The 131,749-nt window shown below is 43.0% G+C and overlaps 4 protein-coding genes across 39 annotated transcripts in view; 2 read left to right on the forward strand and 2 right to left on the reverse strand.

Moving 5' to 3' along the window:
- The window catches only part of LOC110490385 (protein ADM2), a 17,714-nt gene extending 12,271 nt beyond the window's left edge, over nucleotides 1-5,443 (reverse strand). Inside the window, exons 1-2 of the mRNA XM_021563753.3 lie at nucleotides 5,327-5,443; nucleotides 4,747-5,000 (exon numbers count right to left, since the gene is read on the reverse strand). Coding sequence (XP_021419428.3) covers nucleotides 4,747-4,844 — 98 coding nt within the window. The 5' untranslated portion in view covers nucleotides 4,845-5,000; nucleotides 5,327-5,443. The remainder of the gene's footprint in view (nucleotides 1-4,746; nucleotides 5,001-5,326) is intronic.
- A 12,623-nt stretch (nucleotides 5,444-18,066) lies between these two features.
- On the forward strand, nucleotides 18,067-99,158 carry LOC110490386 (myotubularin-related protein 5). 31 transcript variants are annotated; one of them, XM_036944739.2, is made up of 44 exons: nucleotides 18,123-18,359; nucleotides 53,003-53,088; nucleotides 55,020-55,157; nucleotides 55,475-55,600; nucleotides 55,827-55,937; nucleotides 56,638-56,724; nucleotides 59,240-59,269; nucleotides 60,692-60,797; nucleotides 66,008-66,140; nucleotides 66,330-66,453; nucleotides 67,493-67,606; nucleotides 70,230-70,307; nucleotides 70,565-70,678; nucleotides 70,929-71,057; nucleotides 71,159-71,257; nucleotides 73,553-73,763; nucleotides 74,274-74,386; nucleotides 74,572-74,721; nucleotides 75,008-75,076; nucleotides 75,202-75,360; nucleotides 75,541-75,833; nucleotides 76,111-76,283; nucleotides 76,544-76,617; nucleotides 78,855-79,047; nucleotides 79,143-79,270; nucleotides 79,471-79,646; nucleotides 80,987-81,123; nucleotides 81,337-81,544; nucleotides 81,969-82,165; nucleotides 83,925-84,062; nucleotides 85,455-85,550; nucleotides 85,895-85,969; nucleotides 88,221-88,393; nucleotides 88,525-88,701; nucleotides 88,876-88,977; nucleotides 89,146-89,331; nucleotides 94,435-94,561; nucleotides 94,785-94,915; nucleotides 95,159-95,401; nucleotides 95,509-95,616; nucleotides 95,845-96,050; nucleotides 96,148-96,235; nucleotides 96,320-96,451; nucleotides 96,614-99,158. In XM_036944739.2, the coding sequence occupies exons 1-44, from the start codon at nucleotides 18,305-18,307 to the stop codon at nucleotides 96,710-96,712; spliced, it is 5,892 nt and encodes a 1,963-aa protein (XP_036800634.1). In that variant the 5' UTR covers nucleotides 18,123-18,304; the 3' UTR covers nucleotides 96,713-99,158. The 31 variants fall into 31 exon arrangements, with proteins under 31 accessions (XP_090056666.1, XP_036800641.1, XP_090056676.1 ...); XM_036944740.2 differs by having other exon boundaries at nucleotides 75,541-75,821; XM_036944741.2 differs by having other exon boundaries at nucleotides 66,330-66,438.
- A 1,066-nt stretch (nucleotides 99,159-100,224) lies between these two features.
- LOC110490387 (serine/threonine-protein phosphatase 6 regulatory subunit 2) lies at nucleotides 100,225-117,070 on the reverse strand. Of its 6 annotated transcripts, none has more exons than XM_021563759.3 (23): nucleotides 116,677-117,070; nucleotides 113,032-113,187; nucleotides 111,881-112,135; nucleotides 107,255-107,441; nucleotides 107,030-107,167; nucleotides 106,829-106,894; nucleotides 106,491-106,717; nucleotides 106,026-106,152; nucleotides 105,574-105,726; nucleotides 105,143-105,385; nucleotides 104,501-104,565; nucleotides 104,249-104,364; nucleotides 104,036-104,121; nucleotides 103,810-103,890; nucleotides 103,631-103,728; nucleotides 103,419-103,476; nucleotides 103,191-103,318; nucleotides 102,911-103,068; nucleotides 102,632-102,776; nucleotides 102,343-102,425; nucleotides 102,021-102,195; nucleotides 101,521-101,640; nucleotides 100,225-101,193 (listed from the first exon to the last, which is right to left on the reverse strand). In XM_021563759.3, exons 3-23 carry the CDS (start codon nucleotides 112,105-112,107, stop codon nucleotides 101,142-101,144), a joined length of 2,733 nt encoding a protein of 910 aa, XP_021419434.3. In that variant the 5' UTR covers nucleotides 112,108-112,135; nucleotides 113,032-113,187; nucleotides 116,677-117,070; the 3' UTR covers nucleotides 100,225-101,141. The 6 variants fall into 6 exon arrangements, with proteins under 6 accessions (XP_021419434.3, XP_090056685.1, XP_021419433.3 ...); XM_090200559.1 differs by having other exon boundaries at nucleotides 102,021-102,210; XM_021563758.3 differs by having other exon boundaries at nucleotides 102,021-102,216.
- Nucleotides 117,071-122,686: 5,616 nt separating this feature from the next.
- Nucleotides 122,687-127,392, forward strand: cbll1 (Cbl proto-oncogene-like 1, E3 ubiquitin protein ligase). The gene is made up of 6 exons (XM_021563760.3): nucleotides 122,687-122,784; nucleotides 123,389-123,556; nucleotides 123,696-123,802; nucleotides 123,912-123,995; nucleotides 124,110-124,183; nucleotides 126,070-127,392. The coding sequence occupies exons 1-6, from the start codon at nucleotides 122,772-122,774 to the stop codon at nucleotides 127,085-127,087; spliced, it is 1,464 nt and encodes a 487-aa protein (XP_021419435.1). The 5' UTR covers nucleotides 122,687-122,771; the 3' UTR covers nucleotides 127,088-127,392.
- The last annotated feature ends 4,357 nt before the right edge of the window (nucleotides 127,393-131,749 follow it).

Below are 131,749 nucleotides of genomic sequence, written 5' to 3' on the forward strand. Positions count from 1 at the left end.
AAATAAACAGAGAGGCGTTTGAGTCATGCTTCCCCTTACTTCGATTTGATTTCAGTGGCAGGTGTTTGTCTATGAGCAGACACACAGGCACACGCGCACACACACACACACACACACACCTGTAGACAGAGGTTGTTGAGCTAAGTCCGAACCTCCAGCGTAGGGGCCCTCCTGTCAGAATAGGGTCACCTTATATGGAGACTGTTGTCTGGCACATCCATCTCAGCCCTGCCAATCTAGGCCATGCAGGGTAAAAACAACCCTCTTTTTCCACATACTCATAAGTCAATAACCTTAAATATAGGTCATAAAGACTTGCCAGTCCATTCATGGATGCATGTCAGCAAAAACTTTTTGGCCTGAATGCCAAGCATCACGCCTGGAGGAAACTTGGCACCATCCCTACGGTGAAGCATGGTGGTGGCAGCATCATGCTGTGGGGATGTTTTTCAGTGGCAGGGAGACAAGTCAGGATCGAGGAAAAGATTAACGGAGCAAAGTACAGATCCTTGATGAAAACCTGCTCCAGAGCGCTAAGGATCTCAGACTGGGGCGAAGGTTCACCTTCCAACAGGACAACAACCCAAAGGAGACAGCCAAGACAATGCAGGAGTTGCTTCAGGACAAGTCTCTGAATGTTATTGAGTGGCCTAGCCAGAGCCCGGACTTGAACCTATTCTAACATCTCTGGAGAGACGTTAAAATACAGTTTAAGTCAGAAGTTTACATACACCTTAGCCAAATACATTTAAACTCAGTTTTTCACAATTGCTGACATTTAATCAGAGTAAAAATTCCCTGACTTAGGTCAGTTAGGATCACCACTTTATTTTAAGAATGTGAAATGTCAGAATAATAGTAGAGATAATTATTTATTTCAGCTTTCATCACATTCCCAGTGGGTCAGAAATGTACATACACTCAATTAGTATTTGGTAGCATTGCCTTTAAATTGTTTAACTTGGGTCAAACGTTTTGGGTAGCCTTCCACAAGCTTCCCACAATAAGTTGGGTGAATTTTGGCCCATTCCTCCTGACAGAGCTGGTGTAACTGAGTCAGGTTTGTAGGCCTCCTTGCTCGCACAAGCTTTTTCAGTTCTGCCCACACAATTTCGATTAGATTTAGGTCAGGGCTTTGTGATGGCCACTCCAATACTTTGACAATGTTGTCCTTAAGCCATTTCGCTACAACTTTGGAAGTGTGCTTGAGGTCATTGTCCATTTGGAAGACACATTTGCAATCAAGCTTTAACTGATGTCTTGAAAGGTTGCTTCAATATATCCACATCGTTTTCCTACCTCATGATGCTATCTATTTTGTGAAGTGCACCAGTCCCTCCTGCAGCAAAGCACCCCCATAACATGATGCTGCCACCCCCGTGCTTCACGGTTGGGATGGTGTTCTTCGGCTTGCAAGCCTCCCCCTTTTTCCTCCAAACATAACGATGATCATTATGGCCAAACAGTTCTATTTTTGTTTCATCAGACCAGAAGACATTTCTCCAAAAAGTACGATCTTTGTCCCCATGTGCAGTTGCAAACCGTAGTCTGGCTTTTTATGGAGGTTTTGGAGCAGTGGCTTCTTCCTTGCTGAGCCACCTTTCAGGTTATGTCGATATAGGACTCGTTTTACTGTGGATATAGATACTTTTGTACCTGTTTCCTCCAGCATCTTCTCAAGGTCCATTGCTGTTGTTCTGATTTGCACTTTTCGCACTAAAGTACGTTCATCTCTAGGAGACAGAATGCATCTCCTTCCTGAGCGGTATGATGGCTGCGTGGTCCCATGGTGTTTATACTTGCGTACTATTGTTTGCTCAGATGAACAGGGTACCTTCAGGCATTTGGAAATTGCTCCCAATGATGAACCAGACTTGTGGAGGTCTACAATTGTTTTTTCTGAGGTCTTGGCTGATTTCTTTTGATTTTCCATGATATCAAGCACAGGCACACCTCCAAATGACTCAAATTCTGTCAATTAGCCTATCAGAAACCTCTAAAGCCATGACATAATTTTCTGAAGTTTTCCAAGCTGTTTAAAGGCACAGTCATCTTAATGTATATAAACTTCTGACCCACTGGAATTGTGATACAGTGAATTATAAGTTAAATAATCTGTCTGTAAACAATTGTTGGAAATATTACTTGTGTCATGCACAACGTAGATGTCCTAACCGACTTGCCAAAACTATAGTTTGTTAACAAGACAGTGGTGGAGTGGTTGAAAAATGAGTTTTAATGACTCCAACCTAAGTGGATGTAAACTTCCGACTTCAACTGTAGCTGTGCAGCAATGCTTCTCATCCAACCTGACAGAGCTTGAGAGGGTCTGCATAGAAGAATGGGAGAAAGTCCCCAAATACAGGCATGCCAAGCTTGTAGTTTCATACCCAAGAAGACTCGAGGCTGTGACCGCTGCCGAAGGTGCTTCAACAAAGTACTCAGTAAAGGGTAGGAATACTTATGTAAATGTAATATTTCCGTTTTTTATAAATTTGCAAAAATGTCTAAAAACCTGTTTTTGCTTTGTCATTATGGGGTATTGTGTGTAGATTGATGAGGGGAAAAAAACATTTAATACATTTTAGAATAAGGCTGTAACCTAACAAAATGTGGAAAAAGTCAAGGGGTCTGAATACTTTCCAAAGGCCCTGTATAAAGCAAGATAATAGTGGTGTCACTGACCTAGTAATAATATGAATAAGTTTCAACAAATGATAATCTCCAGATCCCTTGGTTGATCATGTCTGAGTTACCAGACCAACAACACAACTCATAGACATTTTTTGGGACCTGTCAGTGTGTCCTACAGCGCTAACCCACATTAGAGGAACAACTAGATACAACCAAGTGCCTTACTTCATTTGCCCCCAAAAAATGACTAACAGCTTTGAACATCCCAGATTTCCATGTAAAGGCATGGCTCTTGGTGAAGGTAATCATCTGTTTTAATTGGTTTCTCTCATTGACAGGGTCCTGGTTCCTGTCAGTCTCCCACCAGAAGAGGGCATGCAGACACTGACTCTACCCTCTGCTCTAGTTCTCACTGCACTAAAACACACCAGAGACTGGAGTCTTCACTAGTGCACTTCTCCTTCACTTTGAACAGGCACGTCTGCCCTCCCAATGAAATAGGAGGGCAGTGTGTATGTGTGTGTGTGTGTGTGTGTGTGTGTGTGCGCGTGTACGCATGCATGTGTGTGCGTACGTGTGTGTGGGTGTGTGGGTATTGTTGACCAATTCCCTGTAATCTTGGGATTTTACTACCATGTCATACATAGAAGAATAGCAGAGTGGGAAAATACCACTCATTACAGTATTACAGTGCCTGAAATTTTGGGTGAATTCAGCAAATGCCAACATGAGGACTGTTTTTTCCACCTCTGCTATCATATGTCCCACATGAGGTCAGATATACTGCTGTGTTAGGAATATGACCTAATGTGGGACATATGATAGCAGAGGTGGAAAAAACAGTTAACTTAAGGACCATACATTTGTCTGAACAAATTACTAAAATCAAACTTAATTTGTAAGACAAACACACAACCATATATCTGTTGCATTCCAAAATGTGGTCACATGTGAATAAGATAAAGTAGATGGTTTGGCGCAATAAACCTTGACTTTGAACACTGACGCAAGTAGCTAGCACTTTCGTTTAGGGACCTATAACGAACTGTACGGAAGTCTTTCATGAATACTGACAGATTGGATGTAACATTTATCTACATCGGTAATATATAAATCAAATACTGAACAGTCTTTAATAACGCGCCTAGCCTGAGCATATGTGTTTATTGCGCAGTGTGAAAAAATATGATGCAATGACGGTCGTATTGTCCTCTGTCCCATTAGCTACATTTTGAGTTTTTGGACTAAATTCAGTTGCATCATATAAGAACACAAATTCTGATGAGTACGCTTTATTATGCAGATGGAATAAATGTGTAATATCATCATGGTTCCCATTTTTCAACATAGTGATGATGGATAAGATAGCGCTCGTTAGCCTACACTATCATGAATTTTAAGCCAACACAAGTGTTTAAATCCCATAACAGACCTAGCCCAATGGAGAGAGCAGTGCAAACGAGAGACTGCGCAAGGCGCGCATGGATGAACTCTCAATCCATTCTAAAAACAAGGATTCCCCTCAAACTTTTCCACATGGTCATATTATAACTACAGAGACCCCAGGTTATCCGAGCAGGAACGCACGTTCACTGTATCACGTCTGCCTCGCTCTGACCTTGAGGGCCAGCACTACTCTCTATCCGTTATCTCCCCGACACAACACCCTGCCTGACTGAACAAAAACTTCAGCGTACTTTATGCCATAAACCTCGACATGATTCAATAAGTGGTTCAACCGGTTTGGGGTTTGACAGTGTGATTTAATTTTTAAAAAACAGTAGGCTAATAAAAGGCGCGCGTCAATTCACCAAACACCGGCAAAGTCATTGGACATTCGAGAATAACCAATTTCATAATAATGCATCTCATCCATCACTTTATTTTCCGAATCCTGGAATAAAATACGACTACATGTAGCCTATATTTGAATTAGACCTTCAGATTTCCTATTGAAATAGCATGCACTTTTATATATCCAATGTGGCCTCCAGAAGAAAATTTCTGTTCAATAATCATCACTTCCAGAAAGGATCACTCGTAGAAAGTGAAAGAGAAGGAACTGGAACGCACGTTCAATATAGGAAGGTAATGTAATGTCTTTCTTCCTACCTGCTTCTCTCCAGACGGTCTGCGGCCGGGAGAGCCAGGAGCTGCTGGAGGGAGAGTAGGCTGATGCAATACACAGTAACCGGCAGAAGCGAACGCATCTCGGGACGAGTTCTCACACACACCCCTTGGGAAGGAGGGTGTTCCCAAACCACCTGGACGATGTTCAACTCCCGGGGAAGAAAAATTCCCAAAAGTTTTGGTATTTAGGCTAGTACTGATATCCAGGCAACAATGCGCGAGACAGTCAAATAATCCTGTGATAAACAGAAAATTAAAAAAGTAAAGAAAAGTAAATAAATTGTATAATTTGATCAATAGTACCTGTGGGACACCTGCAAGTGAATTATTCACTCACTATTCAGTAGCCTAATCATGCATACAAAGTGTACGAACCACTCTATGTGTTGCCAATTGAAAGCTATGCAAAAAGAAACCTCAAGCACTAAAGAAAATATATACAAAATATATCCAGCTACACGCATTTTTTCATATTTTACACAAAGATGATATTGCATTTCAAATTATAACTATAATAACTCATATAAAATAGTACATTTTATGAACGTTCGTAATATCTTACGTATATGAGGATTTTCGGAAAATAAATATTCAGAAGTGTTTTCCCACGGATCTAACAAGTGTTGGTCAAGATGAAGTTCTCAAATTCAACTTCTGAAGTTGAGCGCGAGATGACATTGTGCGTATAAATATTGAGTGGGCGGGACTCATTCTACACCGGTCCACCCGATAGGCTCCGTGAATTGGTCGGATAATTTATTCTTCATTTACTATATGACGTGTATGTGTGCATGTTGAGGTGTGCCGTTTAGGTTGTGGGTTTTGGTGGTAAATGCCAACTGATATGCCAAAATGATGATGGTGCTTGACTGGTCAAAGACCTTCCAAGAACTTCCAATAAAACAAGTTCAATGTTCGTTCTGTTAGTTATAGATATTAATATTTAAGATATATTTTAAGACAGATCCATGCAAATCCTTAACCAACCATTGATCAAAATGTTGTTTTATTAACAATTTCCCATACTTTAAATGCCATACAAACAAATGGTGGCACATTCTCAAAATGGTTTTCTTAGACCACCCCCCCCCCCTTTCCCTTCTCTCTTATCTTTGCCTTCAACACCAAGTAAGCCTGAGTGATAAGTATAGATACTTTTGGCCACACACCGGTGGCTACACGTTCTAAGTACTGCCCAATGTGCTATTGATACATAGCTATTTGACAGATTGCTTCATGATTATGCCACAAACATTTATTTATCCTACATTTTCCAGAAATATAAGGAAATATGACCTCACAAAGAGTACCATGTGACCTATGATAATGAGTAGTTACAGTGGCTATCATATAGCTGGATGCCACCAGGGCTACAAAGATCACGTGCAGCTAATTTGTTTAGGACATATTCCTTCTGTATACAGTGAGTATGTTGTCATTTGTGTTTAGTAACCTTACTACAGCGTTGTAGATGTGTCAGTCACATGTTTAGACTCGTATATCCTAAAACGGACTCACATGAGTCATAATTTCAATCCGTGTCCGTTGGGAAAGTGGGTGAGTCTGTATTGTCTCCCGAGCTTAGCAAGCATGAACACCTGTGCTCTATCCTGATTGTGACATTTTTTATTAATTAGGCTGCATAGTCATAATGTACATACCTGATCCACACAAAACACAGAGGAGAGTTACAGTTGAAGTCAAAAGTTAACATACACCTTAGCCAAATACATTAAAGTCAGTGTTTCACAATTCCTGGCATTTAATCCTAGTAAAAATTCCCTGTCTTAGGTCAGGTAGGATCGCCACTTTATTTTAAGAATGTGAAATGTCAGAATAATAGTAGAGAGAATGATTTATTTCAGCTTTTATTTCTTTCATCACATTCCCAGTGGGTCAGAAGTTTACATACACTCAATTAGTATTTGGTAGCATTGCCTTTAAATTGTTTAACTTGGCTCAAACGTTTTGGGTAGCCTTCCACAAGCTTCCCACAATAAGTTGGTGAATTTTGGCCCATTCCTCCTGACAGAGCTGGTGTAACTGAGTCAGGTTTGTAGGCCTCCTTGCTCGCACATGCTTTTTCAGTTCTGTCCACAAATGTTCTATTGGATTTAGGTCAGGGTTTTGTGATGGCCACTCCAATACCTTGACAATGTTGTCCTTAAGCCATTTCACCACAACTTTGGAAGTGTGCTTGGGGTCATTGTCCATTTGGAAGACCCATTTGCAACCAAGCTTTAACTTCCTGACTGATGTCTGGAGATGTTGCTTCAAAATATTCACGTAATTTTCCTACCTCGTGATGCTATCTATTTTGTGAAGTGCATCAGTCCCTCTTGCAGCAAAGCACCCCCACGTCATGATGCTGCCACCCCCGTGCTTCACGGTTTGGATGGTGTTCTTCGGCTTGCAAGCCTCCCCCTTTTTCCTCCAAACATAACAATGGTCATGATGGCCCAACAGTTCAATTTTTTTTTGATCAGACCGGAGGATATTTCTCCAAAAGTACGATCTTTGTCGCCATGTGCAGTTGCAAACCGCAGTCTGGATTTTTCATGGTGATTTTTGAGCAGTGGCTTCTTCCTTGCTGAGCGGCCTTTCAAGTTATGTCGATATAGGACTGGTTTTACTGTGGATATAGATATTTTTGCACCTGTTTCCTCCAGCATCTTCACAAGGTCCTTTGCTGTTGTTCTGGGATTGATTTGCACTTTTCGCACTAAAGTATGTTCATCTCTAGGTGACAGAACACGTCTCCTTCCTGAACGGTATGAGGGCTGTATGGTCCGATGGTGTTAATACTTGCGTACTATTATTTTTACAGATGAACGTGGTACTTTCAGGTGTTTGGAAATTGCTCCCAAGGATGAACCAGACTTGTGGATCTCCAATCTTTGTCTCTGAGGTCTTGGCTGATTTCTTTTGATTTTCCCATGATGTCAAGCAAAGAGGCATGCGTTTTAAGGTAGGCCTTGAAATACATCAACAGGTACACCTCCAATTGACTCAAATTATGTCAATTAGCCTATCAGAAGCTTCTCAAGCCGTGGCATAATTTTCTGGAATTTTCCAAGCTGTTTAAAGGCACAGTCAATTTAGTGTATGTAAACTTCTGACCCACTGGAATTGTGATACAGTGAATTTTAAGTGAAATAATCTGTCTGTAAAGAATTGTTGAAAAAATTACTTGTGTCATGCATAAAGTAGATGTCCTAACCAACTTGCCAAAACTATAGTTTGTTAACAATACATTTGTGGAGTGGTTGAAAAATGAGTTTTAATGACTCCAACCTAAGTGTATGTAAACTTCCAACTTCAACTGTACATAGTTATGCAACCATTATTTCAGAGAAAACAGACCAAATGTGTTGCCAAAGGTTGAGTGTCTCTCACAGTTTAGGAGAGCCCCCTTGAGCTTCAGCTTGGGTTAATAAACTATAGATCTAGGGAAAGTAAATATAGAGAATATAGGTCTGAAACAGAGCACCCCTGAAGAATCACATACATTTTGTTTGTTAAGTCAGTCAGACAGTTTTCCACATTTTGAAATTCTCTCTCCCTCCACTCTGTTATGAATTGTGTTAATAAGCAATGTCCATTACTCGCCAAATAGTCTGACTTCTGTCAATTTCCCAATTTCTCTCCCTCCACTGTTGTCACTGTGTGTCTTCCAGCAGTGTTGAAGGCTTTGAAGTCCTCCATTAGTCTCTCATAATCATTATAATAACATTAGTATTAGTGCCCACACAGGTAATAGCCACTAGCAGCCTAATCCAGCCTGTGCTGAAATTAAAGGATCCACTCCCTATAATCTATAATAATCTCTGGTGTGGTGTTATTTTCCCAGGGGGGGGGGGGGGGGGGGGGGGGGGTGGATCATAACAATGACACAGTAAACCAATCAGGAAGTCAACTCACCTTCTTCTTGGCCTCAATAGGCATCAGTCAGGTCTAGCCTGTTACAGTGTTTGGTAAAAATGTACATTATATCGTAAAGCATACATTACCAATCTATAAGCATGTTATAAACCTGACATTATAGCTACATAGAGCATTGTTATGTTCTGACCCTAATAAATGAGACATCTCCTACTCTGGAGATGGCAATTCAAATTTGACCAAAGGTGAGTTCCCAATCAAGATTTCTTTTAAGAGACAAAAAGTCCAAAAGTATATAATTTCACCCATGCAAAACCAAGAGATGAATATCAACCGCAAGGATTCCGCAATGCATTACATTACACACACACACACACACACACACACACACACACACACACACACACACACACACACACACACACACACACACACACACACACACACACACACACACACACACACACACACACACACTATCCTAGCTTTAGTGTTATGATTGTGTGAATCTCTAACATGGGAAAAGAAGTCAGACAAATACTTTGGGGCTGCCCTATGGATGATCCTATGTAAGCCTAGTCTGTGTGACCTTTGACTCAACGGGCAGCCAGTTGAGCTCCTGAAACTGGCTCCTACCAATATGAGTACGTGGGCTCAGATTCAACACCAGCTTAATCAACTTGTTCTGGGCTATCTGAAGGTTGCTTTTTAGTAGATTAGTTAAGCCTTCGAACCATGAACTGCTATTGTAACGTGGGGGAAATACACCAAAATATTTAATTCCTGTAGTCGTACTACGCCCCCTTTTAATATGCGAGGTAGGTCCTTGGGACTAAACTAAACATAACAGGTTCTTTGCATCAAAAAGTGGAGCATGGGAATCAGACAACAACAATTTATTTTCATCGTCACAAGAAAGGCACAATCTCCTGGCCTACGTAATGTCCATATACCATCTTCAGCTCCAGGAGCGCCGTACAACTGTCCTACAAGACAGACTTCAATATCACACAAATAATACTATACATTCCATTCACATACTCAAACAGACAATAATAATGTGTTGCCACAGTCACGGAGGGCGTGCCCAGGGAGGAGAGAAAAGCCTAGGTGGAATATGGACGCCAGTGCCTAAACACACTACATGTACAATAAGTCCTATTTCTCATACTTTGTTAAAAACCACCATCACCACTCCCGCCCTCCCAAGGCAAGCCGACCAGCACATAGTAAGGGGATCCACTGAATGACACAAACAGGAAGAGTTTTATACAAAAGGCGACACCCTTAAATAACAATCACACACACCTGGCACAGGCAGACCAACAAGAGTGCATTCAAAATAGGTAGATGGTTCTAACCCGTTACACTAGCATAGTCAAAATGAGTGCATTAGCTAGCCCTTTCTTACCTTGTACCTTAGTAGCCATACCTCCCCTCCCATGTTGCCATCTAGTGTACATTCTAAGTAATTGCCTGCTGTTTTGGCTGTGAGTACCTCTCCTGCTAGCTGTACCCTGATGCCTGAGGACTTGCTTAGTTTCAATTTAGACCCCAACAGAATTGCTTCTGTTTTGCCGAGGTTCAGAGATAGCTTGTTGTCTCTGAGCTATGCATTGATGTTAATGAGCTCTGCACTCAGTATACTCTCCAGTGTGGTTTAGTTTTTGTGAGACACAAGGAGTGCAAAGTCCTCTTCATACAGAAACAGGTGACATGAGCAAGCATCCTTTATATCATTAATGCACAGTAGGAATAACAGAGGCCCTAGCACGCTCCCCTGTGGCATGCCACGGCTTATGTGTAGCCTCGGAGGGCAAACCATTTTCCTCAAACACTTGTTCCCTCCCCAATAAGTAGGACTCAACCCATTCAAGAGTGGTACTGCCCAACCTTCTCTCTTCTTGTCTCAGCCGATGTAACATTTTTGTGGTCACAGACTGTCTGATTGGTTGTGTAAACGTTCTGAAATTGCTAAATGTTTTACTGTGATTTCACGGGAGCCCTTATAAACAGAGGCTCCCCAGGGCGAAACAGAACATATTACACACCATAATCTGTGTAGAAATCATTTGTGCTATTGTAACGTTTGTCGCCGGAAGGAGACCAAGGTGCAGCGTGGTAGGCGTACATTATTTTATTTAAATGTTCCACCAAGAAAAACAATAAACAATACAACGAACGAAAAGCTTTGTCGTGCAAACTACATGCACTCAAACAAAGACAAGATCCCACACTGAAGGAGGGAAAAAGGGCTGCCTAAGTATGATCCCCAATCAGAGACAATGAAAGACAGTTGATTGGGAACCACACTCAGCAAAACACAAAGAAATAGAGAACATAGAATGCCCACCCAAATCACACCCTGACATAACCAAACATAGAGAATAACAAGTATCTCTAAGGACGTGACAGCTATCTAATGTTGTGCACCCAGGGGGTTCAGGGGATATGTCCCCTTATGGTTTCTGAACAGGAAGCACCACATAAACAAATTACAGAGCTGAAGTGTTCTGATTTTTCTGAGATTAGGTGGCTTCATTGCAAAACAGCCTAATCATACAAACAAACAACACCCGTGGGCTGGAGGAAGATTTATGGAATCTCCCAGAGTCCAAAAGTTTTCCTCTGTTTCTGAGAAAACCTCTTAACAGATCCCTAAAAAAGTTTTCTACGGATATAGCACTTAATTTTCCATATATACTGTAAACAGTTACAGTATAACCCACTGGGCGCAGACATCAATTCAACGTCTATTCCACGTTGGGTCAACGTAATTTCATTGAAATGACGCGGAAACATCGTTGATTCAATCAGTGTTTTCCCAGTGGGTACCCAATACCTACTTTTCTTCCTTACACAGCAACTTGATCATAACTCAAGAATGATTTCTCAAATATTAATTTCTACTTTACTCCATCTTCCAACAATTCCATGTGCATCTATTCATTCACCCATCAATTCACTCATATGTTAATTTACTTCCTGCTTTTTCTGTCGTTTCACTTAGTTACAGTGCAGTTCACTGTTTGTAAGTGTCTGCACAGTACCAGAAACCTCACTGTATCTGGTTATCTTACAATTGCTGCCCCCTAGTGAACCTCCTATCAGTCGAATGTTCTACAGTGGAGGACAGTTACTGAGGCCAGCTGCAGAGGCACACATAGCTGAGCCCAGTGGAGCTTTGCCAAACACAAAGGCTTTGACCTCCAATGGGGCTGGGGACAGACCAGATTATGTCCCAGTTAGAAGATAAACATAATTTGTCAGCATTTTTTAAAACACAAGAAAACAAACATGATCAAATTAGGACTTTTTGTAATGTCAAGCAGACCCTTGAACCCTAAGTACGAGGCACCATTAAATCCTCCATGAGAAATCATTTTGGAGACATGGTCTTTCCCACTGGGATGAGCATTCCTGTCTCCCCTGTGTGCTCACAGGCACAGTGGCTCCCCACATCAAATGTGTTTACATGGCTAGTTTGTAGGGGATTGGGGCACAACCAAGAGTGTTTGCGTGGATAGTCATCTCTCTCTCTGTTTGCATGGCTCTTGTTACCTGCAAAGGGCCGAAGGTGACGGTGGTTGGAGGAGATGGCCTGAGTGAGTCAAGGTTTGGCCCAGTGTGCCCATTTCATGGGCAAATGAGGGATCACTCCTCTGTGTGGTGAAAGATGGTAGCACAGAAGGGGTGCTTGTTGCTCGGTGGGACCGTGGAGGCAGACAATAGTTGTGCTTCCAGAACTGACAGCGCCTGACTGGGCCCTTTTTAACTGGCGGCAGGAGAACAGGAGATCACAGTATCAAATAGCCAAACAAATAAAATATTGATGATAGTATCATGGCTATGTACAGCGAGTTTACAAAACATTAAGAACACCTGCTCTTTCAATGATATAGACTGACCAGGTGAATCCAGGTGAAACCTATAATCCGTTATTGGTGTCACTTGTTAAATCCACCAATCAGTGTAGATGAAGGAGAGGAGACAGGTTAAAGAAGGATATTTAAGCCTTGAGACAATTGAGACATGGATTGTTTTGCGTGTGCCATTCAGTGGGTCAATGGGCAAGACAAAACAATTAAGCGCTTTTGAATGGGTACGAGAGTAGGCGCTAGGCACACCGATTTGTGTCAAGAACTGCAACGCTGCTGGGTTTTTCACATTCAACAGTTTCCCGTGTGTATCAAGAATGGTCCACCACCCATAGGACATCCAGCCAATTTGACACAACTGTGAGAAGCGTTAGAGTCAACATGGGCCAGCATCCCTGTGGAACGCTTTCGACATCTTGTAGAATCCATGCCCGGATAAATTGAGGCTGTTCTGAGGATAAAAGGGCAACTCAATATCAGGTAAGTGTTCCTAATGTTTGGTATACTCAGTGCAGAATAAAACAAGGTTAAACCTACTGCAGTTAATCTACTGCATGCATTCTCTCAGAGGCATGCTTGGTTCATTAATACATTTACTTACAGACCTGGCAATGACCATAGGCAGGGGTTAAGTCTGTTTCAACTCCTTGAATGGACAGGGATTTTCAAAATACAACGTGCTTATAGTATTTTTTTAGATACAGTAAATTCATGTGACCTTTAATTCACTTTAAATAAATGAACGGAAGAGTTCTTGCACCAGAGAGCTCAGGAGAGACATTTCTGACATCTCTACCTGCCCTGAAGCTTCTTCTCTGTATGTTATGAGTGAAAACACTAATAGTTACAGAGCAGGAATATAAAGTTTACTGTACACAAAGCTCTTTGCTACATTTCCTATTGCCTGCGGGTGTGTGCGTGCTCCGGGCGCCTAGGTACCAGGGGATCTCTGTGGATCTCTGACCCCAGGGAAGTAGTGAGGAGGCTAGGCCTTGCAGCCTGGATCAGGGCCTCTTCTATCAATCACAGACTGGTCCAATGACCTCTTCATAAAGGCCTCAGTCTGTCCAATACTTTCATTTGGTTTGCTTTCTCAAAGAGTGTCACGCCCTGATCTGTTCCACCTGTCCTTGTGATTGTCTCCACCCCCTCCAGGTGTTGCCCATCTTCCCCATTAACCCCTGTGTATTTATACCTGTGCTTGTCTGTTGCCAGTTCATCTTGTTTGTCAAGTCAACCAGCGGGTTGGCTCAGCTCCTGCTTTTCCCCCAGTCGCTCTTTTCGCGCCCTCCTGGTTTTGACCCTTGCCTGTCCTGACTCTGAGCCCGCCTGCTTGACCACTGCCTGAGCCTGCCTTCAGTCCTGTACCTTTGCCTCACCACTCTGGATTATCGACCCCTGCCTGCCTGCCCACGGCAGATAAACATCATAGGCTCAATTACTATTGTGTTTATGTATACTTACATGGTATCTGCCTCCTTAAGAGGAAACATTCTGTATTATTGCAGCACTATAGATGTCAGTTGGATTGACATCCTGAACTACCCCTCTTCCTTCCACAGTGGGAGCACTGCAGTATATAGAGACCAGATTTTTACCTTTACCAGACTACCAGTACATCATAAAACAGTTCCCCTTTTCACTTCTATTGTCAGATACAATACAGTCTAAGACACTTGGGGAAGTGAAACCTTTTGATCGCTACTTTTGTCCTCATTAAGGACATTTTCACGCTTGCTTTATCTCAGAGGATGAGCAATTGAACGCTGGATTCCCCACGAGAGCTATGATTTGCAAGAGGCCTTCAACCCACTTCCTGTCTGTTGGTTTGTTGGCAGGAAGTCAGATGACTCATTGTATCCGGCCTGACAGGTCTTCTCTTTGTGTTCTGAGTGGGCTGTGTGTCATGAGTTACAGAGAATGAGTGACAGGAGGAGCTGACCCTCTCTGTCGCTGTCTCTGTCTGTGTGACAATAGTAATCGATGTAGGAACTGAGATCAGGAACAAATACTATAGCCAATTCTCTCTGCTTAAAAGTCAGTTTTCCCACGCTAATGGCACTTTCAAGTGTAACTCAATATTAACTTATTCATTTTGCTTTGTAATATTATCAACACACTACATAATAACAGTGTATGCACTCATGCCAGTCTGAGATCTTGCTATCTGTGCTATGGATGCGCCTAACAGGGGAGACACACGAGCGGTGAGAAGGACCAGGAATGTCAGCAGTGCTGGGCTGGGTCGTCTTCAGAGGGGAACTGGAGCTGGACATGGAGATGAAACAGCTGCAAGGGACGACTTCATTAGTTTGAACTACAGGAAAAGGAGGTCCGAGCACGCCCCCATTCTCATCGATGGTGCTGTAGTGGAGCAGGTTGAGAGCTTCAAGTTCCTTGATGTCCACATCAACAACAAACTATGATGGTCCAAACACACCAGAAAGACCTGAGAGAACGACCTAGAGCCTTCTGGCCTTAGTTACAATGATCAAGTTCCCCCACAATGCCTTGAGAAAGACACATCAAATCAAACCTTATAGTGAAATGCTTACATACAAGCCCTTAACCAACAATGCATTTTAAGAAAAATAAGTGTTAAGTTAAAAATAGATAAGTAAACATTTAAAATTAAAGTAACAAATAATTAAAGAGCAGCAGTAAAATAACAATAGAGAGACTATATACGGGGGTACCATGTCACACCCTGGTCAAAGTATTTTGTGTTTATCTTTATTTATTTGGTCAGGCCAGGGTGTGGCATGGGTTTTTGTATGTGGTGTGTATGTGTGGGGATTGTAGCTAGTGGGGTGTTCTAGCTAAGTCTATGGCTGTCTGAAGTGGTTCTCAATCAGAGGCAGGTGTTTATCGTTGTCTCTGATTGGGAACCATATTTAGGCAGCCATATTCTTTGAGTTTGTCGTGGGTGATTGTCCTTAGTGTCCTGATGTCATTGTTCTGTGTTAGGATACACAAGTATAGGCTGTTTCGGGTTTTGTTAAGTTTATTGTTTTGGTAGTGTTTGTGTTTAGTGTGGTAATTCATTAAACATGGATTGCAATAGACACGCCGCATTTTGGTCCGACTCTCCTTCTCATAAAGAAAACCGTTACATACCAGTACAGAGTCAATGTGCGGGGGCACCGGTTAATTGAGGTAATATGTACATGTAGGTAGAGTTAAAGTGACTATGCATAGATAATAAACAGAGAGTAGCAGCAGTGTAAAAGTGTATGGGGAGGGGCAATGTTAAGGAGTCTAATGGCTTGGGGGTAGAAGTTGTTAGGAAGTCTTTTGGACCTAGACTTGGCGCTCCGGTACCTCTTGCCATGTGGTAGCAGAGAGAACAGTCTATGACTAGAGTGGCTGTAGTCTTTGACAGTACATCACTGGGACCAAGCTTCCTGCCATCCAGGACCTCTATGCCAGGCGGTGTCAGAGGAAGGGCCTAAAATTTGTCAAAGACTCCAGTCACCCTAGTCATAGACTGTTCTCTCTGCTACCGCATGGCAAGCGGTACCGGAGCGCCAAGTCTAGGTCCAAAAGACTTCCTAACAACTTCTACCCCCAAGCCATTAGACTCCTTAACAGCTAATCAAATGGCTACCCAGACTATTTGCATTGCCCCTCCCCATACACTTTTACGCTGCTGCTACTCTCTGTTTATTATCTATGCATAGTCACTTTAACTCTACCTACATGTACATATTACCTCAACTAACCGGTGCCTCCGCACATTGACTCTGTACTTGTACCCCCATATATAGTCTCTCTATTGTTATTTTACTGCTGCTCTTTAATTATTTGTTGCTTTAATTTTAAACGTTTACTTATCTATTTTTAACTTAACACTGATTTTTCTTAAAATGCATTGTTGGTTAAGGGCTTGTATGCAAGCATTTCACTATAAGGTTTGATTTGATTTGTCTTTCTCAAGGCATTGCGGGGGAACTTGATCAGTGTATCCATTGTAACTAAGGCCAGAAGGCTCTAGGTTGTTCTCTCAGGTCTTTCTGTATCTAGAACACCTTTATTTACTGCAGTTAACAGGGCAGTGAATATTGCTACCTTATAGCCTAGTGTTCAACCAGGAGAGCCAAGGAGAGGGATCTTGTGTGTTTCCCTCCCTCCTGCCTACTGGCAGTTCGTCAAGTGAAGTTCAAGGCCATGTGTCCCGTCAGCTGTAAGAAGCATAGACCATCCCCCTTGACCTGACTCACTACAGGCATAGGGAAATAGCATCACTCTATTGTCAACAATGATTTATCTACAGTATATGCTATCGGGTTGACACTGTGCTCACTGAAGGGGGAAGGTATAGGGGGTGTTTCTTGACATACATTTTCTTGCCAACCACCCACAGCGACAGTCTATCATTCTAAGTCAAGGGGGGATACCAATCCTCTGGGAGAAGGAGAGAAGGTTATACAGAACAAAATACAAAAATGCTTAAGAGCCATGCCTGGTTTTTAATCCCGAGGTGATAGGTACTTTGGGTCAAAGGTCACAGTCCAGGAAGTGTTGGAATTTTCTCAGTGGCGTTACAATGTCAGCAGCCAAGGACAGCAGGCCGCACGGAACTGGGCCTCTGTTTCAGAGGATGGATAAATGTCATCTGCCCTCAACCTCCCTATCACCTAACGGTATTGCAAAATCCCTGCAACGTTGTGACAATGTTGCTCTTTGTTCATTATGAGGCAAGAGTTTTTCTGTGTTGGGACTGCTGTATTTTAAAGGTGATATTGTTGAATGTAATAATACTAAGTGCTCTGCAGTTTTACGCTGGAATTTGACAAGGGCATGAATGTATTATGTTACAGGTACTTTAGTTTTGTTTTGGCGATCATGAAGAGACAATGCGAGTGACACTTTTGGTTAGGATCACACTGGCTATTCAGCGGCACACAGAGGTGATGTTCTATTTCATCTCCATCTCTCTCTTTAAAAGCATACCCTGTAAAACTGAAAATGTATAAATCCTATTTAATTCGGATTATTTTCTGTATAGGTCTACGTTACATTTCAACTATATGGGCTACCATCTGTTTTGACCACACACACTGCGAAAGCAGGCATTCCTGTGGGCTGTCCTCTGATCAGTTCTGGCAGACGCTCTGATTCCAGAGTATTTCAGCAATGACATGCGGGCTGGGGAACACTTGTGACAGATATGAGGAAGATATGGTCTCTAGTTTAGATAACCAATATATTGATGTTGAGTGCACAGAAAGGTTATGATACAGTTTTGTCATTTTCACTGTAAAAAGTCCATTTGAGCTGTCAAAGACTTGTTTCAACGTGTTTATTTGATATGTTGATGTGCAGTGATAGACTACATAAGGTTTCCCAAGTGTACCATGCCCTGTAGCCAAGATGTCATTGATGCATGCTAAATACACTACTTGTTCATAATCATTCTATCGCATATAGTGCATGTTTTCAGTAAGATAATTGTCAGCATCTAGCTAACAACATGCTGCCTTTCTAGGCAACAGTGGTTTAGTTTTTTAGTTTTTAGTTTTTTACAAGGGATCAACACCCAACTACATTAATGGGACGTTGTGGGACATTCTTGCCATGCGCCGCTCCCTGTAACCCAGTGCGCAGAATCATCACACTCTGCTGTCAGCGCAAGACATACTGACGGTATGGCGGCAGGATACAGCAGGAAGGATGCTACTGTCGCCCGTGATGTGTCTTTCGCCAATAGAATGTGAATGGAATATCGACGGTAAAGGGAAAGGATACCGCAATAAAGGCCTGTCTCCGTGAACTCCGAGATGGCCAGGCTCGCCGACTACTTCGTGGTGGTCGGTTACGACCTCGATAAGAGAGGTGAGTTTTGGGCTAGCTATTTTCCTAAGTGCTAGCTAGCTAATACTGGCGTATTAGCCGCGGTTCAGCCCTGGTAAACATGGGGAGGCGGAGGAAAGGGAGGCGGGGACGGGCCGGGACAAAACGGCGTCCCACAGTTGTGGGGTGTTTTATCCGGCAGGGCACTGAACTACAAATCGCGGATGTCAAAGGCCTCTTGAGATTAGCCCGCCGCCTGGTCTTATTTCAAACCACGAGGAAAGAGTTCATTTTATTTTATGTCATGCATACTTTTCATAGCCATATCTAGCTAACTAATAACTTAAGTAAACTTGCAAGCTAATTAGCTTGGTAGAGGATACTTGTTAGCTTGCTAGCTAACGACATGTTTGGCGGCGTTGGTTAGAGTAGATTTCTAGCTAATATGGGTTTATTAAACCAATTTATTTAACTAAAGCGAAACCATTTTCTGTCACCTCTCGCCAAGCTAACAGGAATTACCTAGTAAAGCAAACGTCACACATTCATGTCGAGATTTTACATGACGAGGTCGAAATTATAAGGACTAACTGGTCATTCTGAGAAGCAAAGCAAATATATGCTTGATAAAAGCGTACTATTCTTGTGAACAACTAACGTATGTTTTCGAAATGGAAGTGTTGTTGTTTTCTTTGTCTGTTTTTGTTTGTGGACTAACCTAGATGGCTTTGCCCCTCCCCAAGCCACTTGAACCAGAGCGGCCCGAACCGAGCCCCGTAGATGCTCAGTTTTCTTCCTGTTGTGTTTCGGACGCTGAGCTTTTGGGACCGTTATCCGACGCTCCCCCCGGTTTGTGCGGTGTCCTAGATCTGTGCGGTATAATGGCCTGTTCACCATGAAATATTAAAGCCGCCTTATCCGATGAATATAATAAGCTAGTTGGAAACTTGTAACGTCTTTTATTTATAGAATGGATTCTGTTTATGACTTATTTAGATGGAGCATGCAGAAGCATCGTAGCATGACAAGTTCTCAGCGTCTAAAATCAAGCAAGAACTGGCTTGTCTACTTATTTCTTGGTTGGAAAGTTGAGGTTGGACAATGAACATTTTGATTTTCTTTGCATACATTTTAATGCATGTCTGTTTTGAAGGGGGACAATCCCTGCAAGGTTCAGCGGCAGGATGTTATAATGTGGACGTTGCACACTGCAGAATGTCTCTCCTTCCTGTATCTACCCTGCTGTTCTTGCTGCTGAATGCAGACTAGCCTGTAAAGCATCTGGGAAGCAGACATTAAAAACCCCAAGCGCTGAGGCGATCAAGGAGAAACGAGGCCTCCGTACCCAATAAAAAAACAAGACTCAGGGATGATGATTGGTCTGTAGTTGAAACCCTTTTACAGCAGCCAAATGCATAATAAATACATGCATAGTAAATAACTTGCTGCAACATATGCATCTGACATTTTATTCTTTAAAGTATGCATTTTACTTTTCAACAACACAAGCTTATTTTAGTCTTACTGAACACTGACTCCATACTCATTACCTAAAGTGGCTACCCACTCTTCTGCAATCAGATCGATACTACAATTTGATACTCTTTATTCTGTTAGGCTGATGCATGCTCCCAGGGGCAATAACATTGTCTTCTGACATCATTCTCACATGCCAGAGAGAGCTTGGTGCTCCCTGACATTTTGACAGCTGCAGCTTGCCTGTCCTGCGATGTCCTGAATGCACAGGTGTGGAGGTGTTGCTTCATCTGTGTTTTGACTGACACACACACACACCCACACACAGGCCTGGAATGTTTCACAACTGCTGACTGACAGTTTGGGGGTGTGAGCTGGTTGTAGGGCACGTCCCTGCCTTGATGACTGCTGCCTGCAGCTCCCATTCACACCCTCCATTAGTCACTAAGGTGTCACGTTGCCTGATAATTGTGCTCAACCCAAACTCTCATCGATCAGATAGACTTCACATAGGGAGCCAAGATGGCCGGTCTGTGGCCAGGGTGTGGTCAGCCTGACTGGGGTTTCTTGTGTAGCTCTGTTTTGACTGCTGTCCCCTTTTGTGCTGAGAACACTGTGGCGAATCAAATGCTCCGTTCGCGATGCTCCCGGCCCAAACAGGAAATAGGAGAGCGAACCCTTGGGAGACGTGTTTAGAGCGAGAATCCAGATTGTCCCTCTGTGTGTTTGTGTTCTATGAAAACTGGGAGAAGGGGGGTGGGGGGGTGTTTGTTCTCATGTGGGTGGGGAGTTGTCGTTAATTTTGTAGAAGCCAAGGGCCTCATTTCATGATCAGCCGCAACACACACTGCTCTCCGTTCTGACCCCTTCTTTTCTACCTCCCTCCCAGGCAGCTGGAGGAGTGTTACTGTTTGTGTATGCAGAAGTGGGGGACTAGACAGAATGCACAGTAGTTGTTTTTCACCCAGGAGTGACAGCTCTGGCACTGTGAGAGAGCCTGGACCAGAGCTCAGCACTGTGCCTCTGCTCCCTTTACAAGAGCTAAAGGTAAACAGATCTATATAGAGAAGCATGAAGAATGCCACCTACTGTAATGTTGTGTCCAATTCATTATAATACGAAATACCTATCAGCGATAGGTGAGCAGCATTCTTGTCATTGACAGCCAGGAGATTCACCCACTGGTTCTTTAGGTCAGGTGCATAGATATTAGAGGTCGACTGATTATTCGGAATGGCTGATTTAATTAGGGCCGATTTCAAGTTTTCATAATCGGAAATCGGTATTTTTGGGCGCCGATTTGCCATTTTAATAAAAAATAAAAAAGTAATACTTTTTTTTATACCTTTATTTAACTAGGCAAGTTAAGAACACATTCTTATTTTCAATGACGGCCTAGGGATGGTGGGTTAACTGCCTCGTTCAGAGGCAGAACAACAGATTTTCACTTTGTCAGCTCGGGGGATCCAATCTTGCAACCTTACAGTTAACTAGTCCAACGCAATAACTACCTGTCTCTCTCTTGTTGCACTCCACAAGGAGACTGCCTGTTATGCGAATGCAGTAAGCCAAGGTAAGTTGCTAGCTAGCATTAAACTTATCTTATAAAAAACAATCAATCATAATCACTAGTTAACTACACATGGTTGATGATATTACTAGATATTATCTAGCGTGTCCTGCGGTGCATATAATCTGACTGAGCATACAAGTATCTAAGTATCTGACTGAGCGGTGGTAGGCAGAAGCAGGCGCGTAAACATGAATTCAAACAGCACTTTTGTGCGTTTTGCCAGCAGCTCTTCGTTGTGCGTCAAGCATTGCGCTGTTTATGACTTCAAGCCTATCAACTCCTGAGATGAGGTTGGTGTAACCGAAGTTAACTACAACCTAAAAATTCTTACCTGGGAATATTGAAGACTCATGTTAAAAGGAACCACCAGCTTTCATATGTTCTCATGTTCTGAGCAAGGAACTGAAACATTTGCTTTGTTACATAGCACATATTGCACTTTTACTTTCTTCTCCAACACTTTGTTTTTGCATTATTTAAACCAAATTGAACGTTTCATTATTTACTTTAGGCTAAATTGATTTTATTGATGTATTTATTATATTAAGTTAAAATAAGTGTTCATTCAGTATTGTTGTAATTGTCATTATTACAAATAAATAAATAAAAATCAGCCGATTTTAATCGGTATCGGCCTTTTTGGTCCTCCAATAATCGGTATTGGTATCAGCGTTGAAAAATCATAATCGGTCGACCTCTAATAGATATGCCTACATTTTGCTGGACAATTTGAATCAGCTTTACATTTGGAGAGCGCCAGAGTGAGACTGAAACACCACAACAACCAATGCAGCGGAAAAGGACACGAGCGAGGGAGAAGGCGAGAGCGAGAGCTTGCCAGCACTCCTCTCTTCTCGATCTGTGGCTACCACTTCCTCCCTGGTTCCAGAGCAGGCCAGGCTGCAGCCACTCAGGACCTCCAGAAATAGACCTCACAATCTGTCTTTCATAGGGGGCGGGGGTGCTGCTGGAAGGGGGACAGAGCTGTGAGTGTGGTGTGTGTGTCGGAATGTTTCTACCATGGGACTCGTCATGCCATGGTAACGTTACCATCTCCCTGTCTGTTAGGCTGTAAACAGACACTGCTTGTCTCCGTGTGGAGCTACACTGAATACTGGCTGTTCTGGTCTCTCTCAGGGCTTGTGCCGGATACTTCTCTCCCTGCAGACATGATGTGACTCTGGTCCCTGCTCTGACCTGGATGTAAGCCTACTGCTCTTATAGTGAGGGACTTTTGTTTATGTCCCTGCCCCAGCCCAGGGCTGTGTGTGCGTGTGGCTGTTTCATTGCCGTCTGTCTGCTGTAATGAATGCTCCTTATTCAGGAGGCAGACGAGTGCCCCAGGGCCCTGCAGCCTGCCCTCAGTGACCCACTTCTAGAAGCTAGTGATGGGGATAAAAATTGATACAGTTACATATCGGGATATTATTTGACGATACATATCGGGATATTATTTGATTTGATTATTATCTTATTGTTTTGCAAATATCATTTTTGTGGTAGTAGGCTCCAATACTCAAGTATTTTTCCTTCATGGCTTTTACTCAATCTTCATTTTAATTAGGGAGCCAATCATGAGAATCGCAATACATATTGTATTGGCACCAAATATCGTGATAATATTCTATCGTGAGGTCCCTGGCAATGCCCAGCCCTGCTTTGCTTTGATGGTCTTCCATGGAATTTCGAGAATTTATCCCCCTCACCCTTTTCCTCCTGCTGTTACCCCTCAGGGCAGGACTGGGGCAATCCTGTTCCCAGTCAGGCTGGGATTAGAGGAGTAATTGTTCCAATCCCCCCCAGGGTATATCAGCGGTGGGACTAGATTATCTATGATCAAGACCACCTCCCCTTCATCATCGCCATCAAAGAAAGGAATTATAATCTGGTGTCCCACTGTGTTTCGCCTAATCCCACACACATCATCTCTCCCTCACACAGGGGAGGGAGAGCGCATGATGCTTGTGAATTTGCACATCCCCATGTAATATAAGTGGTAACGATGAGTCGAAACCCAATTAGCCAAATGATTGTTTTCTGGCACATTAATTATCGATCACATTTCACATAGCCAGCTATGCGGAGTCAGAATCTAATTTTATTTGTCACATGCGCCGAATACAATAGGTATCAGCTAATGTTTACTTAAGAGCCCTTTCCCAACAATGCAGAGTTAAAAAGAACAATTAGCTAAATAAAAAAAGGAAATTGTAACACAATGAAATCACAATAACGAGGCTATATACAAGGAGTACTGGTGCAAGGGTACCAGGTAGCTGATGTAAAATGTACATGTAGGTAGGGGTAAAAGGGACTAGGCAATCAGGCCACATAATAAACTGAGTAGCAGCGTGTGTGTGTGTGTAGTCCAGTGAGTGTGCTTAGAGCCAGTGCAAGAGGGTCAGTGCAGAAAAAAGGGCGTCAATGCAAACAGTCTAGGTAGCCATTTGATGAACTGTTCAGCAGTCTTATGGCTTGGGGGTAGAAGCAGTTCAGGAGCCTTTTGGTCCTAGACAGTCTGACTTGGTTGGCTGGAGTCTGACAATTTTTAGGGCCTTCCTCTGATACTGCCTGTTATAGAATTCCGGCGTTAAATCGGAATTTAACCATATGTATTGAACAATTATTTTGCCCAACTTTATGCCCAACTTTATCATAAGACATGAACAGAATTCATCAGTGATTTGTATTTCCTGCAACTTTTTGAAGGGGCAACGAGAATGCCACTGTCTGTGTATGGGTGTGTACCACTTTCTGTAGCCGTTGTCTTCTGGCAGATGGAAAGGCTTTCCCAAAAAACCTTCTCAATTAAATGTTAACTAAAAAGTAGGCTATGGCTTAACTGTCAAAATATCATGATTATTTTCATCAATCCAGTGGGTATTTGGTGTGCAAACTCTACCGTCCAATGTGTGTTACAAAAACGTAGCTGAACAGCCTCTTGCTAGGTGCACACTTGAATTAAAGTGTAATTACACCTAAAAATCTACATTTCTCAGATTTTTCAGATCTCAAGTGGTCTCCTGTTGGACTTGCATCACATTCTGTGGTTTTTCTATTAGTGTGATTTTGATAGGCATCCTACAGCGATTAAAAAATAAATAAAAAACTGTTGAAAAGCGATACCCCAATTCTGAATATAGTAATGCACACACAGCAAATGGTAAAATAATGTTTTGAGCAATTTTATGTATTTTCCTCTGACACCGCCTATTATATATGTCCTGGATGGCAGGAAGCTTGGCCCCAGTGATGTACTGGGCTGTTTGCACTACCCTCTGTAGTGCCTTACGGTCAGATGCAGAGCAGTTGCCATACCAGGCGGTGACGCAACCAGTCAGGATGTTCTCGATGGTGCAGCTGTAGAACCTTTAGAGGATCTTGGGCCCCATGCCAAATCTTTTCATCTAGATTGTGCCCTTTTAGATTTTGAGACAATTGACTACTAACAAATAGTCTTTCACTTCTCTCATTGACTTCCCAAGTCCCGGCCGGTCTGCTTGGTCTGTTTCACAAGCGTTCCCGGAAGTCTCGCGTTGTTGCGCCTCTGGGTTTAGAAACTCTATGGCTATATCATCCACTGCCTCTTTCCTGTGTAGGCCAGCTGAAGAGCAAATGTAACAGCGTGACGTTTTGACACCTTGGAGATGGACTCCTAAGTTCTGGGTGTGATGGATGTTGTGGGGTTAGGACGATACTTTTAGATGGGATAGCTACTAGGATGGACATGGGAGGTAGACACTAGTACCTGGGTAGCTGGTTAAGGGGAAGACGGGCATAGGGGAAGCGATAGTGATGGAGGAAAAAATAGATAGTTACATATCGCAATATTGTTATGGATGCCATATCGTGCCCTTGGTCACCACAAACGACTTCACATCGTAGATCTTAATACAATATAATTGTGAGAATTGCAATCCATATTGTATTGGAACCTATTTAGTGATAATATCGTATCGTGAGGTCCCTGGCAATTCCCAGCCCTAGTGAGTGAATCTACTATCCCTCAGTTGATTTGCTCTAAGTGAAGTGTAGGGAGAGGGTTTTGATAAGTTTGATTGCTGTAAATCTATTGTTTTAATTTCCTGAGCTACCCACCCCTGTCCCACTCAGAGGAGATCATTGGGAGACTACTGCATGGTCAGTAAGCCATAGGCCTTCTGTCTGTTGTGGTCCATCTCCATGGTCAATGCCCTGTGTAACAGCTCTCCTCATAGTCTCTCTGTTAAACAAGACCGCACCAACAAATATTCAAATGTATTAAACTTCAAAGAGAGATTGAACAACCCTTTCGTCACTTTTTCAAAATACCTCGGTATAGGGTGTCTATGTACGGTATACCGCCCTAGCCTAGTTGATGATCCCTGCTCTAGAAGTCATTGACCACTACAGACAGGCCTCAAAACTGTAGGCTATTATATTAGCATAGCATTGCGCTAACATGCTGAAGAGTGCCACTGATTGAAGTTGGAGATATTTGGATCCTTTCCCGCTAGTCTGTCTGCATACAGCTGTGATGTGAATGTGATAGGTGACAAACTACTAAACTAGAGTTGCCAACATAACAGACTGTGTGCTACCTGGCCAAGAGTGTGAGTAGTGCAATGTGTATGTGTGTGTGTGTGTGTGTGTCATGCTCCACAAGGAATGTGACGCTTATGAACTGTTGTAAGATCAGTTCTCCTTGACCCCTTAACCTGACCCCGTCAAAGATAGGTTAAAGCCAAAACACTCTTTCTAGACCAGGGCTCTAAGGGCTTTGAGACAGGGCAGGTAGATACTGTAGGCTGCTGTATATGCATACCGGTAATGTAGAAAAGACAGGGGCTCAAATGGAGAAGTCTGAAACAGAACAGGCACTTAGCTGTCAGACTTTTTTTCTAAGATCAAACTAATTTCACAGTGCTAAGATTCACTGGAAAGTTCACCCGTGTGTGTGGTCATGGCCAGAAAGTAGTAGAGTAGGAGGAGAAGACCTCAGAAAGGTAAAATAAAAAAAATAAAAAAAAGACGAGCGCAAAGGAAGTGAGTTATGTTTATCAGTCGACCATATTTGGAAGCAAATAGTGACCTTGACTCTTTTGCTGCAAAACAAAAAGGGAAATGTTAAAGTGAAGACTTGTTGATCACATCTCTCTTGTCTGAATGATACCATATTCTCTATGTAGTGCACTGCTTTTTGACCAGGACGTGCATTTCGGGTAGCCTACATAGGGTGCCATTTGGGACACAGCCTCTCTCTCAGAATTTAGTATTTCCTCTCCTTGAAAGCCTGCATTTTTGTTTGGGGGGGGGATAAGTTTAGCAGGAAGGATGTGAGTTAGTTGAGTTCTTTTTTGTTTTTTTTGCACAAAGAAAATGACCCTCACGGTCACCATGGCGACGGTCACCATGGCGATGGCGGTTTCCCCCTTCTGGTCTGTCTGCAAGCCAGTGTTGGTTGCTACTGGAGATCACTTGAAATGGATTGGGTTTATCTTTCTTTGAATAGTGAAGTTTTTCCCCTGGTGTCTTCTATTTCTAAATTCAGAAAATGACAAAATTTTGAGATATGAGATATTTGGATCCTATTGATTGATTTATTGCCATACTCTCCAGTGACCAGTCACATTGTGCATCCCACCCAATGTCTGAACCAAGAAGAGGGCTAGGTCTGGGCCTGCACTGCTGCTTTTAATCAGAGAGAGTGACTCACCCGCACCCTCATTCATATTACACCGCTGGCTGGCTGGCTCACACGTTAAAGAGAGAGGACTGTGTCAGAGTGGGTGTGGTGATGGGCTTGAAAATGATATAATTTTGTGTTATATGTGTTGAGTAGGTTTATGGCCTGTATACTGTGTGCGAGGGAGAAAGAGTGCGTTGTGCATCGGGCCTGTAATGGATCCACTTTTCCGGCCATGTGTGGTTTGGCCTCAGGAGCCTGAAAAATGCAGAGCTGCACAGTGCAGTAACCATAGCACGCTAACCTTGTTGGTGTCCTGACGTCTTTTTTTTTATCAGGTAGAAACATACTTGATCATGTTGGAACTATGAAGATTAGATCAAGATAATGATCTATGTGCTAAGGATAAGTGATGTAATGTGATGGCAGGTCCCAGAGCAGCTCCGCTCGTCACCATGCAGACACACACCGTCTGCTAATTTATCCTGTGAGTTGCAGTAACCATGGTAACCAGCTGTCACGTCATGGTGGTTTGGAGACGAAAGCGAGAAGCTGTGGTTGTGGTCTGTTCTGATGCCAAGAACACAACACACACACACACACAGGGCTGTTATCAGCCTGCCTTCAAATCTAATTGGTCACACACATTTTGTAGATGTTATTGTGGGTGTAGCGAAATGGTTATGTTCCTAGCTCCTATGGTGCAGTAATACCATTGACTGTCCATCCAAGACCATATGATAATTTTCAGTCTACAGCCAGTCACTATTCCAACTGCCTATCCTCCAAGATGGGCTCCCGAGTGGCGCAGCAGTCTAAGGCACTGCATCTCAGGTTTGACTCCAGGCTGTATCACAACCGGCCGTGATTGGGGGTACCATAGGGCGGCCCACAATTGGCTGGGTTTGGCCTAGAGGTCGACCGATTATGATTTTTCAACGCCAATACCGATTATTGGGGGACAAAAAGGCCGATACTGATTAATTGCCAGATTTAAAAAAAATAAAAAAATGTGTGTGTATATTATATACACACACACACACACACACACACACAGTGCCTTGCGAAAGTATTCGGCCCCCTTGAACTTTGCGACCTTTTGCCACATTTCAGGCTTCAAACATAAAGATATAAAACTGTATTTTGTTGTGAAGAATCAACAAGTGGGACACAATCATGAAGTGGAACGACATTTATTGGATATTTCAAACTTTTTTAACAAATCAAAAACTGAAAAATTGGGCGTGCAAAATTATTCAGCCCCTTTACTTTCAGTGCAGCAAACTCTCTCCAGAAGTTCAGTGAGGATCTCTGAATGATCCAATGTTGACCTAAATGACTAATGAGGATAAATACAATCCGCCTGTGTGTAATCAAGTCTCCGTATAAATGCACCTGCACTGTGATAGTCTCAGAGGTCCGTTAAAAGCACAGAGAGCATCATGAAGAACAAGGAACACACCAGGCAGGTCCGAGATACTGTTGTGAAGAAGTTTAAAGCTGGATTTGGATACAAAAAGATTTCCCAAGCTTTAAACATCCCAAGGAACACTGTGCAAGCGATTAATATTGAAATGGAAGGAGTATCAGACCACTGCAAATCTACCAAGACCTGGCCGTCCCTCTAAACTTTCAGCTCATACAAGGAGAAGACTGATCAGAGATGCAGCCAAGAGGCCCATGATCACTCTGGATGAACTGCAGAGATCTACAGCTGAGGTGGGAGACTCTGTCCATAGGACAACAATCAAATCAAATCAAATTTTATTTGTCACATACACATGGTTAGCAGATGTTAATGCGAGTGTAGCGAAATGCTTGTGCTTCTAGTTCCGACAATGCAGTAATAACAAGTAATCTAACTAACAATTCCAAAACTACTGTCTTGTACACAGTGTAAGGGGATAAAGAATATGTACATAAGGATATATGAATGAGTGATGGTACAGAGCAGCATAGGCAAGATACAGTAGATGGTATCGGGTACAGTATGTACAAATGAGATGAGTATGTAAACAAAGTGGCATAGTATAGTATAAAGTGGCTAGTGATACATGTATTACATAAGGATACCGTCGAAGATATAGAGTACAGTATATACGTATGCATATGAGATGAATAATGTAGGGTAAGTAACATTTATATAAGGTAGCATTGTTTAAAGTGGCTAGTGATATATTTACATCATTTCCCATCAATTCCCATTATTAAAGTGGCTGGAGTTGAGTCAGTGTCAGTCGTATATTGCACAAATCTGGCCTTAATGGAAGAGTGGCAAGAAGAAAGCCATTTCTTAAAGATATCCATAAAAAGTGTTGTTTAAAGTTTGCCACAAGCCACCTGGCAGACACACCAAACATGTGGAAGAAGGTGCTCTGGTCAGATGAAACCAAAATTGAACTTTTTGGCAACAATGCAAAACGTTATGTTTGGCGTAAAAGCAACACAGCTGAACACACCATCCCCACTGTCAAACATGGTGGTGGCAGCATCATGGTTTGGGCATGCTTTTCTTCAGCAGGGACAGGGAAGATGGTTAAAATTGATGGGAAAATGGATGGAGCCAAATACAGGACCATTCTGGAAGAAAACCTGATGGAGTCTGCAAAAGACCTGAGACTGGGATGGAGATTAGTCTTCCAACAAGACAATGATCCAAAACATAAAGCAAAATCTACATTGGAATGGTTCAAAAATAAACATATCCAGGTGTTAGAATGGCCAAGTCAAAGTCCAGACCTGAATCCAATCGAGAATCTGTGGAAAGAACTGAAAACTGCTGTTCACAAATGCTCTCCATCCAACCTCACTGAGCTCGAGCTGTTTTGCAAGGAGGAATGGGAAAAAAATGCAGTCTCTCGATGTGCTAAACTGATAGAGACATACCCCAAGTGACTTACAGCTGTAATCGCAGCAAAAGGTGTCGCTACAAAGTATTAACTTAAGGGGGCTGAATAATTTTGCACGCCCAATTTTTCAGTTTTTGATTTGTTAAAAAAGTTTGAAATATCCAATAAATGTCGTTCCACTTCATGATTGTGTCCCACTTGTTGTTGATTCTTCACAAAAAAATACAGTTTTATATCTTTGTTTGAAGCCTGAAATGTGGCAAAAGGTCGCAAAGTTCAAGGGGGGCGAATACTTTCGCAAGGCACTGTATATACACACATTTTTAAAATAATGACAATTGCAACAATACTGAATGAACAATGAACACTTTTATTTTAACTTAATATAATACATATGGGCTTTTGGATGGGTGTTATTAAGGTGATTCCACAGGTTGGTGGTATTTTTTGATTTAGCCGTTGCTGACCCCATGCTTACATCTTTATCACAAATAAGACACCTTGCTTTCCCTGGTGCCAATTCCATGTCATTGTCCTACACTGCTTTTCTCTGCCATCTGTAAAACACACAAATAGCTCTTAAGTGACAATGATACTGAAGAGTCTGCTTAGGAGACACATACTCTCAACTGTTTGAATAAAAATAGAGTTTAAGTTACCTGTGATGAATGTTGAAAACAAAAACTGTAATTTCTATATGCAGGAAATCCTATTTTAATAATGGACATGGTAAGAATTGACTACCAAAGTGTGAGTCATAATTCCCATGACACCTTCTAGCAAAATCTGAAAAGCGGTTCATTCATTTATTCCATAGGATATTTTTTAGATTAACTTAAAATAAGGTCTGTGTTTCGTGTAGGCTTACACCACCTTGCCTTTTTTATAACTGTGTAGATATCCATAGGACAAGGTAACTCTGATCAATATTGGCTAAATATAAGCGAAGATAAAAAAATAAAAAAATTGTAGAGTGGATTTATTAAAATATTTTGACAACCGTTACCTTATCCTAGTGAGTTACACGAGTATCAAAACGCTGAGGCGGTTTAAGCCTGCACGAAACACAGACCTTATTTGAAGTAGATCAAGACATTCTCTATGGAAGACATGAACGGCAAAATAACTAAGGAACCCCTCTCAAGTTCAGCCGCAGGTTATTACAGGAATTATAACGCGTCAACTGTTTCTCTCTAAACCATATACCTTTGACTATTACGAGCCTGCTGCTGCCTACCACCCCTCAGCCAGACTGCTCTATCATATATCAAATCATAGACTTAACTATAATAAACACACAGAAATACGAGCCTTAGGTCAAATCTGGAAACTAACACCTCGAAAACAAAACCTTTATTCCGTTCTGTATTTTATCTAACGTGTGGCATCCATGAGTCTAAATATTCCTGTTACATTGCACAACCTTCAATGTTATGTCATTATGTAAAATTCGGGCAAATTAGTTCGCAAAGAGCCAGGCGGCCCAAACTGTTGCATATACCCTGACTCTGCGTGCAATGAGCGCAAGAGAAGTGACACAATTTCACCTGGTTAATATTGCCTGCTAACCTGGATTTCTTTTAGCTAAATATGCAGGTTTAAAAATCTATAATTGTGTATTGATTTTAAGAAAGGCATTGATGATTGTTTTTTATGAGAAGTTTAATGCTAGCTAGCAACTTACCTTGGCTTACTGCATTCGCGTAACAGGCAGGCTCCTCGTGGAGTGCAATGTAATCAGGTGTTAGAGCATTGGGCTAGTTAACTAAGGTTGCAAGATTGGGTCCCCCGAGCTGACACGGTAAAAATCTGTCGTTCTGCCTCGTTCCTAGGCCGTCATTGAAAATAAGAATGTGTTCTTAATTGACTTGCCTAGTTAAACAAATATTAAATAAAGGTGTAAAAAAGAAAGAAATTTGGCAAAATCGGCATCCAAAAATACAGATTTCCGATTGTTATGAAAACTTGAAATCGGCCCTAATTAATCGGCCATTCCGGTTAATCGGTCGACCTCTAGTTTGGCCAGTGTAGGCCGTCATTGTAAATAAGAGATTGTTCTTAACTGACTTGCCTAGTTAAATAAAACATAAAAAGATCACTCTGTTTCAGTCACTGGCTCTATGGTCATTTTAAGGCAGGGTTTCCCAAACTCAGTCCTAGCCCCCCCCCCTCATCATAAAGCTTTGATTATTTGAATCAGCTGTGTGGTGCTAGGGCTAAAACCAAAACCTGCACTTGGGGGGGCGGGCAGGAAGCAGGACAGAGTTTGGGGAAACCCTGATCTAAGGCCCCCCATCTCAGCAAGTTGTCAGCATAGGACCCCTCCCCCACTTCAACTCTGACCCTGCGTCACCGGTTTCTTACCTTTCTCCACCTACAGTGGGGAGAACAAGTATTTGATACACTGCTGATTTTGCAGGTTTTCCTACTTACAAAGCATGTAGAGTTCGGTAATTTTTATCATAGGTACACTTCAACTGTGAGAGACGGAATCTACAACAAAAATCCAGAAAATCACATTGTATGATTTTTAAGGAATTAATTTGCATGACATAAGTCATGCAATAAAAGCAGAACTTAATATTTGGTACAATTACAGAGATCATACGTTTCCTGTAGTTCTTGACCAGGTTTGCACACACTGCAGCAGGGATTTTGGCCCACTCCTCCATACAGACTTTCTCCAGATCCTTCAGGTTTTGGGGCTGTCGCTGGGCAATACGGACTTTCGGCTCCCTCCAAAGATTTTCTATTGGGTTCAGGTCTGGAGACTGGCTAGGCCACTCCAGGACCTTGAGATGCTTCTTACGGAGCCACTCATTAGTTGCCCTGGCTGTGTGTTTCGGGTCGTTGTCATGCTGGAAGACCCAGCCACGACCCACCTTTAATGCTCTTACTGGGGGAAGAAGGTTGTTGGCCAAGATCTCGTGATACATGGCCCCATCCATCCTCCCCTCAATACGGTGCAGTCGTCCTGTCCCCTTTGCAGAAAAGCATCCCCAAAGAATGATGTTTCCACCTCCATGCTTCACAGTTGGGATGGTGTTCTTGGGGTTGTACTCATCCTTCTTCTTCCTCCAAACACGGCGAGTGGAGTTTAGACCAAAAATATATATTTTTGTCTCATCAGACCACGACCTTCTCCCATTCCTCCTCTGGATCATCCAGATGGTCATTGGCAAACTTCAGATGGGCCTGGATATGCGCTGGCTTGAGCAGGGGGACCTTGTGTGCGCTGCAGGATTTTAATCCATGACAGCGTAGTGCGTTACTAATGGTTTTCTTTGAGACTGTGGTCCCAGCTCTCTTCAGGTCATTGACCAGGTCCTGCCGTGTAGTTCTGGGCTGATCCCTCACCTTCCTCATGATCATTGATGCGCCACGAGGTGAGATCTTGCATGGAGCCCTAGACCGAGGGTGATTGACCGTCATCTTGAACTTCTTGAACTTGAACTTCTTCCATTTTCCATTTTATCCCTGATGTCGTGGCCATTGTGGAGAGGTTGGAGTCTGTTTAATTGAGTGTGTGGACAGGTGTCTTTTATACAGGTAACGAGTTCAAACAGGTGCAGTTAATACAGGTAATGAGTGGAGAACAGGAGGACATCTTAAAGAAAATCTAACAGGTCTGTGAGAGCTGGAATTCTTACTGGTTGGTAGGTGATCAAATACTTATGTCATGCAATAAAATGCAAACTAATTACTTAACCTTTCTGATCTCCCCATCCCGGATCCGGGTTCGTGAATACAGACTCAAGCTCATTACCATAACGCAACGTTAACTATTCATGAAAATCGCAAATGAAATGAAATAAATATGCTAGCTCTCAGGCTTAGCCTTTTGTTAACAACACTGTCATCTCAGATTTTCAAAATATGCTTCTCAACCATTGCAAAACAAGCATTTGTGTAACAGTATTGATGGCTAACGTAGCATTTAGCATTAGCATTCAGCTGGCAACATTTACACAAAAAAACAGAAAAGCATTCAAAAAAATCATTTACCTTTGAAGAACTTCAGATGTTTTCAATGAGGAGACTCTCAGATAGCAAATGTTCAGTTTTTCCTGAAAGATTATTTGTTTAGGACAAATCGCTCCGTTTTCTGCGTCACGTTTAGCTATGAAAAAACCCCTGTATCCAGGATTGTGTAAATCTATCAGCAAGCTCATTAGCATAACACAACGTTAACTATTTATGAAAATCGCAAATGAAATGAAATAAATATGCCATCTCTCAAGCTTAGCCTTTTGTAAACAACACTGTCATCTCAGATTTTCAAAATATGCTTCTCAACCATAGGAAAACAATAATTTGTGTAAAAGTAGCTAGCTAGAGTTAGCATTTCGTGTTAGCATTTAGCGTTAGCATTAGCGTTAGCATCCAGCACGCAACATTAACAAAAACATAAAAGCCTTCAAATAAAATCATTTACCTTTGAAGAACTTCTGATGTTTTCAATGAGGATACTCTCAGTTAGATAGCAGATGCTCAGTTTTTCCAAAAAGATTCCTTGTGTATTAGAAATAGCTCCGTTTTATACATCACATTTGGCTACCAAAAAAAATCCATAAATTCAGTTCTCAAAACGCAAACTTTTTTCCAAATTAACTCCATAATATCGACTGAAAACATGGCAAACGTTGTTTAGAATCAATCATCAAGGTGTTTTTCACATATCTCTTCATTGATACATCGTTCTTGGACACATGCTTTCTCCCCTGAATCAAATGGTAAAGTGGAAGCAGCTGGCAATTGCGCACCGAATTCGACGCAGGACACCAGGCGGACACTTGGAAAATGTAGTCTCTTATGGTCAATCTTCCAATGATATGCCTACAAATACGTCACAATGCTGCTAAGACCTTGGGCGAACGACAGAAAGTGTAGGCTCATTCGTTGCGCAATCACAGACATATAAGGAGAGAATGGAAAACAGAGCTTCAGAAATTCTGCTAATTCCTGGGTGATGCATCATCTTGGTTTCGCCTGTAGAATGAGTTCTGGGGCACTTACAGACAAAATCTTTGCAGATTCTGAAACTTCAGAGTGTTTTCTTTCCAAAACTGTCAAGAATATGCATAGTCGAGCATCTTTTCGTGACAAAATATCGCGCTTAAAACGGGAACGTTTTTTATCCAAAAATGAAATAGCGCCCCTAGAGCTCTAACAGGTTAAAAATCATACAATGTGATTTTCTGGATTTTCGTTTTAGATTCCGTCTCTCAGTTGAAGTGTACCTATGATAAAAAATTACAGACCTCTACATGCTTTGTAAGTAGGAAACACTGCCGATTTTGCAGGTTATCAAATACTTGTTCTCCCCACTGTATCTACCCCACTCCCTTCCTCGCTTTCTCCACCTCCAGTAGTTTTTACCCAACAGCAGGTCCTGCTGATAGTAGTGTGTCTGACATTCCCTCACGCTGCCCGGCTCAGTTCACATTCCAGTCACGCTCCAGTCTGAATGCTCTGCAAGGAAACCCTTCTCTTACATCAGACTCTGTTACTTCGTCACCCAGGAGACAACTATAGTCTAGTCTACCTAACTGTCCAGGTTGGCCCAGACTCACTCTGCTGAGGTTTCACAGTTGATAAGCTCACATAGTTGTGCCTCTGAGCCAAGACAATCAGGGTCTCTCACCGTATCTAATTTAGGCCCAAGAGCCCAGTTTTGAGAGTTCCCGCCTGTAACTGACCTGATTCAATGAATCAACTGGGCTTTTATGATTAGTGGAATCAGGTGTGTCAGTGCAATGCTGGAACAAAATCCTGCACAGTCCCTGTGGGTCCCCTGGAGTTAGGACCATGATTGAGAACTCTGGTTACTATGGTCTCTATAAGGGTGAGGTCTAAAGAACTTAGAACTATGGTCAGGGCTGCTACCAACACGTCAGTTGTCTAGTGGCTACTTCTACCTGATGCTAGAGGAAGCACTACTGTACTGTCTAGTGGCTACTTCTACCTGATGCTAGAGGAAGCACTACTGTACTGTCTAGTGGCTACTTCTACCTTGTGATGCTAGGGGAAGCGCTACAATACTGTCTAGTGGCTACTTCTACCTTGTGATGCTAGAGGAAGCGCTACAATACTGTCTAGTGGCTATTTCTACCTTGTGATGCTAGGGGAAGCGCTACAATACTGTCTAGTGGCTACTTCTACCTTGTGATGCTAGGGGAAGCGCTAGAATACTGTCTAGTGGCTACTTCTACCTTGTGATGCTAGAGGAAGCGCTAGAATACTGTCTAGTGGCTACTTCTACCTTGTGATGCTAGGGGAAGCGCTACAGTACTGTCTAGTGGCTACTTCTACCATGTGATGCTAGGGGAAGCACTACAATACTGTGTGAGACATTTCCTCTTCTCTGGAAGAGCAGAACCACCCGGTCAACACCTAACATCCTCTAACTTTCTCACCTTGTGACAATTGACCAAAATAAGCATCACCTGCTCATAGTTTCACTTCACCTCCACCGTGTCACACTTAGTGTGTCACTGGGCCTCTCGCAGGGGGGGGACCTACTGATCAATGGCCTGCAAACCTCACTCAGAGGCTAACTGCCTCTATGATTCATAATTCTTATCATTTTGTTTTTGTTTGCAGGTAACACCCTCTACTGTAAATGTTGATAGTACCTCCTAAGGCCTGTTCTTTTCCCATCAAACATACTCTAAATGGCTCAACTTTCACCTACAGGGAGAATTAACTAAGGATTATGCAAGGGCTCCAGTTTGTGCCACCGCTCACCAAAAATGTAGGTTTTGAGAATAACAGTTGCAAAATCATAGGTGAATGCCAAAACCAATAGCAACAGCCACCGTAAAGGGGGTAATCTGCAGTTGCTGCATCCATTTTTTGATGAATAAATGAATGATATATTATGTCCCATTGATTCTTGAAGAATTTAACTTATAAAAGCCTCATAAGCTAAGTTAAACTGTTGTACCCGATCAGAACCCCAAATATAAGCTTGTTTTACGCCAATGTTTGTAAACAAAGTAAAACACTATATAGCATCAACATGATTGTAACTATAATTTTGATATCACAGATGGTCAGTCCTTGCATCCATTTCTCTGTCTATGAATTTCAGAGCGGTTACATTCCTTCAGCCCCATGCCGCAACTTTTTACCAGAACATTTTGTTTCAACTGCTGATTGTCACTAAGGCAGACGGTAATGTTTAATCATTTATCTGACCATGTCATTGAGTCTGTTTGACCTGTATAGTGACTGGATGCCAACCCAGTGCCCACTCGGTCTTGCCCGTCCTGATGCCACCTGGTCATACGGTTGCTGGGTGCATTCCCCATGGCCATGGGGTGTGCCAGCCAGAGCTGACCGGTGGGTCATGAGTTGCTCTAGTACCCGGTGCCACCCTGTGCTGGACAAGCCTGGTACACCTCTGTAGCACAGACCTTTCTAGGGACCAGGTCCCTTTGAATGTTTTAAACTTGCAGACAGTTGCCTGAATTATGGTGTGCTGTTTGTCTGCCATTTGTTCGCTTGCTGACTACACTGTGTTTTAGGGACCACCCATCTGGGCATCTGACTGCCGCCATTTTTGTTAATGTCTACACTCTTTCTGTTCTGGTTGGAGCCAGTTTACGCTGTTCTGTGTTCTTCAGTTTCTTGGCAATTTCTCAGAACAAGAATAGACTGACGAGTTTCAGAAGAAACGTTCTTTGTTTCTGGCCATTTTGAGCCTGAAATCGAACCCACAAATGCTGATGCTCCAGATACACAATTAGTCTAAAGGAGGCCAGTTTTATAGCTTCTTTAATCAGAACAACAGTATTCAGCTATGCTAACATAATTGCCAAAGGGGTTTCTAATGATCAATTAGCCTTTTTAAAATGATAAACTTGGATTAGCTAACACAATGTGCCACTGGAACACAGGAGTGATGGTTGCTGATAATGGGTCTCTGTACGCCTATGTAGATATTCCATTAAAAATCAGCTACAATAGTTTCCAGATACAATGGTAATTTACAACATTAACAATGTCCACACTGTATTTCTGATCAATTTGATGTTATTGTATTATTTATTTTAATGGACAAAAAATGTGCTTTTCTTTCAACAACAAGGACATTTTTAAGTGACCTCAAACTTTTGAATGGTCATTTATATTGTCATGGTAATCTTCATTATATTGCAGGCTTCTAGGCTCTGTTGTCCAGTACACAGAGACTATTGTTATGACAACCATGTTTATTTGAGCAGTGGTTTGTTTTTGTTGTTCTAGTATTCTAGTGCTTCCCCTTGTTTTTCCAGTGGGTGTGTGCATACATGCTCTTCCATGATTCTCTATGCAATACTAAAGTGAAAAGGCCTGTTTTAAATTTTTTTTAAATTTATTTATATATATTTTGTTTTTGTAGAAGTGAAGGAGCCAGTGACTTGACTGTTGTAAAGTGTTTAAAAGCGGTGATATCCAACAGAGACAGAACCAGGAGCAGAGAGGAGATCCATTAGCAATACCTCTGAAACACTATAAGCATCCCTAAACGCCCTTGTGTGTGTTGTCCTCTATGCCATGTATTAAAGGAAATCCTAAGAGCCTGTTCTGTTTCGCTGACTCGGCAACCTAAATATCTTGGAAATCAAGAATCCTGGAATGGATCCTGGGAATGTTGGAACCGGAATGAGACTTAAGTATTCCCCCATCAGTACTCAGGGAGTCAAGGAAAGTCTGCTTGAGTATCCCTTCCAGATCACCAGATGACTGACTGAGCACACAGCTGCTGACAATTCATCACATGGATCTGAGCTCTCCTCTGTTTGTTAGGAGTCTCTGATAGGCTGAGGGAGAGTGGGGGAGGGAAAGAAGAAGATGGAGGGTATGATGGAAAGGAGGAGAAGAGAGACACTGGGAGGGATGGGTAGGATGACTCGGGTCACTGACGGTGTGAGTGTAGTCAGTAGCACACATTCCTAACAGTGCATTTTCCACCAGACACTGTCGGCAGGATAATTCTGGGGTAGCCCCAGTCATTTTAAATTGTAAACATATAGTCAGCTTAACAATATGCAAACAATGTGAGTTTAGCTATTCTCTGCTTCAGATGTACAATGACAAGGGCACATTGCACATGCCCATAATGCCACTAATGCCATCATACTGTGGGCCTATGGCTGACAGCCCTGACTATTAAGTTGCTATCACAGGAGGTTGGTGGCACCTTAATTGGAGAGGACGGTCTCGTGGTAATGCCTGGACCGGAATAGGTGGAATGTTATCAATTACATCAAACGCATAGTTTGCAGGTGTTTGCCATTCCATTTGCTCCATTCTCCCCTCAGCAGCATGTTGTAACTCCCCCTCTAGGGGAAATGACTGTCCTCCCCTAAAATGACCAGCCCTATCTAACTAGCTAGTAGACTACTCTCTCCCTTTCTGACAGCTGGAGAGGCAAATCTGTTCACCCTCCTCCATGCCTGTTATCTACACATGCATTTGGAGCATGTGTTTTTAATTTACTATGATAAATACATCAAGATAACAAGCTAAAATGAAGTTAGCTAGCTGATGATATTTATCTTAGCCATACAGCATGTCAGGTTGGCTAGCTAGCTAGCTAGCACCTCAGTAGCCTAAACACAGTGGCCTGCTGTAGCCAGCTAGCTACTAAGTGACATTCTGCTAGCAGCCTGAAAAGCGCTTAAAAAAACACATTGCACAGAATTATGGTGTGCTGTTTGTCTGCTATTTGTTCGCTTGCTGACTACACTGTGTTTTAGGGACCACCCATCTGGGCTTCTGACTGCCGCCGTTTGTGTCCGTTTTGCAAATTACAGCCTCAACTTTGTTCAGAGGTGCTAAGTACTCTCAGCCGACAAACACTAGCGTTGTGTCCGTGCCTTAATTAAGGCAGACTCCTTCCCTCAGCTCTGCTTGGTGAAATCACCTTTACCAGATGCAGGATGTCCTGCAGCCTGGCTTTGTACTCAGTGCCATAAACCAGCACTCTTATCTCCACTATATAGCCAAGTTAACGTTACTCATTGTGTATTTATTCAGTGTTTAATTTTTTTTATTTTTAAATTGGGGTGTAGATCAGCTTTAATATTGCAGATTGTGGCTTTATTCCTTCGGTTACTATTTTTCTACTATTTCTCTTGTTTCTCTGCATTGTTGGGAAGGGCCCCTAAGTAATCATTTCACTGTTAGTCTACACCTGTTGTTTACGAAGCATGTGACAAATACAGTTTTGATTTAACATTTTACTATATCCACACCAATCACTGCCCAAGGCTGATAACATAGCTCAACCGAGTGGCAGAGGAATCACTCTGCCAGGGTGTGTACCTGACTGGATCTGTTATGGTAACTGTCGTCTTTTGTGAAACATTATTAAAGGTAATTTTAGGTTCCTGGAAGTTTGTTGTGGTGTTATCATTGAATTTATTTAAAACAGTTAAGGGGGTTTGTATGGAGGGTAAATGTTACTACTGGGCCCAGTGACTCTAGTTCCACTGAAGATTTACCCTGGTGTTTTACTAAAAATCCTCAGACTTGTTTCCACCTCCAGATTACCGTGGTGTTTTACCAAAAACAGCCCTGCTCCTGGAACTCACTGGGCCAAAAACAGCCCTGCTCCTGGGACTCACTGGGCCAAAAACAGCTCTGCTCCTGGGACTCACTGGGCCAAAAACAGCCCTGCTACTGGGACTCACTGGGCCAAAAACAGCCCTGCTCCTGGGACTCACTGGGCCAAAAACAGCTCTGCTCCTGGGACTCACTGGGCCAAAAACAGCTCTGCTCCTGGGACTCACTGGGCCAAAAACAGCTCTGCTCCTGGGACTCACTGGGCCAAAAACAGCCCTGTTCCTGGGACTCACTGGGCCAAAAACAGCCCTGCTCCTGGGACTCACTGGGCCAAAAACAGCCCTGCTCCTGGGACTCACTGGGCCAAAAACAGCTCTGCTCCTGGGACTCACTGGGCCAAAAACAGCCCTGTTCCTGGGACTCACTGGGCCAAAAACAGCCCTGCTCCTGGGACTCACTGGGCCAAAAACAGCTCTGCTCCTGGGACTCACTGGGCCAAAAACAGCTCTGCTCCTGGGACTCACTGGGCCAAAAACAGCTCTGCTCCTGGGACTCACTGGGCCAAAAACAGCCCTGCTCCTGGGACTCACTGGGCCAAAAACAGCCCTGCTCCTGGGACTCACTGGGCCAAAAACAGCCCGGCTCCTGGGACTCACTGGGCCAAAAACAGCCCGGCTCCTGGGACTCACTGGGCCAAAAACAGCCCGGCTCCTGGGACTCACTGGGCCAAAAACAGCCCGGCTCCTGGGACTCACTGGGCCAAAAACAGCCCGGCTCCTGGGACTCACTGGGCCAAAAACAGCCCGGCTCCTGGGACTCACTGGGCCATGGCCTCAGTGGACGTGCTCTGACTTTGGGCCAGGAAGCCCTAGCTATGTAAACACAATTTCCCTAGTATAACATCAGGATGTCTGCATTAGTGTAACACTGGTGATGCAGTCAAAAAGCAGCACCATCAAAATTCTGCCTACGTACCACGTTACGATTGACTCATGTTGCGCTGGGCAATATATAAATGCATTAGTTTGTTTTAAGCGCGATATTGCAAATGTCTGTATCGCAAGATCGAGTATTTTTTTTCTCATTTTTATAAACGCTAATGTCCGCTTGTTCACGTTGTCTTTTTGGTCCTGTCTCCACTCCTTCTGCTGTGACTGTGCGCCTTCCCATTTACACACCAAGCCCCTCCCCATGCCACTCACAACAACAAAGGCTATTTGCATTTGTGATCCTCCACTTACTGTTTGCATTTGAGGTTTTGTCAAACAGAATCGGTCATATGGACACAAACACATTGAGACACTTTTTTAAATTATTTTTTTTATTTAAGGGGTGTATCCGCTTAATATTGCGGAAAGAATATTGGTTCCATCAATGTAATTGTCTGCATCATTTCATACTTTTAAAAATAATATACCTTTATTATTCCCCGCAAACCCTACCACCGATCCCCCAATTGGAGTAAACTAATAAACACTTCGGCTTTTACCTTCAATTTATACATCTTATACACATTTTAGACAGTCTATTTTACAATAGTTGTTTTTAGTCCTTCCTCTATTTCTGATGTCCGTCCAGTTTGATTTCTACTTGTAACTGTGCTATTTCACAAAAGTTCTGAACCTATATACATTTTACAGACTCCGTATGATTTACATGTTTTATCTTGCTATTAGTCCAACCCTTCAGCTCCATTCAACCTCTCCCATCTATCTCTCAACATCATCCATTTTGGATTTCTATTTGCCATATATTTTTCAACTGTGCTATGATGCTTCACAAACGAATTGAAGCTTTCTATTCTCATAGCTTCTACAGATTGTACATTAAAAATACAAATTTTTACTTAATCAATCAATAATATAATAATTATTTGACTATGGCTTTTCAAATCACCCAGTATTGCTATCTGCAGCGTTAGTTCTAGACAAATGTTGGAATTCTTCAGCCATTCCTGGACCTGTGACCAAAAACGAGCTACATATGGACAATACCAAAATCAATTATCTAATGACTCTGCCTTCTCACAGCAGAATCTGCAGAGCTGGGAAGATTGTATCCCCCATATATATAACATTCTATTAGTTGCAAGAATTTTGTATAGTAATTTAAATTGAAAAATGTGAAGTTTTGCATCCGCCGTTGTTTTAGGTATCAATTCATAAACCATGTGCCGTGGAATGGGTACATCGAAAATCTCTTCCCAACTATTTTGCAATTTATATGGCACAGCTGTCAGTTTTTTGATCCTTAAATTAAATTGGTATGTTTTTATTATCACACTTTTCTTTTAACCATTTATGCTCTTTAATACAGGGCCGACACACAAGTTCTTACTTTTTTCCCCTTCTACTTGCCTCTTCCATTTTTGCGGTAATGCTGCAATTAATTGGTTGTAATTTTGGGTAGAGCAGACATTTCCATATGTCTGTGTTAGCTGCATGTGTGACAACTCCACCAGTCCTATTTATGATATCATTCACAAAAATTATACCTTTCTTAAACATTTCCTCAATTTTTATTTTTGATCAATTAGTATATTTGAATTTAACCACAATATTTGTTGTATTATTTGTTGTCTTTTCAGGTGGATTAAACTGAAATTGCAACCAACTGTCTAAGGCTTGTTTAAAAATAAAGATATTTTGGAGATTATTTCCTTTTCAAACAACCGAAAGTGGGCCGGTGTAGTCTGAATAAAGGGGAAAAGGCCCTTCTTGAACACAGGATGAGACATTCGTACCAATTTACTAGAGAACCAGTTTGGATTTAAGTATATGTTTTGTATGACTTTAGTGAGAGGTCTAATGCTTTAATATTTAATCATTTCTGCCCTCCGAATTCATATTAGTTATATGAATATGCCCTTTTAATTTTATCTGGCTTGCCGTTCCAAATAAAATTTAATATTTTGTGTTCATATAATTTAAAAAGCAGGTCACTAGGTGTAGGCAAAACCTTAAGTAAATAGGTAAACTGTGATATGACTAAAGAGTTGATCAGGGGGATTTTTCCACAAATAGACAGGTATTGTCCTTTCCATGGTAGCAAGATCTAATCTATTTTTGTTAACTTTCTATAAAAATGTATTGGAGTGAGTTAATTTATTTTGGGATTTGTATACCGAGTATGTCCACATCTCCGTCAGACCATTTAATTGGTAAACTACATGGTCATGTAAAATGTGCGTTTTTTTGGGGGGTTTTAATCCAGAGAGAATAGCAAAAGTATCTAGATCCTCTGAGGCCGTGGAGAGAATTGTGGTTTTAAAAGAGAACGTGAATCATCAGCGTACAATGACACCTTAGTTTTTAAGCCACGGATTTAAAATCCCTAGATGGCAATAATACATGGATATGCCGATAGTGGACAACCTTGTTTTACTCCTCTAGAGAGTTTAAAACCTTCTGAGATGTAGCCATTATTTACTATTTTACACCTAGATTCCCCATATTTATATATAACCTCCAGTCGTACTTTATCAAAAGCCTTTTCAAAATCAACTATGAAAACCAGGCCTGATCTCCCCGATACTTCATAGTATTCTATTGTTTCCAGTACTTGTCTTATATTATCTCCAATGTATCATTCCATGTAAAAAACTTAGATTAGGATGAATAATATCTGACAATACTTTTTAAATTCTATGCGCCAAGCATTTTGATAGGATTTTTGCATCACAACACTGAAGTGTAAGAGGTCTCCAATTTTTTTTAAATGGGCTCCATCTTTATATATACCACTTGGTTCCTGTTTCAGTAATAATGATATCAGACCTTCTTGTTGCGTGTCTGATAATCTACCATTTATATAGGAGTGGTTAAAACATGCCAATAATGGTCCTTTGAGTATATCAAAGGTTTTGTATACTTCCACTGGTATGCCATCCAGCCCTGGAGTTTTCCCATCCTTAAATGCCCCAATTGCATCAAGCAGTTCCTCCTCTGTAATTTGGCCTTCACATGAGTCTTTCTGTACAGATGTTAATTTTACATTATTATTATTATTAGGGGAAAAATCCATACAATTTAGTTTCAGTTAGTGGAGATGGAGGAGCCTGAAATTAAAACATATTCTTAAAAACATATTCTTAAAGTACTTTACTTCCTCTTTTTTTGCGTGACTCCATTTGTAACAAGTTTATTTTTGGGGGTAGCATTTCTATATTGAAGATTGAAAAATAATTTGGTGCATTTTTCCCCATATTCCCCATCCAGTTCGCTTTATTTTTTGAATCTATTACACTGGATCTTTCTTGAATAAGTTCCTCCATTTCTTTTTGTTTTTCCTCGAACTTATTCTGTGCCTCTTTGGTACCGTTTTTATTGCTATCTAATAAAGGTTGACCGATTTTGAAAAATCTTTTATTTTTTAATTTTTTAAACGCCGATACCGATTATTGTAGGACCAAAAAAGGTTTTAGGTTGTAGTTAAAGTATTTATAGGACTACTTCTCTCTCTACCATTTGTATTTCATATACCTTTGACTATCGGATGTTCTTATAGGCACTTCAATATTGACAGTGTAACAGTATAGCTTCCGTCCCTCTCCTCGCCCCTACCTGGGCTCAAACCAGGAACACAATGACAACAGCCACCCTCGAAGCAGCTTTCCCCATCGCTCCACAAAAGCCGCGGCCCTTGCAGAGCAAGAGGAATAACTACTCCAAGTTTCAGAGCGAGTGACGTTTGAAACGCTATTAGTGCGCACCCCGCTAACTAGCTAGCCATTTCACATCGGTTACACCAGCCATTAGGCTGATAGGCTTGAAGTCATAAACAGTGCTGTGCTTGCGAAGAGCTGCTGGCCAAACGCACAAAAGTACTGTTTGAATGAATGCTTACGAGCCTGCTGCTGCCTACCATCGCTCAGTCAGACTGCTCTATCAAATCATAGACTTAATTATAACATAACACACAGAAATACGAGCCTTTGGTCATTAATATGGTCGAATCCGGAAACTATCATTTAGAAAACAAAACGTTTATTTCAGTGAAATACGGAACTGTTCGGTATTTTATCTAACGGGTGGCAACCCTAAGTCTAAATATTCTTGTAACATTGTACAACCTTCAATGTTAGGTCATAATTATGTAAAATTCTGGCAAATTAGTTAGCAATGAGCCAGGCTGCCCAAACTGTTGCATATACCCTGAATCTGCTTGCAATGAACACAAGAGAAGTGACACAATTTCACCTGGTTAATATTGCCTGCTAACCTGGATTTCTTTTTAGCTAAATATTCAGGTTTAAAAATATATACTTCAGGCCTCCCGGGTGGCAGTGGTTAAGGGTGCTGTACTGCAGCGCCAGCTGTGCCATCAGAGTCCCTGGGTTCGCGCCCAGGCTCTGTCGTAAGCGCAGTGCGCGCTAACCAAGGTGGCCAGGTACACAGTGTTTCCTCTGACACATTGGTGCGGCTGGCTTCCGGGTTCGATGCGCGCTGTGTTAAGAAGCAGTGCGGCTTGGTTGGGTTGTGTATCGGAGGACGCATGACTTTCAACCTTCGTCTCTCCCGAGCCCGTACGGGAGTTGTAGCGATGAGACAAGATAGTAGCTACTACAACAATTGGATACCACGAAATTGGGGAGAAAAAAGGGTAAATAAAAAAAATATATATATGTATATATACACACACACACACACACACACACACACACACACTTGGAGACAGACGGACGGGTGTGTTCATAACAAATCAACTGTTTTACCTTTGTTAGCTAGTAAATGGATCCAAGTTGGCAAGACTTTAAATATAAAGATAAGCTGGCTACTCACTGACACTTGGGCTTGTGTTGAGAGATTATTTGAGACCAAATTTTCTATAATGCCTACTACAAAATGTTGATCATTATTAGTTGATGTGCATTATGCATGGTTTTGGTTAAATTAGTAACAAGAGCATTTTCATAGACTTGAATGCCAGATCAGTGATTATTGCAAAAAGATGTCTTAAACAATTTTGATAAAATGATTACATTATTTGCGAGTTATTTGTTGTTGCGGAAGGCCAGCTGGCGACCAGAGTAAGCTTGCAGGCACCCGGCCCGCCACAAGGAGTTGCTACAGTGCGATGGGACAAGGAAATCCCGTCCGGCCAAACCTTCCCCTAACCCGGACGACTCAGGGCCAATTGTGAGCCGCCTCATGGGTCTCCAGGTCACGGCTGGCTCTGAGACAGCCTGGGATCAAACCCGGGTCTGTAGTGATGCAGTGCCATAGACTGTGGGAGGCCTCTATATACAGAGTTTACAAAACCTTATGAACACCTGCTCTTTCCATGAGACTGACCAGGTGAATCCAGGTGAAAGCTATGATCCCTTATTGATGTCACTTGTTAAATCCACTTTAATCAGTGTAGATGAAGGGGAGGAAATGTTTTTAATGTTTTGTACACTTGGTGTATATTGTGAATCATCCATATGTTTGAAAAAAATAAAGATATGATTTTTAGGCCGTATTGCCCAGCCCTAGACTAATTGCATTGCAAACACAGATGTGTAAACACTGGCCAGGCCACGTGCATGTAGCAACAGACAGCTACTGTCAAATATTCTACCTTGGACCGATTTGTTGGTCACGCAAGCTCTTATTGCACATATTAACCCATTCAACATATACTACGTGCACTTACTCACACTTATACACAAAATGCATGAGGGCTATGTTCTGTGAAGTAAAGACACACACACCTGTGCTACGTGCTGAAGCTCACAGAGCCAAACCTTAAGGAAGTTTTTATGAACAGTCAGTTTACAGTCCACCACTGAGGAGGTCATCTGAGTACATGTAGAAAACACTCTTCATCACCACCTGGCTGCCACTGAAACAATACGTTCCAATATCCACGCTAGCATACTACATAAAATAAAGGAATGTATTGGATATGCATTGTAAGTGGTATTGCAGTATGGATAATTTAGGTACTATTGATAATCTACTACTAGCCATCCCCGCTCCCTTCTATGTTGCCTGCACATCACTTAATGTAGCACGAAGTAGGTCTAAATTAATAAACAGCAGGGCGATAAGAAAGTTGAAAATGTAAATTCCTTCCCTGTCCCTGACCTCTGTTTAGACAGAACTTGAGTGGTGTTTTAAACGAATGACAGAGTACATGTAATATGAAAGGCTGGCTGCCTGCATTCCTGCAGCTCTGTGTTTGACTGGTCATCATGGAATTTTGATACCAGAATGTTTTTTTGTAAAGTGGTCAGGAATGAAGGACAGCTGGTCTACTGAATGCAACCCACTGTCTCATGACTCCCATCTTCTCACGAAAGGGAGAGCGAGACGGGGATGGTAGCACAGGTGAGATGGAGTAAGAGAAGAGATGGGGGAAGGAGAGAGTGCAGAAGAGAGGATGAGTAGGCTATTTCTTTCCCATTTGTGTTTGGTTTTGGGAGTTGCCTGCCTGCCCTAGTTGGTTGTATTGTGACTGGGCTTACCGGGCTCCTGGTTTTGTTCCCTGTGATAAAGAGCCTGAGGCTTTTATTATTTTCTCAGACAGATGCAGCATTCAACCACAAACTCTCTCTTCCTCCTTTATTTTGGGAATAATGTCTCTTTCAGTGACTTGTCCAATGCTGTGACGCAACAAAGTGAATTCTGTGTGAAGGCGACTGTCTGGACAGAGAAGCTCAAACAATGGTTAACAGAGTGATTTGTAGCGGTTACATAAGAAGGCTTTTGTCATTCTGCTAAGATGAGCAGCACTAATGTCTTAGCTGAATTCTGAAGAGAAATCGTACTGTGTTTGGGAAGAATCGCAAGAGCGTTGTGCCAAGAAAGTGTTTGCTTATTAGTGAGGCAGCCTGGAACAAGGCCAGTCCCTTCTGGGTCATGATCCCTCAACGCCAGGTTTAAGGCTCGCACACGTTACACGAATGTGGATCCAGCATCCGTCTGCTGATCAAGCTTTTGTTATAGGGACCACCTGTTTTAGATGTCTGTCTGCCGACATTTTTCATGCGACTCTACAGTACATGTCAAATTTGTGTACACTCAATTTGCAAATTACATTCAGAGGTGAAGTACTCTCAGCCAGCAAACGCTATTGGCTGTGTCATGATGTAACAGTTTGTGGCATTGAGCTTATCTTTTTCTTTATGACAGACTGACAGTAAATTGGGGGGGATTGATACAGTTACATATTTCTTTTAGGTTTAATTTATTTGCACCCAAAACGATAAGTGATACAAAAAAAACTAGACAGATATATTAGTTTTTAAACTGTGTAGGTGTGGTTGGAAGCCCAAGGGCCTTATATACTGTAAAAACCACACCACAAACTATATACAATACAAGTACAAAAATAGAAAAGGTTTGTTAAAACGAATAACAAAACCCACTAATCATAAATGTACAAATGAACTGATCAGCAATCACAAAATGTGTGTGAGTGAGATGGGCTATATGGAAATTACTGAGTAGTTTGGTTCATCAAGCTGACCCCCAGTCTTTGCTTCAGGAGGTTTTTGCAATGTGAAAATAAGAATTCCAGAGTAAATGGTACCTCTGTATCTGATAGCCAATTCTCTATGCAAGGTGTGGCAGTTGCGAGGGTGAAGGTTATCGCAGTGTGTCTTGCTATATAGATGGATTTCAGAATTAACCTGGCAGAATCCATTGAAGGGTGTCGGTAAATTGTCTGGGAGGTATGAGTTTTTGGTGATGGAAGTGCATAATTGGCATACATCGATGTCATATAAATGACAAGATATTGAGTTTCTTAAACAAAGGTGCAGATGGAGCCAGGTAATTAGAGGAAGTGGCTAGTCTTGGAATTTTATTTTGTATGATGAGTAATTTGTGTCGATAGGAGGTACAGTGCCTTGCGAAAGTATTCGGCCCCCTTGAACTTTGCGACCTTTTGCCACATTTCAGGCTTCAAACATAAAGATATAAAACTGTATTTTTTGTGAAGAATCAACAACAAGTGGGACACAATCATGAAGTGGAACGACATTTATTGGATATTTCAAACTTTTTTAACAAATCAAAAACTGAAAAATTGGGCGTGCAAAATTATTCAGCCCCTTTACTTTCAGTGCAGCAAACTCTCTCCAGAAGTTCAGTGAGGATCTCTGAATGATCCAATGTTGACCTAAATGACTAATGATGATAAATACAATCCACCTGTGTGTAATCAAGTCTCCGTATAAATGCACCTGCACTGTGATAGTCTCAGAGGTCCGTTAAAAGCGCAGAGAGCATCATGAAGAACAAGGAACGCACCAGGCAGGTCCGAGATACTGTTGTGAAGAAGTTTAAAGCCGGATTTGGATACAAAAAGATTTCCCAAGCTTTAAACATCCCAAGGAACACTGTGCAAGCGATAATATTGAAATGGAAGGAGTATCAGACCACTGCAAATCTACCAAGACCTGGCTGTCCCTCTAAACTTTCAGCTCATACAAGGAGAAGACTGATCAGAGATGCAGCCAAGAGGCCCATGATCACTCTGGATGAACTGCAGAGATCTACAGCTGAGGTGGGAGACTCTGTCCATAGGACAACAATCAGTCGTATATTGCACAAATCTGGCCTTTATGGAAGAGTGGCAAGAAGAAAGCCATTTCTTAAAAGATATCCATAAAAAGTGTAGTTTAAAGTTTGCTACAAGCCACCTGGGAGACACTCCAAACATGTGGAAGAAGGTGCTCTGGTCAGATGAAACCAAAATTGAACTTTTTGGCAATAATGCAAAATGTTATGTTTGGTGTAAAAGCAACACAGCTCATCACCCTGAACACACCATCCCCACTGTCAAACATGGTGGTGGCAGCATCATGGTTTGGGCCTGCTTTTCTTCAGCAGGGACAGGGAAGATGGTTAAAATTGATGGGAAGATGGATGGAGCCAAATACAGGACCATTCTGGAAGAAAACCTGATGGAGTCTGCAAAAGACCTGAGACTGGGACGGAGATTTGTCTTCCAACAAGACAATGATCCAAAACATAAAGCAAAATCTACAATGGAATGGTTCAAAAATAAACATATCCAGGTGTTAGAATGGTCAAGTCAAAGTCCAGACCTGAATCCAATTGAGAATCTGTGGAAAGAACTGAAAACTGCTGTTCACAAATGCTCTCCATCCAACCTCACTGAGCTCGAGTTGTTTTGCAAGGAGGAATGGGAAAAAATTTCAGTCTCTCGATGTGCAAAACTGATAGAGACATACCCCAAGCGACTTACAGCTGTAATCGCAGCAATAGGTGGTGCTACAAAGTATTAACTTTAAGGGGGCTGAATAATTTTGCACGCCCAATTTTTCAGTTTTTGATTTGTTAAAAAAGTTTGAAATATCCAATAAATGTCGTTCCACTTCATGATTGTGTCCCACTTGTTGTTGATTCTTCACAAAAATACGGTTTTATATCTTTATGTTTGAAGCCTGAAATGTGGCAAAAGGTCGCAAAGTTCAAGGGGGCCGAATACTTTCGCAAGGCACTATATATGTACAGACCTGTGTGGCTCAGTTGGTAGAGCATGGCGCTTGCAACGCCAGGGTTGTGGGTTCAATTCCCACGGGGGTACCAGTACAGAAAGAAATCCGAAAATATATGGGTAGGAGCGTCTGCTAAGTGTAAATACTTGGGATGCACCGATTTTATTACATTTTTACCGATATCCAATATTTTCCTTGCCAAAGAAAATGATGCCGATAACCGATATTTAACATTTTAGCTGCCTTTTAAGCATTCTAGTACAGTTAAATAGTTAGACCACTGCGTGTGTGTTTTAAGGCACTGCATCTCAGTGCAAGAGGCATTACTACAGTCCCTGGTTTGAATCCAGGCTGTAACACATCTGGCCATGATTGGGAGGCCCATAGGGCGGTGCACAATTGGCCCAGCGTCGTCCTGGGTGGGCCGTCATTGTAAATAAGAATTTGTTCTTAACTGACTTGCCTATTTAAATAAAGGTTACACACACCACACCACACTGACCAAAAGTTATTTTGTTGGCATTTAAGTATGTTCCCATTACCAGTAAAACATAATCAAAATGTTTCTTTAACTTACTCGCTGTTTCGTTTTCATTTGTTCAGTCTTTTCCTTCTTTTTTTAAACATTTATTTTTTTATGTTTTACCCCCTTTTTCTCCCCAATTTTGTGGTATCCAATTGGTAGTTAGTCTTGTCTCATCGCTACAACTCCCGTACGGACTCGTGAGAGGCGACGGTTGAGAGCCGTACGTCCTCCGAAACACAACCCAACCAAGCCGCACTGCTTCTTTTTTTTTTAACCCCCCTTTTCTCCCCAATTTCGTGGTATCCAATTGTTAGTCGGTACTGTCTTGTCTCATCGAAACACAACCCAACCAAGCCGCACTGCTTCTTAACACAGCGCGCATCCAACCCGGAAGCCAGCCGCACCAATGTGTCGGAGGAAACACCGTACACGTAGCGACCTGGTCAGCGTGCACTGTGCTCGGCCCGCCACAGGAGTCCAACCAAGCCGCACTGCTTCTTGACACAATGCCCACTTAACCCGGAATCCAGCCGCACCAATGTGTCAGAGGAAACACCGTACACCTGGTGACCATGTCCTGTACACCTAGTGCACGACTCCTGTGGCTTGTCCCTGCCAGCCAGCCAAACCCTCCCCTAACCCGGACGGCGTTGCGTTGGGCCAATTGTGCGCCGCCCCATAGGGTCTCCCTGTGGCAGCCGGCTGCAACAGAACCTGGACTCCAACCCAGAATCTCTAGTGGCACAGCTAGCGCTGCGATGCAGTGCCTTTGACCCATGCCCCACTTGGGAGGCCTCTCTTCCTCTGTGGCCTCTCTTCCTCTGTGCCCGCTGTCACTGTGTCTGTTTCCATCTTGTCCAGCTGTGTATGTAGCATTTCACGTAAACCCTGTTTCTTGCCTGCATCGAAGTAGCGGTCCTTATACCTAGCATCGAGCATGGTGGCGACACAGTAAAGAGGCTCAGAGAGAATGCCACCGGATCGCTTGTTCACAGCCTCGAGTACTTTTGTAAGTTTTAACCCCATGGTCTGTGTCGGCAGTTTTATTGAGCAGGCGCTTCAATACCATGACCGAGGGTATCACGTCTGCTGCTGTTCGAATGGAGCTAGGAGTGTTCATGTTTCAAACATGTTCTCAAATACCATTGAAATGGCAGCAGCGGTATGAGAACCAGCACATTAATGAGCATGCAATACGGCTTTCCTCAGTACAAAATCACATTTTATTGGTCACATATACAGTTGGTTGGAAGTTTACATACACCTTAGCCAAATACATTTAAACTCCGTTTTTCACAATTCCTGACATTTTAATCATAGTAAAAATTCCCTGTTTTAGGTCAGTTAGGCTAATTTTCTCATGCTCTCTCGTCTCCGTGCAGCAATATAGTGAGATATGTTTGGAACATAAAATCATAGAATCAAATTGCAATACATATATAATCGGCGCCTAAGTATTGTAATAATATCGTATGGTGAGGTCCCTGGCAATCCCCAGCCCTACAGTAGTGGACTAGGCCCTGACAGATAACTTGGCTCTCTGATCAAGCGTTCCGACCTGACCTTTGTCACCCTCTCTCTTTCTCCAGGAGGCAGTGAGGGCCAAGGTCACATTCTCCAGCGCTTTCCTGAGAAAGACTGGGAGGACAATCCCTTTCCACAAGGCATCGAACTGGTATGTAACTAACATAGCTCACACACAAACGAACGCACAATAGCCTACATATTTACCCCAGCTACATACAGTTGAAGTCGGAAGTTTACATTCACCTTAGCCAAATACATTTAAACTCAGTTTTTCACAATTCCAGACATTTAATCCTAGTAACAATTCCCTGTCTTAAGTCAGTTAGGATCACCACTTTATTTTAAGAATGTGAAATGTCAGAATAATAGTAGTGAGAATGCTTTTATCTATTTCATCACATTTCCAGTGGGTCAGAAGTGTACATACACTCAATTAGTATTTGGTAGCTTTGCCTTTAAATAGTTTAACTTGGGTCAACCGTTTCGGTTAGCCTTCCACAAGCTTCCCACAATAAGTTCTCACAAGAATTTTGGCCCATTCCTCCTGACAGAGCTGGTGTAACTGAGTCAGGTTTGTAAGCCTCCTTGCTCGCACACGCTTTTTCAGTTCTGTCCACAAATGTTCTATTGGATTTAGGTCAGGGCTTTGTGATGGCCACTCCAATACCTTGACTTTGTTGTCCTTAAGTTCTTTTGCCACAACTTTGGAAGTAAGCTTGGGGTCATTGTCCATTTGCAAGACCCATTTGCGACCAAGCTTTAACTTCCTGACTGACGTCTTGAGATGTTGCTTCAATATATCCACATCGTTTTCCTACCTCATGATGCCATCTATTTTGTGAAGTGCACCTCTCTGTCCTGCAGCAAAGCACCCCCATAACATGATACTGCCACCCCCGTGCTTCACAGCTGGGACGGTGTCCTTCGGCTTGCAAGCCTCCCCTTTTTCCTCCAAACATAACGATGGTCATTATGGAAATTGCTCCCAAGGATGAACCAGACTTGTGTAGGTCAACAACAAAAAAAGTCTGAGGTCTTGGCTGATTTCTTTTGATTTTTCCCATGATGTCAAGCAAAGAGGCACTGAGTTTGAAGGTAGGCCTTGAAATACATCCACAGGTACACCTCCAATTGACTCAAATGATGTCCAATTAGCCCATCAGAAGCTTCTAAAGCCATGACATCATTTTCTGGAGTTTTCCAAGCTGTTTAAAGGCACAGTCACCTTAGTGTATGTAAACTTCTGACCCACTGGAATTGTGATACAGTGAATTATAAGTTAAATAATCTGTCTGAAACAATTGTTGGAACAATTACTTTTCATGCACAAAGTAGATGTCCTAAACGACTTGCCAAAACTATAGTGTGTTAACAAGAAATTTGTGGAATGGTTGAAAAACTAGTTTTAATGACTCCAACCTAAGTGTATGTAAACTTCCGACTTCAACTGTACATCATCCGTACCTGAAGAAAGGCTGCATCATGAAGGGATCAACATAACCCAGAATAATTTACAGTTGATGTGTATTTAATGTCTCCCAAATAACCCTTATTCCAGTATTGTTTACCTCATTATTGTCTAATGTGTTTTGCCAGAGTCAATATTGAAGAATTCCTAAGTGTTCATTATATATGTACAGCGGGGTTCAATGGCATGTCTGTTTTGTATTTCATTCATTATATATTACAAGATGAATGCCTACAGAACAATAGTTATTCCTTGGTTTGCTTCTAGCCTATTTCTCATCCCGATCCAAAATAAGGGTGTAAGGTTAATCATTTCTGACACGTGGAAAGTTTTCTTTAACTTGATATAGCCTAGCGGTGGAAAATAACCAAATGATAGGCTAGAGATCAGAGGTGAGTCACAGAGAGATGCAGAGTAGGGACATATGACATACCACACTGGGATTCGGCCCACTAATACTGTATATTCCTCTCCTGTCATCCATATCTCCCTCTCCTATCCTTTTCACCTCATTCCCGTTTCCCTCCTTCTTCCCTTGTTTCTCGACCCCTGCACCCCTTGACCCATTTTCTGTCACTCGCCCTCTCCCTCCTCCTCTTTCTTCCTCTCAGTTCTGTCAGCCCAACGGATGGCAGTTAGTTCCAGAGAGGGAGCGTCCGTCGTTCTTCGTGTCGGTTCTGACCGACATCAACTCAGAGCGTCACTACTGTGCCTGTTTCACGTTCTGGGAGGGCCTGGACAACCTTAAGGTGAGAGACTGGAGGAGAAAGAGAAGAGGCCCCCCTGGCCACACTTCTCCTCACACACTGAGCCAATGTCATTATGAACCAGTAACGGTATCGTTACAGCTGTACTGTGTAGCAACAATGTGCCAACATTTTACGCTGGCAACAAAGTTGTGGAAATGAGACGATCTGATCATATTAGAAACAGGTAACGGTTTATAAAAGTTCCAAGCTGTATCTGTGATATGACGTTACATCTTTTAATGGTACGTCTATAGAAAATTTGCACAAAGTAGGCTACAGTACACTGTATGATATTCTGTCTCATTCTGTGTGTGTAGCTACCGAAAGCTGAGGCCAGTGAGGTGGATGAGGATGAAGTCCCAGGGCTGGTCCAGCCGGCCCAGGTCTTTGCCCCCAAGAGCCTGGTGCTGGTGTCCCGTCTGGACCACACAGAGGTCTTCAGGGTACAACGCACCTCAAAACAATACTGCACGTCCCTGTCCGATACTCCCATTGCACTTCTCATCTATGTTTCTTGTTACAACAAAGAGTGATTGAAACAACTCTAGGCTTGATTTGGCTGTATTTTGCTTTAGGTAGTGTTCTTCACCCACAAACCCTGTTTGTCATTTCACTACAAGTCAAGGAAAGTGTGTGCTTGTCTTTTGACTGGGTGCCTCCCCTGTCCAGAACTGTTTGGGACTCATCTACGCCGTGCACGTGGATAGCCTCAGCGTTCCCTTGGAAACGGTGATCGGAAACCTCCTCACCTGCGTCATCCCCGTCGCTGGTGGTTCTCAGGTAAACACACCTCCTTTCAGCATGCATACCGACTTTTACGTATTCTCCTGGGCTGTGCAACCCTCCCAACCAGCTAGCCTATTAGCTTGTTAGCCCCATCCAACCTGCTAGCATATTAGCTTAGCATGTTGGCCAATGCAGACTGCTAGCACATTACTTTAACCAAACTGTTTGCATTGTAGCTTAGCATTAGCGGGTGTGCTATGCTAACCCTCATTGCCGAGTCAATGCCGGGTCCTCAGCAAAGAGGAGATGGCCAGCATAGTAACCTACACACCATAGGAGGTTGGTGGCACCTTAATCGGGGAGGACGGGCTTGTGGTAATGGCTTGAGCGGAATTAGTGGAATGGTATCAAATACATCAAACGCATGGTTTCCATGTGTTTGATGCCATTCCAATCGCTCCGTTCCAGGCATTATGAGCCTCCTCCCCTTAGCAGCCTCCACTGCTACACACAATGTATAGGATTTTTTTCTTAGCTCTTGTATTCACCCTATGTGCACAATTTAAATGTACTGTTTGTCTCAAACTAATTCAATGACGCTACAGCATGAAGTAGTGTAACATATAGTAAACTAGTATACTAAATCGTGCACTACTAGTATATTGGGCCTATACGTACATTTCTGTACATTTTGTTCCCTTGTGTAACATGCCATTGAACCCCGCTGTACATTGGTTCCTCCTGTGTGTTACAGATAAATGAGTCCCCAGTATGTAGTTTAAATCTTTCGGTTCCTCAGGCCTTAGCCTGTGACTGGCTACTGGGCTGCTTTCAGGACCAGGTAACATCACCTTCCGGCAGCTTCTTACCAATCCGCTTGCCTCATTGTGATTTTATCTATTTAGATAAACATGATGATTCTAAAAAGTCTGTTTTGTATTTCCTGTAATCATCTCAAACCATGCTGATTTAATATTCACTCAGTGGTTTGCAGTTTGCTCTAGTCTGCTTTTGTGGAATTTGTGGCCTAACGATGCTGCGTATTCCATGCTACATTAACCTGTCAATAATTTCAATCATTTTTGAGACCTTTTTAAAGTCAAAGAATTGTTTTGATTCTGTGTGCCGTTGTTTGTCGTGGATCGATCTGATGTGTTTGCCATTATTGATCTGTTGTAGAAGTGCATAGACTTTTCACTTGGTGAGGAACACACACCGTACACAAACACTGGTTCTCTGAGGGTGACCATATGGGACACCAGATGGCCTCATAGCAGGCAGTGCAGTGGTCTGAATGAGAGATGGGACTAATCAGCATTAACACACACACGCACACATAGATCTTGCAAACAAAAACAAACACACTTGACTTACACACACTCCGAGATCTTCAGGCATTGGATACTATAGCACAGATCATTCTATATTAAAACAGTACTTGAAGAGCAATGCTGGGTGTTTGTTACGGTGTAATAGCAGGTTTGATACTATCAAATGTCTAACTTTTTATTAGACTCAATTCTAGACTTGCTAGGACTCTCCCCAGTCATGCCACGTCAACCACTGTCATCCCAACATACATTGCAACACATCCACTTTACTACTGCAACTGGCAATTATCTCAACTGTCAGATACGCACTCTTGACATACAGAGCAGCAACCTTTAGCCCAGTTACTGTACAGTGGAATATATATGAGTCTGATATGGAACCTGCCTGAACGTTTGTGTGTGTGCGCGCACGTCTGCCCGTCTGTATGAGGGATTTAATAGATAATTGTAAATGACTGTGTCTAGTCTCCACAATGTCTCCTGGTTACCAGCCCAAGGACATTCTGTCAATGGGCCAATCTCCATAAATAACTTATTTGATTTCCTGAAATATTAACTGTAAAACATTAACTAAGCAGATTTCCCCTTTTAAAGTAACTTTACTGAAAAATGACAATGTTACACAAGTATAACATTTCAGTCCTCTGTTATTTCACCCCAAGGTCATAAACACATCATCTGACTAATTTACTCATCGGATGTTTGTAGCTACGATAGGGCTGGGCGATATGGCAAATAAATTATCACGATATCGATATATTTTTTCTTTCGAAAACGATAATTATCACGTTATTAATCAAATAACGTTTAAAAGGTGCATATCTGCTTCAAACTCAAGAATGCCTGAACACACCGTGGTTAGAGCGTTGGGCCAGTAACCGAAAGGTTGCTAGATCGAATCCCAGAGCTGACAAGGTAAAAATCTGTCGTTCTATCCCTGAACAAGGCAGTTAACCCACTGTTCCCCGATAGGCCGTCATTGTAAATAAGAAGTTGTTCTTAACTGACTTGCCTATTTTTTATTTATTTATTGTGAGCTACACATGGAAAATCGTTCCATGTTTGCTGCTAGGGAGCATGTACCTGGTGTCAATTAAATTGATAAGCTTCTTGAAACCTTCCTTTTCGACTGTGCTAATTGGTAGCATGTCCTTAGCAATGCAATGCATAATAGCATTTGTGATGTTTGCATGTATGGCATAAATGCTGTCAGTGTTGACTGCTTCGGGCAAACATCCCTAGATTTGGCTGGTGCTTGAGGGGCGTTTATCAATACCGTGGCGCAAACTCAAACTTCCTGCATGTTCCAAAGAGTGATTTTGCTTAAGATGTTGAAAAAGGTTTGTTGTATTACCAGACTTCGTAACCACCTGTCTACGGCACAATTTGCACCGAACATTGTTCTGCTGTTTTTCGGACTTCAAAAAGCCAAACCACTTCCAAATTACTGAAACAGTTTAACCCTTTTTATCAATAATTTCTTTGTTGGAAGCTGGTCCTTCTCCATGGCTATCACTGCCACTGTTTTCGCCTACGTCACTAATTGAGGTGCGAAGTGGTTTTTTGTGGGCGTATACTTCTCCGCATGTTCCTGCTGCGTCAGAGGTGAAATGGACTGCTGTACCTAATTATTTTATATATCAACATCAACAAAAATGAATGTAAATGTTTTTATATGGTTATTGAGAGAAGTAATTACCTCTTGCTAGTGATTTATCGCCCAGCCCTAAGCTACAATGTCAGATATTAAATGTGGCTGAACTGAGCTGTGGATGCTTCCATTTTATTTCCCCAAAGTTGACAGCTGGTTTGACTCTGTGCCTTATGTTAATGTTGCTGTACTCTCATGTCATAATGCCACGCTGTTACCATCTGTGTATATTTGTAATGTCATGTTAATGTTTTGTCATTGTTTTGTCATGTTTTTGTTTGGACCCTGTTGTCTTTAATCCGTGTGTTCTCCTATGGTGTATTTCTCTCTCTCTCTCTCTCTGTGTGTGTGTTTGGGGTGCTTGACTTGTGTAGCCGTGCCAGGAGGAGAGAGAAGAGAGCTTGGTATGCCGCCTGACTACTTTATTCTCCTTTCAACCAATCAGCTCCTAGCTTTCCCTAATTCTGTCGGGATCCTCCTATGTCTATGTATCTCACCTACCTCTCTCTCAAGGGAAAACCAATCAAATCACTTTGATAAGGCCCAGTCTGTTACCCAATGGCTGATCTTTTTACGATCTGTTATTGGTAGCCTGGAAAAATTCAAGGATATCTAATTGGTTGTTGATCAGACGAGTGACGGTGAAATGGTGTTCAACAGCTGGATCATTGCGTTCCCATTGCTGCTGCTGCTGTAGAGAGCATGAGCTAACGCCAACCTTTTCGTTCCCAGATATATATACTTGGGCCTTGTATTTTAAGTACTTTTAAATGAAGATTTGGCTACAGTAGATTCCTGCTTCTGGAGTTTATTTGAAAATGTCTGTTTTTAAATCAATTCCCTATTTTAGAGTGAAAATGTATTTTGGAAGAATTTCAGTACTTAAAATAATTTGCATTCCTACTTGTCAAATGTGGTATACAGCCTCTGTAGGTAGTTCCAGTTGTTTCTGTGTATTCTGTTGTATTACTATGTGATGTCTGTCCTAGAGGCTGCTGTGATTGTGTTTCTATGTGATGTATTGGATGCCTTCTTTGACCTTGTGCTACCTGTCCTGTATGCAACTCTTTGTAATCGGTCTTCATTTGCAGCCAAGACCCACGGTACCTATCATGCTGTGCAAATTGTGCCTTAACTCATATCGCCTAACATGCTTTTTCAGTCTTCCAAAACAGTCATTGACATTGCATGCAACATAAATATCACACTTACAAATGATGGCAACTTATATTTTACAACAACTAGTACAACTCTCTTAAGCTATAAATGTAATGTATGTGCTACAATGTGAAGTTTACATGACTAAGATGTTTCATGAATGTTACAATCAACAACAAATCAATCTAAATCATTCTGTCACTTCCCTTCCCTCTGTGTCACATGGCCGTAAGAACTATCCAGTAACACTAAACCAATGAGACATTTCAAATGTTAAGACCCCCCTGAAATCATTCAGATGTTTGAACTCTGCCCTTTCCAAAACGCAATGGAAATGTCCCTCTATGAACAATCTGGAATGTCATTGGTATTTGACTCCCATAAAGGCCCATTTTAATATGGTGGGCTGATTTGAATCTGTGGTAAGGCCCATTGCTATGGGTTTCTCAGTTCAACATAGGTCAGTTCTCTCCTGTTCAGCTCTGAATGGCTGGTTACTGTCGAGTTCTAATGTACCTGCTAAACCCTTGTGATTCTTATGTGATTTCTCCTCAATACACTCCAACTCTCTGTGATTGTGCTGTAGTTGCTAATCCCCATTTTTCCGAGAAAGAGCGTTCACACTATCTGTTCTCTTTTTCCATGCGTCCCTCTCTTTCTCTCTCTAGCGGACTATAACATTGGGTGCGGGCGATCGACAGGTCATCCAGACTCCCATCAACGACTCCCTCCCTGTCAGCGGCAGCAGCGTAGCCCATCTCTTTAGACAGCTTGGTACGGCAAATCACAATGCAGTTTATTCAGCCCAGGACCGATGGGGCACCTTATGATCAGTGATGTCAGTGATATGGACCAATCAGAGTCTGATGTTCCCTCACCTAGGAAATGTTCCTTTGATTTAAAGACCTTCACCAATTGTTCAATTGCTTAATGAACGCAAATCACAGGCCTATATTTGATGAGTTGCGGGAAAAGGCAGGTGTGTGTGTGTGTGTGTGTGTGTATATATAAACTCAGCAAAAAAATAAATGTCCTCACTGTCAACTGCATTTATTTTCAGTAAACTTAACGTGTTTATATTTGTATGAACATAACAAGATTCAACAACTGAGACATCAACTGAACAAGTTCCACAGACATGTGACTAACAGAAATGGAATAATGTGTCCCTGAACAAAGGGGGGGTAAAAATCAAAAGTAACAATGCAGTTGGTGGCCACACCAGATACTGACAAAGTACTGCTGTGCATCTCCTCATGGACTGCACCAGATTTGCCAGTTCTTGCTGTAAGATGTTACTCCACTCTTCCAGCAAGGCACCTGCAAGTTCCCGGACATTTCTGGGGGGATTGGCCCTCACCCTCCGATCCAACAGGTCCCAGATGTGCTCAATGGGATTGAGATCCAGGCTCTTCGCTGGCCATGGCAGAACACTGACATTCCTGTCTTGCAGGAAATCACGCACAGAACGAGCAGTATGGCTGGTGGCATTGTCATGCTGGAGGGTCATGTCAGATGAGTTTGCAGGAAGGGTACCACATGAAGTAGGAGGATGTCTTCCCTGTAACGCACAGAGTTGAGATTGCCTGCAATGACAACAAGCTCAGTCCGATGATGCTGTGACACACTGACCCAGACCATGACGGACCCTCCACCTCCAAATTGATCCCGCTCCAGAGTACAGGCCTCTGTGTAACGCTCATTCCTCCAACGATAAACGCAAATCCGACCATCACCCCTGGTGAGACAAACTGCGACTCGTCAGTGAAGAGCACTTTTTCCAGTCCTGTCTGGTCAAGCGACGGTGGGTTTGTGCCCATAGGTGACGTTGTTGCCGGTGATGTCTGTGGACCTTACAACAAGCCCTCAGTCCAGCCTCTCTCAGCCTATTGTGGACAGTCTGAGCACTGATGGAGGGATTGTGCGTTCCTGGTGTAACTCGGGCAGTTGTTGCAATCCTGTACCTGTCCCGGTGGGATGTTTGGATGTACCGATTCTGTGCAGGTGTTGTTACACGTGGTCTGCCACTGCGAGGACTATCAGCTGTCCATCCTGTCTCCCTGTAGCGCTGTCTTCGGTGTCTCACAGTACGGACATTGCAATTTATTGCCCTGGCCACATCTGCAGTCCTCATGCATCCTTGCAGCATGCCAAAGGCATGTTCATGCAGATGAGCAGTGACCCTGGGCATCTATCTTTTGGTGTTTTTCAGAGTCAGTAGAAAGGCCTTTTTAGTGTCCTAAGTTTTCATAACTGACCTTAATTGCCTACCGTCTGTAAGCTGTTAGTGTCTTAACGACCATTCCACAGGTGCATGTTCATTAATTGTTTATGGTTCATTGAACAAGCATGGGAAACAGTGTTTAAACCCTTTACAATGAAGATCTGTGAAGTTATTTGGATTTTTACGAATAATCTTTGAAAGACAGGGTTCTGAAAAAGGGATGTTTCTTTTTTTGCTGAGTTTACTCTACCGTTCAAAAGTTTGGGGTCACTTAGAAATGTCCTTGTTTTTTTTTTAAAGAAAAGCATTTTTTTTGTCCATTTTAAAATAACATAATTGATCAGAAATACAGTGTAGACATTGTTGTAAATGATTATTGTAGAAACGGCAGATAAAAAAAAAAAAAGGAATATCTACATGGGCGTACAGAAGCCCATTATCAGCAACTGTGTTCCAATTGCATGTTGTTAGCTAATCCAAGTTTATCATATTAAAAGGCTAATTGATCATTAGAAAACCCTTTTGCAATTATGTTTGCATAGCTGACAACTGTTCTGATTAAAGAAGCAATAAAACTGGCCTTCTTTAGGCTAGTTGAGTATCTGGAGCATCGGCATGTGTGGGTTCAATTACAGGCTCAAAATAGCCAGAAACAAAGAACGTTTCTTCTGAAACTCGTCAGAAACTGAAGATCTCGTACAACGCTGTGTACTTCTCCCTTCACAGAACAGTGCAAACTGGCTCTAACCAGAATAGAAAGAGGAGTGGGAGGCCCCGGTGCACAACTGAGCAAGAGGACAAGTACATTGGAGTGCCTAGTTTGGGAAACAGACGCCTCACAAGTCCTCAACTGGCAGCTTCATTAACCTCTAGCGACGAGCAATCCCGTATCCGGGAGCGTAATCATAGCCTCAAGCGCATTACCATAACGCAACGTTTCCTATTCATGAAAATCGCAAATGAAATGAAACAAATATATTCAAACACAAGCTTAGCCTTTTGTTAACAACACTGTCATCTCAGATTTTCAAAATATGCTTTTCAATCAAAGCTACACAAGCATTTGTGTAAGAGTATTGATAGCCTAGCATAGCATTAAGCCTAGCATTCAGCAGGCAACATTTTCACAAAAACAAGAAAAGCATTCAAATAAAATAATTTACCTTTGAAGAACTTCGGATGATTTCAATGACGTGACTCTGTTAGATAGCAAATGTTCATTTCTTTCCAAAAATATTATTTGTGTTGGCGAAATAGCTCCGTTTTGTTCATCACGTTTGGCTAAGAAAAAGACCGGAAAATGCAGTCCCTACATCGCCAAACTGTTTTCCAAATTAGCTCCATAATATCGACAGAAACATGGCAAACGTTGTTTAGAATCAATCCTCAAGGTGTTTTTCACATATCTATTCGATAATATATCAGTCCTGACAGTTGGTTTCTCATCAGAAGCGAACGGAAAAATACTGCAGCTGGAGATTACGCAATAATCGCAACGGAGGACACCAAGCGACCACCTGGCAGATGTAGTCTCTTATGGTCAATCTTCCAATGATATGCCTACAAATACGTCACAATGCTGTCGACACCTTGGGGAAACGACAGAAAGCCTAAGCTCATTCGTGGCCCATTCACAGCCAAATAAGGAGTCATTGGCATGAGGCGGTTTCAAAAAATGCGGCACTTCCTGATTGGATTTTTATCTGGGTTTCGCCTGTAACATCAGTTCTGTGGCACTCACAGACAATACCTTTGCAGTTTTGGAAACGTCAGAGTGTTTTCTTTCCAAAGCTGTCAATTATATGCATAGTCGAGCATCTTTTCGTGACAAAATATCTTGTTTAAAACGGGAACGTTTTTCATCCAAAAATTAAAATAGCGCCCCCTATATCCAAGAAGTTAAATAGTACCCACAAAACACCAGTCTCAACGTCAACAGTGAAGAGGCAACTCCGGGATGCTGGCCATCTAGACAGAGTTCCTCTGTCCAGTGTCTGTGTTCTTTTGCCCATGTTAGTCTTTTATTATTGGCCAGTTTGAGATATGGCTTATTCTTTGTAACTCTGCCTAGATGGCCAGCATCCCGGAGTCACCGCTTAATTTTTGATGTTAAGACTGTGTTTTGCAGATACTATTGAATCTAGCTGCCAGTTGAGGACTTGAGGCATCTGTTTCACACACTAGACACACTTAGAAAACAAGGGCATTTCTAAGTCACCCCAAACTTTTTAACAGTTGTCTGTGTGTACACTGCATTCGGATAGTATTCAGAACCCGTGACTTTTTCCACATTTTGTTACATTACAGCCTTATTCAAAAATGTATTAAATTGTGTTCCCCCCATCATTCTACACACAATACCCCACAATACCCCCATAATGACAAAGCAATAAAAGGTTTTGAAATATTACATTTACGCAAGTATTCAGACCCATTACTCAGTACTTTTTTTAAGCAACTTTGGCAGTGATTACAGCCTCAAGTCTTCTTGGGTATGACGCTACAAGCTTGGCACACCTGTATTTGGGGAGTTTCTTCCGTTCTTCTCTGCAGAGCCTCTCAAGCTCTGTCAGGTTGGATGGGGAGCATTACTGCACATCTATTTTCAGGTCTCTCCTGAGATGTTCGTTCGGGTTCAAGTCCGGCGCTGGCTGGGCCACTCCTGTGTTGTCTTGGCTGTGTGCTTAGGGTCGTTGACCTGTCTTCGCCCCCCCAGTCTGAGAACCTGTTTCAGAGTACTCAGGACTTCATCAAGGATCTCTCTGTACTTTGCGCTGTTCGTCTTTCCCTCAATCCTGACAAGTCTCTCAGTCCCTGCCACTGAAAAACATCCCCACAGCATGATGCTGCCACCATGCTTCACCGTAGGGATGGTGCTAGGTGTGACACTTGGCATTCAGGCCAAAGAGTTCAATCATGGTTTCATAAGACGAGAGAATCTTGTTTTTCATGGTCTGAGCGTCCTTTAGGTGCCTTTTGGCAAACTCCAAGTGGGCTGTCATGTGCCTTTTCCTGAGGAGTGGCTTACGTCTGTCTGGCCACTCAATCATAAAGTCCTGATTGGTGGAGTGCTACAGAGATGGTTGTCCTTCTGGAAGATTCTCCCATCTCCACATAGGAACTCTAGAGCTCAGGCAGTGACCAAGGCCCTTCTCCCCCGATTGCTCAGTTTGGCCAGGCTCTAGGAAGAGTCTGTGGTTCCAAACTTCTTCCATTTAAGAATGATGGAGGCCACTGTTTTTGGGGACCTTCAATGCTGCAGACCTTTTTTCGTACCCTTCCCCAGATATGTGCCTCGACACAATCCTGTCTCGGAGCTCTACGAACAATTCCTTCAACCTCATGCCTTGGTTTTTTTGCTCTGACATGCACTGTCAACTGTGGAACCTTATAGGCAGGTGTGTGCCTTTCCAAATCATGTCCAATCAATTGAATTTACCACAGGTGGACTGTAAGTTGTTGAAACATCTCAAGGATGATCAATGGAAACTGTATGCACCTGAGCTCAATTTTGAGTCTCATAGCAAAGGGTCTGAATACTTATGTAAATAAGGTATTTCGTTTTTGTTATAAATTTGCAAAATAATTCTAAGAACCTGTGTTTGCTTTGTCATTTTGGGGTATTGGTTGTAGATATGTCTTAATGCCTGCATGTTTGATCATTTTGTTTGAAGATACATTTGATCTTTACAATCCACGCAGTCGGTCTTTCCCTGCAAGTAAAGTGAATACTGTACCTCTGTTATGTTGTTGCTCTCAGGTATAGTGAACGTCCTGTATCTGTTCTGTGCTGCTCTGACGGAACACAAAATCCTGTTCCTGTCCAGCAGCTACCAGAGACTAACAGACGCCTGCAGAGCACTACTGGCCATCATGTTCCCCCTCAAATACAGGTGTGTGTGTGTTTTTCATTGTAAAATAGGTTCATAGATGTCTTTTTAATATTGTGAATTTACAGGGATTTGATTAACAAGATTAACAAGATATTTGTATGTTAGTTTGGGTGATTTCCTCACTTATCATATCATCTCCTAATCTGATTCCTGATAAATCTGATTTCCTCTTGTTTTCCCTCCCGCCAGTTTTACTTACGTCCCCATCCTGCCGGGCAAACTCCTGGAGGTGCTGAGCACGCCCACGCCTTTCATCATCGGGGTCAATTCTTTCTTCCGTTCCGAGACCCAGGAACTGGTGGGTAGCATGACCGTATGTTCCAATCTACAATACTTCTTTTTGATTTATTTTCTAGATCATGTTTATATATTCCGTCAGTGGTATGCATTTGTAAAGCCTATCTGATGCCAGTAAAGACCGTCTTAATTCTGTGTTGCCCCCCCCATACTTTGACAGCCTGTGGTACGATCTTGATTATTGGATATTGTCAGTTCTCTGGCCTTCTTTCCTTATCTATAATTCATCTCACTCAACAACCCAGACCTGCTGTGTTTTAGCCATCTGAAACCTCTTTTAGCTTAAACCCCTCTCAGTACTAACACAATGGTCTTTGTAAACCATGCCAAGGTACATTAGCAATATACATGACATGTAACTTAAATATCTTCATTCTATATCCAGTGGAATGTTGGATGACTTTGAACGTTTCCTTTTGTTATTAAGGACAAACTAATGGTTAAGATGAATAATACTAATAATATATTTATTTTGTATATTGCTTTTCATTAGTTATCTCAAAGCTCTGAGGAAAGAATAATACAAAAGGATATTCAATAAAAACAAGGTACATTTTAGAGTGAAGGCAGGTAAAATAGTAGTAGTGGGCTAGGCACTAAATACATTTCAGATTGGGATTTAGGACTATGAAATTACAGTCATTATAGTGTCATGTTTCTGAGGTCTAGGTTAGGGTGCGTTAAACTACATGTGGTCCCTCGCCATGCTTTGTTATGTAATGACTTTTAACAACGGACTGCCTGTCTGTATAATAGTATACTATACAGTCACATGGCTCTCATTGATCGATTGATGATGGAGTGTTAGGGGGTGAGAGGTTATCGCCTTGGCAACCCAACTGCCTGTTAAAAGGTCAATTTCACTGCTGCAGTAGGTAAAGTTCTGTAATGAACAGCTGACAGAAGCATTTGTGTGTGTGTCTGTGGCTCTGTCAGTCACTACTGTTCTCAATCAGCACACTTAGCCTCATGTACACTATGCAGTACAGTGATCTCTTACAAGATCAATCAAAGATATCGCACTGACTGAGCCGTCTGTGTGTGTTGTTCTACAGTTGGATGTGATCATCGCTGACCTGGACGGAGGCACGGTGACCATCCCGGAGTGTGTCCACATCTCTCTGCTCCCCGACCCCCTCCTGCAGCAGACCCAGACTGCCCTCTCCATGGTAACCACCGTGACGACAACACTCACACCTCACCGCAACACCCTTAAGACTTCTACACCTTCACGTCATACAGCTACATCAGAGTCACCAATACCAGTACAGCACGTTAACCCAACACAGGGACTCCCACTATGTATTACCCTGAACCATGTACAGCTATAGTGGTTTAAGCACAGCATCACATTGAGATGTTGATTTACTACTTCTGAACCAACTCCTTTTCTAAATAAGATCAAGTTCCTTATTGTAATCGAGCTTCTCACTGCCAGCACAATCTGGAAATTCCTCTTGTTCAGATAAGATCCATGTTATGTAAAACTAATCTGATTTTCTGATTGTGCCTGCCTATCATTGGTGTCTATGGCTGGTTTTATGCTTTTGTTTCTATGTAGAGGAGAGCCATGCCATTGCTTTCCCATCATTAGCTACAACAAACACATGGTGGCAGATTTTATTTATTGAATGATTCTGGTTGATATTGTAAGCAATCGTGTTTGTGATCACAAAGTAATTTACCACAATCTTCTATTCTAATTGTAAGGTATCGGAACTACCATTACACACATAAAACAATATCATATTTTACAATATTGAAATTACCCATGAGACACAAATAAAAACAATGCAGTCATGAACTGTTCATGAGGATACGTCTGTTTTTAGTTTCACAATTGGTGTGAGTTGGCATGTGCAGAGCTTACTGTAATACACAGTAGTCCAATAAAGAATTATGAAAGAATGGATATTCCCATCTTCAATGAATGAAATGATACTACAATCTGGAGCCAAAAGAGGGTTTATTTGTTTGCCTGTATGACATTGGCATTGATTCCCACAGCCCAAACTGTTTGTGTTATCAGAGTTGGACCAGAGGGAGAAGATGAATTATAGAATCTGACATGCTGTCCCACATGAGAAATATTTGGGAACATATTATTCCCTTGATAAAAATGTCTTCCTCCCCTCATTTCTTTATCAGGATAAGAGTCAAGTTGTATGTTTTAATATGAAGGAACATTTGATATGGACTTGCGTAGATTGCTCAGAATATTGCCAGACCGGCATTGCTCGGAACTGCTCAAAATGCGTACTTCATTAGCTTTTTGGCACTTTTCTTAACTGTTATAGAAGAGAACCATTTTTGGTAGTTTTTTGACACATGTCCGTGGTAAATTATATTTTAGTACATGTGACAGTATACAGTGGTCATGCTTTTAACTCTCCAAGGCTGTCTGTCTGAGGCCAATGGGCTTTATCTCAGGCTGGTCTCTATGATCTCTATTGGCTGGAGGGCATGAAACATGAGCCATACTCAATCTGCACGGTTACTAGCCAATCTGTTACGGCTAGACTGAACAGGAGAGGAGGAGGGAGGGACAAATGAGGAGGGAAAGGGGGGGAGAGAGGGAAAGCAAGAAAAGGCAAAAGAGAATGAGACAGGGTTAGGCTGTTACTGTGTCCTCTCGGTCAGAGGTACATTGAAAAGGAGCTGCTCCTCAACCAGTATACTTCCCACTTGTCCTTCATTACCATGTTTAAACATTCCTAGATGTTTGAAAAACAACACAGTGGAAATAGCTAGGTACCAGCCAATACCTGCTCTGGTAAGTAATAGGGACTGTAAAATTGTTCCATCTCAGAACAACCAGTCCTCTGATGGGACCTGACCATTCTACAATACAATATACAGGCCTCTCCCACTTCCCTCTTCTGTCCTCCTTTCTTTTCTTCCCCCTGTCTCCCTCTGTCCTAACCTGTGTGGGCCATAGAGACTTGTAGTGCTGGCCCGGTGACCCTGCATGGCTGGAATGAGACCAGAGCCCTGTAATGCAGGGACAATTTCACTGGAAGTGCTAGTCCTCTGTGTCCTGAGTCAATAAAACACTATGTGCATGTGACGTGTATGCACACATGCTTCCTTCCATAACCAGTGAAGCACATTGTGTGTGATCGTGGGGTTCATTCCGCCCTGCATTTGTCTGCCTGCACTGTCAGTCTCTGTGCAGCGCTGTCCAAGCCTCAGCCCCCCAGCCGGCTCACATAACAGGCCTAAGTGACCTTCACCCAGACCAGCACAGAGAGGATAATTGTAGTGCGTGAAAAGTGATAGCTTTTGCAACTGGAGGAATAGTTCATTTGTTTAATTATCTGGACAAGTTATGTGGGGGTTGGTGGAGTGCGGTGGGTGAAGGTTGTTGCAGTGATGCTTCTAGAGATAGTTGGGCAGCAACTGTTGGGTGTGGGCTTATCTAGGTACTCTGCTGCTCTCTTCACGATTAGCTGAATTAGATCACCTCACCATCCCCAAACACAAATAGGACTGTGAATAGGAGATTCTGCAGCTAATTTAGTTAATGGGTGTTTGCTGCTTAGTCTGAAGCCACATCGGTCTCATTTATGAGAGAGGCTTCCAAGAATTCTCATCTTCTTAAAAGCTTCTGACACCGTATTGTAATTTATGATACCCGATGAAGCGGTGTCCGAATGCCAAAATGTAGCAGCAGCTGCTGTAGGATTTATGGACTGAATAATATTGATGAACTGAACAGATGTAATGAGAAGACTGTTAGATGATATTTCTGTCCATGTTGTTGTAATATGACTCCTGCCATCTTGTTTGTAGGTGTTGGACCCAGAGCTGGAGATGGCTGACCATGCCTTCCCCCCTTCCTCCACACAGCCCTCCACACTCAAGATCCAGGTAATGTTGAGCCCTTCTATCCTCGGTGGAAGGTGTGTGTGGAAAAATAAGGAATACAATTGCACTCACTACTGTAAGTTGCTCTGGATAAGAGCATCTGCTAAATGGCTCAAATGTAAATTGAGAAAGTCCCTATCCCTTTGTTTGGGGCAATGCTGCAGCAAGGTCTCTGGATTTCTGAGCTTTCTCAGGCTTACTGTCCAGCTGTCCCATACTTACCCCTCAGTATGTTATAATTCCCTGTCTGTGTGTTGCAGGATAAGGAGATCCGGGCTGTGTTTCTGTGGCTGTTCGGCCAGCTGTTCAATGGCTATCGCTGGTGTTTGCACATCATCCGGATCCACCCTGAACCAGTCATCCGCTTCCATAAGGTATACATCACCTTCTATCTCTCTTTATTCCTAAGATGATATATTACATTGTGTTCATACAAGCCTGGAACTAACTATGGTCTTTATGAACACAATGGAATATATCACTTTAATGTCTGCCTGGAGGACAAAAACATTTTCCTCTAAACAGACCTGCAAACTGTTTTGAGTCTAACACTTAGAAAGGAAGAGTGGATCCCAAGAATCTCCGGCTTGACGAGTGTGTGTGTGTGTGTGTGTGTTCCTCCAGGCTGCATTCCTGGGCCAGAGGGCTCTGACTGAGGATGACTTCCTGATGAAGGTTCTGGATGGTATGGCATTCGCTGGGTTCATATCGGAGAGAGGGCCGCCTTACAGACCCACAGACCTGTTCGATGATGTGAGTACTCCCCCCCCCCCCCCCCCCCCCCCCCAATCAGTGGTACAGATGTGAAGGAAAAAGCATTCTAACTTCCTGTTTGTCTTTTCCTGTGTCTACAGCTGATAGCCAATCAGGTGGAGCGTATTCGCCAGGAGGAGTGCAGCCCGCACAAAGTCATGAACCATATCAAGGAGCTGGCTGAGCAGCTCTTCAAAAACGTATGTTGTGCATAAAAAAATGAAAAACATGTTTATTGATTTTATTTATTGATGTAGGATCTTAATTTGATCACCCTTTTGTTGCTTAGAATTTATGCTGATGAGCTTTGTGATTTGCGTAAAATTCCCTGAAAACTCAGACTTACGTGGTTATTTTAACAGTATTGGCCGATTTCACGGCAGCATGCCCCGATAATATTTTTGGTATCACAGATAGTTTAAAAAAAAATCATGATGAAAGTATACATTTTAGGCCCTTTTTAGACCTATACTGTACATGCCTCCAATAAGACCCTATGATCCGTGAACTGTACGTGATACAGACAACATCTTGGTGTCATTATATTCTTATAGTGTGTTTTAAAATATGGGGTATGTCTTGATTCTATATATATTTTTTTTAAGTACATTAATTTATTCAACATTAAAACTACTATTCATATCTCAAAAGTACCCTTTTTGATTTTGTTTATTTTAAGACATTGCTTGGAACTATACTCTTAAAACACAAAGTTTCCAGTGTGGGGTTATCCATTTTATACATAGCAATTGACATAATGGGTCATTAATCAATCACAGCCTCATGTCGGATTGCACATTCAGCAAATCACCAGCAGAGGCAATTCCCTTTTGAATTCATTTTCCCATTCATTGTGTTGGTGGTGCTCATAAAATGTATCATAACTTGAAAAGTAGCAGAGAGCCCACACTGGAAATGTGATGTACTTGTAGGTAATGTTCCCTCTATGCTCTGCGCGTGCACAGCTCCCCCGGGACTGCCACGCAGAAGAAATATCAGCTCGCACAGAGAAGCACGAGATTGAACTTCACTCAACTTTCTAGTTTTCCCCTTTAGTTAACACTATCAACAAGTCAGTCCCATACTTTACACAGACTGGTGCGCCATATCCAATCAGAGCTGCAGTATCCCTGAATGCAAATAGATCATTGCCATATATGGATCTGTGCCATTCCCTTTTAACTGGACTGTGTTTACAGCATGAGTGGTAGTGAGTAGATGCACTTGTTTTGCATGTGTCCAGGTGTGTACATTTGTTTGTATTCTTGGCTATTAAGTGAGTTATTAGCCCAGTTATAGCACATTTCTAGTCAGCAATGGTGGAGTGGTTGCTTCCTGCAAGAGCACAAGATGTGTGCAGTTGTAGACCTCTTTGAAAAGCAAGTCAGATAAAGAGCTTTTTTTCTGACTTAAATGGGCAGTGTAGTGTTTTGAGACGGGCTTGAATAAGCTAAGTAGCCAATAGGCAGAGGGTAGCATAATTTGTCTTATTCTGTGTTATAATGGTATGGGAATAATAATAATACATTCAAAGGCAACATTTTCAGTCACCTTGTTGTCTGAAGGACAAGTGCATACACAGGTTAATGGCAACCCCTACATATTTTGATTTTTTTTTAGTCTCATGGAATGTATGCTTATGTTGAATACCACACATTAGCTGCTACTGTACGCTGAATGATAGAACAGCTATTTCCATGTTAAAATGTTAACAATGCCTCCATTGTTTTTGATGATAGGCCTCTCTGGTAGACCTATATTATGATCAAATAGCCACAGTAGCCTTCATGGCCACTGTTAACTGTATTTTAAACCAAGTACAGCCTCGGTGTTCACAGTAAACTTGCACTAGAAGTTGCACAGAATTTTCACAGCGTTCAAGTTTGCGCTCAGCAGACCTGAAATTTGTTAAGTGCCTACATTTTTGGGAGGTAACATTGCTTGTAGAATATATTGTTTAAAACGATGTCTAAAAATGTTGAATAAATTAATGTGTAAAATTGTATTTCAGAAGGTATCATTACTCCATATTTTCAAGAACACTATAAGGAAGTTTAATGACACTAAGAGGTATGTCTGTATCATGTACTGGGTCTTACATGGGAGGCATTTACAGGTCTAAAAAGGGCCTTGAAATGTTCACTTTCAGGATTTTCTCAAAATGGTTTGTGTTACAATGTACGAAGAGTATCAACCACCCATCCTCCCAATAAAGTTTCTATGAACAATCTGAGATACCTAAAATATTTTCTGGCCATGCTGACATGCAATTGTCCTATTGCACTTTTCATGTAGCCTACTTTTGTCCAGCTAATAGCCTAACCACCGATGGACTAAGTGTTCAACTCCTATTGCTGCGACAATATAGGTCAAATTAAGATCCTCCATCTATGTAATGTAGTAACTAAAATAACAGGAGACCACTTATCTCTTTTCTTTGCCCTTTCTCCCCCTACAACTTTATGGTCGCTCACGTTTTATTCTCCCCCCATCAGGAGAACCCGTACCCTGCCGTGGCCATGCATAAGGTGCAGCGGCCAGCTGAGAGCCCTGGTCACAATGACCCCAAGAACTTGGCTATGTTCCCTCTGCTGGATGACGTTACGGTCCAGCTCTTCATCGACCACGCCGCCGCCAAGCTCCAGACCGCCCCGCCCGTGGTCAAGGCCGAGCTCAAAGGCATGGTGCCCTCCGGACCCCCACTGGGTGAGTGTGCCAAGCTGGTGGGAAAGACTGAGTGGAGGGGGTTGCTGGGGATAGTGTGGGCTGGGGGGTGGAGCAGCATAGGCATGAGATGGTGGGATTAAGTAGTGCAGTGAATGAATGGTTGAAAGACTGATGCAGACATTCCTATTGGGTTGTGGGTCAGAATTTAGCAGAGATGCCAACATGAGATTGTGTCTGATGGATTGGCTTGATGTCTGATTTAAAGAGGCTGATCCAGACACAGACAGGCCTCTAGACAGGCCTCTAGACAGGCCACTGTGTTAGTTAGGACAACCTCTGTGTGACCCATCTCTCAGCATGGGTTTAACTGAGCTGGATTCAGTGTAGCTTCAGTGTAGACTCATGAGTGTGTCGGGTCCACCAGACAGGCCACTGTGTTCGGACCACCTCTGTGTGACACATCTATCTCTGTGTTGGTTTAATTGACCTGGATTCAGTGTAGACTGATGAGTGTGATGTAATAACCGCTGAGTCGTGGTGTTCCTCCAGGAGACATTGTGGACAGGCATGGTCATGTGCTGGCTAACAGCGCTCGCAGGCTGGAGGTGGTCAGGAACTGCATTACCTACATATTTGACAACAAGATGCTGGAGGCCAAGAAGGTGAGAGACAAGGACACAATAGCATCTCAGTGCTTGGCCATTTTGGAATGATAAAGGTGTTAACAATTTATAGCTAGTTTAGAGGTTTGACTTACATGATAGTCTAGTGATTTAAAAAAAAAATGTTAATTTTTTTTCTTCCATCTCCTAATGTTGTCCTGTGTCTGCTGCCCCCCCCCCCCCAGCTGATGCCAGCGGTACTGCGAGCGCTGAAGGGCCGGGCGGCCAGGGTGTGTCTGACCCAGGAGCTCAACCAGCACGTCCTGCAGAACCGAGCTGTGCTGGACGACCAGCAGTTTGACTACATCGTCCGCATGATGAACTGCACCTTACAGGTACATGCCGAAGCCACAAAAATGTCTCTCTCTTCTACACAAAGTTCTATTGTAGACCGCAGCACACAGTCGGGTTCAGTGCATAGAACGGTTGTATTGAAGGAGTTCTGAAAGCAATGACTTTAACGCCTTGGGACTTTTTCAAAACAGTATCATGCTACCTATTTTTACACTGCAATGGAGGCCTTTATATTTTCAGAAGAATAATGGAGCCTAAATCGTTGGTGTGTTTGCATGGCTGACATTGAGAGAGTATGGTGATGTTGACCTCTATTCTCCTACTCAGGACTGCTCCCACATGGATGAACACGGTATTGCTGCCATCCTCCTTCCCCTGGTCACGGCCTTCTGCAGGGTAAGTCACAAAAAACAAACAATCCCTATTCAACACAAAATAAATAAATCATTGTCCTTTATCATAGCTTTAAAGTGGTCTGTTTCTAAAGCTTCTGTGTGGCCTTGTGTGTTTGTGTCTGGCAGAAACTAGGCGCGGGCATCACCCAGTTTGCCTACAGCTGTGTGCAGGAGCACATGGTGTGGACTAACATGCAGTTCTGGGAGGCCATGTTCTACAGTGATGTCCAGAACCACATCAGAGCCCTGTATCTGGAGGCAGACGGGGGGGAGCAGTCCATCGATGTAAGAACGGACCCTACAATTACACAACAAGCAGACCCTTTTTAAGCTAACGCTCCTGTATATTAGTATTAAACACAGCAATAAAAACATAACTGAGGCCTTTTCCTTGATAATGGTACTTAGTCCTTGGAGTACATCCATACATTGACCCCATCTGACCTTTCCCCTTCCACCTCCCAGTCTCGCGGTCAGCAGGAGTCTGGTCCAGCAGCGGGAGGTCAGGAGCTGCTGGGCGCTCTGGAGCTGGCGTCAGAGCAGAGCAGGCTGTGGCCCACACTCAGCAAGGAGCAGCAGAGTGAGCGCGTGCAGAAAGAGGAGAGCACGGTGTTCAGCCAGGCCATCCACTACGCCAACCGCATGTCCTACCTGCTGCTGCCCCTGGACACCAGCAAGAACCGCCTGCTCAACAGGTCCGGGATAGGGGATGTGGAGAGTGTTAGCAACAGCTATGTCACCAACAGGTACACCAACAGGTGGGGGACGCACGTGCACACACACACACACACACACACACACACACACACACACACACAACAACGAGGCACACACACGTGTACACACAGACAGAAAAACATACCCAACAGCTTTCTCACTAACAGACATGTTAAAAACAGCTTATCATACAGTGGGCAGCTTTGTAACATCTTACAGTGGAACCAGCAACAAACGTATGCCTAGGGAAAAGACTTTAACATTGAAGTTCAAGCTCATATTGGTCGTTCCTAAGATGCCTTTGTTGTTTTTGTTTAGCATTGCTGGCAGCATGGCGGAGAGCTACGACACAGAGAGCGGCTTTGAGGACGCTGAGAGCTCTGACGTGGCCAACTCTGTGGTGAGATTTATCAACCGCTTCGTAGACAAAGTGTGTAACGAGAGTGGGGTGACCAACGAGCACCTCAAGGCACTACACACCATGATACCAGGTAGGAATCTGCATTTTGTGTTTTTGGTGCTCATGTTGTGAACTTTCCTTGACAGATCAGGGTTGTATTCATTAGGCACTTAATGGAAGAAAAAGGACTGCCGGGGAGGGATTCCCTGAACTTGTCCAATAAGAAATACTTGTTTTAGTTTTGCTACTGTGTTCCGTAATGAATATGACCCAGGTTTTCTCAAGAGTTCAAATTGTGTATTAGGAGAGAGTTTTAATCAGTTTCTCTCTCCCCCTCCTGTTGTTCCCCAGACATCGTTCAGATGCACATCGAGACGCTGGATGCAGTCCACAGGGAGAGTAAGCGACTGCCACCGATCCAAAAGGTAACCAATTCCTTATTTTACATTACGCTGGACAAAAGCCACGCAGAGCGCAGGCCAGCCCCGCCCAGGCCAGCCCCGCCCAACCCCCTCTCCACCAATCCTTGCAGCTCAGTGTCACAGTGCCACGCCCACGGCAGGTACGTCTGTCCCAGCGACAGCACCATGTGTGACTCACACTAATACGTCTGAGCAGTGCATGCTGGGTTGATGTAGTTCCCCTCCTCCTCTCAGTAGCCGGGGTCTCTTTCAGTTGGATCTAAATGGTAGAAAATGTTTTGAAATGGAGGAGGTACTACCTGACTTTGTCCAATACGAACAAGAATGTGGATTTTTTGTTTCATTACATTTTCTCCAGTTGGTGCCTATGGAACATGAACCCGGTAGATGACAACAGCCTGAGCAGTGCATGCTGAGTAGTTCTCAGTGACCTGGTTGACTACAGCCTGTGTCACTGACTTGTGCCTTCAGACAGAAGGGTGCAGTTTGCTCTGGTTGTTCGGTGGAGTTTTCTGTCAGCAGTTGGAGAGGGATGGTAGCTTAGCACGGCATCATTGGCATGTCTGTTGTGTTAATGGCAACTAAGCAGGGTCCTAGCATATGCATCAACCAAGAGCTCAGGGGTGCCCTGTATCAGATATCAGTCCAATTGGATCTCACCTTTTGAGTTTTCTGTGTTTATCCCATCTTATAATAACTCAGAGAGCCCATCACATTTGACCTGATCCCACCTCCCAGAAAGCTCTAGATTCATATCATATGAGTTCCAGTTAAATCCTCTCCCAATGAGCTGGACCCAGGGTATTAGCTGTTGCACAACAGATTATGAAATGGGTTACAAAACCAGTGCCTAAATGAATTTATGAGTTGAGCTGCTCTGTTTGGTGTCGTTGCCCCAGCGTAGGCCTCTCCAGGGTCGCTGGGGAAAGGAAATAATGTCAATGCCCTGAGCCAAATGGTCTATAGGTCTTTAACAGAAACTAGACCTGCCACTCTTCATACTTTGAATACCTCTCTATACATCCAAGAATGCTGTTAGATGATTTTGTGAGAACAATTTGAGAAAATATACAAATGGTTATAAACATGTTACCTCTTTCTAAGGGAAATTGCCATTATATGATACCAGTCTTAAGAGATTTGAATGGTTTCATATCCAACTTTATAAAAATAACCACATAAACGTGGCTGTATTTTCCCTTCTGCTTGTTTTACTTGTTGAGCATCAGGGTTGTCTTTGCCAAGATCCCACCAGCCAATTGAGATTTAGGCAAACCGTTTATGTTATGTAACATTAACAAATTGAGTGCCTCCCGGGTGGCGCAGTGGTTAAGGGCGCGGCTGGCGGGTGCACCTGCAGCGCCAGCTGTGCCACCAGAGATCCTGGGTTCGCGCCCAGGCTCTGTCGGGTGGCGCAGTGGTTAAGGGCGCGGCTGGCGGGTGCACCTGCAGCGCCAGCTGTGCCACCAGAGATCCTGGGTTCGCGACCGGGAGGTCCTTGGGGCAACGCACAATTGGCCTAGCGTCGTCCGGGTTAGGAAGGGCTTGGCCGGTCTCATCCCGCACCAGCGACTCTAGTGGCGGGCCAGGCGCAGTGCGCGCTAACCAAGGTTGCCAGGTGCACAGTGTTTCCTCCGACACATTGGTGCGGCTGGCTTCCAGGTTGGATGCGCGCTGTGTTAAGAAGCAGTGTGGCTTGGTTGGTTTGTGTATCGGAGGACGCATGACTTTCAACCTTCGTCTCTCCCGAGCCCGTACGGGAGTTGTAGCGATGAGACAAAAAACAATTCGATACCACGAAATTGGGGAGAAAAAGGGGTCAAATTCAACAAAAAAAAAAAAAAACAAACAAATTGCAATCAAATGTTTTGATGTCTCTGTTTTCAAATGTGTGTGATACATTTGTGCTTCAACATGCATCTGGATTGACGTGTGCCATTTGTTGTGAATTTGCTCTAATTTGGTTTGAAGTATAGATGGCTTTTACATTTGAGTTCTGTTGGACATAGAGCACTAACAGCTCTTCTACTGTCTCTCTCTTTCCCCCTCATCCTTACCTACCATGTCTCGCTACTCAATCTGCTTACTTTTCTCCTTCCATCAATTATCAACTCTTCCCATTTCTTTACCCCACATCTACCTCTTCCTTCTCTTCCTCTTCCCGCCCTCTCTCTTCTTGTCCCCGATCTCTTCCCCCTTTCCTCTTCTTTCCTTCACTCCTCCCTCTCTCCGTGCTGCAGCCCAAGCTTCTGAGGCCCATTCTTCTGGCGGGGGAGGAGCTGGTGATGGATGGCATGCGGGTGCACCTGATCTCAGACGGCCGGGAGGAGGCCACGGGGGCCTTGGGAGGTCCACCCCTCCTCCCTGCCGAGGGGGCCATCTTCCTCACCACCTATCGCCTCATCTTCAAGGGCACGCCTAACGACCCGCTGGGTAGGAGGGTGTTTAAAACACAAACATGCACACACATGTTAGCAGTAATACACACACACACTTTCTCTCTAACCCTGAGTGTTGTTGCTGTGCAGTGGGTGAGCAGGTGGTGACTCGGTCGTTCCCCATCGCCTCCCTGACTAAGGAGAAGAGGATCTCTGTCAGTCTGTCCATGGACCAGTTCATACAGGAGGGTCTGCAACTACGCTCCTGCACTTTCCAGGTACACCTCTACCCTCTGTCCTGCCACCCTCGTATCCGTCACCCTACTGCCTAAACACTAGGCTCCTAGGCCTTCTCAACCCTGCTACCCCCCCCATTCTCATTCTGCACCGTAACGCTCTCCATTTAAAATTTGACAGAACACTCATTCATTTGTGTTTTTCTGACACTCCTCCTAATATCGCCCTCCTCCTCCTGTAGCTACTGAAGATAGCGTTTGATGAGGAGGTGGCGTCGGACCTGGCCGAGGTGTTCCGGAAGCACATGCACAAGCTCCGCTACCCACAGCACGTCCAGGGAACCTTCGCCTTCACCGTGGGCCAGAGTGGCAAGACGTTGGTCGAACACAAGACCAAGGACAAGAACCAATCAATAAAGTAAGACCAGACCGATATAACACACACTCACGTCAACCACAAGAACCAAAACAACACTAAAAGGAAACAGGAAGAGCATACACACGCCAAACACATTTCAACACACATCAGCGTAGTGTAAAACGTCAGTACCGTTCCAGTTTTATCGTCAGTCAGCAGATTATTAGTAATGAGAGAGTGTAAATCTGTAAGACGTTTCACACCTCTCACATCCTCCAGGTCAAGTACAGAACATCCAATTAAAAAGTGCTTATTCACTAAAGGATGTGGGTCACAAATGACTCCCCTGCACTGTAATGTGAGCTGAATATCAGGTCTGCCCCAAGCAGCAGCCTCTGGAGATATAGTAGTCCACATTATTGCCCTACATTTCATAGCCGTCCTGACAGTTTAGAATATATCCAAAACGTGGGCGTTTTTATCTGACGGTCTCTGATTTAAAGTCAGTGTTTGGTGTGATGTATTAATTAAACCGAATTCATAGACCTTCTGCTTGCGAGTGTAAGTGCTTCAGTGAGTGTGAACCCTTGTTCTTGTGTCACCACAAATGGTCCATATAGCATGCAGACTGTTTAGTTCTGCTGACTGCACACGGACTTATTCCAGGCAGGGTCAGTACAGAAGAATGCAGCTTCACATCCTACACTCTATTCTGTCTACTGTTACTGCCAGTAGACCCCCAGAGTCCCCTTTTGCTTTATCATCCCACCCCCCTCTCTCTCTCTCTCTCTCCCCCGTCACTCATTTTTTTCCCCTTCTCATCTGGGGTATGAAAAGAGCACAAGCTCTCACAGAGAGCTGGCTTCTATCTTGAGTAATGCAGCAGTGGAAACATTGACAGCTTCTCCGTGTTTGTCCCTGGTGTTTCCATCTCCTCCCCGAGTCGTCACGCCACTAAAAGACTCCCTTCATTCACTGATATTAACCTCACGACAATGCGGGCTCAACCCCCCTGCAGCAGTGAGCATGCTCAACTAGCACTCTTTTAATGCATTCATTAGCTTTAATTCTGCATACAGACTACCGTCGAGTCTGTATTAGGGATGTGCCTTGGATTTAATGGACTGGTTAATTAAACTTCTAAGTACCTAGTCAGTGCATTTGTAACTTTTACTTGACATGAAATGGAAGCAAACAGGCCACAACAGGGAGGTGCGATCTAAACTTGTTTTCATTTTCTGTTGCAAAGTGTTTTGCTATGGTGTGCCCAAATGAATGTGACCCAGGAAGTAGAAGTCATAAAGTTTAGCTTTAACTGAAGTCAACTGTTTTGAACTCTTATACATCTCTCTCTTCCCTCTACTCATCCTCTTCCCTTTTCTCCCTCCACCCTTCCAAAGAACACTTTCCAAAAACTTGGTGAAGAGCGCCAAGAGGACGATCGGTCGACAGTATGTGACCCGGAAGAAGTACTCACCTCCCACCTGGGAGAACAGGAGCAGCCTGCAGTCAGAGCTGGACGAGGATGAGCTCTCCGGTAGGACATGGTGTTGTAGCAAAGTCAAGGTTTAGGGCGGCATTTTGACTTAAGATCCACACACTCCCATTGACATAAATACATGTTTTATGTAAAAGTCTTGAGTTGCTGTTTAACTTTCAGCAATTAAAATGTTGAATGTTCTTTACAGTGTTTGACCTGATGTAGTAGACCAGTGTACACTCTGTCTGACTGTCTGTGTGTCTGCTACAGTCTCAGAGGAGTTGGACCAGGGCTCCCTCACCCTGTCTTCCACCATCCGCTCCTCGGACAGACAGACCATGAGCAACGTGGTGGAGCGCGCCTGTTGCCGTGACTACCAGCGGCTAGGACTGGGCACGCTCAGTAACAGCTTGACGCGCTCCAAGAACGAGCCCTTCCGCATCTCCACCGTCAACCGCATGTACACCGTCTGCAGGAGGTAAGTTCACGGTCCAACCGCAGATAGAACATGTTTTTACGACGGGTTCACCGTCAAATCTCATGTGTGACTCCCAAAATACACGTCCCTTCGATACTCTTCGTTTATAGGGAATCTCAATTGCATGTGATAGGTTTATGGTCAAACCGTATATGGACCATGTTTCAAGTAACTTCCTGAGTTTAGTCTCCAAGTTTTGGATTTTGGTTGAATGTACACGTTTGATCTTGACATTTATATAGATCAACATTGTCATTTTACTTTGATGCAACTTGATATGCAGAGTGGGCCTATGAACAAACTATATTTAAACACATGACATTATCTTGTGGTCATGACATTCTGAGGTGACATGAACAGAATGTCATCTCGATCCTGACTCCCTCTGCTCTCTCCATCTGTGTGTGTGTGTGTGTGTTACCAGTTACCCCGGCCTGTTGATCGTGCCCCAGAGCATCCCAGACTCCACCATCCAGCGCATCTCCCGCTGTTACAGACAGAACCGTTTCCCTGTTGTGTGCTGGAGGAACTCTCGTACCAAGGCTGTGCTGCTGCGCTCTGCAGGCCTCCATGCTAAGGGAGTGGTGGGCTTCTTCAAGTCCCCCAATGCCACCAGCGCCGGTACGACACACACTAAAAATGAGTTAGATGGTGTCTTTAAGGGAATGACTGGGGATGTTGGGCTTTGTTTAGGAATAATAAAACACGCCAAACCACTCCAAAGCCAGCTACAGTTGAAGTCGGAAGTTTACATACATTTAGGTTGGAGTTAATTAAACTTGTTTTTCAATCACTCCACAAATTTCTTGTTAACAAACTATAGTTTTGGCAAGTCTGTTAGGAAATTGACTTTATACATGACACAAGTTTTTGTTTTTATTTTTTATTGTTTTTATACAATTGTTTACAGATATTTAACTTATAATTCACTGTATCACAATTCCAGTGGGTCAGAAGTTTACATACATCAAGTTGACTGTGCCTTTTAACAGCTTGGAAAATTCCAGAACATGATTTCATGGCTATTGAAGCTTCTGATAGGCTAAATGACATCATTTGAGTCAATTGGAGGTGTACCTGTGGATGTATTTCAAGGCCTACCTTCAAACTCAGTGCCTCTTTGCTTGACGACATGGGGAAATCAAAAGAAATCAGCCAAGACCTCAGAAAAAGAATTGTAGACCTTCACAAGTCTGGTTCATCCTTGGGAGCAATTTCCAAACGCCTGAAGGTACAACGTTCATCTATACAAACAATAGTACGCAAGTATAAACACCATGGGACCACACAGCCGTCATACCGCTCAGGAAGGAGATGCTTTCTGTCTCCTAGAGATGAACGTACTTTGGTGCGAAAAGTGCAAATCAATCCCAGAACAACAGCAATGGACCTTGTGAAGATGCTGGAGGAAACCGGTATATATCCACAGTAATACGCTATATTGACGTAACCTGAAAGGCCGCTCGGCAAGGAAGAAGCCACTGCTCCAAAACCACCATAAAAAGACAGATTACGGTATGTATCTGCACATGGGGACAAAGATTGTACTTTTTGGAGAAATGTCTTTGGTCTGATGAAACAAAAATAGAACTGTTTGGCCATAATGATCATCATTATGTTTGGAGGAAAAAGGGGGAGGCTTGCAAACCGAAGAACCTCATCCCAACCGTGAAGCACAGGGTTGGCAGTTGTTGGGGTGCTTTGTTGCAGGAGGGACTGATGCACTTCACAAAATAGATGGCATCATGAGGGAGGAAAATTATGTCGATATATTGAAGCAACATCTCAAGACATCAGTCAGGAAGTTAAAGCTATGTCGCAAATAGATCTTCCAAATGGACAATGACCCCAAGCATACTTCCAAAGTTGTGGCAAAATGGCTTAAGGACCTTGAAGTCAAGGTATTGGAATGGCCATCACAAAGCCCTGACCTCAATCCTATAGAAAATGTGTGGGTATAACTGAAAAAGCATGTGCCAGCAAGGATGCTTACAAACCTGCAAAGCTGAAATAAATCATTCTCTCTACTATTATTCTGACATTTCACATTCTTAAAATAGTGGTGATCCTAACTGACCTAAGACAGGGAATTTTTACATGGATTAAATGTCAGGAATTGTGAAACTGAGTTTAAATGTATTTGGCTGAGGTGTATGTAAACATCTGACTTCAACTGTATATCAGTAGCAATTTAATGTGGTAGTATAAGTCTCAACTCATCAGAAACAATGAGCAAATAGACAAACACTTTAGATGCATTGAAATGCACAGCTCATGTCCCTTATAGCTTGAGCAGCATTTTTTAGTCTTTAGCATTTTATACCCAGCATGCAAAGCTGCAATTTACCAGTGGTGATGGACAGTTGTGACCCTTCCCCAGGCCCCTCCCAGGCCGACTCAACCAGCCTGGAACAGGAGAAGTACATGCAAGCGATCATCAGCTCCATGCCCTCCTACTGTGAGCCCAGTGGCAGGAACACGCTCGGCGGCTTCACCTCCACTCACATGAGCACCTCCGGTAGGACACACACATACACATCAGGGTTTCCGTTAGCCAGTAATAGCCAGCTTTTGTCCCAAAAAAATGTACGAGAAGACGATAAATTGGCACCAGACAGTTGTCCCACAAAAAATAGCATAATCCCATTGCAAAATAATGCTATTTAGCCTATTCGTTGCTGGAAATACCAGTCAATGGAAATGCATTTGACCGGTCATGCTTATCGGTCTATAGGTTAATTTGCATAATTTCATGGAATTAAATTGGCATGTGTTTATTTTCTTTAGTCATACAGATAGAGCTTCTTTTTTTTTGTTGGAATGTGTTAAACAGCGCCAGAGCTTTTATAAGCCCAATCATCGCACACAATTTTAAATTCAATTACGTGTTAACTGTTTTGATAGCCAGCATTAAAGTGCTACTATTTTTATTTCAAGTGCTTAGGCAACTGAAGGCATGATTCTGAAGGTCACACACCACTTTAGAATGTGAGCTGGAAATGGTATTCTGAAAACATATACTTAATTGAGTGAAACTTTAATGTTTAACTTCATATTATGAGGCATGTCTTACCTTGCTTCAATGTAGCTGAGCCAAAATGTGTTCCTGTAAACGTGGAGGCATTTCTTTTATAAAGACTTCCCAATGCCAATGAAACAAGTAGCCTCATTTTCTATTGGTTTTCAAATCAACTTTCTTTCATTGTCCAGTAGCCAAAAACACAATCCTAATCATATTAGCAATCCATGCTAGTCGTTGCATCTTTAGATCTCCCATCTTTCTACGTTTCTAATGGATATTTTTATGTTTTCCCGCTAATTGCATTATGTAACTAACATTAGCGTGTAGCCTATAACTGCCGTGTGCGCATTGCTGCGCTTATAATGTGAATAATCGTTTATCAGCATTTTAAGCTAAACATTCTGATCTGCATGAGCCTCACTGCTTTTAATTTTGATGTACTGGTTGGATGAATTTGGGATCTATCGTCCCACAATTGTCCCAGTCTGTTTGGAATAGGCCATTTCTTTCTCGCACAGAACAACAAGCTGACAAATAGAATAGGTAAAATGTTCTACAATGGCGAACAGTAGATTGACATAGGCTAGTGATTTTCTTGATCCTTATTCGTCTTGTTAGCTCAGAAAAAGTGAATGTGGACTGTTATTCTAACATCAAGTGCACTTCGGATTTTCAGAAGGACACGAGCCGTTGCATCCTCGAGTTGCATGTTCTGTTAAGTGCCTTATCATAATCAAAATTATATATAGGTCTGGTACATTTCTCAAATGTTCATTGAATTATGCTGTCGATCAAATGTCCAGCGCCACATTTTCGTAACGGAAACCCTGAAACACATACTCTCTCATAAGCCAGAGTTTGTGACTCTTAGCTTGTGTCTATCTCCAGACTCGTCAGATAAGCTGAGGCAGCCTAAGATCGGAGCTCTGATGAAACAGGTGATGGGAGGCAAGGAGGACGTACCTGGAACCTTCAGCCGAGGAGGTGAGATTGTGTTTTTTTACAGTGTTTGTATGTGGTTGTGTTACTTGCGTCAATTAGTTAATTGAAACCTCCTTTGCAAGGAATGTCTTATTTCTAGGTTTGGTTTGGGATTGTATTGTGGCTTGCCCTACAATTACATGCCAAGGAACAGTCACTGGAACGAATTGACATGCGAGTGTGTTTTAACCCAAAGAGGAATGGTGGTTATGTTACCTGAATAATAACTCATCTCCATAGCTTATCCATATTTGGGCATGTGTGTATGTATAGCTGTGTGAAACCATCTCTCCCTATGGTCTATGGTGTTGGTTAACGGGCATCATCTCTGTGTCATTTGACCTCAGCTCTGGGTCAAAGGGCGAGGGTCATCTCCCTCTCTCAGCCCAGAGTTTCAGGCAAGGCCAGAAACCCCCCTGGAGGTACAGTATGCACCGACCCCTAGCTCCCCAATCTAACCAATCAGGCCTGTTAACAGTGACGTCAGTCAGTCTGTCTGCGTTGGCTGGTGCCCCCGACTGTCGGTCCCTCTTTCCCTGTGATGTCCGTGTGTGTGTCTCTCTCTCTCTCGCTCTCTCAGGACTAACCTTTTGTTGTCCAATCTCTTTGTTGGCGAGATTCTCCTTCTTTCTAGGCATCTGTTTGCATGCTTTTCTAGTGGGCCGTCGACTCTACACACACTGCTGCAGATCGTCCTGTTTGTCCATGTTTCTGTTCTGTGTTTGATTATTACTGTGTGCTGTGAGTGGTCTGATGACTCGTGTTTTTCCAGTGTTGTTAGGTTTGGAGCATCATTTTCACATATAGCCTATTTAGTTAAATAGATCAATCTTACTATAGTAGTTCAATTATTTGTATTTTATCAGCATGGCTTTCAGTTAGTCTAGTGGTATAACGTACAGTGACTGTATGTGTCACTGCATAAATGGCTTGTGTGTGTTGATAATGTCAAACTTGGAGGGAGGATTGGAGAATGCACACTGTATGTATGTGATAACCCCCTCTAAAACCTCTACCTGTATGTGATAACCCCCTCTAAAACCTCTACACGTATGTGTCTGATAACCCCCTCTAAAACCTCTACACGTATGTGTCTGATAACCCCCTCTAAAACCTCTACACGTATGTGTCTGATAACCCCCTCTAAAACCTCTACCTGTATGTGATGACCCCCTCTAAAACCTCTACACGTATGTGTCTGATAACCCCCTCTAAAACCTCTACACGTATGTGTCTGATAACCCCCTCTAAAACCTCTACACGTATGTGTGTGATAACCCCCTCTAAAACCTCTACCTGTATGTGTGTGTGGGATGACCCCCTCTAAAACCTCTACCTGTATGTGTGTGATAACCCCCTCTAAAACCTCTACCTGTATGTGTCTGATAACCCCTTCTAAAACCTCTACCTGTATGTGTGTGATAACCCCTTCTAAAACCTCTACCTGTATGTGTGTGATAACCCCTTCTAAAACCTCTACCTGTATGTGTGTGTGGGATGACCCCTTCTAAAACCTCTACCTGTATGTGTGTGATAACCCCTTCTAAAACCTCTACCTGTATGTGTCTGATAACCCCTTCTAAAACCTCTACCTGTATGTGTGTGTGGGATGACCCCCTCTAAAACCTCTACCTGTATGTGTGTGATAACCCCTTCTAAAACCTCTACCTGTATGTGTGTGTGGGATGACCCCTTCTAAAACCTCTACCTGTATGTGTCTGATAACCCCTTCTAAAACCTCTACCTGTATGTGTCTGATAACCCCTTCTAAAACCTCTACCTGTATGTGTCTGATAACCCCTTCTAAAACCTCTACCTGTATGTGTGTGTGGGATGACCCCCTCTAAAACCTCTACCTGTATGTGTGTGATAACCCCTTCTAAAACCTCTACCTGTATGTGTGTGTGGGATGACCCCTTCTAAAACCTCTACCTGTATGTGTGTGATAACCCCTTCTAAAACCTCTACCTGTATGTGTGTGTGGGATGACCCCCTCTAAAACCTCTACCTGTATGTGTGTGATAACCCCTTCTAAAACCTCTACCTGTATGTGTGTGTGGGATGACCCCTTCTAAAACCTCTACTTGTATGTGTGTGATAACCCCTTCTAAAACCTCTACCTGTATGTGTGTGGGATGACCCCCTCTAAAACCTCTACCTGTATGTGTGTGATAACCCCTTCTAAAACCTCTACCTGTATGTGTGTGGGATGACCCCCTCTAAAACCTCTACCTGTATGTGTGTGATAACCCCTTCTAAAACCTCTACCTGTATGTGTGTGTGGGATGACCCCTTCTAAAACCTCTACCTGTATGTGTGTGTGGGATGACCCCTTCTAAAACCTCTACCTGTATGTGTGTGTGGGATGACCCCCTCTAAAACCTCTACCTGTATGTGTGTGATAACCCCTTCTAAAACCTCTACCTGTATGTGTGTGTGGGATAACCCCTTCTAAAACCTCTACCTGTATGTGTGTGTGGGATGACCCCTTCTAAAACCTCTACCTGTATGTGTGTGATAACCCCTTCTAAAACCTCTACCTGTATGTGTGTGGGATGACCCCCTCTAAAACCTCTACCTGTATGTGTGTGATAACCCCTTCTAAAACCTCTACCTGTATGTGTGTGTGGGATGACCCCCTCTAAAACCTCTCCCTGTATGTGTGTGCTCCAGGGAAGTGGGGCAGTATCCGGGGTAGTGGGCGTCTGAGTGCCTACAACCCAGAAGTGGGGAACAGGCTGTCCAGTAAGGAGTCTCCCCAGCCCAACGGGGGCCCCAGCGAGGCCCTGTTCCTCAGACAGCAGAGGGCCTACCTCTACATCATCGGAGACAAGACACAGCTCAAGGTAACTGCCAATACACAATACTACACTGGACTGTCTACTGATTTGAATATTGATAAAGACTCAATATCTCGCAAGTCTTTGGAGGTGTTGGTGTCATTGAACCTTGACCCCTGTTTGTCCCATATCATCAGGGTGGTAAGCAGGACTCGTTCCAGCAGTGGGAGGTGGTGCCCATCGAGGTGTGTGACGTGCGTCAGGTGAAGAACAGCTTTAAGAAGCTGATCAAGGCCTGTGTTCCCAGCTCAGCCACCTCTGAACCCAGCATGACCTTCCACCGCTGCCTGGAGGAGTCCGAATGGATGTGCCTGGTAATGCTCTCATTCATAGTGTGTGTGTGTGTTAGCATGTGCAACTGTAAAAGTGTATGTATTGTGCAAGAGGGAGACCTATGAATGCATTTTGTTTTTGTATGTTTATCCTTATAAGTTCCTGTGTGTATGATTTAAGTGGTTTTGTCATGACGTGTGTGTGTGTGTGTCCAGCTCCACAGAGTTCTGCAGGTGTCTGTCCTGGTGGTAGAATTGTTAGACACGGGCTCGTCAGTCATGGTCAGCCTGGAGGATGGCTGGGACGTCACTACTCAGGTACAACACACATACTCCCTAAACGTACTGCTTACACACACCTCACAGCTAATGTAGGTCTCAACCCTGTCTCTGCCTGTGCTAACGGTCTGTCTCCTCACTCCGCTGTTTAGGTAACCTATAAATTACAGTCATCCTGTCTGACCATCGCACCGATTCTGTCTCTAGGTGGTGTCTCTGGTCCAGCTTCTGTCAGACCCATACTACCGGACCTTCGATGGCTTCCGCCTGCTGGTGGAGAAGGAGTGGCTGTCGTTTGGCCACAGGTTCAGTCATCGCGGCGCCCAGACCCTGGCCAGCCAGAGCAGCGGCTTCACTCCTGTATTCCTGCAGTTTCTCGACTGCGTGCACCAGGTATGTACGTGTGAGGGTGGGTTTTATGAGTGCAGGTGTGACAGTAAAGTGTGTGTGTGTGTTTGTCTAACCGTGTCACTGGATGTTTACATGTGAGCTACTTTACCCAGATCATCTGGATTCTGCTATTTATCTGTATAGGCGTGTGTCTGAGTAAACTTGCGTGTGTTTACCTGAGTGTGACAGTGCATTTCTTTCTTTTTTTCCCCGGCCAGTGACGTGGACTTGCATGTATGATGCGTTTCTGGCAGAGGGTTTCAATAGTCCTGTCTGTATTTATGATCCCAGCTTCACACTGGCTTGCTCTATTTAACCCCCTGTTACTGTCAGTAGTGTTATTATTACACATACAGGGACATACATTGTGTACAAACATTAGGAACACCTTCCTAATATTGAGTTGCTCGCCCTTTTGCCCTCAAAACAGCCTCAATTTAACAGGTGACACCAATAAGGGATCGTAGCTTTCACCTGGATTCACCTGGTCAGTCATGGACAGAGCAGGTGTTCTTAATATTTTGTACACTCAGTGTATCTGGGCCGTTCCCATAATGAGTGCTTTTTGCGTCCCTTTGATGTTTTATGTAGAAATTGTACACAAATATTGAATTTTAAAATCATATTATATTAAATGAAGTGCCCTTGAATATAGACCGAATGGAAAAATGAATACATTTTGTGTCCTCTGACTTGTAGGAAGATTTTTAACCCACTCAATCCCAACAACAACATTGTAAAAACACTAGTTATTTTGTTGCTTTGATAGTCATTTCTGAAGAGGATTAATTATTTAATGTGATTAATTTTAAGGAGAAAGAAGGGAAAAAAAGCCCCGTTCCTCATTTTAAGGTCAACCCTGCCACGTGAACTCTCGTTTTAATATGGAGAAACTATTCATGTATCTTTTTTTTTCATTCAAAAGAACCATCTAATAATCAAATCGTAGAGTAAAGCTGGTGGGCTGGTTCTACTCGTACATTTTCTGGTGTTTGGTGGTAACTGAGTGGGTCGAGCACAACACGTCACCCCTGTTACCCATACAAAGACGGGCTAGAAATGTTTAAACAACTTATTGGTGAAGCTTGCATAGTTGCCCCTCCCTGTTTCATACAACAATCTTCCATTTCCCCTGGATGAATTCACTATAGTAATTTTAGTTAACCTCTTGATGTTTTTTATTTTATTTTTACATTTAAAGTGTGCTCTTTATAACAGTGTTAAAATTAGGTGAAATAAAATGTTAGTTTTTTTCTTCGTTTTTCATGCGCCTCAAAAGGCACCTAATTGGTGAAATGTACCTTTATTTAACTAGGCAAGTCAGTTAAGAACAAATTCTTATTTTCAATGACGGCCTAGGAACAGTGGGTTTAACTGCCTGTTCAGGGGCAGAACGACAGATTTGTACCTTGTCAGCTCAGGTATTTGAACTTGCAACCTTCCGGTTAGGTGACCACTAGGCTCTAACCACTAGGCTACCCTGCCGCCCCAAATGACCCGTATCTCACTAGGATCCTTTGTCTCTCTCTGCCTAGACTGTCTTTAAATAGTCTCCTTCATGTAAACTATGTTACAAAGCTTAGCCAAGAACTATTAACCTGGATCAACTATATCCTGAATGTAATCAGATGAGTACGCTATGTCCGACCATCCTGTTATATGGATGTGCTAGAACAGATTATTTAAAGGTTTTAACATGTCTTCCTCCTTTCCCATTCATCCAAACATTTGTTTGAGAGAGTGCAGAGTCTGCTGACTCTGTGGCCCTTTCTCATTTGGGTGAAAGTCTGTCCTAAGTGGTCCAGGAGCGTGTCAATTTTGAAGGGTAGGCAAATGGAAGACTTTCCTCCCCTCCTTGAAAGCCACCTTTCATCGAGGATAGTCATCCAGTGCTTTCGGAAAGTATTCAGACCCCTTCACTTTTTCCGCTTTTTGTTACGTTAGACTAAAATTGTCCCAAAATGATTTAATTTCTTAAACATCCTCATCAATCTACACACAATACCTTAAAATTACAAAGTGAAAACAGGTCTTTAGAAATGTTTTACTTGGCTCATCACACCCTAGGGACTCCTTGTGGCGGACCGGACTCATAGGACTTCATGTTACACAATACATGCATGTTTTTGTTTGATAAAGTTCATGTTTATATTTTTAAAAAATCAGAGTTGGTGCGTTAGATTCACCAGTTCCAAAAACATCAAGTGATTTTGCATAGCCACATCATTCAACAGAAATACTCATCATAAATGTAGATGATAATATAGTTATACACATGGAATGCTCTCCTTAATGCAACCGCTGTGTCAGATTTCAAAAAAACTTTATGGAAAAAGAAATGCATGCAATAATCTGAGACGGCGCTCAATTTAAAAACACCACAGCTGCAAAGATGGCGTCAACATAAACAAGAAATGACATGATAAATATTCCCTTACCTTTGATGATCTACATCAGAAAGCACTCCAGGAATCCCAGGTCCACAATAAATGTTTGTTTTGTTCGAAAATGTCTGTTATTTATGTCCAAATACCTTCTTTTGTTAGAGCGTTTGGTGTATATATATCCAAATGCTAATTCTGGTCAGCGTTATATCGGACAAAAATGTCAAAAAGTGATATTACCGGTCGAAGAAACATTTCAAACTAAGTACAGAATTAATCATTAGGATGTTTTTAACATATATCTTCAATAAAGTTCCAACCGGAGTATTCTTTCTTCTCTTCGTGAACAATGGAACGCAAGTGACTACCATGAGGAAAAAGTGGGATCACAAAATGGCTGCTTGATGGACAGCTGATATATTCTGCTCTCATTCACTCCCACAACAACATAGAAGCCTCATTATAATTTCTATTGATGGATGACATCTAGGGGAACCCCTAGGCAGTGCAACATCATTCATATCTCAAGGGAATTTCATTGGTGACTCTGGTGAATACATACAAGCTCAGATTTCTGACTTCCTGTTTTGATTTCAACTCAGGATTCTGCCTGCCAATATGAGTTCTGTTATACTCACAGACATCATTCAAACAGTTTTAGAAACTTCAGTGTTTTTTCTATCCAATAATAATATGCAACTATGACTTAGGAGCAGGCTGTTTGATATGGGCACCTTTTCATCCAAGCTACTCAATACTGCCCCTGTAGCCATAATAAGTTAAGGAGCACGGTTAGCCGGGTTTCAGAGGACGCATGACTCCACCTTCACCTCTCCTGAGCCTATTGGGGAGTTGCAGTGATGAGACGAGATCAAATTTTGGGAGAAAGAGGGGGCAAAAAATATGGGGCGGCAGGGTAGGTTAGAGAGTTGGACTAGTTACCGAAAGGTTGCAAGTTCAAATCCCCGAGCTGACAAGGTACAAATCTGTCGTTCTGCCCCCGAACAGGCAGTTCACCCACTGTTCCTAGGCCGTCATTGAAAATAAGAATTTGTTCTTAACTGACTTGCCTAGTTAAATAAAGGTAAAATTAAAATTACTTGATTTGAGTCCACCTGTGGTAAATTCAATTGATTGGACATTATTTGGAAAGGCTGTCTATATAAGGTCCCACAGTTAACAGTGCATGTCAGAGCAAAAACCAAGCCATGAGTTCGAAAGAATTGTCCGTGGAGTTCTGAGACAGGATTGTGTTGAGGCACAGATCTGGGGTACCAAAAAATGTCTGCAGCATTGAAGGACCCCAAGAACACAGTTGGCTCCGTCATTCTTAAATGGAAGAAGTTTGAGCTTGCCGCCCGGAGAGCTTGGAGCTTAGAGCTCGGCCAAACTGAGCAATCGGGGGAGAAGGACCTTGGTCAGGGAGGTGACCAAGAGGTGACCAAGAACCCAATAGTCACTCTGACAGAGCTCCAGAATTCCTCAGATGGGAGAATCTTCCAGAAGGACAACCATTTCTGCAGCACTCCACCAAGCAGGCCTTTATGGTAGAGTGGCCAGATGGAAGCCACTCCTCAGTAAAAGGCACATGACAGCCATCTTGGAGTTTGCCAAAAACCACCTAAAGACTCTCAGACCATGTGAAACAAGATTCTCTGGTCTGATGAAACTAAGATGGAACTCTTTTTGGAGGAAACCTTGGCACCATTCCTACGGTGAAGCATGGTGGTGGCAGATGGTTTTTAGTGGCAGGGACTGTGAGACTAGTCAGGATAGAGGGAAAGATGAACGGAGCATAGTACAGAGATCCTTGACAAAAACCTCTGCTCTAGAGAGCTCAGGACTTCAGACTGGGGTGAAGGTTCATCTTCCAATCTGTAACAACCCAAAGCTCACAGCCAAAACACGCAGGAGTGGCTTTGGGACAAGTTTCTAAATGTCCTGGAGTCGCCCGGGCAGAGCCCAGACTTGAACCTGATCGAACATCTCTGGAGAGACCTGAAAATAGATGTGCAGCGATGCTCCCCATCCAACCTGACAGAGCTTGAGAGGATCAGCAGTGAAGAATGGGAGAAACTTCCCAAATACAGGTGTGCCAAGCTTGTAGCATCATAGCCAAGAAGACTCAAGGCTGTAATCGCTGCCAAAGGTGCTTCAATGAAGTAAAGGGTCTGAATACTTGTTTAATGTGGTATTTCAGTTTAAAATGTGTAATACTCTTGCAAAAATGTCTAAACAGTTTTTACTTCATCATTATGGGCTATAGTGGGTAGATTGAGAAAAAATGAAAAAGTTAAGGGGTATGAATACTTTCCAAATGTACTGTATGTATCCTATCGGAGTTCTTCGTGGAAGAGTTTTGAGATCTGCCACACCCCATTTGAATCAGCTTTTGTTTTTTTCGTAGGAGAAAAGCATATACACGTTTAAAAACTATGCTACTTTTATCTATAAAATGTCTTGCACAACTAGCTACATTTTGTTTTATCACGTCATTTATCACATTCGCCTGTTGACGCGGGAGAGGAGAGTCTAAGCTCGTTTTCCTTCTCCTCGCCGCCTCTCCTCGATTACCTTTGAACTTTTTCTAAAGGAGGTGAAAGAGGACACAGGAGTTGAGCAAATCCAGTTGAGAAAAGGCCCGTGAATGTTTGACGATCAGGAAGCAGTAAACAGAGGAAGGGCAACTGACGTGTTACCTTAAATCCTGTCCCCCCTGCAGATCCACCTGCAGTTCCCCATGGAGTTTGAGTTCAGTCAGTACTACCTGAAGTTCCTGGCCTACCACTACGTGTCCAACCGCTTCAGAACCTTCCTGCTCGACTCGGACTACGAACGCATTGAGCTCGGTGAGCCTTTTCTTTGTTCTACAGATAAGGGCTCGAGTTTTCCCCTTATCAGATGGCCTTTCTCTAGATTTAGGTTACATGGTTAGGAGAAACTCCAGACCCCATAGATACTATCTGAATTCTTATAAGTAGGTTATTTCGGTACACTTTTGGGTGTTTAAGTGTAACTTGTATGCCAGTTGAGTGTGTTCAGTGAGTTGATGAACCTTCCGTTTGTGTTAAGGGGTTCTGTACGAGGAGAAGGGGGAGAGGAAGAACCCGCAGGTGTGTAAGTCAGTGTGGGATTACATCGACCGGCTCAACAAGAAAACACCTATCTTCTTCAACTACATGTTCTCACCAGAGGATGAGGAGGTGAGTGAACCTGGAACACAACTTGGTTGCGTTAGACTGCCCCCTGGTGGGGAAGTTTACTGAAAATTCAAGTGGATTTGATCCATTTTCTAATCAAGTGGAGGTTTAGTTTTACGATCTTAGAGCTAAGATGTACTAGATGATCTTGTAGTTATTACATGTACGTTTTGTGGTAACAAAAATAAATCCATGTGGTCATTTACTAGCTAAATCCGTCTGTTTTTACTATTTTCTTTTCCCCAGGTGTTGCGGCCGTACAGCTTCATCTCCAACCTGAAGGTGTGGGACTTCTACACAGAAGAGACGCTGTCTGAGGGCCCGTCTTACGACTGGGAGCTGGTGCAGAGGGGCCGGCAGGAGAGGCTGGCTGAGGAGGTACCTGACAAACCAGACACCACCACCCCCAAGTCCCAGCGACGCATCGTCTGGCCCTGCTACGACAGCCGCAGCAGAGTGGTACCCGACGCCATCACCAAACTGCTGCAGGTTAGTGGCGATTACTTACACATTACGTACCATCAGTATACTGCAGTAGTCCCTGTATAACCCTAACTTGTTGTATAAATTCTTATACATGAATCTGACTGTCCTAGGACCTGCAGAGTCTGGAGGCAGAGTTGGGGCTGCCACCAGAGAAATGGAAGGACACCTGGGACAAGATCAAGGCCAACCAACGGGCCGAGGCCAAGCTGGAGAACAGGGTGAGAAACGCTTGACAACCAGAAGCTAACCTAGGGTTTCACTGGCTATTAGGATGCCATCCTTCTAACAAACTTACACTTAGACCCTTTGAAGATTATTTGAAAATAACTGCTTGTAGATTTATAGTAATGTGTTCTACTGACCTCTTGTGGCAACTATTTATGTTTTATTGAATATATTAGCCCTCTGTGTTTTCTTGCTCGTCCTCCGTTCTCTCGCTCTTTCAGCCGTCTTTCAACAGCTCCTTGCTGATGTCGTCCAATCTGAGTCACCAGCGGCGGTCTCAGGGGGTGTACCTTCCGGAGAGTGGAGTGGGCTCCTCCATTAACCTGGCCATGGACCGTGAGACCAGCACCACCTCCACCCCTGTGGCTGGGCGCCCCAGCACCAGCACCCTATACAGCCAGTTCCAGAGCACGGAGAGTGAGAACAGGTCTGTACCCCCACTCTTATCACTGCCCCAGCAACACATTACCCCTCTGTGTGTTACGAAAGTGGCTGACTGGGTTTCCTCTACCTTTGACTCCCAGGAGTTTTGAGGGCATCCTGTTTAAGAAAGGTGCGTTGCTGAAGCCATGGAAACCCCGCTGGTTTGTGCTGGACAAGACCAAACATCAGGTAAGAGGAGGGAGGTGGACTGATGGTGATGATGGACTGATGGTGATGATGGACTGATGGTGATAATGATTTATCTCTGTCTAGCTGAGATACTATGAGACCAGGCAGGACAAGGAGTGTAAGGGGGTGATTGAGCTGGCGGAGGTGGAGTCCGTCATTCCAGGCACGCCCACCATGGGAGCGCCCAAAAACATAGAGGAGAAAGCCTTCTTCGATGTGAGTTACCAGAGGCCTCAGTGTGATGGTTTTTATGTGTGTATTGTGACATGTTATGATCAGCGAATGTGTTTGCAAAATGACTCCAATGTAAAAAGGAAATCTACACGGTAACATAACGGTCAAACAGTCTTAACCTCTCTCGTTCTCTTTCTACGGCAGCTCAAGACGACCAAACGAGTGTATAACTTCTGTGCGCAGGACAGCCCCAACGCACAGCTGTGGATGGACAGTATTCAGAGCTGCCTCTCTGATGCCTAGAAAGATGCACAGCTCCACCATAACAGGAACTATCCAACCAGGAACCAATGAGCAATGCTGAGGCACCCGATGGACATCTCTGCTGGCCAATCACAGGAGTTCCTCTCCAGAAGGAGGCGGGATTGAGACAGAGTCCTTTCCACAGTTGAGCGCCGTTGAACTGATGTCACGTTTCAGTCTTTTTGTTATAAAAAAATTAAAGTAAGAAGTCCCTGAATGACCACTCGCTTTTGTCTCACCGTGTTGCTGGCTGCAGCCTGTCACCTTGGTAGTACAACCACTCTTTGCGCTGGATGTCTATGCAAAATTAAACAAGCATGATGTAGTTTGTTGTGTGAGCTTGAAGATGGACAGTTTCTCAGTAATCTAACTGGGGCCTCCAGCATGTTCCAGCATGCAGATGTAGCCAGACTCCCATCTCCTAGAGACTACAACTCTCATTCCTCCACACACCAGGGAGGAAGTAATGATGAACTACATTATCCAGCCCAGCCATGTCCTGTTGACCATGAAAACAGGAAGTGAATTCTTTAACAGAACACAGAATCGGCCCCAACTGATGCAGGACAGTCGTCATGGTCACCTGCTAGCTGACGTTGAAGCCTCCCGTTTCCCCGTCACTGTCTGATGTAGCCGAGTCTTACCCGTGAGGAGTTTGACACTCACAGATCCCCTCTAAGATGTCTCTTATTCCCCAGACACATCACCAAGGGAGCCCTCTCAACGGTTTATGAAGAATTTATATTTTTTTACAGCTGATCTGTTACATTTTTGGGTCAGTGAGAGATCAGTCCTCCTAGTTATCACACCCACACCCAGAGCAGTTGATATGCTGTTATTAGCCCTCGTGATCAAACCAGGAGAATGGCAGTCGGAGATTCTAAATATACCGGACAGGGAGTCTGTCTGCAGAACAATGTTAGTGTTTACACAAGAAGCTATGGGCTGTACTTCTCCCTCTATATTTCTCAAAAACAAATAAGAACCACTATTACAGTTGAATGTTAAGGGATGCTGAAGGAACAGGAGGGATATATTTTTGTGAAAATTAATTTATGCACAAAATGATAAAACAAAAGGTGGATGGGGCCTGTGGGCAGAGCAGAGGGGATTATGGGATGGATGACTAGTCTGTTTACTACATGGCACAGTGCTGAGACTGGATCTGACTAACATGACAGATTTCCTGGATACGTTTCTATGGTCAGGTTTAATGTTGGACAAATGGTATTTCAGTTGTGCCAGTGGATTTTAACATGTGACAAGTATTAGACAGTTGGATTGGAATGTGCTCTACACAACCAATTTTTTCCGGTAATATAGTTCTTAACCAGAGAGGAGCGTTAGGTGTTCAAGGCACTTAGAATAATTCAAATCCCCAACTATAATTACGCAGCCAATTAATAACATTGAAAGTCTCAAAAGCATGTGTCCGAGGATAAGATATCACTCTCTGTGCACCTACTCAGCCTTTGTTTGGTGGTCTGTGAGTCACAGCTTGGCTTCTGAACAACTGCATCTATGTGAACAGTAATACTTCAGCGAGTCCCGACTTTCTCGCCGCTGCTCTTCTGTCTAAACCAGTGTTTTTAGCTAGAGGCTGTTACATTCTATTCTTAAGCCTGTACATAGGAGTCAATGTCTGTTAGAGCCTTGTAGAGAAAATATGTTTAGCTGGAATTTGTGAGATTTCAATTAAATCAATTGTTAGTTTTTTTTTTATGCTACAGAGCAGTATCGGTTAGCCCTCATTTTGAGCCCCCAAGTTATGAAAACAGACGCACACACATTGCCGTGTAAAATATGGTTATACTGCTGTCATGTTGAACATAAAATTTGAATTGTAGATTTGTGTCTAACTCCTTTTGTATATACTACTCAGATTTGTATGTAACGTTTATGGTAGTAATTTATTTAACTTTGTCTCCTCAGTAAGAAAAGCACCACTTATTTTTAAAATTAGGAATCCAATGTGCCATTTGTTTATTTCTGTGTTTACGTGACTAATGCTACTACTTTTTGGAAAATGTGTTGTATAAGTAAACCCTCAATGTCTTTCTTTCTTTTTTCATTGTCCTTCCCTAAGCAGAGTGGAAATGGTGTGTTTGTATGAGCAAGAACTAGCCTCCCTAGTTAAGGTGGGTTTTCTGGAATGGAGTTACGGAATCTCATTAAGTTGCTTACCTGCACAGGTGGGGTGTTTAAAATGTCACCCACCCACCTCAACACACACTTAAAGGCCAGCTCATCCCATTTTCTGCAGTCTACTAATCTCTCCTGATTTGGTTAGATTATATCCACAACATTAATCAGATCAGTACAATATAACCTTATTATTTATTTGTTTTAATTTTTTTTCTCTAATTTGAAGTTTCCTTCTGAGCTGGGTCTGTCAATCATGTAATATATTTTTTAGAATTAAAACAAAAACACTGTGGGTTTAAAATTCACTGGTTTGTCCTTTTTTTCTTATTTAGTCCAAGATTGTAACAACTGTTAATGTCTCTGATCAGTTATGATTTATGAAGCGCTCAATTTTAGAGCTACATGAGTTCAGACACAGCACCAGCCAGGTAAAACCAACCTCATTCCCTGGTTATGTTTGACACAGCACCAGCCAGGTAAAACCAACCTCATTCCCTGGTTATGTTAGACACAGCACCAGTATGAAGGTGGATGTGATAGTTAAATAGATATGGCGGATCTAATTATGTATCCATGCAGGTGATGGTTGTCCAGAGCTGCCTCACCCTGGAGTGGTTAATGGTCAGTGCTATGGGCAGGGATCACCATTCTGAACTCTATATAGCCTTCCTGAAGCCATTGTTAGACTTGTCAGGAGACAGACAAATCAGACTGGCCAAGTAAGAACATGCACTTTTTTGAAGAAAATGCTGTCAGGTCAGAATCTACCGTTCAACCCTAAACTTAACCAAGGCAAGATAACATGCTATTAAAGATGTTCACAAAATGTAAAGTGATGGAGATGACAGGGTGTAAGGAAAGCTGATGCTTTCACAAGCCAAGACATTAACTTGGTAACACAAAGCATTATCTGTTCTACGCTCACACTTTTATATATTTAGATTGAAACAACTTGGCATCAAAACACACCTCCATTTGGGTCACAGTCCCAAAATGAGGGAAACACCAATGCATCCTCCCCTTCCTCTCTGCCTGAAGGTGATCAGACATGATTGGATGGGTGAAAGCACTATGGTTGTCATCCATCCAATTGTTGGATCAGTGAAATCTCCATTTAAGTACTTTGCTATTCATGTGGTCAACCACACAACTTGCTAGGTGTCAAATGCCTAAATACACTGGTTGATGTACCACTTAATGAATTTTGCTCTGCCCGGAGTACCCCTGCACTAGAGAGATGAAGTATTTAGCAGAACCCAACGCTGACCTTCACAAGAAGACCGCTTCACCCCTATCTGGTGCAAAGGCAGTTCCTGCCCTGTAAGGGTTTAGGAAAAACGGAACATTAACACACGGTAATCTCAAGATTGCTTGTAAAATTACTTTAAAATGTAGATATTTGAATATAGGTAGATCATGTTTTGTTGATTTTAAGGGGGATAGCAATAACAGTCAATTACAATCAGGTCTCAGCTCACGAGCTAGGTCAACGGAGAACCGGTTATACATGCAATAACACAAGACAAATCAAAACCTCGAGTTTAGTTTATATCCAAATTAGTTGGCCCATAACTATACCGAATGAGTCTTCCTTTCGACAACACAAAGTTGATTTAAATAAAATGGCTAATTGTCATTATTGCACATGAGCAGAAGATTATAGAACTGTGTGTTCCTTTTCCTTGGACACTTTAAAACATTCAGAGAACTAGTGAGGTACAAGAATAAAGAGTAGGTTTGGTAAAAAATCTTGATCTGAGAGACAGACAAGATGGCCAACAGAGCTGAGGGTAGAACATAACATTGTCCTATAATGTACAGGCTGCATAAGTGCCTTTTAAGCTCTCAAGGAGAAAAATATTTCAGAAAGGTATTTATTGTTGAGGCATCATTTTGTTAAGTTAACCTGTGCTATCCGCTCCTTACCACTCAGGTCCAACCGTTTGTGAAAAGAGTATGAGAACAAATCCTTCAGAAAAAAACTTTATACTCCTTTCGGATTTCGGTTGTTTAAAAGATCACTGCTACATTAAAACCACACGTACTTATGAGCAACATCAGAAAAGGCTTTGAAGACAATTTCCTCTACACTGTTCTGCCTATTGGTTGCTTTTACACGTCCCGCCTCATTATTGGTGCTGATTGGCAGTGTCCAGGTCCAATAACATGGCAGCGTGATTCATTAAAACACTGTAGGTTGCAGTGAGGTTATTTGGGAGAGGGTGGTCTCCCTGGAAATGGCACAGTCTGTCACACCAGTCTGGGGTTTAGGACCGTCTGCCCCTCAGACAGGCCCGTTGACTGCTGGCATCTCTGGGCACTGGGGTGGATCCTCTCTGGAGGGCGGGGGGGGGGGGGGAGAAGAGAGGGTAAAGAGAGAAGCGATTTAAGAAAGTGAGGGAGATGGAGACAAAGTGAGAGGGTGATAACATAATCCAACATTGCAGACCACCTCTCCTCCTCCTCTGGCAGGCTAGAGTTCACGGTAAATACTTCTACAGGCTCACAACGCTGGCAACTAGCAATGCTATTGTTCAACGTCCAGATGTGTGGCTTGGCTCTGGCTGTTAGGAAAAGGAAACTAGAATATTTTTAGCCCTGATCTGCCTGGGATCTCTACGTGCAAGCATGCATTATTTGTACACACACGAGCTGGCACCTACTTGTTGTCTGTCTGAGGGATGGGGGTCGAGGCTGGCGGTGTGTCTGCTGCAAGCTGTGCCTTTGGGGGGGACTTGGGGGCGTCTGTGAGGGACAGTTTTTCCAGAGGGATGGGGTTCTCACTGTAGCACAGAGAAAAAGTTAGTTTTTTTTGCTTGTTAGTCAGTGATCAACAGAAGTGTGTGTAGAAAATAAACATGTGAAGAGTGTTTGTTGAACTGTATTTTGGTAGTTTAACCACTTGAACTCATATTTACAATGTTAGTGATTCTTCCTCTTCAGTAAAGCACATTCATAGCTCATGGGAAGCTCCCTGGATTTCCAAACTCTGAATCCAGTCATTTCAGTTCAAGTCCAGTGTATAATTACTTCAATGTGGTAGTTATGTTTCAAATATAGATGTTTATTTACATGGGTACTAAGGCTTGAGTGGACTTCAACAGAAAATGATTTAGCATTGACTGTGTGAGTATGACGAGTCTGTTCCTCATGTTAAACCAACCTTTTGACTTCTGCTTTCTTGTTGGCACGCGAGCTGGTGGTTTCCTTTGCGGCGGCGGCAGTCTTGTCGTCCTCCTCGCTGTCGGAGCCCCCGGAGGAGCTGCTATCTGAGGCTACGAGGGGAGCCTTCCTACCTTCACCCACCGGCCACTCACCACCGGGAGAGGGGCTCGCACCTGGACACACAATCCCTTTGGCTTGTGTGTTAAGTAATGAAAGACTTGTAAAAAGTTATTGTTCTCAAATGCAATAATGACCGTCTCCACAAGGGGGAGCTAAGCCAAATGTCAGGTGGCTGAAACCTCCCTTCATCCCACACTCACCACTCTTGTCCGGACCCGGTTTGACTTGTTTGTCTGCGTCACTGCTGCCTACGGGAGAGCTGCATCTGGGGCCAACCTCTGGGCTGCAGGGAGAGGAGGTAAGCTTCAGGTACAGAGAACAGACAACACACCACTTGGTATGTAACGCAATGAAGTAAACAACAAGGTCTTATGTTGGTGATTTAAAAAAGGTCTTAATAAAAACAGTTTGATAAATTGACAAGTTACAATATCCCAGACACTAACATCAAATGTATATAAAATTGTATGGAGAGTGTTTGGTTCCCACCTGCTGAAAGGTTGGAACTCCGTGAAGTTGGCCCAACCTGCCTCCTGTTTGTCTCCTCCACTCCCCCCTGGGGAATCCCAGCCTGCAGGACCCGGAGAGGACGAGTTACCCCCAGCTTCCCCGAAACTCGCTGTCCAGCTTGGACCTTCACATGGTAAGAGGAAAAAGTGTACAATGGTTTTCGCAAAGTGGAAACCATTCATGATGACTGTCTAATTGATTGAGTAAATATGGGTAATAAGCATAGTTTACAAATAGCTGATTGACTGCCAGGCGTACTGGGAGTGTTGTCCTTGCTCTCCTTCAGGCTGCCTGGATCTGAGGCGCTCTGTCTGGAGTCGTCGTCCTCGTCTGAGCCCGACCCGCGGTCCCGCTCCCGACCCCCGTTCTCCAGACTGCTTCTGGAGCTGCTCTCTGAGGTGTGGGACACCCCAAACCTGACACACACACACGGAGAGAAAGAAGAGCGGTTTGATGAGAAAAAGAGAAATCGAGGGCGAGAGCTGCACATTGGCATAACATCCCCTACTTTGTTTTTGGATCTTGACTTTTTACCAACCGTGTTCTGGATTTGACTTGTGTTGCATAGTTAATCTCCTTCTCCTCCCAAATGTCCTCCTCCTCTTCAGCATCGTCAAACTGACGTATCCTCTCTTTACAGCAGGCCTCAAAGGCAGTAGCGTTGGCCTGCATTCAACACAGGGAGAGGGAAACGCATGTAAACAATTCACTTTCACTACACACACATTGAAGCTGGTAGACATTACAGAACAATACAACAACTTACACTATTATCATCAGCATCTAGATTGAAGTTTATTTCTGCAATCCGGTCAAATGTGGCACTTAGGAAAGGAAGGAAACAAAATAGCGTTTAATGCAAACAGCAGCTGTTAGCCCCCCCAGAGGTCTTTGTCATAGCAAACTGCTGTACAGTCTGTTTCAAAGCTGATTTCTGGTTATTGGAGAAGGAATAGTGGAACGGATGACTAAACTCACTTGATGTTTTCATCATGCTCACTGAACTCCTCATCGTTGAACCCAAACTGATCCACAAAGTTGGCAGTCATCTGCTGGATCTGATAGTCTGAGAAAGCCTGGGGAGCGGGGGGAACATGAAATAATGATCTTTCCTCATGTGCAGACAAATGTGTCGTCATGGTGCTGTGGCTTCCTACCTGTTGGAGTGACAGATCGTTGGGGAAGGGACTCTCCATATCATCATCTTCACTGGAGGAGTGCAGGTTATGGGTGCTCACCTGGGACACACAGGACAGACAGAGAATTAGAGTGAGGAAATGACAGACAGAATGTGTAGAAGGGAATGCTTGTGCGATTGAGTAAGAAAAAAAAGGGTGTCTGTGTGTTGGAGAGAGACAGAGATGGTGACTGAATGGTTGATACCAGTTCCACTGTGTTTCTCCTGTTGGTCTCTCTCAGGGTCTCATCCACAAAGCTCTCCCAGCGTCCTTTGCAGTCCTCTGGCAACTCTGCAATATCACAGTCCAGTTCTAACTGAGCACTCACCCAGGCACAGTAACCGGCAGTGGAACATTCTTTGCTATTCTTTTATGAATACAGAAGTGGTAATCTGGCAGCTCATCAAAACACACATACCTTTGATGAGGTCACTGATCTGGGACTGGACTGGTCCTTTCTCTAGGTTCTGTACCACCATGTTGGCCATCCTGGTCAGGTGACCCATGTTACCTCTCCTAGCGCCGCCCTCCGCCCTGAGAGACAAAACCACACACCGGTTAATGACCTCTAACAGACACTACTATCATGCTAGATACCACCATTGCAGTGAAACAATACTGGAAAATACTAAAAGCAGTTCCCCGGATTTGAGTGTCTGACATGTCTTACTGTATTTGGTCGTTCTCCTCCCAGGCGTCCAGGATCCTCTGTACCAACCGACACTTCTGGAAGAGCTGGGGAGGAAATAGAAGAAAAAAATAAAAAATTCAGAGACAACATAAAAACAGAATAATAATGTATAACGTTCTCGGACCAACAGGCTCCGAGACGGCTTCTATCCCCAAGCCATAAGACTGCTAAATAATCAATTAATGGTACCCAAACTATCTGCACTGACTACACACACTCACTAGACCCCTCAAACTCAACTCTGGACCAGTTCCACTGTGTTTTTTCATTGTTTCCCTCTAAGTGGGAACTGATTGGGTGCAATTAATAATCAGGTAGAACAGAAGAACCAGCAGGCTCTGGACCTCATATGGTGGGAGTTGAACACCCCTGCTCTAGACTATATATACACACTTCACACACTTTCACACATTATATGCTGCTGCTACTCTCTTCTTTATTGGACTCATCTATCTTGATGCCTAGTCACTTTATCCTGCCTTCATGTACATAGCCTCTACCTCTGCACATTGATTGATTTTACATCGTAGGGAAGGGCTCATAAGAAAATGAAATGTTATGTTTTACACCAGACTATTACTGCACATAGACAGATAAATGCAGAGCTACCAAGCCACCTACATGTGCCACCAGGGTGTTGTGAAGGGTGGTCTCCTCCACCGGGTCGCTGGCCTTGGCTGGCTCCTCAGCCTCACCTACTGCCTCCCCCTGGTTCTCTGGGCCCGCTGGGGGCTTCTCTTCCTCGTGGTTCTGGAGGCCAGGGATGGGCCGCTCCTCTGGGACAGAGTGGTTCAGGATGGACGCCACACACAGCTCCACTTGGAAGTGCAAGAAGTTATTCCATGAGTACTTGAAGAACAGGTCCTGTGGAGAGCAAAGAGCGAGAGAACCGTGGTGACCGATGGTGGGTGACAGAACAAGAATGTGAGTGTGAACGACAGAAAGGAGAGGAAGTGAATAAAAGAAAAGAAAGTACCAGAGCGTGAACATATGAATGAATGCGAAAGAGTAAGAGAATGACAAGTTGATGAAACCCGGCGGTGCAGACACACCAGTAGCTGGTCCATTGTGGTGAGCTTGCAGAGCTCCTGACAGACACTGGGGGCGCTGGTCTGCAGCAGGGCGGCCACTAGCCGGGCCACGTGAAGGCGGGCGTTCCCCAGCGGCTCCTCCAGAAGGCCAACGGTCGTCAGTATTGCACTTTTCTACACATACACCATGTTCAATTCAATTACTCAACAGTCCAATGTATACAGGAAGAACTGTGTTGAACAAGTTGATTCAATTGTGTGTTAATGGTTGGAGCTGAGGTAAACACCCTGAACAGCTTATTTATAAAAGTATGGTTTGAATTCTACTGCAGTCTGTTGGCCTCCAACATAATCAAATAAGAACATTTTAACAAAAAGTATTATTTGTATGTTTCATGACCGAGTCTTTCTTGCTTAGTACCCACTGACCACTGTAAATTGATCAGCCATACTGCCTTACTGTATATCCTTACCTTGGGGGGGTTCAGGAGAAGCTGCTGGAAGTCCTTTAGATGGGGCTCAATGGCATGTAGAATACTGCTGTTGACAGTGTAAGACCTTTCATATCCCTGAGAATAGAGATCCATCAGCCCCTCCAACCTGGGACGGAAAGAGAGAACAAGGGAGGGATAAGGAAAAAGATGTTTGCATGCTAAAATAGCTGGAGAGATGGTCCCTGTCCAGAAACAACCTCTAGCCCCTACCCCTGCCTTAAGCATTTGGAAGATCTGAGAGGATTAGTCAGGTGTAAGCAATGTGGTGATAAATCCAGACAGCCTATCAGAAGGCAAGGTGAATGTATTACCATATTGCTTAAATCTATCATATCCTTTTAAGATCTCCACAAGTGGCTAGAGGTTGTTTCTGGACAAGGCAATGGAAAGAGATATGAGGGAGAGAGAGTTTATTTGAGGAGAGAGAACAGTTGTTCCACTCACCCGGACCTCCTGGTCTCCAGTAAGGTAAGTAGCACTTGAGTTCCGTTAACAATGGAGGCCTCACTCCTCTCCCCCTCAAACATGGTCTTCAGGAGCCCGGCTACGCTCTCCTGTGACTCTAGAACAGCCAATAAGGGGTCGGCCTCGACGTTCTCCTGCATCTGATTGGCCTGGTCTCGACTAAGGCGGATGATGTCACAAAGCGTCTGGGACGCATTTGATTGTCTCTGGAAAAAATAAATAAAAAAGTATTCATACTTCTGACCAGATAATTAATATCAACTGCCGTGCCTTGTCCAGGAGAATACTAAAATATCAGTTTACGGTCAATGACTCACTTCCTCATCTTTGCCTGTGTGGATGAGCTCTGTGAGTCTCTGAATAAGCTTCTCTTCACTCAGCCACTGAGATAAGGAAAGAAAAATAATGACAGGGAATGAATGAGAGAAATACAAGACGTCTAGGTCAATAAGAAATTATATTTATAATTGAACAACATTTATGAGAACACGAACGGCTGGCAGACAGTGGCAGCTTACATTGAGGACCTCCTGTCTCAAGGGGGCAGGCTCCACACAGCTGATGAGGCGAAGCAGCAGGTCCATCATGGCGGAGGCGTCGATGTGTTTCAGCACCAGGCCGATGAAGCCATCCTTTTTCCTCAGGAAGGAAATTACCTGGCACAAGAGAGACATTTGGTGAGCTCCAGGTAGTCCTTACACTTTCTATATCCACCTTTATAACTGCTTGGGCATTGTGGTTACCTGTTCTGTTTTCCTAGCGATGAGGTTGCCGATGGTCTTGCTGAAGAAGCTGGCTAGTAGCGGATTGAGGGGCGGGTCCTGCTCCAGGAAGTGGTAGAGAGTCTCCAGGAGTGACTCGTCCCCGCCCAACTTGTCGTTGATGAGGGACACATCTGATGTCAAGAGCTCACAGGCGATGTTAGGGAACCTGTAGCGAGGGGACAACAGGATGAGAGGGGGAGAAACAGTCTAAGGAACGGCTGTGTGGGAGGGAGGTGTACAGTCTGTGTTAATTCTTGAAATATAACCTTTACGATGTTTGGAAATATTCTGACAACGCTCATCTCATCAATTCTGAATTAATGTTTATTGGACCGAGTATACTGAAGACCATATTGTGTATGCTATGCTAATAGACCCAGTCATGACCAGGGCCCAGTTTCCCAAAAGTATCTTAAGGCTAAGTTCTTCGTTAGAACCATAGCATCCTATCCTAACTCAGCATTAAGATGCTTTTGGGAAACAGGGCCTATTTGGTGTTCTTTGTGTCTTGTCAGCTACTTTAGAGGGCAAGATGTTGTCCACAAGAGGGCATGCATACAATTAGGAATTAGAATAGTAATGTAATAGGATCTCTGATCTCTGGACATGTTTCAAACCCAACGCCACCTGTTGTACTCTTCTGTTACATTAGAAGGATCAACCTAAAAACATTAACTAATTTAGAGGCATCTACCATGGCACTGGTAGTTCTGTTCCCAGTTCATGACATTGTGAGTTCAAAACAGTGTTTCTACTGTAAATTATCAGTCTTCAACCTTAAAAGCCTTCATAAACATATCTTGGCTCCCACTAAATTCAGGATTCAATCCAATTACGAGTTATAGGCATTGTGGCTTTTAAAGGCAATGTTCCCATTTTTGCAGAGATCCCATTCACAGTAAAAAAAATATATATATATATACACTGCTCAAAAAAATAAAGGGAACACTAAAATAACACGTCCTAGATCTAAATGAATGAAATATTCTTATTAAATACTTTTTCCTTTAACATAGTTGAATGTGCTGACAACAAAATCACACAAAAATGATCAATGGAAATCAAATTTATCAACCCATGGAGGTCTGGATTTGGAGTCACTCAAAATTAAAGTGGAAACCCACACTACAGGCTGATCCAACTTTGATGTAATGTCCTTAAAACAAGTCAAAATGAGGCTCAGTAGTGTGTGTGGCCTCCACATGCCTGTATGACCTCCCTACAACGCCTGGGCATACTCCTGATGAGGTGGCGGATGGTCTCCTGAGGGATTTCCTTCCAGACCTGGACTAAAGCATCCGCCAACTCCTGGACAGTCTGTGGTGCAACGTGGCGTTGGGGGATGGAGCGAGACATGATGTCCCAGATGTGCTCAATTGGATTCAAGTCTGGGGAACGGGCGGGCCAGTCCATAGCATCAATGCCTTCCTCTTGCAGGAACTGCTGACACACTCCAGCCACATGAGGTCTAGCATTGTCTTGCATTAGGAGGAACCCAGGGCCAATCGCACCAGCATATGGTCTCACAAGGGGTCTGAGGATCTCATCTCGGTACCTAATGGCAGTCAGGCTACCTCTGGCGAGCACATGGAGGGCTGTGCGGCCCCCCAAAGAAATGCCACCCCACACCATGACTGACCCACCGCCAAACCGGTCATGCTGGAGGATGTTGCAGGCAGCAGAACGTTCTCCACGGCGTCTCCAGACTGTAACGTCTGTCACATGTGTTCAGTGTGAACCTGCTTTCATCTGTGAAGAGCACAGGGCGCCAGTGGCTTATTTGCCAATCTTGGTGTTCTCTGGCAAATGCCAAACGTCCTGCACGGTGTTGGGCTGTAAGCCAACCCCCACCTGTGGACATCGGGCCCTCATACCACCCTCATGGAGTCTGTTTCTGACCGTTTGAGCAGACACATGCACATTTGTGGCCTGCTGGAGGTCATTTTGCAGGGCTCTGGCAGTGCTCCTCCTTGCACAAAGGCAGAGGTAGCGGCGGTCCTGCTGCTGGGTTGTTGCCCTCCTACGGCCCCCTCCACGTCTCCTGATGTACTGGCCTGTCTCCTGGTAGCGCCTCCATGCTCTGGACACTACGCTGACAGACACAGCAAACCTTCTTGCCACAGCTCGCATTGATGTGCCATCCTGGATGAGCTGCACCACCTGAGCCACTTGTGTGGGTTGTAGACTCCGTCTCATGCTACCACTAGGGTGAAAGCACCGCCAGCATTCAAAAGTGACCAAAACATCAGCCAGGAAGCATAGGAACTGAGAAGTGGTCTGTGGTCACCACCTGCAGAACCACTCCTTTATTGGGGGTGTCTTACTTATTGTCTATAATTTCCACCTGTTGTCTATTCCATTTGCACAACAGCATGTGAAATTTGTCAATCAGTGTTGCTTCCTAAGTGGACAGTTTGATTTCACAGAAGTGTGATTGACTTGGAGTTACATTGTGTTGTTTAACTGTTCCCTTTATTTTTTTGAGCAGTGTATTTAGCCTTTATTTAACTGGGCAAGTCAGTTGAGAACAAATTCTTATTTACAATGACGGCCTACCCCGACCAAACCTGGATGACGCTGGGCCAATTGTGAGCCGCCCTATGGGACTCCCAATCATAGCCGGATGTGATGCAGCCTGGATTCGAGACTGTAGTGACGCCTCTTGCACTGAGATGCAATAATTGAATATGTCTGCTCAATCGATATTGCCTCTAAAAGCCACAATGCCTATTATATAACCCGCAATGTTATTTAATTCCAACTTATATATTTGCCATATAGGAGACAGTGGGTGAGAGGTAAAAACCTGGCCTCACATCTAAACTTGTGGGTTCAAATCTGTGTTTTTGTTTAAACAATTCTCAACATCAAATATTTGAAGAGAACTGTGTATTTTTGGGGGAGTATGAGGTAAGACCATTGCCTCAAGCATTGGGTCAAAGGTTTGAATCTAGCTTGCTGTGCTTGTTTGTTCTACTCAACCTCAACTGTGTGAAGAGAGCATATATAGTGAAGTACTCAGTGGCTCTGGAGTAAGAACCTTGCCTCAAACTGATGGTTGTGGGTTCAAAGCTAACTGGTTGTGTTTGTGATTCCACAATTGTCAATATCAATCATATGCAGAGGCATGTATGAACTGTGAAGGTGCTATGGCTCTGGGGTAAGAACCTTTCTTCCCACACTGATGGTTATGGGTTCAAATCTAACTTTGCTGGTTTTATTCATGTTATTGGGGAGGTGCTGCCACAAATGGTTGGAGGACAGTGGTGTTGGAAGGGAGTGATGAGCATATGGGATAACCCCCCCCCCCCTACCCCCACCTTCATAGCAGTGATTATTTCCCCAAAGTGGGCACTGCAGACCTTAATGCTGGAAGTTTTGGAATACTGACTGTTCAAACGTTAGAAGTGACCAAATCGGTTATGTGTGCTCAGACAGCAGTAATTAGCTCACTAGTTAATAACGATGGGTGTGTGCGCAGTGGTGTTGTAATAGTAACAACGGGTGTGTGCACAGTGGTGTAGATTGATTGGTGATGGTGTTCGTGCGTCCTATCATTCAAAGTTATGTTGCAAGCTAAGGTGACCACAACCTTCGGCCATGGACGTATCCCAGATGCTTTGAATGTTAGAAATCTTAAAATAACAATTTTAAAGCCTCAAAGATAACATGATACAACTTCCAAAATGAGTCCTTTGTAGCAAGCCACGGCACTCAAATAGCTAGCTTTCTAGCACATTCACTCACTTCTAAACAATTAACAAGCTAGTTATTTTTGACAAGAACAGGTGGTAGCGGAGTAGCTAGCAAGCAACAAGATATGCCAAATAACAGTAAAAACCACTTGTGGGTAAATAAATCAGATTTGACTGTTCAGACAAGTTGCATGGCCATGAGTCGGATTTGTAGCTGTGGTTTGAAATGTGGCTTGAAATATCTGATTCCATGTGCTTTTTGGACATTCACACTGCAAGAGAAAAATAACAGATTCGAAACAGATATGCAAAAAAAAAAAAAAAATGATGTGAGTCACTTCAAACTCCCAACATGAACAAGGCTTTAGTTTTTCTAGGCAAAATCTGTATTTCAATATCAAGTGGCCATGGTGCTCCAGCCCCTTTTACCTCTAATCATCACAGCTGCCATTCAACCAACTCTGCAGATGACAACTCCGCAGACATAACTGGATTTGAACTCCCAACCTCTCAGTGACAAGGCAAAGACCCCACAGCAACAAGCTCTTTCACTCTAGACAGGGATCTCGGTGTGTTAGACATTGAGAATCACAGGAAAACAAAGAATGTAATAGAGTGTATGCATGCTGGTCTTAGGTTGAAACTTGGCAGTTGGTACTTATCCACTGAGCATAGAACCCAGGCCATGTCAGAGCATGTTACGGACAAGCCCCTTTCATTTTGCACAACTGGTCTTTAGAGGAAAGGTCAGTCCGTGATAGCTTAAGCATAGGGTGTATTTGAATATTTATTTCATTAAAAGTATATTTTGTTAAGCACAAATGTTCTTACAATAATGACATAGTATACACGTGTGTTGAGCAGCCACATTCAGCCCATCCCTCTTCCCCCTCGGGTGACCCTTTCTCACTTAAAGCGGCTCTTCTCCTCTAGGTCAGCAGGGGGCTCTGTGGTGATGAGGTTGACCAGCTCTGTCATGCAGTGATCCTGGGAGAGGAAGAGCAGCAGCCGGCGGTTCTGGGCCTTGCACTCCTGCAGGACATCATCCTCCTCCATGAGCTCCCGCAACGTCACGTCCTCCCGGTCCAGCAGCTGGTCGATGTGGGACGTGGTGTGCAGGTCAAACTTCCAGAACATGGTGGATGCTTGGACAGGGGACACAGCCCTAGAAGGAAGGAGAGAGTCAGAGAGAGAGGGATGCAATGATGGCATGGCGCCCTAGTAACAGCCTAAGCAGAGAGCTCCTTTAAATATGGGTTTTCATTTTATTATAATTATCAGCCATTTCGTTTTTTTAACATTGAGTTTTGCTGCATATTTCTGGTGGTTATGTAGCCCTCTACAAGATCATCACCAGACACTTCATCTCCCTGACTACCTTCTTCTGAGCAAGCAATGAACTGTCCCTCTCCATTTTTAAAGAATGCATACACTCAAAGACTTGGCCTCTATTGGTTGACCTAGCCAACTAAAGCTAGGCTACTCATGGTGATGTATTAATTGACCTAGCCAGCTATAGCTAGGCTACTCATAATGATGTATTGGTTGACCTAGCTACTCATGGTGATGTATTGGTTGACCTAGCCAACTATTGCTAGGCTACTCATGATGATGTATTAGTTGACCTAGCCAACTACAGCGAGGCTACTCTCTGTGATGTATGTATTAGTTGACCGAGCCAACTATTGCTAGGCTACTCGTGATGATGTATGTATTGGTTGACCTAGCCAACTATAGCTAGGCTACTCATGATGATGTATTGGTTGACCTAGACAACTATAGCTAGCCTACTCATGACGATATTGCTTGCTTGTTTGTTTTTTTGCTTTTGAGTCACTTTGAGATGAAAATAAATCAAAAAATATATTTTATAGAGGAAGAAAGGGGAGATTAAAAGAGCTGAGGTTCATGCGGTGGGGAGGGTAACTGGGGAAATACACAAAGAAACGGACGAAAACAATGAGGCAGGAACATCAACATGGTCACTAGCTCTGTCCACACATGAACAACAAACTCATTACAGATATAATTTGAGATGTAACCTCCAGTAATTGTGCTTACCAGTAGAAGAAATGTGGGTATCTTTAATCAGATCTCCCCCAGACAGGCAGGCATTTGTGTTTGTGCAGACGGCAGAGAGCGTGGCGAGACCTGGCATTTATCAGCATGGGTCTCCTCTTAGAACACAGGCATCCTTAGTACACAACACACCATAACCTGAGAGAGAAGGGGGTTACAATAAATTATAATTCAATTCATATAGGACCTTGCATCAGATCTCAAAGGCATCTATTATTAGTCAGCAGCAGTATTTGCATAGTCATCTTTAAACAAGATGCATGTGTTGCATCAGATTTACTCAGACTACTCGACATCACAAAGAGGATTCTAAACAGAGCTTTTCAAGAAAGACGTTTGTCTGGCTGCCATTAGTTATAAGATCATGACCTAGCCTTCTAGTTAGTAGATTGCTAGTGAGAAAGCTGTAGTGGGGTTTGACTTTAGAAATCTTAGCCGTGGGCAGCCGGAACCTAAGTCAACGTGCTTCTATAGAATTCTTAGCTTTCAGTTATGAATGAGTCAATGAACTGATGTGCCAACGGCCTGCCCCGACTTGCCTTGTGGCTTATAAAAAAAGAGAACTAGGCCTAGTCTAACGTTATATATCAACTCAACTTAGCCTAACAACGGTGAAATGTGCAACGCTTATTGTTGTGTCGTCAAGAACACTAACAATAAAAGAACTTCAGCTAACTTAATTACTTGAAGACAGTAGTGAATGGCATTCAGGCCAACAATGGAGAGGCTCACACAGAAATACAGGCACACCATCAACTAAGAGATGCTGGCTGGAAAATCTTAAAACAAAATCCCAGATGCATGCTTTGGGTCTTGTTAGGTCTATGCAAATGCTTTATGAAATGAGATAAGCATTTTGAAATGGATTATAGGCTTGCACAGGCTACCAATTACAGTCAAATTCATGAGTACTTTGTCTGAAGTCTAATGTATGGGCTGACTAGCAGGGTTAGCTGCCTAGCTACTACATTTAATATTATTATCTGTATGCTTTAAAAGATATGCAAAAGTAAATGCATCTAGTGCACACTACCCTTTCCTGGACCCTCACTCATACGTCACTAATGTGAAAAGGTTGTGGTTAGCTCTAGCTACTTCACTGTTCTTGACGTCAGCATTTCACACTGAACAACCTAGCTATAGGTCTAGGCAACCACAACTATAGACAGGAAATTAGAAAAATTTTGAAAAATCTGTTGGCCATGGTTGCTATGATAAACACACTAACTAGCCTATCAAGACCATTATTCAGATATGTTGGAAGGGACCAAATCAAACCAACTTGCTTAGTCAACAAAAGACAAATGTGCTGGCCGGTGCAATATTACACCGACTGGCCGCCCACACAACACAAGAATGGGTCTGAAAAAGAAAATCAAAGTGTTTCCTACTTTTTCCTCTTATTTGGACAATCCTGCACGTGCAGGAGAGTCCATCTGGCATACATTTACAAAAAGCACACTAGTGCAACAATAACCCCTAGAGTGCTCCCCTGTGGATGCTACACAGGAAAAAGCTAAAACTTGACTTCTCATCTAAAATAGAACTCACCAGGGGCATCCTCAGCAAAACAGTCCACTGGCTAATAGAGTAAATGATGAAAAGAGGAGCAATGGTTGAAGATCAATCAACTGGATGCTATGACCCAACAGTAGCATGTCATTAAGCAAAGCAAGTGGCTTATGGGGCAGCATAGTAATGCAGCGTTCGTTCACACGCTTGTCAGACATTCCTATTTCCTAGTTCTGATGTCGGATATACGACCGTTTCATTCATGTGCTTTTTGATCGGAACAATTCGTCAACCAACAAGATTGTAGTTAGCTTGATAAGCTAGCTAACGTTGGTAATAATACAAGTTTTCTAGCTTGCTTAACATTGACAATATGGTCAATAAAGCTTCTTTATAAGGTTGTAGTTGTCAATAAAGTCAACCATTTTCTCAGTTTCCCCACTTGTAATTCAGACTTGGACGGTCGTTTAAGTCAAACTTCCCAGTCGGAACTAGGATTTTCTGATAACTCTGATAGCACATGAACGCAGCATAGACAGAGCAAACAGAGGGCAGGCTGTCACAAATCTTTGATGGCTTCCTTTCCTTGTTTCCTCACCTTCATGACCACTGATTAGATATGCAAAAGCAAAAGGGTGGAAACTTATAAAGTCTACTACAATCGGTGGTTATGAAGGAGAGTTGATAGGGAAAGGAGGCTATCGAAGATAATTGGGACATAGCCAGGCTCTCCCATTTCCTAATTAGGCGCTTATCAGTCTCAGTTGGCTGCACTGCTAAGCACCTGCAGGTGTGCTTCTCCATGAGTTGCTAACAAAAGTAGCAACAGGGAGCCTCATTTAAGATGCTCTTTCTTGTTGCCACCTTATACCTAGGATTCAAGATGTGGTTGGTTTTGAATAATTGCTTTATTACAAACATGACCATTTTGTTTTGTCTGTAGGCCTATCAAGGACCTCAGCCACAGCCTTTTCTCCCATTTCCATTACTTAGATGCAGGCAGTATACTTATCCTGCCCCCACTCTCCAATGGACATGTATCATTGCTACAGTTGTCAAAGTGTATATTATTTGTAGTATTTTCTCATGTAAACATATTTTTATATTATTTAATTCACTTCAACACTCCACCAATTCTACTTTTCCGTGTCGATAATTTCTTTGAAAAAACAGTTGCAAGATGAACAACCCTTTAGGGTCTACTATCACTCCTTGTCTGACAATGCAGGGACATGTGTTCTGTACAACTGTAAAATGATATGTTGGTGGCCTTGGCAAGAAATGCACATCAACTGCTGAGTGTTGGAAGCTCACATTTCTGTTTACTTCACAAGTCACTACAGTAGTACTTGCTGGTTACTTCTATTCACTACTTGGAGATTTGACATTGATTATTTATAAGCTAAAGCTGCCGGTGCCAAACCCGTGCCCTGCAGTTGGAAACGGGGTTGAGTTTGTTTGTTCAATGGATAGAAATTCCAAGACCGTCGATTTGTTTCTAGACAACTATAATTTTACAACGGTGTGGAATTTTCCGCAACAAGTATATCTTCACGAATGCAAAAAGTAACATGTTAGATAGTTAGCATTTCTTGCAACCAAGACATGATCTTGAACGAACTTCACTTCTCTTTTTGGTCTTGCTAACGTCGAATGTCTGAACAGCAGCAGCTAACGTCAGCTAGTATTAACGTTAGTTAGGACACATTAGCAAGCAACCTAATTCAGTTAGCAAAGTAGATTGGCTAAACCAGATGGATTCGACTGTCAAAGGCGGAGAGAATCCTGAGCCGCTAGCTATCCAGATAGTTAGCTAACCTAGCTAACTTATCGTTAGCATACAATTTAGCTAGCTTTAGCACAAGGACTTGAGCAAATTAACATCAACTTTGTCGCCAGATGGTTAAAGGGCTGGGTGTCGGCGTTAGTGTCTCTCCGAGTCCGATTAACTAGCAGCTAACGTTAACATTAGCATAACTTTAGCTGGCTAAATTGGCAAAAGCTAGCTAACCCTCTTCAGCTAACTAGGTACTGATAGCTTAACCAGGTATTTTAAGTCGCCAAGCACAAATAACTCACCAGCTTTAGCTAGCCAACGTTGGTCGAGAAACTTACCGTGTTGTTCAAAGTTTGCAATCCACTCGTCTGTATGGCTAACGTTAGTTAGCGAGCTAGCCAAATGTGATTTGTTTTGATGGTTCAGGCTGACGAGCAGTATGAGCAAAGTATCTGTCAACCTGGTGACACGGATATTATTCTCTTGCGACGTGGCAACGGACAGGCCTCACATGTGTGCCTTGTATATTCAATATTATTACGCGTAATATCTATGTATGTCCTCTACAGTACATAAATTCAAAAGCTAGCCTGTTACAAGCTAAAGCAGGAAAAACTCGGTCATATTTTCGAAACAAAATGGCGAATATTCTCGCGGAGGCGCGCAGGGGAGTGCACATTGACTTTTTCTATGGCCTGGGTGTCAAACTCATTTTGCCCCGGGGCCTCACTGAAAATTGGTTATGTTACTGTACCTCACCATCTACATTTGCAAAATATAGTCCTCTATCCATCGTTTTTCTAATTTTCGATACACCCTGTTTATCTTTAATTTCCGTGATTATTAGGGAGCTGGACACATTCAATAAACTGTATAAAATAGGCCCATTATCATTTCGACACAGTTTCGATTTGGTTTTAGTCATTTTAAAGTATACTGATCAAATATATAAACACAAAATGCAACAATTTCAAAGATGTTACTGAGTTACAATTCATACAAGCAAATCAATCAATTTTAATTAATTAATTGGATTTCACATTACTGGGAATAGAGATATGCATCTGTTGGTCACAGATAACTTTTTAAAAAGGTAGGGGCGTGGATTAGAAAACCAGTCAGTATCTGGTGTGACCACCATTTGCCTCATGCAGCGCAACACATTTCCTTCACATAAAGTTGATCAGGCTGTTGATTATGGTTTGCGGAATGTGGTCCTATAATTTTCTTCAATGGCTGTGCGAAGTTGTGGATATTGGCGGGAACTGGGACACGCTGTGCCCGTGATACACAGTCACTCCAGAGCATCCCAAACGTGCTCAATGGGTGACATGTCTGGTGAGTATGCAGGCCATGGAAGAACTGGGACATTTTCAGCTTATGTACAGATCCTTGCTACATGGGGCTGTGCATTATCATGCTTATGCCTGCTCATAGCATAACCCCACCGCCACCATGGGGCACTCTGTTCACAATGTTGACATCAGCAAACCGCTCGCCCACACGACGCAATACAGGTGGTCTGTGGTTATGAAGCCAGTTGGACATACTGCCAAATTCTCTAAAACCAGTTCGAGGCAGCTTATGGTAGATACATTACATTCTCTGGCAACAGCTCTGGTGGACATTCCTGCAGTCAGCATACCAATTGCATGCTCACTCAAAACTTGAGACATCTGTGGCATTGTGTTGTGTGACAAAACTTAACATTTCAGAATGGCCTTTTATTGTCCCCAGCACAAGGTGCACCTGTGTAATGAATGCTGTTTAATCAGATTCTTAATATGCCACAACTGTCAGGTGGATGGATTGTCTTGGAAAAGGAGAGATGCTCACTAACAGGAATGTAAACACATTTTGTGCATAAAATTTGACAACCCTGTGCATATGGAACATTTGTCTGCTTTTTGTACATATGGAACATTTCTGGGATCTTTTATTTCAGCTCATGAAACATGGGTCCAACAAATTAAATGTTGCGTTTATATTTTTGTTCAGTGTATATTGAGTAATTTTAGTATATACTAGTATATACTTGTGTATACTCCCTGACAGTCTAGCTTGAATTTCTGTGAGTATTAGCGAGCTGGACACAGTCAAGAAACTGTATAAAAAGGTCTGTCATCATGATCTTCTTTTTTTACTCAAACCACCCACTTTCAAACCACAAACTTTAAGGTGGATGCTGCCACCTACTGTGCTGGAGTGTGTGGTCAATCACAGTCTACATTAGCTCTGCATGTATAAAGGAAGCAAACCGATAAACATAAATCCACCTACCTAACTGTACTATTAAGAACATTTAAAAGAGCCCTACTAACTTCTAACAGACCCTTTCCCATTCCTTCCAAATCCATCCAAACCTGCCCAACCTCAATGACTCTACACTTCAATCTTTCCCTCTCTTCAACATAATTACAACAATATAACAACACACGCTCCACTTTTTCATCGACCATACACTCCAGACACAAACCATGCATTACATCCTTGCCAACCAGATGTAATGACGAGTGCAATGTGGATTGTTGACACTGTCCTAGACAAAACTGAACAAACACCACCTCTTCCTTCCTAATCTGACCTTTGAATCTTGGTCCGTCGACCTTTCTTGGCGCAAAGACTTCAGAGAGAGACGAGGAATAAACTATAAATCTTTGCTGTTCCCCGTCGAGACTGTCGATTTATCAAACAATATAATTTCCATTATTACATTATGATTGAGATAAACAGTTGATTTTTTTAATGTTTTATTCACCAGCTCCTGGATGCATACATGGGGAATTTTATGTCTGTCTGCTACAGTTTTCAATACATTGGGACCAGGTTGGGGCTTAAGTGGATTGTTGACAATGAGCTGCATATTAATGTAAATAAATCACAAGTATATATGACATCTCCTGTCTGCGATATTACTGTCTAGGATAGTGGACCTAATGGTCTTGGCCTGCTCCTCTGATAAGGCATTTTTCCACTAGAATGGACTAGAGGTCTTCGTTAATTCCATCAAAAGATAATCAATTGATTTACCACTAATTACCAGTTGAACACAGAAATGACCATGCATCATCTGCACTGTCCATGGAATAACTTTTATTTTCATGTATTGCTACAGATCTAATACAATGCAGGCATACGTAGGCACAGTACAGGCATACGTTTTTCTGCACAAACACAATGCATTTAATTTGCAACACAATTATTATGTATGATAAATACATAATTGACTTTGTTATATTTGTATATTTTATTATATTTGTTTGATGCTGCCTTGAGCTGGGATGTAATGCGGGGCTGGAAGAAGAACGTGAGGTTCAAACCCAAACCAACATCTGTTCTCTCTGCTACCACAAGAAGGGGGGGGGGGGGGCATGTTACTGTTTCCAGGGTGAGAGTAGTGCACAAAGTGTCATTTGCTGAGGCAGTGATGAAAGTAGAGGATGGAGGGCAAAGGATGTTATTAGTGGAGGGCAAAGTGTGTTATTAGTAGGCCAATACAGAGTGACCCGAACAGTTTGTGCTTTAGTAAGGTGGCTGCTTGGTGTTTATTGCTATGGTCATTAATTGTACTGCACAGATGGAAAGAAAATCCCAGAAGATTGAACTGCAGCAGCAGAGATGTTTTTGGGTGTCAAAGATTTTAGTGCAGAATAACTACAGGGGGTTTTGAGAGAAGGGGTGGTGGGGTGTGTTGGGGATAGTGGTATTTGTTTTATTTTTTATTTAACTAGGCAAGTCAGTTAAGAACAAATTCTTATTTACAATGACGGCCTACCCCGGCCAAACCCAGACGACGCTGGGCCAATTGTACACCACCCTATGGGACTACCAATCACGACCGGATGTGATACAGTCTGGATTCGAACCAGGGACTGTAGTGACAGCCTTTTGCACTGAGATGCAGTGCCTTGGACTGCTGCATCACTCGGGACACCAAAAAAGGGTATATACAGTATCTGGTTAGATGGTGGTGCAATTTCCTTTGTCCCCATATCCCTTTTTTGTGAACAAATGTGCAATACACTTTCCGAGCTGTGAAAAGCAGCAATACACAACGAAGCGTCTAGTCTGCCGGAAAAAAACACATGAAGAAGAAATCGCTGCGTTCAACCACAGAGTTTTTAAACCCAGAGGTACAACATCGCGAGACTTTCGTGAACGCTTGCTATAAAGCAGACAAAGCACACCAGACCGGGGTTTGTGGTTTGAGAAGTCAATGAGAGAAGTGAAAAGTTCTTCCTTAGTTGTTAATTTTCTCAAAATCTAAAGGCATAACCCAGATTTGAGCCAATGTCTTTAGGAGCAGAATATGCTATGACTAGAACATAGACAAAGTAAAAAAAACAGACACGTCAAAAACGACTTAATATTGAAAGAGTGCCTTTGATTTGGCAACATGCACAATTTGACGCGTGACGAATGTTATTTCTGCACATGAGTTTGGCCTCATTCCAAACACGTAAAAGACACACCGACGTTTTATGACGTCGGACGAGTTTACACTTGCAGGGAAAGGGGCGATTAAAATGATTTTTTAATTTTTTATTTAAATGATTATTTTGTATCTTATTTCTCAGAATAGTTCCTGATTACACTACAGGTGGTTTTTAGTCTCTCTTACTACAGAGAACCCTTGGTTTGGTCTAGAACATAATTTTCTGATAAATTGAATTTCAAAAGTCGGATAACATCTAGCTCAGAGTTATGGAATAAGCTATTTTCACTTTAAATGTACTTAAATGGTGCAGATCTCGGTTCCTTGTCGCTTACGTTCACTGCTCATACGTTTTTGACTCATCCTACAGTTTATACTGTTCTATAATCTTTGTTGTTTTGTCTTTGTCTATAGTTTCTCTTAATGCTAGGGGGTTACGAAACAATGTGAAGCACAAGGCCTTATTTTTAGTTTCTGAAGAATTTCGAACAGATTTGTGCTTTTTTCAAGAATCTCACTCAATTTCGGGCTGATGCCAACTTCTGGAGGTCACAGTGGGGCAAAGAGATTTGGCTTTCCCATGGATCTGGTCACTACAATGAAAAATACCTTTGGTGGTAATATTCTACACTCGGAATGTGATGGTTTGCAATTATAATAGTGATAAAGTTGCAGTGAAACTGTCTGCTTTTCATCAGCAGGGTTTCTTGTCATGGTCCTTAATTTATAAGCAGAATTTTTCTCCACACATATATTATATATGGAATAATCGCGACATATTGTATAAAAATGCTTCTTTGTTTTTAGAATGTTGGTTCCGAAATAATATCCTATGGGTGAGCCAACTGGTAAATGCAGAGGGTGTTTTTTCTTAGTTATAAGGAATTCTTATCACTTTACAAGGTCACAGTAATACCTAAAGATTTTGCAATTGTTTTAGATGCCATCCCCTCAGGTGTTTCATTATTATTCAGGATCGCGTCAAGACCTGACCCTCAGAGCCTACCTTCCATTGGCCCTGTTGACTCATCAGTAGGAAAGATTTTTTTCTCTTTTGGTCCATTCAACAACAGAGCAATATTAACCTTGTTTCAGCAGGATGTTGTATCCATTATGTTATGCCTTATTGGAACGGATTTATTGATAATATTTGTTTGAAAAAAGTTTGGATGTTGCCACACACATTCCTACTTGTTAACAAAATTAAGGAAGTTTCCTTTAAAATTATTCATAAATATCATCCTGCCAACTACTATATGAAGAAGTTTAAGGAAAACATCAACTCAAATTGTACCTTTTGTAATGACCACCCAGAAACAGTGTTGCACCTTTTTTTGCCAATGTATTCAGGTAAGGAATCTGTGGCAAGACATCAGTAGATTTATAATTAAACACATTTATGAAGATTTTACACTATTGTGGATAGATGTACTGCTTGGATTCTTTACCTATGATAGAAATAAGCTGAAACAATTTTATGTAATTCATTTCATTATTCTTTTGGCCAAATTTCATAGTCACGAATGTAAGTTTACAAACAAAACACCACATTTCTTACCTTACAAAAATAAATTGAACTGTATTTTAAGACAATTAATTACTATACTAACAAAAAAGCTATTGGAATTATAAGTGTATGTATGTCCCTTAAGGTCCTTGTGCAATGTGATATTGTTCCCCTTAGCCCAATTGTCCTTTGTATATTATTTAAATATACTTGTGTTTCCACATGTACTTCCTGTATTGATTTGTTGTTAATAAAAAATACATTAATTCAAAAAAATACAAAAATATGCTTTTTGGTCTTCATTTGAGGTTAGGCATAATGTTAGCAGTGTGGTTAGGGTTGAGGTTAGGGTTAGGTTTAAGATTTTAAAAAGGTCAATAGAAATGGGCGGGGTTTGTGACTTTGGCTGTGGTGCTGGTGACATCCCCTCAGTGGTTGAACTCAACTCCTCCCCTTTTATTATACTTTCCCATACTGCATTGCGGTGAATTATGGACCAAATTGGTAAGCGACAAATGACTCCAGGTTCAGCTGTATTTTAGTTTTATTTGTGTATCAGTAGATTTAACTTGATACACAGCGAAATAGATTTAATTTTCAAACGTATTCATATTCAATTATACTTTACAAGTATTATGAGTGGAGTGTTTAAAGTACAAAAAATGCGGCCTTGTAGCAACCTCTCGTTGCCAGCCCACTGCTAGCTAAAGAGCTAATATATTGCTAGCGTTAATGTCCACAGATCTGTGTTGTTACAGTAGTAGCTAGCTATACTTTTAGAATAAAGTGGCGATTGGAGTTGATCTGCCAGTGCTAAGCTAATAACTTAAATTGTCAGGACAGTACTCTAACCTTGACAACATATTCAGAATAAATAATGTTATGTTTGTAGCTTAGACTATGTGCTAGCTAAGGTTTGCATTCTCCCACCAACTTCTGAAACTCCAGACAATGTTAGCGTTGGCAAAAATGAAACACTAGCGCTTTGCTAAACTATTTATCGTGGTTATAGTGTCAATGCTAGTAGGAAGTATCATGTAAATGTTCGCTTGGTAGCAGATGACTGACTGGTCACTGACATTTTGAATGACCCATCGTTCCCCCACAGACAATGACCTGCAAGGCACGGACGGCTCGGGGAGTCTTGGGGGCCCTGATGTCCGCAGACGCATCCCCATCAAACTCATCTCCAAACCAACCATCAGGAGCAAACCTGCTCCCCGGACACAAAGACCCATGGGCAGGCAGCCCTCCAAACCCCAGGCCGGGGATGAAGGTTAGCCAGCCACAAGTGCTTTCTCATCTCGTTGTTTTAATTTCCAGGGGCTAGGATTGGGATATTGAAACCTGTTGCTAGGTCATAGAAGCAAGCTTTCATATGGGACTACTGTAAGGCAACATATCTGTGTTTCTAGAGAGTTTTAGCTTCAAGCAAGAGGAGAGGTTTGACTGTGGTACCAAGGCGGGGGATGTGTTTTCAAGTCAACGGAAGTTCCCCCAACAAATGTTTTGGGACTTTAAGGTAGTGTTTCAATTTCTATTGTTGTTGGGGGGGGGGGGGGGGGGGGTGCAGGAATGCATTCCACCTACATCATTACTGTGTCATAGACCTCTTGGTCTTTTCCCCACAGTTGAATTTGATAGGTGAAAAGGATGACATTCCAGCACACTTTTGTGACAAGTGTGGTCTGCCCATAAGGATCTATGGACGCATGGTATGTCTCTTCGAGCACGTTTTACATAGTGTGTTGTGTCTCCTAATTTTTTTTTATAGTAAGAGGCTATGAGTGCAGCAGCTTATAATGTTATTATCTGTATTAACTCACCAGATTCCATGCAAACATGTATTCTGTTATGAGTGTGCGTTGCTCCACGAGAAGAAGGGAGACAAGATGTGCCCAGGGTAAGCTCTTGACATTATTATTTATTTTTTTAACCTACCCACTAGTGCAGTGGTTCTCAACTGGTTTTGCCTCTGGACCCAAATTAAACCAGCTTGTCTCAGTCAATATTTGCATTGTGAAACAAAAAATATCCCTAATGTAATCTGTACAAATATTTTGAATGCTATATTGATAGTAAAGGTAGCAATTATATGACAAGAGAAAAACATTCCCACCTTTTCATTGTCAAAAATTTTAAAAATCCCAAATTCTTGATGAATGTTAATAAGCTCACTTGTTTGAGACCACAAAATCAACCAGATCTGCTAAATAGCTCTACTAATAGCTATATAAAAAATACTTTGATTGAAGAAAAATGGTGAAGAGATTAAATTATCTGTATATATTTTAAGTATGTTTATTCTGCCCTTGAGTTGTGTTCCCATGCAAAACTAGACAGATAGCTAACAACTAAGTCTTCAATAAAACTCTCAAGGCGTGAATTTTCTTGAATTAATATATTGAAAACGTTTATGTTGTGAAACTGCAAAATACAGAAAAAAATATACTTTAGTATTCAATTCACACCGATATACTGTAGCTGTACATTATACATTTGAAGTTGCATAAATACAAAGCACATGCTAAGGTACCATGCATCTGGCATGATGCCAAACCATATAGCCAATTGTTACTCATATGGTAATTGGCTAACTCCTTTCATTACTCTAATAATGTACAACCATCTATGTAGCGAAGCATATTACACTAGAAACAGTAACAAAACTACAGTATTGTATATTTTACAATTCGTTTGCATGACGCACGAGCAAAGTAATACAGCTAACGACATACATGAAAGGCACTGCAATTTGTGAGTAAATGCAACCAACATTTATATATAATCAACTCTATCAATAACAAGATTATCATCACTAGCTAAATGCTTGAATCGAACTTACAAACAAATATTTTCTAAGGCTGAAGCGTGACAAGAAATAACTACACTGAAAGACCTGCACCGTAGCATTGGTTTTAGCTGCTTCTATGCGTGCAGAACGAATTCTCTACTTCCTGTTTGCGTAGTCTTTCTAAGTACCAGAAAGCTCCACTAGGGGGCGAATAACACCATGGAACACAATGAAAATGCATCTTAACCATTGTAATAAAATAATCTGTTACCTTCTAACAGGATGGCAGTACAATATTCATTATAATTTCTACACACGTTCTAACTGGTTGTAGTTGTTTAAGTTTTTTTTTTTTTTTACTCAGACAGCCGTGTCTAGTGACGTTGCATTTGATACCGGCGCCCCGGGGCATGCATCAAAATCGCTAAGCAGTTTGCTTCGAAACAGTGTGCAGAGGCTTGTATCACTTTATCAGAAGCACATGATCAATGACGTCCGGTGCTTCGTTTTGTCGAACAACCACCTGATTGGTTTCGGGAGAAGGTAAAGTGTGAAGGAATGTGTGATGTCATCTATACCAATTTGGCTGTCGTAAATTATTTTGACCATTAGGCGCCACTAGTGTACACTGTTGAACAAAGCTTCTTAATGAACCTATTTTCTACACAATTGGCTGGAAATGTTTCCCCATTACTACTCGCGACCCATTTGAAAACGTCCCACCAGTTGAGAATCGCTGCACTAGTGTATTCAACTGTCCATATACAGGGCTCCCGAGTGGGGCAGCGGTCTAAGGCACTGCATCTCAGTGCTAGAGGCGTCACTACAGACCCTGGTTCGAGTCCAGCCTGCCGTCATTGTAAAAAAAATAAAAAAATATTTTCAAAAATCGTAACTGACTTGCCTAGTTAAATAAAGGTTAAATATATAAAATATACTTTCTGTATGTGTGGTTGCTGACTGCACTTACTAACTAAACCTTTTGTGTTGTTTAGTATGCAGCTCTTCAGCTGCACAGACCCGGTCCAGCGCATCGAACAGTGTCTGCGTGGCTCCCTCTACATGTGCAGCATTGTGAAGGGCTGCAAGCGCACCTACCTTTCCCAGCGTGACCTGCAAGCCCACATCAACCACCGCCACATGAGGGCAGCCAAGGCTTTGGCAAGCCGCCAGGACGCCCTGCACCTTCCCCCATCCACAGAGGTTCCTGACCGCTTCCGCGTGCCCCCGCCTCACCTGCCCAAGACCCAAGGGCACCTCCCGCCCCCTCTCCAACACGGGGGTCATGACCCCTACGGTCAGCCACCACCGGCTTCCCATGATGCACCACCTCTTTCCCAGGAGACCTTCCGCATTGCCACCGTAACTACACGCGCACGCAGCAACCTCATCACCGTGCCAATCCAGGATGACTCCGCTTCTTCCTCCACCTCTTCCTCCCGTGACCCTCTCCCTCCTGGCCCGGGCCCTGCTCCACCCCCACACCACCATCCTGGGGACTACCCTGGTCAGCCTGTAGTGTCCCATCCCCACCACATGATGGCACCACCTCAACAGCACTACGGCCCTCCACCTCCTCCCCCTCCACCCATCAACCACCCCATGCAGCACCCGCCCCAGGGCTCTGGGACACCCCACATGGTGTACAACCAGGCCGGCCCTCCCCCGCCTATGTCCAACGCACCCCCTCCCATTACCCCCCCGCCAGGACACATCATGGGTCAGATGCCCCCCTACATGAACCACCCTCCTCCAGGCCCCCCACCTCAACACGGTGGTCCTCCAGTCAACGCCCCCCCTCCCCACCACTATAACCCTAACTCCATGCAGCAATTCCCTGAGGACCAGGGCACACTCAGTCCCCCTTTTAACCAGCAAGGGGGTCTGAGCCCTGGGATGTGGCCTGCCCCTAGAGGGCCTCCTCCTCCAAGGATGCAGGGCCCCCCACCTCAGGGCCAGATGCCTGGACCCCATCACCCCGATCAGTCTCGCTACCGCCCTTATTATCAGTAAACTCTCAACTCCCCACAAAGTTAGGGGCATTGTTTGACTTTTCCCTATTCCTCTCCACTGGTTTGAATAATGTGAACATGAGTCTCTGGGTTCTGTATGACTGTCATTTCTATGGAAACACTTTAAAGAGACTAGTCTATGGTGAATGTATGTATGTAGCTGTTCACTTTTATTGATATGAACCTTTTGGACTGTCAAATGAGCAACGATACATTTGAATCGCTCCTGTATTTGTCTCCAATGGACATTGTTGTATCTTGAAAAATGTTGGTTTGATGACGTCTCAATAAATATTTTCTAACAAAGTGTTAAATCTCATTATTTTTCAATATTATTAGTTGTGGAAACTGTTTCATCCATTTCAGTAGGGGGCAGTGTATGATCTAATATTTGACATTGTTTGTGGAGGGAGCCCTGTGTTTTGGTTAATCACATGACCTGGATTTGAACCTTTTATTTAAAACTTTTTCATCAAACTGTCCCCCTTTTTATGTCAGATGGTACAGCACCATCCTTCAGACAATTGCTTAATTGTTTTTTTTCTCATTCTCAATTCTGGAAAGAGCTTAAAATAAAAGTAGAAATCCAGGTCATGTAACATGATTGAACAAAACAGTTATGTGTGATAAAAGAGAAGATAGCTGCTGGGAGAAAATAAATACATTTTGAGAGGGGTGGCACTGTAATTATGTCAAGGACAAAACCCCAAGATTACTTTATTAAAAAGTATTTTACTAACATTTGTGCCTTATCAACTGTGTTATCCTGTCTGGGTGTTGCAGTGTGCTATTTATTGTCACCCTCCCTAGCAAATGCGTCAGGGGAGTATTCTGCTACAAAAATGATATCTAGCTAGTAGTGTTTTGCTGTGGAGTATTTGCTTTGTTGATACTAAGGATTGTTGAGGCTATTTGAAAATAAGCAACTTTATTGTATGTCCATAAAAAATGGCTTTTCTACACAGAAGTATACACTGAGTGTACAAAACATTAGGAACACCTTCCTAATATTGAGTTCCACCCCCCTTTGCCTTCAGAACAGCCTCAATTTGTCAGGGCATGGACTCGACAAGGTGTCAAGTGTTCCACAGGAATGCTCTCCCATGTTAACTCCAATACTTCCCACTAATTGGTCTTCACATTAATAAACTTCTGGAATCAGCCTATAACAGTGTGGCTCTGTTGGTAGAACATGGTGCTTGCAACACCAGAGTTGTGGGTTTGATTCCCATGGGGGACTAATATGAAAATGTATGCACTCACTACTGTAAATCGCTCTGGATTAGAGTGTCTGCTAAATGAAAAAAAGTAACAGGTTTTGGGTTTCAAATCGACCATTATAGCGTACTTGTTTACATCACTTTGACCTTGGACCATATTTCATTTCGGAACCTTATTTTTGCTAAAATAATGAGCTCTGTCAGATCTTCCCTCCCGAAATTCCATGACTCGGTTCGCAGGACAATAGACCCTGTTATCAAGCTCATCCCCAGCAAGAGGATAGAACTTCCAATTAATGTTGGATACCTGCTGATGACTTTATTCAGAGACAGATTATTTTGTTCAATCAAAGTTAATAATTAGGGGGTGCTTAGGGGGTGCTTATCCTGTTTCACTGTATGTACAAGTGGGTAACCTGCACAGGTGTGAAATACATTTTTTGCATATTCTTCTCCCACTGAGAGTGGGGTCACAGCCAGGGGATCAGCCATTATTGACAGCGACCTTGGAGCAATTAGGGATTTTACCTTGTCAGCTCTGGGATTCCTCCTACAACCTTTTAGTTACTGTCCCAATGCTCCTTACCACCAAGCTACCTGAAGTGCATTGTATTGATTTGTACCTTTCCACTGAGAACGCCAACAAAGTTATAACTGAGTAAACATGTTGATTATACAGGATTGGATTTATCAAGAGTAGTAAAACTACATGTGTGTCTGGTATTTACACTGAACAAAAATATAGACGCAACATGAGTTGAAATAAAAGCTTATTTCTCAAAAATGTTGTGCACAAATTTGTTTGCATCCCTGTTAGAGAGCTTTTCTCCTTTACGAAGATAATCCATCCACCTGACAGGTGTGGCATATCAAGAAGCTGATGAAACAGCTCGATCATTACATAGGTGTACCTTGTGCTGGGGACAGTAAAAGGCCACTCCAAAATGTGCAGTTTTGTCACACAACACAATGCCACATATGTCTCAAGTTTTATTTAACCAGGTAGGCCAGTTGAGAACAAGTTCTCATTTACAACTTCGACCTGGCCAAGATAAAGCAAAGCAGTGCGACAAAAACAACAACACAGAGTTACACATAAACAAATGTACAGTCAATAACACAAAATAAAATAATAATAGAAAGATATATGTACAGTGTGTGCAAATGTAGAAGAGTAGGGAGATAAGCAATAAGTAGGCCATAGAGGCAAAAATAATTACAATTTAGCATTAATACTGGAGTGATGTGCAAGTAGAGATACTGGGGTGCAAAAGAGCAAGAGGGTAAGTAATAATATGGGGATGAGGTAGTCAGGTGTGCTATTTACAGATTGGCTGTGTACAGGTACAGTGATCGGTAAGCTGCTCTGACAGCTGATGCTTAAAGTTATAGAGGGAGATACAAGACTCCAGCTTCATAGATTTTTGCAATTCGTTCCAGTCATTGGCAGCAGAGAACTGGAAGAAAAGGTGGCCAAAGTAAGTGTTGGCTTTGGGGATGACCAGTGCAATATACCTGCTGGAGCGCGTGCTACGGGTGGGTGTTGCTATGGTGACCAGTGAGCTGAGATAAGGTGGGGCTTTACCTAGCAAAGACTTATTTGATAATCTGGGGCCAGTGGGTTTGGTGATGTATTGAGGGCCAGCCAACAAGAGCATACAGGTCACAGTGGTGGGTAGTATATGGGGCTTTGGTGATAAAACGGATGGCACTGTGATAGACTACATCCAGTTTGCTGAGTAGAGTGTTGCGGGCGATTTTGTAAATGACATCGCCAAAGTCAAGGATCGGTAAGATACCCTTGTAAAACTGACTATGTTTGGCGGCATGAGTGAAGGAGGCTTTGTTGCGATAGGGAGCCAATTCTATATTTAATTTTGGATTGGAGATTATTACAGTCTAACCAGACACCTACTGTAGGTATTTGTAGTTGTCCACATGTTCTAGGTCAGAACCATCCAGAGTAGTGATGCTAGTTGGGCGGAAGGGTGCGGGCAGCAGTCGGTTGAAGAGCATGCACTTAGTTTTACTAGCATTTAAAAGCAGTTGGAGGCCACGGAAGGAGTGTTGTATCTCGTTGAAGCTCGTTTGGAGGTTTGTTAGCACAGTGTCCAAAGAAGGGCCAGGTGTTTACAGAATGGTGTCGTCTTCGTAGAGGTGGATCAGAGAATCACCAGCAGCAAGAGCGACATCATTGATATATACTTAGAAAAGAGTCAGCCCAAGAATTGAACCCTGTGGTACCCCCATAGAGCCTGCCAAAGGTCCAGACAACAGGCCCTCCGATTTGACACACTGAACTCTATCTTAGAAGTAGTTGGTGAACCAGACGAGGCAGTCATTTGAGAAGCCAAGGCTATTGAGTCTGCCGATAAGAATGCGATGATTGACAAGAGTCGAAAGCCTTGGCCTGGTCGATGAAGACGGCTGCACAGTACTGTCTTTTATCAATGGTGGTTATGATATCGTTTAGGACCTTGAGGGTGGCTGAGGTGCACCCATGACCAGCTCGGAAACCAGATTGCATAGTGGAGAAGGTACGATGGGATTCGATATGGTCAGTGATCTGTTTATTAACTTGGCTTTTGAAGATTTTAGAAAGGCAGGGCAGGATGGATATACAGTGGGGCAAAAAAGTATTTAGTCAGCCACCAATTGTGCAAGTTCTCCCACTTAAAAAGATGAGAGGCCTGTAATTTTCATCTTAGGTACACTTCAACTATGACAGACAAAATGAGAAAAAAAATCCAGAAAATCACATTGTAGGATTTTTAATGAATTTATTTGCAAATTATGGTGGAAAATAAGTATTTGGTCAATAACAAAAGTTTATCTCAATACTTTGTTATTTACCCTTTGTTGGCAATGTCCGAGGTCAAACGTTTGTGGCGCTACCAGGAGACAGGCCAGTACATCAGGAGACGTGGAGGAGGCCGTAGGAGGGCAACAACCCAGCAGCAGGACCGCTACCTCCACCTTTGTGCAAGGAGGAGCAGAAGGAGCACTGCCAGAGCCCTGCAAAATGACCTCCAGCAGGCCACAAATGTGCATGTGTCTGCTCAAACGGTCAGAAACAGACTCCATGAGGGTGGTAATGAGGGCCCGACGTCCACAGGTGGGGGTTGTGCTTACAGCGCAACACTGTGCAGGACGTTTGGCATTTGCCAGAGAACACCAAGATTGGCAAATTCGCCACTGGCGCCCTGTGCTCTTCACAGATGAAAGCAGGTTCACACTGAGCATCTGACAGACGTGACAGAGTCTGGAGACGCCGTGGAGAACATTCTGATGCCTGCAACATCCTCCAGCATGACCGGTTCTGCGGTGGGTCAGTCATGGTGTGGGGTGGCATTTCTTTGGGGGGCCGCACAGCCCTCCATGTGCTCGCCAGAGGTAGCCTGACTGCCATTAGGTACCGAGATGAGATCCTCAGACCCCTTGTG

The sequence above is a fragment of the Oncorhynchus mykiss genome, chromosome 15, assembly GCF_057628025.1.
Source record: "Oncorhynchus mykiss isolate SJ-2025 chromosome 15, ASM5762802v1, whole genome shotgun sequence".
In the NCBI taxonomy this organism is placed as follows: Eukaryota; Metazoa; Chordata; class Actinopteri; order Salmoniformes; family Salmonidae; genus Oncorhynchus; species Oncorhynchus mykiss.

What these genes read in the sequence shown, in the direction of transcription:
- LOC110490387 (XM_021563755.3), bottom strand. Translation starts at nt 112,107, where the DNA reads ATGTTCTGGAAGTTTGACCTGCACACCACGTCCCACATCGACCAGCTG. An exon ending in TTCTCCTGAACCCCCCCAAG is followed by an intron (nt 105,727 to 106,025) that starts GTAAGGATATAC and finishes GTGTATGTGTAG; the next exon opens with AAAAGTGCAATACTGACGAC. An exon ending in TGGCAGTCAATCAGCTATTT is followed by an intron (nt 102,777 to 102,883) that starts GTAAACTATGCT and finishes TACCATGTGAAG; the next exon opens with GTCCAAGCTGGACAGCGAGT.
- cbll1 (XM_021563760.3), top strand. An exon ending in AAATGTTTTGGGACTTTAAG is followed by an intron (nt 123,803 to 123,911) that starts GTAGTGTTTCAA and finishes TTTTCCCCACAG; the next exon opens with TTGAATTTGATAGGTGAAAA. An exon ending in TAAGGATCTATGGACGCATG is followed by an intron (nt 123,996 to 124,109) that starts GTATGTCTCTTC and finishes TTAACTCACCAG; the next exon opens with ATTCCATGCAAACATGTATT.
- LOC110490386 (XM_036944739.2), top strand. Translation starts at nt 18,305, where the DNA reads ATGGCCAGGCTCGCCGACTACTTCGTGGTGGTCGGTTACGACCTCGAT. An exon ending in CTGAGCAGCTCTTCAAAAAC is followed by an intron (nt 71,258 to 73,552) that starts GTATGTTGTGCA and finishes TCCCCCCATCAG; the next exon opens with GAGAACCCGTACCCTGCCGT. An exon ending in GACAAGAACCAATCAATAAA is followed by an intron (nt 79,647 to 80,986) that starts GTAAGACCAGAC and finishes ACCCTTCCAAAG; the next exon opens with AACACTTTCCAAAAACTTGG.